The sequence below is a fragment of the Podarcis raffonei genome, chromosome 9, assembly GCF_027172205.1.
Source record: "Podarcis raffonei isolate rPodRaf1 chromosome 9, rPodRaf1.pri, whole genome shotgun sequence".
Lineage (NCBI taxonomy): Eukaryota > Metazoa > Chordata > Lepidosauria > Squamata > Lacertidae > Podarcis > Podarcis raffonei.
The window spans coordinates 5860069-6002573 of record NC_070610.1 but is presented as its reverse complement, the minus strand read 5'-3'; the positions used below and the strand labels follow the sequence as shown (position 1 = coordinate 6002573).

The following is a 142505-nucleotide window of genomic DNA, read 5'->3' as shown; positions in this document are numbered from 1 at the left end:
CTTTTATGTGGCTACAGTGCAGCCTACCAAGGGCCAAAGAGAAGGGCTGCATCTGTTGCTCTGGCCATGTGCACCATTTGCATCCCAAAAGGTTGCCAGTGAGGGAATGTGGTCCTTGGGCAGGGAAGAACTGAACTGAAATCAGGGAGGCATGTTTTATGGGACCTGACCTCACAGCACCCCGTCCTATGATGACATAGTGACTTCACAGGGGCAAACATGAGCCCTATGGACCCAAGACAGCGGTTCTCAACCTGTGGGTCCCCAGATATCGTTGGACTACAACTCATAGCTGTCAACGTTTCCCTTTTTTAAAGGGAAATTCCCTTATTCTGAATAGGATTCCTCGCAAGAAAAGGGAAAAGTTGACAGCTATGCTATAACTCCCATCATCCCTGAGCTCTGGCCTTGCTAGCTAGGGGTGATGGGAGTTGTAGTTCAACAACATCTGGGGACCCACAGGTTGAGAAAGGCTGACCCAAGAGGTTCTAGACATTAAGGACAGTGGTGGTGCTGGATGCGCACCCAAGTCAATGCACAGGTCCTGTGCGCTGCTGAGCCTGCCATTTCACGTGCTGGAGAGACTCATTCTAAGCTGCTGATAACAGATTGTTGGACAATGGTGCTTTTCTAGTGTCTCCCAAGCCAAAAGAACAAAGGCTGCCTTGGTATGCAACCAAAGAACATACGGGAACTGCAGACAGCAGATGGAGAAGAGCCTTCACAGTCTGCAGTGCGCTTTCTTCTTGGGCACCAGTCAAGAATAGTGGAGTTTGAAGAGTGTCCTTATTCTGATTTGTGGAAAGCTTGAAGGGATGGCACATAACACGGGCAGTGGCAGTTTGACAGCACTGAAGACACAAAGCTGTCCTGTGCTCAGCTCAGGCCATTGGCCCACCCAGCCCACAGCCGTCTACACCAGGGATGTGGAACCTGTGGCCCTCCAGAAGTTGCTGACCTCCAATTCTCATCAGCCCCAGCCAGCATGACCAGTGGCTAGGGCAGATGGAGCTGTAGCCCAGCAACACCTGGAGGGCCAAAGCTTCCCCTTACCTGGTCTACACCAACTGGCAGCACCTTGTCAGGGTCCAAGGCAGAAGACTTTCCAACCATCTGGCACCATTTAACATTTGGGGCTGGGAACTGAGCCAGAGGCCTCCCACATGCATAGCATGAGTTAGAGAAATCACGGAGCTATGGCTCCTCCAGATAAAAGTCCCATTGGCCCTATGGAAGGAGTGGGGGGCCTGGAGCCCTCCAGATGTTGTGGGCCTACACCTCCCATCAACCTTGGCTGGTTGGGGACATTGGGGCCACAGGTTCCCCTTCCCTGTTCTAAGAGGAAGGGTCATAGGTCAGTGGGGAAACTCATGCTTTGCCTGCAGAAGTTCTCCAGGGAGGGCTGGGAAGACTCCAGTCTGTAAACCTAGAGAGCCACCAGCAATCAGGGTGCACTGTCCTGAGCTAAATGGGCCAGTGGTCTGACTTGGTATAAGGAAGCTGCCTCTGCTTTGCCAGTGGTGGAGCATGCTCTCCCTTATGGAATGTTCAGGTTCAGGTTCAGGTTCAGGTCCAGGCCTCTCCAGTCATGAAAGCAGAAAGCAGGGTTAGGAAGGAGCTTTCTGTGCCAGAGACCCTGGAGAGCTGCAGTGTGTCTTCCTTTAGAGTAAATATGCACTTGATCCAGGCTAATAGGACCAGTTTTGACTGAGACAAGGTGTGTCTTTGTGAGAAAGTGTTTGTACAACAGATCACAGTGCGTACCAGGCACAGGGAAGTTCTGGTCCACAGGCCAAAAAGGGCCTGAGGGGCCTCCTGGTCTGCCTCTGCCATTCTCCCCAGGCCACCTCCCTTCATTGGACCCATTAGTATATCCAAAGAACTCCTAATGATGCCAGGCATTTTTCCTGTGGTTCTTGTAGCACAAGCAGTTCTGGCAGCAGCAGCAGCAGCCTGGGACCTTTGACAACAACCTGAACTTCCTGTGCAGTTTCAGAAGTTTGGCAGCCCTCATCAGTCCCGAGGAGCTTCCAGGAGTGCTCTTGTAAGTGCTGGAGCCACTTTTCTCTTGACGTGGTCAAGGAACAATCTGGCAGGTGAAGCACCCAGCACCATCCACAGCAACAGGTCTGCTAGTCACATTTCAAGGCTGGTGCGTCATTGTGTGTGTTTGTTTTTCATGAATCAGTTGGTAGATGAAGTGGTTGCATCTGTCTAGGCTTGTAAGAGAACAAAACAGCACAAGTGCAGCATAAATGGAGAACCTCAGGCTCGGGGGGGGGCAAATGTAGCTTTGAGGTCTCTCTGTCTGGCCCTTGGGACCCTTCCAAGGCCACACAACTCACTGGCTGGGCTGCGTCCCTGCCTTTTTGCCAAGCCTACATATGTCCTTGAACACTGACCGTGCCTCTTCCTTGTCTGGATGAAGGATTGAGAGGGGGCACAGCTTGCTCTCAAAGGTAAAGGGACCCCTGACCATTAAGTCCAGTCGTGACCGACTCTGGGGTTGCGGCGCTCATCTCGCTCTATGGGCCGAGGGAACCGGCGTTTGTCTGCAGACAACTTCCGGGTCATGTGGCCAGCATGACTAAGCCACTTCTGGCGAACCAGAGCAGCGCACGGAGATGCCATTTACCTTCCCGCCGGAGCGGTACCTATTTATCTACTTGCACTTTGATGTGCTTTCGAACTGCTAGGTTGGCAGGAGCTGGGACCGAGCAACGGGAGCTCACCCCGTCACAGGGATTCGAACCGCCGACCTTTTGATCAGCAAGTCCTAGGCTCTGTGGTTTAAGCCACAGCGCCACCCGCATCCCTTACAGCTTGTTCTACAAAGGTAAAATTCACATTCCTGGCCCACCCACTTTTGCCTCTGGCCCCACCCACCACCGGCATGTGGCCTGCAGACAGTTGCTCAGAAGGGAAGGCAGCCTTTGAGCGGTAAATGGCTCCCCACTCCTGGCATGCAGAATTGGGGAGCCATAGCAGGCCATCCAATCTTTTGCGTACAAAACGGCAAGACAAAGAAATGCATAGAGAACTCTTGTCATTTATTCCACCAGTTTTCAACAGTACCATGGGAAGAGGGTGTCACGGCAGGTAGAGGCTCATACAGGAGCACTGCATGGTCACGGCACAACATACAGACTGACTGCCACATTCATGACACGGAGGTGAATGTCCCCCTTCTCCTCTTGTTAGAAGCAAGGACGGTGAGAGGTCCCACGACAACGTAGCACTACACAAGGAGTTGGAACAAGTCACACTCACAGGGCAGCCATTTCCTTCAGTGGATTGAGCACCAACCAGTTTAGCTTCCATCCTTGTCACACTGTACGGCCCGGGCAAAGAACTGGGCTACACTGGGGCCTCAGTTTTCCCCACCTGTAAAATGGGGGCACAACTCTGCTTTCCTTTGTAAAGCATCTGTGGTGCCATTAAGTGCAAAGTATTGTCATTGTCTGATCCGTATTGCTATGGTTTCGTGTCGGAGGAAGGGGTGGGAAGGAGAGTCTACACCTCCATGCCTTGTCCCCGGAAGACACAAAGGAAGCAAGGGCGTCATTTTGATTGGTGACAAGCTCTGTTCCTCGAAGCCGAAAGGAACGGAAACGTCCACCTGCAGCCAAGCCCTTTCTTCACATCTCCTTCATTTGAACTTGAGCGAAGGCCAAAAAATGGTTCTTCTACGTAAGGTAGAGGGTTTTGTGGGGGCAGTTTGCCCACATTCAGGCCCGTAGTCCTGAAACGGCAAATGGCTCTCTTCCTGCTCTGCTGAAAGGGCTTGAGTCAGCCCTGGGGAAAGATGGGGGGGGGGAGGAGAGAGAGGCAGCACTTGGGCATCACCCTGCTGTGGGGGGAGGAGGATGAGGGGAGTCTTGTTCTAGAACCTGAGACTTCCAGACACACCTCACATTCACTTATGGGGCGGAAAGGACTGAGACATCTTTCACAGGGAAGAGACGGTGGTTTAGAAAAAGGGTATCCAGCCCACACACACCTGGGTGGGGAAGACAAACTTGACAGGAGCCTGCTGGATAATTTTAATAAACCACCCGCACCCTTGCGCTCCCCTTTTGTGCCCACAGCCCACCCCACAATGGGACACACTTTACAACTTGGGGAGGGGAGGGGTTTATTCTGCTGATGAGCAACAGCTGGGTCACATGACGGCACACTTCTCGGCGGACTGCTTGAGGTCGTCCAGCGTGGCCTGGGCCTTGTCCTTCAGGGAATCCAGGTCCAGGTTCTGGATGCTGGTCAGCTGTCCGATAACAGAGTCCTTTTCCTCCTCCTCTTCGTTGTCCTGCTCAATCATCTTGGCCAGCTCTTTGGGGAGCTCCACGTCACCCCCGACCACCTGGATCTGGTTGTCATCTGTTTCATTCTAAAGGGGGTGGTGGTGATTAGAGAAGAGAGGGAGAGATTAGGCTCAGGGGTCATAATAGTCCATCATGGTCTAGGGCCCTGAGCCCAGCCACACCGGAGGTCCAATGCAATGGCCACTCAATGCCAAGTTGCTGAGGGAAATAGCAACTGCGTTTTCTGTTGCTATGGTGACAGTGGGACGAAACTGCAAAGCCAGCAGCAGGTAGCAATGGGGGCGTGAACGTATCTCCTGGCTCACCTCCACACAGGAAGACATGGGAAAGGCAGGACAAGAAGGTGAGTACTGCCAGGTTTGCTGGCAGGTATTTAAAGCCCAGCAAGCCTTGGTGCCCTCAAGAGGTTGAAGCACAGAGGGTGGGAAGGAAGAACAGGGTAGATTGACCCCATTCTCCCTGGGGGTTGGGGAAGCAACTGCTGCGTCCTGGAGCTGGCGGCCATGACAGGTGGCCTCAAGAGTGGGAAGATCTGAATGATGCTGGAGTTGGAGAAAATATGTTTCCATTCAGTCCTGTTTTAATCTCTCATGCCTGACTGACTCCATCAGAACATAAATGGATGTGATGATCACACTCTGGAAGTTAAGAGCATGAAAACGGGCTTTGATGAAGTGGAACAAGACGCTGATGTGTTGGAGGAGCCTGGGACAGATTGAAGTAGAGTGGCATTGGGCAATTGTGTTGGATGATTTATGGTTAGTGGTGGGAATCAGCCATGGACCAAAACATAGAAGGGAGGCAGTGTGTGTGTGTGTGTGTGTGTGTGTGTGTGAGAGAGAGAGAGAGAGAGAGAGAGAGAGAGAGAGAGAGAGGGAGGAATGGCTGGCTGGTTGGTTGAACAGATGCCAGTGTGTTTTGTGGCTAGGTTGGAGTTAGATCAGTGAAACTCAAGTTCAATTCCCACTCAGCTAGGAAGATGGCCTTGGGCCAATCACCATCTCTTGTTCTAGCCAACCACATAAGGCTGTTGTGGTGATGAAATGGAGAGGGGAGAAGATCTGTGCATGGAGGAGAGTTGGGATAAAAAAATGTAACAAATAAATTCTCAACCACAAACTCATTGGGAAAACCAGAATCATTTGGTGTCCTCTCATCTGTAAAAAGAAAGAGAGAATTATAATGACAGTCAAGAGCATTTTGATATTGATATATAAGTTATTGAACAGTATGCTAGATTACTTCATTGGAGACCATATGGGTAACACAGAGAGTAATGACGATAACTTAGAAAACTTAGCAATAGCACTTAAAAAGAAATATGCAATTCTCAATTTTTGTGCAACCAATATCACTATGCTGTAAAGCAAATATTGTATTTTTCGCCCTATAGGAAGCACTTTTTCCCCTCCAAAATTGAAGGGGAAATCTGTGTGCATCCTATGGGGTGAATACAGGCTTCAGGAAGCTATCAGCAAGCCTGGGGAGTCCGCCGGAACTCCCACAGGGCTCCCTAGGCTGCGGATAGCAGCCTGCTGCCCAGAGCGTGGGGCGCACTGAAGCCGCGGCTGGGGGGGGATAATTTTTTTTTCTTTATTCCCCCCCAAAAAAAACCTAGGTGCGTCCTATGGGCCGGTGTGTCCTATAGGGTGAAAAATACGGTAATTACTTTTTAAAAGCTAAAATTTCAGTGAACAACCAAACAGTTCTCTCTAGCTTTAACATTCACTCCTTCAGCATTTGCCATGTGCCTGAAGACCAGAATGCTCTCATTCTGCTCTGCCTCTCATATCACTGGTTGCTTGAGATGTCAGTGCAGCAAACCAGAATGATTTGGTGCGCTAGAAGTGGCCCTTTTCTTTGAAGGATCATCTTGACAAACAATTATGACATGCAAAACCAGAGCAAAATGAACATGAAGGATGCAGGTTTTGGACAGATGGGGACGTCATGTGCTAGTGGGGAGGGAGGACCCAAAATTCAGTGGTATAAGAGGGACATCGTGTTAAAATAAGATGCCTTTATTGTCGAGATCTTTGCGTAGCTTGAATGGGATGGCCCTGGACCACGACCACCTGAGAGCATCAGAGTTATCTTTGCCCGTCTTTCACTGCCTGAAAGAGCAAAGATAACCAGGCGGCTAGAGGCTGGTAAGAGACCCGTGAAAAAGATAACCAGGTGAACAACACCTAGGCAGCCCATGACCATGTGAGACTTTTTCAGAGTGCTGGAGATGAGCATGCTCTAACCCTCTTGATAGAGTTCCGCTTTTGTCTGGTGTTTAGAAAAACAAGAATATTAGATTACAATCTCAACACTAGAGCAGCTCTTGTAACATTTATGGAAAGATTCCAGAATGAATATTTCCATGCTTTACTACAAAATCTGTATTATTATTATTATTATTATTATTATCTTTAAATATTTTTTTCAGCTCTCTTTCTATTCTAAAGTTGCTCAAGTATTTGAAAATACACAACCATGCAAAACACACACACACACACAGAGGCCCCAAATGAACTTGTAGCATTAAGCCTGATGGAAGCTAACTGGACTAAACCAGCTTAAACCGAAATGATCAGCTGTCTAGGCATTTTTACAAGCAAGACCTCTAGAATTGGGATGATGTCATTCCTGGGTGTAAAGATCTGGAATTGAGCAGATCTGAGTCTGGAGAACACCTGGGTGGTCTACTCCTACCTAGGCCTCCACGATGGTAGATTGGCAGAATATATGCACATAGGTCATATGTATCACCACACTATTAGATTTCTAACACTCCGAAGATCAGAAATAAGTATAAAAAATAAGAAGAAACATATATCTCATTAAAACTATGAAGAAATGTTTTATAAAAAATGCAATTTAAATATAATAATAATGGAGCCTTCCAATATTCTCTGTCTGGCTCTGGAGATTTCCCTACCCCCTCCCCGACCAAACCCCCCCTCTCAGATGGAAGACTCAAGATTTACCCACTCTGGAAGAATGGCAAATGAAGTTGATTGACTTTATGGGATTGGCAGAAATGACTGGCAGAATCCGTGACCAGGGAGAAGAGTCGGCAGAAGAAGAATGGAAGAAATTCAAGGATTATCTACAAAAATATTGTAATATTAATGAATGTTGAATGATGCAGGATTGAAATTAATTGGTTTCTAGCTGTAATGGTAATAAGATTATGAAAAAATGGTCCCTTTTTTCTTGGTAAATAATCAAGAGCTTAAGATATAATAATATAAGAGGATGGTTAGGAAATAAGGGGTTTAATTGTAATGTTGGGAGATAAGGATTTGCTGGATAAACAATTCGAACTGGAATACAAGAAGGGGAGGTATGAGGAGGTCAGTGAAAGATGTTATTCAAAAATAAGTTTTGAACGTTATGTGTTTTTTTTATTATTTTTAATTTTTAATTTTTTTCCTTTTTATTGTTTGTAAAAAATGGAAAATGCTAATAAAATATCTTATAAAAAAAAACAAACCCCCCTCTCAGCAACTCTCTGTACTGGCTCTGCTTTGCACCCTCCTTCATTGCTGTATTTCCTAACTGGAATGTGTCTTTGAACTCTGATGATGCCTTTGATTCCCTGGACGAGTACATGAAGGACCCATGTGTACAGGGCTGTGCGAGTGTGTGCAGAAACTAATACAGTGGCAAAATTCACATTCATTGTTCCACCTACTTTTTCCTCTGGCCCCACCCACCACTGGAATGTGGCCCCCAGAAGATTGCCCAGAAAGGGATGCGGCCCTCGGGCCGAACAAAGCCCTCCACCCCCGTCCTGGCCTTAGGGCACAATCCAACAGGTGTTTATCATGACAAAGTCCCACTGAAGGCAATGGGATGGAATTCAGTTGTACGTATTTTAAGTCCCGCTGATTTCAATAGAACGTAACTGTTACAAAATTTTGTCGGATTAACCTGATTATGTCTGGTCTTACAGCCAACTAAGCCAGTAAACCAGCTGTTTCGATGGCAGGTAATGATGCATTTAAAGTCCAGCGTCACTGAGCTATTTCATGGCACAGAAATGAAAGTGTACAAATGGCGAGGAATTGAACACCTTTTTTATATATATAAAAAAGGTGTTTTATCCATAAGAATATCTTATTATGTACTACAACAGTCTGCAGTCTGAACTTCCTATAATTATGATTATCATTTATATTACATGTATTACATTTCTATCTTGGCACACTTCTGCCAGGGAACTCAAGACCTGGAATGCCCAAGAGGCCTCCCGTCCGGACGCTGACCAGATCCAGTCCAGCTTAGATTTAACAAGTTTGTTGTATCAGGTACCTTTAGACCATGCCCAAATCATTCCCAGATTCCCAACACCTTCTTGCTCAACACATAGCTTCTGGAGAAGTCTAAATGAGTTTATACACCTCTACATCCCCAAATCAGCTTCAGGCCACCTCAAATCCTATTTAAGTTTATTTCCATGCTCAGCCAAGTGCTTAAAGCCCTAAATGACCCAGGCTGCCTCCTTCTCAACAGACTTTCTTGAGTGTCAAGACTGGCAGAGGTGGCCTTCTTGGTAATTCCACTGCCCTCAGAAGGTCACTGCCTGGGACAGGTGTGTTTTCAGGATCTATCCTATTCCTGTGACTGTAATTTGTTTTTAATTCTGAATTTTAAATTGCAACAACAACAACAACAACAACAACAACAACAACAGTTTATTACTTATGCCCCACCCATCTGGCCGGGCCTCCTCAGCCACTCTGAGCGGCTTCCAACAGGATATTAAAAACACAATAAAAGATCAAACATTAAAAACTTCCCTAAACAGGGCTGCCTTCAGATGTCTTCTAAAAATCAGATAGTTGTTGTTAAGGAAATAGACATCTGGTGGCAGGGTGTTCCACAGAGTGGGCACCACCACCGAAAAGGCCCTCTGCCTGGTTCCCTGTAACCTTACTTCTCACAGTGAGGGTACTGCCAGAAGGCCCTCGGAGCTGGACCTCAGTGTTCAGGCTGAACAATGTGGGTGGAGACACACCTTCAGGTCTACTGGGCCAAGGCTGTAACCCACCCTGGGACCAGAAGGGCTGCTACTACTCTGAAGTGTCAGTCCAGAGAAGTTTTATCTGAAATGCATTGCACAGGAAATAAGCTTTGGGCTGGAGACAAAGGTATGGAAGGTTTGCCTTAGTCATGCTCATTCATTTCAATAGTTCTACTCTGTGTAAAACTTAGTTGACTATCACCCACAATTTGGAGTAGCCCAGACCTTGACCCTAGATCCAGAGATGTGTCAACTTCCGTTTCATATTCAGACAGCTCATGTAGTTCTGTGCCAAAGAAGAAACATAGGACAGCTGCCCTTAAACCAGGCCAGATGACTTGCCCACCTTACCTAGATCCATCTATTCTGACTGGCAGCAGTTCTAAAAAGTCTTAGGCTTAGAAGGGCCTTTCCCATCACTTGGACCTTGATCTTTTTAATGGAAGATGTCAGGGATGGAACCTGGACTCACCTGCTGATCTACTCTGTGTCCTCAACAAGGAACTGCTGACTGGTTCCAGCCTCATTTTGGAGTGAACTTAAAAAGAGGGCCACGTTCTCCCATTAGCCATTTCCAAGCGCAGGATGTCTCTGGCATTTTATCAGCACCAGCCACTCTGTGTATGGTGGCTCGTGACTCGTAAGGTCCACATATTGTCTTCCACCCTTCTCTTCAGTCCTAATGCTCTGTCTCCATCAACAGTAGGGGCGGGGAAGAGCTGTGGTTCTCCAGATGTTGTTGGACTGTCCTGGATAGTAGAGCCAATGGTCATTGATAATGGGAGCTGTAGCAACATCTGGAGAGCCACAACTTCCCCACCCCTGCCCTACAGGAAAGAACAAAGAAGCTGTGACCCTCAAGATATTGCTGGGCTCCAGTCCCCATCACCCTTGCCCATTGGTCAAGAAGGCTGGAAGTTGAAGTATCAGCACCATCCGAGCGGTCATGTTTTCCCCACCCTGCCATCAAAGGTTCTGGTTATTTCTTCCTCCACTTCCTCTGGTATCTGGCTGTTGCTCAACCCTAATACAACCAGCAATATCCCTGTGGAAATCTGCCCAGGTTCCCTTCGTCCTCCTCCTGCAGCAAAGGCCTGATGGCTTACCTTGGGAAGTCTGTATTTATCCCGAAAATGGGTCCGCAGGGTGGCTCGTTCTGCTTTGCGCTGTGCAAACTGGGCATCCCGCTCCATTCTGCAAACAACATTGGGAGAAGATGTTGTCGATTAGCTGCAATGTGTGTGCCCCACTTGGCATGGCGAGCAAATGTCTTGGTCACTAGGGCAGAGGAAGCCTGAGAAGTTTCCCAATACAGGCCATTAATCTCTGCTCCAAACCTCAGCATTCCACACAGCTGATATGATGCTAGTCAGAGTGCATCCACAAGATCACACTCTGTTTAATCTTGCCTAATTAACTTGGAATAATTGCCAGTGCCCTTTCTCCACTCATACTCAGTAATGCTGCAGATAACATGCACATCAGAGAGAAAGAGAGAGAGAGAATTATTATTTTTTATACAGCCTTGCATGTAAAACAACTCATTCTATTATTTTACTGTATGTATTATAATCATAGAATCATAGAATCATAGAGTTGGAAGAGACCACAAGGGCCATCGAGTCCAACCCCCTGCCAAGCAGGAAACACCATCAGAGCACTCCTGACATATGGTTGTCAAGCCTCTGCTTAAAGACCTCCAAAGAAGGAGACTCCACCACACTCCTTGGCAGCAAATTCCACTGTCGAACAGCTCTTAATGTCAGGAAGTTCTTCCTAATGCTTAGGTGGAATCTTCTTTCTTGTAGTTTGGATCCATTGCTCCGTGTCCGCTTCTCTGGAGCAGCAGAAAACAACCTTTCTCCCTCCTCTATGTGACATCCTTTTATGTATTTGAACATGGCTATCATATAACCCCTTAACCTCCTCTTCTCCAGGCTAAACATGCCCAGTTCCCTTAGCCGTTCCTCATAAGGCATCCCCAACAGAAAGGGCTCAGTGGGCAGGATTGGGCCAGGTGGACCAAGGGTCTAATTCAGTGTAAAACTTCTTTTAATGTTCCTGTGTAAGTCGTAGTTGTTAAGCGCCATCCACACAACACTGAATCTCAGCCTCAACATTATACAATCCAGAACACTGACCACCACAGGGCTTTACACTTACAATGGCTAATGCACACTGGGATGCCCATACTGGGACATACTGGAGGTGTGGAGAGAAAAATCCCTATTTTTATCGTTTTTTCAAAAACCACGATGGAGAATAACAAACTATGTGGTATGGAATTAATTCAAGTTGGAAGTAATTAATATTAATAAATCCTGGGATATGGTCTCAGGATGCTCATTTAACCAAATGACTGGAGTGTACCCCAGGTATTCCCATTCCCGAATGAATCAAAGCCAGCCCATAATATCTAAGAACATAAGAGCCCTGAGGCTGGATAAGACCAAATGCCCATGATGTCCAGAATTCTGCTTCCACAGTGGCCAACCAGATGCCTATGGGAAGCCCACAAGCAAGACATTGGCACAAATAATATGGCCATAATGACTTATAGCCATAAACAGCCATTTACCTTCTCCTTATCTCCCTTCTAAGACCACAGTAACATGGACAGGAGGGTTGTCTAGTTGGATAAGGATGGAGAAGCTTAACATTGGCCACAAGTAGACTCTTGTTTGTTAACTTCTAAGGCAGGCTTCTCCATTTGGCCAGTGAGGCCATTTCCATCAACCATGCCCACCTACCCTACACCTGATGTCGTATATGATGGCAGGTGTGGGGCAGATGAGGGTGGGGCCTGGACAAAAGCCCCTTGTGCACCCTTCCTGAGTGCCTGACAACTAGCTGGTGCCCAGGTGTGCAAAGGTGTCTTGCAGGTCACAGCAGCACAGTTCTCAGGAGAGTTTTACTTCCACTAAAATCAATGGGACAACTGAATACATTTCCTCTCTCCAGGTGCTTTGGCTAAGTTCATTTGCAGCTCTGGAAATAGCTAGTACTTCTGGCTGATTTTGGTACAGCTTCTGGGAGTCAGTGGAGACAGTATTGGTCTTTATGATGGGGAGATCAAATGATAGTGAGCAAAACAGAAGCTGACTGTTATATTGGGCTGGGGAACTTGCGGCACCCCAGATGTTGCCTGGTTATCATTTTTATCATCCCCAAACCATGGTCCATACTGTCTGGGGTTGATGGGAGCAACATCTGGTGGGCCACAGGTTCTAAGCCTTAAGTTAAATGGACTATGTGAACAAAGCATGGAGGAAAAGAAGAATTATTATTGCTCTTTTTGACACCTCATTTGTTCCTCAGCTAAAAACGACCATTTCCAACCAGTTTCATCATTTTTGTGATTGTGAGCTCACTTTGCATATTAGTAGGGTTTAAATATATATATATTTCTATGGAAAGATTATGATCAGAATTGAATATATCCAATGTCTTTCAACAACCAGATCTCTGAGCCAGCCCAGCCAATTAAAAAAACAAACTAGGAATTTGCTCATGAATGACTTTTCTAACTTTTTATGGTTTTATGTTTTAATCATTGTAAACTTCTCTGGTATATATTTTTATGATACAGTTGTATGCAATTTTAAAAAATAAGTAAATAAAACAATTCAAGAGTAACTTTCCTGGATCACTAATGACATAATGGTTCTATCAATGTGCCCCTAATATGCCTTGCAGTGGTAGGTCTTCAGTATGATTTAGGTGTTTTATGCAAATCCAGGAGTAGATCTAAGTTCCCCAGAAGACCTGTGCTTGACAGTTCAGTGGGGCTTCCACCCAGACAAGTGTGTGTAGGACTGCCACCTGAGTGATGGTGCTGATGTGATCTGTTCTCCAGAAAATAAATTTCAGCATAGAATGTTTCTTTTTCTTTTCTTTTCTTAAAAAGTAGGCGACTTTGTCCTCTTTGCAAAGAGGATTGTAGTGATGTAGACAAGGGCACAGCAGGGTAATTAATGGTTTCAGTTTTTGTTTTGCTCTGGCAAGTGAATGAGGTGATACTGAGGCTTTCAAATTTGTTTGTGGCAGATTAGCAAGGCAGAAGGAAGAGAATGAAGAAAGTAATTGAGGAGTCTGGATACTTCTTTCCTTTTCCTCCATGGCGTTCCTACTAGACACACACAATTTAAATGGCAAGACTTCTTTGCAAGATTTCTTTTCATTTATAATTAAATGCTAAAGGTTATGTTTGAACTGGTTGGAAATATTTTGTTAAAGCTCATTGTGTTTACCAGTCGAATTTATCCTGTGACTGCTGGCAGACTATAACAAACTGGGTATAGTGCTATTTATGCACCGCTGCTCTTTGGGAGGTGTAAGGACATATGTGCATATATGAATCAATACAGCTGCCTGTGCGTTCGTAAAAAAAATCCTCAGGGGTGGAGTGACTACAGGGGCTGCCACAATCAGTTCTTGCACTTCAGAATTTTCTGGAATGCCACTTGATGCATTAAATGGACAGCAGGGAAAACTGCTCAGCACAAGGCTTGGTAGCAAACTGCGGGTGGGAGAGACAGGTGAAACACAGTGAAATTATGCATGCAAACTACTACAGGAAGCAAACGGTTGCTGCGGGAGCAAAACGGCATTTAAAAATTGTGTGTGTAAATGCAGCCTTAGATACTTCCCCCCTTTTTAAAATCAGAAATGGTGAATAATCTAAACTCCAACTTCCGGGGGTGGGGGGAGGCAGGGAGCTATAGTGAGATGTAGTTTTTCCTGAGAAAACAATCCCATCTCTTGAAGGCAAAAGCGGATTAAAAGATTAGGGGTTCATTAAAATGCATTACTAACATTCCCCGCCTTCCACAACAAATGTAAAGTCCTGGGTTCACTTCCTCTTTCCCTTCACCACTTATTTGGGAGGAACTAAGGCCGAGGATCTCTTTAACCCAGTTTGGGCTTAAATGGAAAGATCAGCTTCCACAGGGCGCCTTCTGTAGCCCAGATTCATATGTCGACATCTAAAAAGGGGAGGATTTGGGTCTGAACTTTGCATAAAAACTGCTTAGAGCAAGGGATTTATTTTTGCACAGACACTGCTTAGCGCTATTTTTAATTTATTTTTAAAATTGCCCTATTTTTATTGTAGGCGTGTGCTTTTTAACATCCTGCTAGAATCAATCCAGTGGAGCCAGCATGAGGTTTTCAAATGTCCTCTCTTTTGTATACCGCTGTTTGATGCTCAAGGTACAATCCCTGGGCAACAGTACAAAAGCAGTTTCTTGGGAAATAAATTTTACTGTGTGTGTAGTATTGGATGTTCATGGAGGGATCTTTATCATCTCTCTGTGTGAACTTGCATGCCCTTCCTATATTCCCTTTAGCCTATTTCTCTCCTTCCTTAAAGATATAAACTGGTGCGGTCAGTGAATAAGCTTAGACTTAGACCCACACTTGAATTGTTCTTCAGATGCTGATTCACCGAACTTGCTCACAGCAGCCCAGACGTCTCCTGATTCTGAGATCCTGATTCTAGACCTGGGAATAATAGTCATTTACCTCAACAGGGTTGGTGGTGGGATGAGTCTGAGATGAGGCAAAGTTCAGAATCCCCTTCATCTCAGACTTGCTTGCCTTGAGTCTTCTGGCCAGGCTCTACATTGAAATGCATAATATGTCGTGAGCTGCAATCAAATCACTCACATTTCCCTGGTCTGATCTTGATTTTGCTCAGGAATTTCCTTAAAGGGGGTTATCAAGCAATTTCTTTCTCCCTCTCCTCTCCGGCTAATCTACCATGCAAACTAAGACCATAAAAGACACATACGGCTATGGTTTCTAAAAGTTACATACAGAAAGAGTCATGTGATATTCTCCAAAGGGATAGCCATGGCTCTCATGAACTGGGCTCTTCTCCATGAATGCTTGTGCCAAGGCTCTTGGTTGCAGTATAACTGGACAGACACAAAAAGGAGCCCTTCATCACCCAATACTTACTTTTCTTCCACTAGCTGCTTCTGGTACTCTTCGTATTCTTCCTTCGTCATCCCCTGGGCTTCAGCTGGGGATTTCTCCCCTTCTCCTTTCTCTTCTCCTCCCAGTCCGCCGGTGAGGTTCTTCAGTTGCCCACCAACCATGGACTTCACCATGAAAGCCATGACTAGCTGTGTTGAGGAGGGGAGGAAGTTGCTGGAGGAAGAGTTAGGATCAAGGCAAGAAAAAAAATGGGGACTTGAGCTTGGCCGGCTTGTCAAAGCCCAGCGACCAGGTTTGATCTAAATCAGCATCGTCTCCTGTTGGGGATCCCGTTGCTCATTGGGAGATCTGGTTCTGCTGCAGAAGGAATGGTCCGGGATTCCGCTGGGCTTCAGCACCGGCGGGAGGCGGACAGTTCCTAAAGCTCCCAGCAGTGCCGAATGAATCCGCTCCCTTCCTTCGGACCACCGCGCGGCTTTGCGTTCAGCACCACGGAGCGCGGACAGCGACTGCTGCTTCGGAGCGTCTGCGCGCGTCTGTGGCTGACGGAGCCGGCCGCGAGGAGCGGGCGCCCCCTTGCGGTGGGCAGTAGCTCACTTTCCAGGGACCCTCACGCTCATCTGACCTGGCCTCCGACGGTGTGGCAGTTTGGCTCTGCTCGCCCACTCCGCCCCCCCGCTCACGCTCCAGCACCGCCTTCTTTGCCTTCGTAAAAAAAGATTAAAGCTGTTGACGGGTGTGACGAACCTCGCGCATCTTCCAGAGTGGGTAGCTCTGTGTTAGTCTGTTGCAAGAAAACCACAAAGTATCTCGTGGCAAAGACAGGTTTGTTGTGGAAGGAACTCTTGCACGGAGTAGAACCCGCTTCCTTAGTTGCAAGAAGGGTTTATGCTCAGTTGATAGATAAGCTACACAGAGAGAAAGTGATGAGCTTAAAGGGGCAAATGGGAAAGAGGGGAACCAAAGGCAAGAGGTCACCTGCGACAAACCTGTAGTGTAGCTTAAAGGTAAAGGTAAAGGGACTCCTGACCATTTGGTCCAGTCGCAGACGACTCTGGGGTTGCGGCACTCATCTCGCTTTACTGGCCGAGGGAGCCGGCGTACAGCTTCTGGGTCATGTGGCCAGCATGACTAAGCCGCTTCTGGCGAACCAGAGCAGCGCACGGAAATGCCATTTACCTTCCCGCCGGAGCAGTACCTATTTATCTAATTGCGCTTTGATGTGCTTTCGAACTGCTAGGTTGGCAGGAACTGGGACCGAGCAATGGGAGCTCATTCGAACCGCCGACCTTCTGATCAGCAAGTCCTAGGCTCAATGGTTTAACCCACAGCGCCACACGCATCCCTGTAGTAAACCTGTAGTGTAGCTTAAATGCATGCAAAAGAAGCACAGAGTGTGTGTGCAGGTGTGTATGTAATACTAACATGCATTTAAGCTGTACATAGAAGTGTCATAAGCTGTACATATTGTGAGATACCTCAGTTTCCCAGCAGTGAGAGACTCCGGGGGCTTCAAGTGCTTTGTTTCCTTGGAATGAAGGTCAGTAGAGACTGTGGGGTCTTTAGAATACAGTGGTACCTCAGGTTAAGTACTTAATTCGTTCTGAAGGTCCGTTCTGTTAAGTTGTGGGTGAACATATTAGACGACACAGCGATTCTTCAAACAGCTCTTGTTTATTCACAGGCCAGAACAGAACTGAACTGAAGGGTTCAGTCAGCCTGCTTATATAGAGCTCCAGTACAACGTAACTGTAACAACTTTCTGTAACTATCCAATCACTGAACGTCACTTTTGACCCCTTATTTGCATATGTGGACCTGAGTGAAAACTATCTACAGTATCCCCCTGCTGGCCCAGGGCGAGAACTTCAGTACATAACACGTTCTTAACCTGAAACTGTTCTTAACCTGAGGTACCACTTTAGCTAATGGGGCCTCCCGCTGCTGCTGCGCTGCCACCGCGTGATTTCTGTTCTCATCCTGAAGCAAAGTTCTTAACCCGAGGTAACCTGAAGCGTATGTAACCTGAGGTACCACTGTATATGGATACACATGTACACACAGAGGGAGCAGCGGCTTAAGGTGCTCACAGTGTTAACACCCCGACACAGTTTACTTCCCCATTCTGTTTTGGGGGGTGGGGTGGCAAGCACAGAGCAATCAATGTTTCTCTCCCTCCAGCACTGAGCTTCCAGCTCACTCTTCACTCAACTCAGCCCATTGTTCTTCTACCTACCAGGTGAGAGGGGTGGGCACACCACTTTTTTCCTTTGGCAACCTCTTTGGACTTCTATATCACAGTACTTAAGTAGCCAGCAAATAGTCATTCCATTAACAAATGAACTGGATCAGGCATGCCCAAAGTCCGTTTCAGGGGCCTAATCCAGCCCACCGGTCGGTTTAATCCAGCCCCTGTGGCAGTTTATTTCCTGGGGTAAAATCCTAAGCAACTTCAACCCTAAAAAAAGCTCAACAACTACTTTGGTCGGCCCTTTGGTTGGCCCTCACAGCTCTTCACTTCATCAAATCTGGCCCTCTTTGGAAAAAGTTTGGACACCACTGTCCTAGTTCCTATAGCTGCACTTTTGGAAAGTGCAGAAGGTGTCATCCAGACTGATCCCTCCGCACATAAACTCATAACACTATTGCAGTGGTTTTCAACCAGTGTGCCATGGCACCCTGGGGTGCCTTGAATGGTGGTCAGGGGTACCGCAGGCCTCTGTCCCTCCTTCCCTCCTTCCTCAGATGCCATCTTGTGTCTGTGCCTCTCAAAGGCTTGTGCGTCTGTTTGTTGCAGCAGCCCTGGCTACAAGCTCCCTGGGCGAATGGTGCCTCTGGGGCTGGCCAGGGGGTGCTGGGTGCCAGGGGCTGAGGAAGCAAGTGGGTGTGGGAGCCCAGGCAGCTAGTTCGCCAGTTGGGGGTGGATAGACAACTGGGAGGCCAGGCAGGTAAGTGCCAAAGCTACGGGGGGCAGGGCTAGCTTGCTTTTTTGCCCTGGATGAAGCCTCCAGAGGCGTGCCATTGAGGCTTCCAGCCCGTGTGTGTGTGCGCGCGCGCCCACTCGCATGCACGCGCAAATGCATGTGGGTGGGTGTGCCAAACTGGGTCTTGGACTCAAGTGAAATAAAGCCTAGTTTTGCCCTGGGGGGGGGGAGGTACATCTCACAAGGAATGGCCAGGGGCCTAACCCCACTCCCAGCACCACCTTTCTGCCTAATGGTAGGTCTGGTTTTGCTTTTGAACCTGCCAGGTGATGGTGTTCCACATGCAGGATGTCATCACCGAATAAAGGTGGCGCACCCAGAGAAGATCAGTGTGCCCTCAGTTCTGCTGCTGGGATCACAACGAAGATCTCTTTGGCACCTTGAAATAACTATAGCTCAGTGGGAAAGCATTACCAGCGGTTCTCAACCTGTGGGTCCCCAGATGTTGTTGGACTACAACTCCCATCATCCCTGAGCTCTGGCCTTGCTAGCTAGGGATGCTGGGAGTTGTAGTCCAACAACATCTGGGGACCCACAGGTTGAGAACCGCTGCTAGCCTCTCAAGTTCCATTTCTGACATCTCCAGGTGGAACTGGGAAAGCATCTGAAACTCTGGAGAGCTGCTGCCAGTTAGAGCAGGCTATGCTAAACTAGATGGGCCTACACCCTGACCTGGTATAAGGCAGCTGCCCCTCATGTCACAGAACTGAAAGGAGGCTCACAGCCAGAGATGATAGATAGATATAGATAGATAGATAGATAGATAGATAGATAGATAGATAGATGATAGATAGATAGATAGATAGATAGATAGATAGATAGATAGATGATAGATAGATGATAGATGATAGATGATAGATGATAGATAGATAGATAGATAGATAGATAGATAGATAGAGATGATAGATAGATAGATAGATAGATAGATAGATGATAGATAGATGATAGATAGATGATGATGATAGATAGATAGATAGATAGATGATAGATAGATGATAGATAGATATAGATAGATACCTCTGGATACGAACAGGATCCGTTCCAGAGCCCTGTTGGCATCCAGAAGCAAACGTAACTAGTGACAGCTTGTCTGCGCACGCGCACGCCGCTTTTCGCCACTTCTGCGTATGCGCGTGATGTCATTTTGAGCGTCTGCACATGCGCAAGCGACGAAACCTGGAAGTAACACACTCCATTACTTCCAGGTTGCCGCGGAGCGCAACTCGAACATGCTCAACCCAAAGCGCATTCAACCCGAGGTATGACCATAGATAGATATCCTGCTTTTCCACCATGTTTGGGTCCCAAGCATGGTTTCCAGCAATGGAAATCAAATGCAATTGATACTGGAAGCAGCCTATTTGGGATCTTGGCAGTTGATGACATCATCAAGGGTCCCAGCTCTCAACTCCATGAAGGAGGGGGACAAAGGGAGCCACATAAGGATTCACAGGGGGTGGGTGGGCGCTGCTGAAAGGATGTCCACTGACAGAAGCAACCCACCCACTTATTTGCAAAAGAGTTCCTTCTGACCCTGGAGAGTTGGTGACATCATCCAGAGCAGAGCTGTGCTTTTGCTGTTTTATTTATAGATGTTGTTATTATTTGCAAAAGCCATGTAACACTTAAAAAATATTTCTATATCTCCAGCACCACCAGGATGCTTCCTGTCACTGGCTGGGATGCTGCTGCCTGGGCAAGCAAGGCGTCCTCTTCACTTGTTCTGAGGCCTCCACCAGGAACCTTGCTCAAAGCGAGAGGGAGATGGAGGCCTTGAAAATCCCATATGATGGGCACAAGCTCAGCGGAGGACAGCCTTGGCTCTCTCCTTCTATTTTCATCTGTGGATAGAAGCTGAAACCTGGGGGGGGGGGGGTAGGACGCCTAGCAGAACTCCAGACTACCCTTTGAAAACTAGATTCGTCTCAAGGAGACAGGCTGATCTTCTCCCCCGCACCCCCTTCCAACGGAGGCAGGGCAGCCTTCAGATTGAATCAGGGCTCCTTAGGAGAATGCGCTCTCTCCGATGAGACTTGCGCCGTTAAGTCACACAGAAGGCAGCAGAGCAGTTCAGTTGCCTCCAACAAGAGCCAAGAGCAGGCATATGGGCATGTGGGAGAGAGGTGTCCCACCCAAGTTCAACTGGGATCTGCAGTGGTGTTTTTTGAGGGGCAGAGAGAAATGCAAAAAGGAAGGAGCCAGGGCCCCTCTAAAGGGCAGGGGTGGGTCGCTCAGTACATTTTTGTAACACATGCATTTCACGCACAGTTATTTGTAAATTCATTCTGTGCTGTTTCCACATTAACAGGTGATTTCTCTCTAAAAACAGCAACAAAATCTCTGTACAAAAACTAAATTTAAATATATACCGGTATTTGTGTTTTTAAATCCCTGCTTAAATCCATTCTTTAATACATATTGTTTCAAAAACAAAACCACATTGAAATGTGCATTTTATCCCCATGCATGCATTTCCAAAATAATGTTATCCTAAACCAGGCACTTTAAAAAAATAAATGTTGGTACATTTCTTGAGCCAAGAACTGTATTGCAAAAATTGGAAAGCTGCAAAATTCCAGTCTGTGCATTACTTCAGGAAGAAACATTTATTCCATATTTATTTCCTATATTTTTTATCCTGCTTTTCAGAGTTATTGTCTTCCCAAGACAAGGCTAGGGAGATCTGGATTCAAGTCTCACCTGTGCCAAGGACTCACTTGGCAGCTCCCCATTTGCAGGGACCTAACTTGCATGACTGTTGAAAAGACGAACGCAGTATTATAATTTTCAGAGCAATTATTGCAGATTACAAGCTGGCATGTCAATGGAAAATGGTAATAGCAAAATGCAGCACTTTCCAGATGGCAGCAGCGTCCTTGGAGTTCACTCTCTCTTCCCGTTGCGTGATTTAGGTAGCAGCAGTGAAGAGGAATCCATTTATATCTGCTTTGATTTTTCAAGATTACAATGCACTGTGTCTGAGGATTAAAATGTCCAAAGAAATGTAAATCTGCAGAGCTAAGGCAGAATACCTTGGGGGGGGGAGAGAGAGAGAGAGAGAGAGAGAGAGAGAGAGAGAGTGTGCACCAAACTAGGGTCGTCTACACCTGTAGAACTGCCATAGGCAAAATGTCATTGACCTCCCTTTTCTTTCTTTGCTTGAGCAACAGTCTGGCATATGATGGTCGTTCCTTCACAAGGGTTCAGTTAAAAGCAGAACGTGCCACTTCTAACAAGCCCTGGTCATTATTTTCTACAACAAAAAAGACTTGCAATTTAAGCTTTGCAAATTCCATTGGGCTCAACATAATGCTATGCTCTTCTCATTTTTCCTAAACAGGCACTCTGCCACTGAGCTACACCCTTACCCTGATTTGAGTCTTACAAACACCCCCCTGGAATTCACAGTTTGGGTGATGGTGCAGTTTAGAACATTTCCAAATAAAAAAATTGCTCTCCTAGCCATTCATTCCCTTGCTTCTCCTGCCTTCCTCCCTTGTTTCGGTCATTCTTTGCCCACCCTCGGCTCTGTTCTGCTGCTGCTCTCTCACCTGCCCTGTTCAACTGTTGGCAAAAACTGTATGCTCCTTGGGGCAAGGTCTTGTATTTGGGGCTTATGGAAAGGGAAGCATCATGTGTATTGATGGTGCTGCATTAAACAAGAACAGCAGCAACAAAGTCTTTCTTTTCTTAATGTCCTGAAACATCTCCAGAACCAGAAAAATGAAGCATTTGTATGTTTCTAACCCACCTGCTTCTTTAGTCCCTGCAAAATGCACAAAATGAATATTCTCTACTTTTTTGACAGGCTACCTATTAACATAATTCCCATTTCTTTCCTTTCAGGTTAGGGCCCTGAGCTTAAGCATGACTCACGCTTGCTCAAGAATATGTCATGGATGGAGAACAGCTTAGTTCCCCAGCACAAGGGGGTTGGGTGGGGATGAACGCAAGTGCCTCTACCTTAAGCTTACTTAGAGTCGAAAGGGATATGGAAAGAGAATTTTGACAGTGCAGATGTGTGGATGTTGTAAAAGGTACAATTACAAAATGAAGAGGAAGCCTTGAGTGTTGACATGAACTGAAGTCAACTTGTTGCCTGAGCTTTATTGAATGTTTGCTAAAATGAGAAAAGTCTGAAAGCTCTGCAGATTGATGCCTGCGTGGTTCTGGTTGTGCTTTGTTTGTTACCAAAAGGAACAGTTGCTGCCCTTTGTGACCAGACTGTGGTCTTCAGTGCCAAGAAGGTGAATTGCAGGCAACTGGAGTCAAGAGGCAGTGTGGCATAGTGACTAGCGAGTGCTGTGCTTGAGGTGGCTGAGACCAGCTCCAGGGTTCAAATCCCCAGGAAACCATGAAACTCCCTGGAGAGGGTTTGGATGAGTTGCTGTTTCTCAACCTAGGCTACCTCACGAGTTGCTGTGATGCTAAAATGGATCCATCTCTGAGCTTCTTGGGAGAGGCCTGAGATGCAGCAGGCAAAAGTGAGTTCAGTGCTGCTTGTTTAGGTTTTGATAGGTGCCTCTCTTCCAAGCGAGACCATGGCCACATTGCCCTGCCTTGAACTCCAGGGAATTTAAAGGCAGGGAGCAGACTTCAACTTTGTGAATAGAATAGAATAGAATAGAATAGAATAGAATAGAATAGAATAGAATAGAATAGAACAGAGAATTTATTATTTATACCCTGCCCATCTGGCTGGGTTTCCCCAGCCACTCTGGGCGGCTTCCAACAAAGTATTAAAATACAATAACCTATTAAACATTAAAAGCTTCCCTAAACAGGGCTGCCTTCAGATGTCTTCTAAAAGTTTGGTAGTTGTTCTTCTCTTTGACATCTGGCGGGAGGGCGTTCCACAGGGTGGACGCCACTACCGAGAAGGCCCTCTGCCTGGTTCCCTGTAACCTCACTTCTCGCAATGAGGGAACCTCCAGAAGGCCCTCGGTGCTGGACCTCAGTGTCCAGGCAGAACGATGGGGGTGGAGACGCTGCTTCAGGTTTACTGGACCGAGGCCATTTAGGGCTTTAAAGGTCAGCACCAACACTTTGAATTATGCTCGGAAACAGGAGAGCCACTGTGTGCCAGTAGGTGCCTTCTCTGCAATTTACTGAGCATTGCAGTTAATGCTGTCCCTGACTTCCAAAGGGTCCTGTCTCCCACCCTTCATGTGCCAGGCCTTGGCCCCCCTGAACACTGAGCCTCAGGGGCTCCTTTGTCGTGCACTGGGCAGGCTGTCAAAGGGAGGAGCGGAAAAACCCTCCAAGCAGGCAGGCATGAAATCACAAAATGGCCCCATGTCACCCAGCCTTGGGAATATGCATGCGCTGCCGAGCGCTCATGGAGGGGAGGGGAGCGCATGCACCCAGAATGACACAAACATGCATGGACAGACACATACTGTGGCAGAGCCAGCCATGTAAACAGGCACATGGGGGTGACATGTGCTGCCGAGATGCCCTGTGGCTGGGAGTGAACCCTGAGTATGAACATGCGCACTAATATATATATATATCTCTACGTGCGCACACACACACTCCCAGGGCTTCCCCCGAAGGGGACATCTCCATCCATGTGTAGTTTTCCTTGAGAAGCAGGGTGGGAGGTCAATGTCAGAGGATGGGGTGCCTTTCTGCACTGCTGTGCCATAAGCACACGGCAAGGAAGCACTGGGGAATGTTGCAGGAAACGGCAGCCGTGCGTTTGCCCTGGGAGGGCTCCCCGGCTGGGCCCCCGGGGATGCAGCAGACGCTTCCCCACTCTTGCACTAACTGGCCCTAATTAGGAACTGCAAATAATTAGGCAGCCAGATGGCAAAGGGAAGCCAAGTGAAATTGACAAACACCGTCCAGTCATCCCCTCTTCCTTGCTTCTAACTAGAGCAAGCCTCTCCAGACAGCGATGAGGCAGTTGTGTCCGGATCCAGCTTCCTCTCAGCTTTGCAAACGGAAGGGGAAAGTATCCCTTTCCAAAACAGAGAGGGTGTGTTGCTCCACACAAGAATTGGCTTCACCAGACACCCATCCACCCACACTCCCCAGCATTCGCCCCTATCCTGCTGCTCATATATCCTAGTGGGTGACATTGTTCCTGGGAAGAGGCAAAATCAACCTGGCTCTTTCTGCATTTAATGCAGCACGGAATCATAGAATTCTAGTTGGAATGGGCCCTGAGAGACTTGAAAGACCTACATTGGCTCCCAGTACATTTCTGAGCACAATTCAAAGTGTTGGTGCTGACCTTTAAAGCCCTATAGGGCCTCTGTCCTGTATACCTGAAGGAGCGTCTCCACCCCCATCGTCTAGCCCGGAAACTGAGGTCCAGTGCCAAGGTCCTTCTGGCGGTTCCCTCACTGCAAGAAATGAGGTTATAGGGAACCAGGCAGAGGGCCTTCTCAATAGTGGCACCCACCCTGTGGAACATCCTCCCGCCAGATGTCAAAGAGAAGAACAACTACCAAACTTTTAGAAGACATCTGAAGGCAGCCCTGTTTAGGGAAGCTTTTAATGTTTGATGCATTACTGTATTTTAATATTTTGTTGAAAGCTGCCCAGAGTGGCTGGGGAAGCCCAGCCAGATGGGCGATGTATAAATTATTATTATTATCATCATCATCATCTAGTCCAAGCAGGATTCTCAACTAAAGAATCCCTGACAGATGGCCATCCAACCTCCGCTTAAAAACCTCCAGAGAAGGGGAGTCCACCACCTTCCAAGGAGTTAATTCCAGTGTCCATCAGCTCTTGCCACCAGAAAATTATTCCTGCTCTTGAGTCGGAATCTCCTTTCTTGTCATTTGAATCCATCGGTCCTACACTATGGAGCAACAAAACACAAGCTTGCTCCATCTTCTTCTGACAGCCCTTGAAGCTGGCTCTCCCCTCTCCTCTCAGCCTCCTCTTTTTCAGGCTAAACATACCCAACTCCCTCAACCCTTCCACCTTCGACTTGGTCTCCAGACCCTTGATCTTCTCGGTTGCCCTGCTCTACCCACATTCCAGTTTATCAATATCCTTCTGGATTGTGAAGCAGTGCACTGGATGTGGGAAATCCAGGTTCAAACTCCTGTCAAGATGGAGTTTGTGACACTCAATTGGGCGTGAGAAGTCACAAATGTGTTTTAAAAACCTAAAAATATTTTTGTAGATCGCGTTGAGGTTGTTGTTTTTTTTTACAATCAAGCCGTGTATAAATTTTATGAAATAAATAAAATAAAAATAAATGAAACCTTGAGCAAAATATAGACCTTTTGTGACCTTTAGATCATGAACCAATCCATGGTATTTTAATCATTTCTGCACCTCTATTTCTGTACTTTTCCTGCAAGTGAAACAAGGACATGTGAGAGCCAAACTGTCTTTAATTCTCACAATATTTTAACACCTTGGCACCAAGCCCTCTTCTGTTGCATGAACAAAACTTGCAAACTTGAGGACTATTAAGACTACAAAAGTGGTATAACTGCAAGCAAAACAGGCATCCGCTAAAACACCTGCGGATTTCATCTGAAATATGGGATGTTGGTTGTATATTGTAATAATTGTATATTGTGTATTGTAATAATGCAGGGGGTGCAGGTGGTGCTGTGGTCTAAACCACTGAGCCTCTTGGGCTTGCCAATCGGAAGGTTGATGGTTCGAATCCCCACAACGGAGTGAGCTCCCATTGAGTCTCAGCTCCTGCCAACCTAGCAGTTCGGAAGCACACCAGTGCAAGTAGATAAATAGGTACCACTGCGGTGTGAAGGTAAACGGCATTTCTGTGTGCTCTGGTTTCTGTCACGGTGTCCCATTGCGCCAGAAGCGGTTTGGTCCTGCTGGCCACATGACCCAGAAAGCTGTCTGAGGACAAACGCCAGCTCCCTCCCTGAAAGTGAGATGAGTGCCACAACCCCATAGTTGCCTTTGACTGGACTTAACTGCCCAGGTGTCCCTTACCTTTGCCTTTTACCTGTAATAATGGCAGGGCCAACAGAATTAGCCCAAACTTGAATTTGCTGATGGGTTTTCCATGGAAACCTCCTGCTTGGAGAGTAGCAAATGAACCCCAAACTGAAATTCCTCCTGCTCTAGACCTAAGTTCTGGCACCTCTCACTCCTGACACTGAAGTTTGGCCATGGGAGTTGGCAGAGAGCCACTATGGTGTAGTAATTAGAACATCGAACAAAGACTAAGGGGACCCAGATTCAAATCCCTACACAGCTAGGAAGTCACTGAGTGACCTCAAGCCAGTCACCACGGCCACATCCTGCACTCAAAGCCCATTTATGGACAGAAGATCTTGCTTCTCCAGCAAAAACCAAGCATGTCTCTCACTCTCTGGCTTCTGCCTGCTTTTAGCCCCTGTTCTCTCACACAACCACTCTGGCTATTGTCTTTCTAACTGCTAGCCAGGTGAGGGAGGGGGCACACCCCTTTGCCCTTTCTTATACTAGTGAGCCAAACTTAGGGGCCATTATGGCCCTTGCCTGGCGGATTCAACAGTTGGATCCTCCATTAGATTTTAATCCTTCCTAGAGCCAGGAGTTGCTGGGATGTGGGTGGCGCTGTGGGTTAAACCACTCTGCTGCTTGGGCTTGCCGATCGAAAGGTCGCGGTTTGAATCCCCGTGACAGGGTGAGCTCACCTTGTTCAGTCCCAGCTCCTGCCCACCTAGCAGTTTGAAAGCATGTCAAAGTGCAAGTAGATAAATAGGTACCGCTCCGGCAGGAGGGTAAACGGTGTTTCCATGCACTGCTCTGGTTTGCCAGAAGTGGCTTAGTCATGCTGGCCACATGACCCGGAAGCTGTACGCCGGCTCCCTCAGCCAATAAAGCGAGATGAGCGCCGCAACCCCCAGAGTCGTTCGCGACTGGACTTGTCAGGGGTCCCTTTACCTTTACAGCCAGGAGTTAAAAGGGACTCGGGCATTACACAGCCTAACTCCTCTTACCTCCAAACTCATGACTTTACTCTTAGTTACAGTTGTATAAGTGGACTAAGGATTTGTACCAAAGTAATTGTTACCCAACATGATAACACTATTCCGCCCCCACTCCCCGATTTTGGTTTGCAAAGGGATGGGGCTGGAGCAGGGAGTTCCTCCTGTTTTATCAGCTTCCTAAACCTAGTTGAGAACTGTAACAGCATCTTCACAGACCATTTTCAATTCGTGAACTGAAAAATCATTATCCAAACACAGGAAATAAGAATATCCTGGTTGAGGAGCAGGGTGGAACAGGTCATGTGTTTCAAACATTTTGAATTGAGAGGGATGAAGAGCTTGATAAATAGATAGGGCAATAGCTTAAATTTTCCTATACTTAACAATGATGTTGCACCGAGGTGTTGGGAATGAGAAGGCAAGCTAGAGATTACAGAGCTGCGACGAACAGGCATGGAATAATGAAGGGGCATGGAGGGAGAAGCTGGAAGCTAAAAATATAACCCAATTTTAGCCAGGGCAGATTTGGAAGGGGGCACATGGATTTCTCAGATGGGGATATGAAAGCTGGCAACAGGGACGGCTGCCCTCTACAGTCTCCATCCCCAAGATGTAGCAATTTCAGGGCTGCATTTGCAGGCTGAGTTTCGTGAGGAAGGTAAAAGGCCTGCTTGTTTTTTTGTGACGATTTGGTTTATTTATAAGTAATACAGGTGGAACAGGTGCTACGGGGGTGCAGAAGCAAGCAAACAGGCAGCATTCGTGCCAAGGAAGCATCATTGCTCTTCTCTCAAAAACTTCTGCTGTTTTCTGTGGCGTCTGCAGCCTTGCTGCATGTTGAGCTACATTGGTAGTTTGCTGGCGAATGCAGCAAGGTTGCAGGATATGGATGGGTGTTTGGGAGGGTAGCTTTTCACCCCAAGAGAGCGGTTCAGGCTATAGAGGGCTATTAAAGTTAGGGATGGTCAAATCTGTCCCTTTTGGTTTCTCTCAGTATTTAATTTTTCTAGCCTTAAGTTCTATTTTCCATATGCCCACATCAGTTTGTGTTTTTTGTTAAAGTCCTCGTGAAAATTCATTAGCATTTTTCATCCCATATACACATTTTTGTTCGAATTTTTCCCCAATAGGCACATTTTTGCAAAGCAATTCCTGCTAATATAATGCATTTTTGCATGTTGTTTTCACTAATATATGGACACTTTGCCCTAGTACTGTACAGTTCATGCATTTTCTACACATTACTTGGCCAGAGGATTGCATTGCAAAATTTGGACAAGTGCAAAGTTTGAAGGATGGGTGTGTTTCAGTTCAGGTCCTTTTTCAGAAAGTGTGAATTAGGCAGATTCTCCATACTCCTTGAAATGCAACCTGAATCCTTATGTACTTCCATTTAAATTAGAACCACAGTTTCTAAATTTGCATCTACTGTATGCATAAAAAACAGTGCATGCAAATGCTTTGTGAATCTGCAATCTCTTCTGCCCTCTTAGTTGGGAGATGAGTGTTACCCATGCTACTGGTACACCAACTGACTGAAGGAGGTCTGCTCTTGCCTCAGTTTTCTCTGCACTGGTCACACGCTGGATAGGCTACTATAATGTGGTTTACACAGGGCTGCCTCAGAAGCTTTGGCTGGTCCACTGCCCAGGGACTGTTAGGAGGCAGGCTGCTTCACACCAGTTTCACTGGTCACCGGTGGCTTCCCAAGCCCAAACAACAGTCTGGGACCACCTTCAACCTGCCTGCACTTGCAGCCCTGCAGTGGAGGCCCTTCTCACATGGCTGCTCTGACAGCAGCTAGGCTGGTGAGGGCAAGCAAGAGGGCTTTGGTGCAGTCGCCCCGTGGCTGTGGGATGCATGAACATCAGGCAGGCTCTGTCACTCCAGCCGCTTGGGAGCGCATCAGCGACCAGGAGTCAGTTTCCTCTTCAGGCGATGGAGCCAAGGACAAGAAATCCTAGAGCACTCTCTTGTTTTCAGTCGATTTTCCTTGTGCTTAACCACAGTGCCAATAATTTCTCACTGCTATCCTGTATTTTGGGTGTGGGGTGTAGATGTTTGTTATTGTTATGAGTTGGGGAGAGAAAGAGAGTGTGATGTTTGACTTCTGTTTGAATCCAAGGCTGAGACTATGGGGGAAGTGAGGCCCTCTTGGGGTGTTAATGCCATGAACCCCTCCCTCTAGACTCAGGTTGTATATATGTGTAAATAAACCATATATCCTAAAGACACCACAGTCTCTGCTGTGCCTCAATTCCAAAGGAAACCCAAACCCTGGAGAAATGTCCCTAGACTCTCACACCACGCACGAGACTGAGGCAGCATGCAACATTGTATTACCATTACTGGCTTTTATTAATGGATTTATGCTGTTGGTTGTATTGTCTTTCAGTTTGGAAGCCACTTCGGAAGGACTTCCTTTTTGAAGGACTAAATCTTTGAATGGTGCAGTTGCGACCCTGACCCGCTCCGCAATGCAAACGTGCTGCTGGTCCTGGGGGGGCAGCACAGCATGTCCTGTTTCACCCCTTGAGGCCAGACAGGAAGTACCACCCCTCCCACCCTGGCACCTGAACTGCTCTCATGCCACCCACCTCTGCCAGCACCACCTCTGTGCCGCCTCTGCCACCAGCAAAGAAACAGCTCTGGTACCAGCACTGACTGCCAGCGGGATTATGTGAGGTTTCACTGAATGCTCTGTGAGATCTCATAAGATTTCAGCAAGATCTCAAAATATCTTGCTGGAAATCGGTGCAGAGGTTGCAGAGCAGGTGGGGCACCCGTGGGGTGCTGCCTTGGCAGCTTCCACGGCCTGAGACAGCTGTTTCACACTGCCTCATCCTAGCCAGACTGGCCACTTGTCTGCTATCAATCTGTATGCTGCGTTCCAGCACCCTGGCAGCCTCGCTTTGGATCAATTGTACTTTCCAAACTGTACAATTGGGCATCTCCACCCAAGTTCATTGCTATGATCTCACCGTGCTGGTCTCTGATCTGCCATTTGGGCTAACAAGGAGCAGCAGAGAAACATCTGCAGTTCTTGGACGGCTTGTTCAGGTGATGGACCTGACGCTCAGTTCACCGCACTCTGCTCTGGGGGGAAACCCTGAGAAATGTGACCTGAGAGACAGGAGGAGAAAAGAAAGGTTAGCCAAACAGTGAAAGGTTGCTACGGCATGTTTTTCTGCATTAGACTCACTTCTGACCTTGGCTTTGGCTTCAGCAGACCCAGAGGCAAGAGGTCAGAGGAACATCTGAGGTGCCGCATGCTATGATCTCATGGAACGCTTTGAGCCATCTTTGCGCTGTTGGATCCAACAAGTCTGATGCGGGTGGGGGAGAAGACAGAGGAAGGAAATGCACCCCAAACTTCCTTCTGCTGCCTCCCCAGCTGGGTTTATTACCAGGGGACACTCTTCTCAGCCCCCTGCACCCCCCCCAAACAGCTGGTCCCCTTGAGAATCTCTGCACCCTCTTCCAGTTCTGCAGTGCAGCCGACAGCTTAATATACTCACCCCATCACCTTTCAAAAAAAACCCTGAATGTGGTTTTTTGGGGTGACTTTAGGCAAATCACTCTTTCAGCCTTAGTTCCCTGGTCTGAGAAATGGGAATATTACTGTTGTTGTTGTTGTTATTGCTGCTGCTGCTGCTGCTGCTGTTGTTATTATTATTATTTCTTATATGAGAGTGTTCATTGGGAACTACATCAGGCAATGCTCAAAAGAGCACCCAGGCCCCAACGTGGCAGCCTCTGCTTGCCCCCACCAGCACTGCATGTGGGCCATGGTGCTTGGAAAAGGCAGGGTGGGCAGATGCCAGGACCCCATCACCCTGGCAGGGCCCATGTTGATGGGTCATTTGAATCCACTGCCTGCCCCCTGCCCCCATGCTGGCCTGGTACTCTGAGCTGTGCTAAGTGGGGCTATCTCACAGGGACCCTGACCCTGACCTACCACCACCCCAGGGCATTGCAGGGCAACTGAAGGGGGGCGGGGGGGCTTGCCTGGTGTTGCTTGTGAGTTCTGCCCCCATAGCTAAGCAAGACTTCCGGGGCCCACAAAGCCCACTGGGGAACACTTTGGCCACTGGCCAGACCCTCTAAGTGTCCTTAAATTCCAGGGACAGGCCCATACACAGAAGCCATCCCGGTTTCAGATTTGATCCCAGAATGTCCCACTTTTCCTTAGGACGTCCCTATTTTCAGCAGAGAAATATTGGAGGGTATGGTAGGTTGTCCCTGTTTTTGACAGATAAATGTTGGAGGGTAAGGAGTTATTTGATCCCTGAGTATAGGGAAGTTTTTTTTTTAATGTTTAATGGTTTATTAGGTTTTTATATATGTTGGAAGCTACAGAAAGCTCCCTGGGTGATCTTGGGCCACGTGCCATTCTTCTCAAGTGAACACACCTCACAAGGTTGTCTTGAGGGTGAAATGGGGAGGAGGAGCTCTATGGAAGAAAGGTTGGCTATAAATGTAATGAGTAAATAAGAAGTCCTGCTAGTCTACCTCCCTTGGGATATATTTGTCCCTGAGCAGGTTGAACTAAGCCTTGTGCTAGTTTGCCTGCCTTCTCCATGGGAGACCACTGATCATCACTTGAGCAGCAGTGAGGTCACCTGGCCAACTGGAGCACCCTGGGAATGGCCTGATCAGGGAGGAGAAACAATTGTGTCTGATTTAGTGACTGATGACAATAGCTGCTGAAGATTCCTGCAGGCGCTGTGAGCAGTGATTGTGGAGCCCACCCAGGGACTGCGGCTGCCGCAAGACGTTGCCATCCTCCGTGGTTGACATAGAATTAAAAACAAAGATGGAAGAGCAGGAATAGCTGGCCTTTCTGGAAAGAAGCTCAGTAGCTACCTGGCTAAAGTGTCCTTTCTCAGTGTTCCCAAACAAGCACCTGCAAACGGCCACCCAGACTGCCAGGCCCATTGGGCAGCCCCCTCTGGCAATGCCACCAGCAAGGTCCCTCTGCTTCCCATGGGCTCTGAGGGGGCTGGCATTGGGGGAAAAGCTCTTTCAGGTCCAAGCCATTGCGGACTCTCTATGATAGCTGTAACACCTTGAATGGGGACCAGTAGTTCCCTGGCAGCTCATGCAGTGCTTTCAAGACAGGTGACACATAGGTGAACTCAGGGAAACTCATAGCAGCCTAGAGCTAGAAGGAACCATGGAGGATCTACAGCACAGGATGAATCCACAGCAGATCTAAGAAAGATGTATCAAGCGTTTGATGATATGGTCCAAGACCTATTGAGGCCCCTGCATGCCTTCATTTCTGTGTTGCTCTGCTTGCAAATGCATGCAAGTCTAGAAACTCACTGCTTCACAGGCCTAGGATCTTCCTGAGGGTTTCTTGCACCTGAATCCAGGGGGACACATCACACTGGATGGAGATGGAAGGCGCAGCAGTTCGAAGGCCCGTGATCCAAGGCTGCATTGGCAAGTTGACCACCTGTTGTTGCTCATCATGATCTACCATGTAGCTTCATTTCCAGTCGGTGCAAGTTTTTTTATCCACCTGAAATCCTGTAACTTCTTACACTGCAAATGTTCTGGGGGTTTTATTTTTCACCCCACTTTTGTTGCACGGATTTGCCCCTTCAGATGACGCTGAGGCAACAAGTGGAATGTGATGTGTGGACAGTCCGCCAGTGGCGCTTTCTTATTGTGCCAACATTGCAGGATGCACCCATTTTGGTCCCCGCATTGTTCTGGAAAATGAAAACCAAGTTTGCTTTAGGATGCAAACTGAATCAAGATTCCTCCCTCATCCTTCATTCCAACCTCCATGTGTGAATCTACCCACTTGGGCAGCTGACGTGACTATAAATCCCCTTGGCCTTGTTTTCTTCCTCACTTAACTACGATAAGTGAGATGATCAGGATGGAGCAAGACAGGTGCAAAAAATAATTTGAAGGAGAGAGAGAGGCAGCAGGTGAGATGTAGAGAAAGGGGGTGGGGTGAGGGAGAGAGAGGGGGGGCTTGTTTTTACCTCAAAAGGGCAAAGCAGCCATTGCATATTCTGTATCTTAAAACATTTCAAGCTTCGCTCATGTGGCTTTGACTGTAAATTATTTTAATCTTCATAATCCTCAAAAGGAAAGCTGCTTATGTGCCTGTGGCTGTTGGAGCAAAGAATATGGGGGGGGATGAGGAGGGGCCTTGTGGCAGGCGCAGGAGGCAGGAGGCGCCACGAGGCCTAAGGAGGCCAGCAGAACAAAAGGGGGACAGGCACTGGGGAGGAATGGGTTAAGGAGCCCTGCCCTCCCACCAACCCTCTGGGCTTTTCCAAATGAGAAAATAGGAAGCTACCCTGCACTGTCAAAGCATTGGTCCACCCAGCTCATTATTGTCTGCAAGGACTGACAGTGGCTCTTCAGGGTTTGGGTCAGAGAGGTCTATCCCTGCCCCACCTGGAGATGCCATTGGGGACTGAACTTAGGGCCTTCTGCATGCAAGACACGTGACCTGCGCTGTGTGTGTGTGTAGAATGTCACATCACTAAGCATCTAAACACATCAGGGATGGGGAACCTTGTTGCCCCTCCACAATGCTGTTGGACTACAACTCCCATCAGCCCCCAGGCACCATGGCTAATGGTCAGGCATGCTGGGAGTTATAGTTCCACAGCAACTGGAAGGCCATAGGTTCCCCATAGCCAGAAGACCATTTGAGCTTCCTGTGAGCCTGCCATATGAGTCTACCGAGTTTAGTGTGCAATTTACCCCCATGGTGGCCAGCCAGGTACCTCTGTGAAGCCCACAAGTTGGGCATGAAGGCTACAGCCACCCTCCTGCTGCTCTTCCACAGAAACTGGCATTCATTGGCATACTGGATCCCATACTGGAAAATGCATGTTGCCATTGGTTCTCTGTCTGCAAGCACAAGGGCACTTTTGCTGGTGGGCAGGTGCACTTCAATATTCTGAAAGCGAGAAATCCAGCACAGCAGCTGTGCCAGGGGGAACATGTTGCACACAGTCTATTGTCCAACAAAGTTACCAGCAACCTGCTTGTCCATTCTCTTACACGACAACATCCCACCTGCCCGTCACCCAGGATCCGAGGCTGAGTTTCAACATCACAGTATACATCCAGTAAAACCATTAGAAATAGTTTGTTTTTTTAAAAGTAAGGTGCCAAAGGGGACGGGGGTGGTGCTGTGGGTTAAACCACAGGAGCTAGGACTTGCCGATCAGGTCGGCGGTTCGAATCCCTGCGACGGGGTGAGCTCCCGTTGCTCGGTCCCTGCTCCTGCCAACCTAGCAGTTCGAAAGCACGTCAAAGCGCAAGTAGATAAATAGGTACCGCTCCGGCGGGAAGGTAAATGGCATTTCCGTGCGCTGCTCTGGTTCGCCAGAAGCGGCTTAGTCATGCTGGCCACATGACCCAGAAGCTGTACGCCAGCTCCCTCGGCCGATAAAGCGAGATGAGCGCCGCATCCCCAGAGTCGTCCGCAACTGGACCTAATGGCCAGGGGTACCTTTACCTTTACCTTTAATGTGCCAAAGACTGCTCAAACCAAAACCAGGTGTGTCCCCAAAACAGTGGCATAGAGTGAAGGGTGGGGCCAGGGGGGTTGTAGCCCCGGATGCATAATCGGGGGACGGACGGACGCAAACCAGGTGTGCCCCTTGCAGAGATCTCCTTCATGCCCTGCCTGGCTCCGGCAGCGAAGGCTGGGTGAGTGAAGGGTGAAGAACATCCTTCGCACTCTGACTCTACCTGGCAAATAGTGCAACTCCCCTGCCCACAAAACAAAACACACTTAATTGTCAAAGACCAGGATAAAGAGAGGCATCTTCAGCAGCATATGGTGAAAACTGTACAGCAAATATGCTAGATGCACCTCTGGGAGGGGGTATCCACAATTCAAGGGAGACGCCAGAGAATGTCCCCTCCTGGACTGCCAGCCCTCCAAACGTCTGAGGGTGGTAGGACCACCCAGGGCCCTCACCTGTCAATCTTAACGCCCAAGGTTTCCGTAGTGTAGTGGTTATCATGTTCACCTGACAATCTTAATGCCCAAGATGGTCTGTAGGGAAGAAAGTGGAGTTGCAGATGCTTGGGACTGGAGCCAGTTGGCGCTCTAGCCGCCTCCAATTTAGCCCATGAACAAATTGCCAACCAGTCTGGGACTAACTCTCATGTGTTTACCTGGAATAACCCTCCTGCGTCCAATGGGCTCACCTCTGGGAGAGTGTGCATCGAGTTTCCAGCCGAAGAGAGCAACCCTTTACACGTCTGCTCATAAAGAGGTCCCCCTGGTTCATTGGGGCTAGCCGCCCCCTTTACAGCACAGCCACTGATGTTTACAGTTCTCCTCTAGAAGGATGCACACACAAACAGATTTAAACTTAAATGTGCTAAAATGCCCTGAAAGCTTCCCATCTGTACCCCCTGAATGCATGAGTTGTGTACAACAACGCCCGCCCGCCTAATCTGCCTCTTCTCTGACAGCTCAGATCCTGAAGCCATTGGCAAAGTAGGAAATGCAAAACCAAAGAGCTTTAGGTCATTGGATATTTGTTTAACACTGAATAATTCTTTCTGGTGGAAAGAGAACTATTTTAAACCTCTCCTTGCATGTGAGAGACGCTTCCTTGCAGACCTGGATTAGAGCCCTGTTGTGGGGGGAATCGCAGGCTAAGTCAGAAGGGCACCAGACGCTTCATCCCAGGGTTATGGGTTCAAGCGAAATATTCCTTCATTGCAGGACATTGGACCAGAAGATTCTGGGGGACCCTTTGAGCTCTATGATTCTATGAAATAAATGCCTCTGTCCCCCTCTCCTGTTTGCCATTTCGTATTTCTGCCTGTGCTCCTGCAAGTGCACCTTAAAGCGAGGACTTCGTGGAATAAAGTCACACCTGCTCCCCTCTTTAGCCCTACCTCTACTTCTGGTCCCACCAGAGTAGCGGAGTTTCTCTGCAGGCACATTCTGCAACATGCCACTGGTGTTAACAGGAGTGCAGTGCAGTTATACTGTGCCGTCCACACAGCATCCTGCTTTATTTGTTGTTCTGTGCTGCTTCCCCAGTATTACCATAGGATTGCCCCCTGGAGGCACATTCTTGCTCTATAAAGGTAAAAGGTAAAGGGACCCCTGACCATTAGGTCCAGTCGCGGACGACTCTGGGATTGCGGCACTCATCTCGCTTTACTGGCTGAGGGAGCCGGCGTACAGCTTCCGGGTCATGTGGCCAGCATGACTAAGCCGCTTCTGGCGAACCAGGGCAGCACATGGAAATGCCATTTACCTTCCCACCAGAGTGGTACCTATTTATCTACTTGCACTTTGACGTGCTTTCGAACTGCTAGGTTGGCAGGAGTAGGGACTGAGCAACGGGAGCTCACCCTGTTGCAGGGATTCGAACCGCCAATCTTTTGATCAGCAAGTCCTAGGCCCTGTGGTTTAACCCACAGCGCCACCCGCGTCCCTTTTCTTGCACTATAGCACATCACAAACTACCATGTGCATGTTAGTTTGCCCCAGACTATCAATATTTATAAACATTACTTGGCTGGAGAATTGCATTGCAAAATCTGGAGATGTGTTAACTTGGAAGGATGGCTGTTTGGGTTTCTGTGTTGCTTCAGATAAGGCAAATCAGGTAGACTTACCTATAAATGCAGTGTGACTGGGATCCCTCCCCCTCCCCCACAGCACAAGAGGGAACCTGGACGAGAGAGAATGCCAGCCAGCCGTGCAGCTGATTCTGTTGGTGATTTCCTCTGCATGAGACGGAGCTCCTTTTCAGCCAGTCAAGGGACTGTGCAGCCAGTTTATTGAGTAGCACTTGCACGATCACAAATACCCTCAGTCTATGAAAGCTATTCTGGGAACTAGGAACATGTTACGCCATTGATTTTCCTGCCAGGGGACTGGAAGCAACACATTTTCCACAGAAGGATAGTCCCAGGAGGCCCCACTGCCTTTTTGAGCCTCGCTTGGGAGAGTTCTAGGGCGCCACAATAGTCTGTTGCTACAAAACCAGGAAGGGAAAAAGGGGGGAAAGAAAGAAAGAAAATAAAAAAGTCATTTTATGGCACCTTCAGGACTAGCGACTCTAACGTAGAAGTCATGGAGCAGAACCCTGGGCCGGCAGGAGCCACACACAGGACGGGAGCAAAGAAACTGTCTTAAGAGGAGAGCAGCCCACTGGGTCTGCCTTAGCTCAGCACAGCTTGCTCTCCGGTGCCTCAGAAAGTCGGCTGTCGCCTCACTGCCACCTGATCCTTCTTAACCAAAGCAGGCAGGGACTGAATCTGGGATCAGACACTTTGGAGAAGGTCCACAGTTCAGTGCCAAATGTTGCAAAGGAAGCTTCCCGTCACCTGGTGAGGCCAAGGAGCCAAGTAGCTCAGCATCACCTGCCGTCTCGTGGTGTGCAGGCTTCCAGGCCAAAGCCCCATATGGAGATGCTGAGGACTGGACTAGGGACCTTTTGTGTGCAGGATGAGCACTCTACTGGTGAGTTTGGTCTCTCCCCCAACACCCGCCAGATACAGAAAATATTAACAGCTGGGACAGGAAGGAAGGAAGGAAGGAAGGAAGGAAGGAAGGAAGGAAGGAAGGAAGGAAGGAAGGAAGGAAGGAAGGAAGGAAGATGTTGGTCCTAAAAGGGGGAGACACACCAAAATCCACAAATAGGCAATAAAGGCATTAGGAGCAACCGCAGTACTGAAAGGGGGAGTGCAAGCTTTTGAGCTCCAGAACTCACCTGAAATTTTACACCAAGTGCAAGGTGTGAGGAGGTAAATAAATTATATCTTGGCTGGATCCTGTAGCCCCAAGGTCTGCATTTAGACTCAGCCTAAAGACGGCATCAGCAGGTTCCCCTAGAAGGATGAAGCAACCGTTGATCCCTGTTGCTGAAAACACAAAGCCTGGTGGTTACACAAAGTGCACACGAGACCTTATTAGAGCTTGTTCACAATTGGTCCTAATGAACATGTGGAAGGGAAAAAACAACAACAAATTGCGTCCACTTCTGCACACACGTTAAAGTCCATGAGCCTTTTGACCCTGCGCCCTTTGACACTTGAATGTGTGTCTTCAGGACCTGCCCTATTTCCTGATGTCAACTGATTTTAATACTGAGTTTCAATTTCTTGTAAGCCACCCTAGGGCCTGCTGGTGAAGGGCGAGTAATAATGAGCTTTGCATCAAAATGCCCCAGGCACAAACTGGCGCCACTCTTCATTGCATTTTTTCTCTGCGTATTTGTATACACCCAGAGAGACACACATCTTGTAACTGAGAACGACACTTCCTGCATCGGAGGACTTGTGACTCTCTTATACCGCTCTCATAACTTAATATGCAAAGTGGCTTCCAGTTGGGGAAAACTGGCTAGTATAAACAATGAAAGCCAACAAAACAGGGTACACTAGCAACATGAGGTGGGCTACGCTAGGAAAGCTGTTTCTACAATAGATGAAATAATATTCAGGGTGCTTCAAGATCAGGGGTCCCCAAACTAAGGCCTGCAGGCTGGATAAGGCCCGAGAGACTCGTTTATCTGGCCCGCGGTGACCCCTGCTGCTGCCACCCACTCTTACCGGCGCTGCGCTGTGCCCACTTCCGGGTCGGAAATAGCTTGTGCACATGCATGTTATTTCCAGTGCACATCCTGGTCGGAGGCGGCCCGTACACATGCGCACAAGCTATTTCCGGTGCTCCTCTGACCTCAAAGTGCGCCAGAAATAGCATGTGCGCACACGTATGGGCGCAGGCTCCCCCACCCTCTGGCCCGCTGCACGATCAGCGCCGGAGACACCGGCCCGAGGTGCAGTAAGTTTGCTGACCCCTGTTCCAGACGATGTAGTACCTCCCTCTTTTTTACCTAAGCCCAGAGCGGGAACCGGAGAGCTGGTGGCCAGATGTGGCCCCCAGTCCTCTCTATCTGGCCCTCAAAACTCTCCCTGAGACACCCTCCCCCCACCCAGCGCTGATCCACCCCCTCAAGTGTTTTTGCCTGGCTGGAAAGGGTCTTTGCACTCCAGTAATTGCCAGGATCGGGGAGGGGCACCGAGGGTTGTGTGTGTGTGTGTGTGTGTGTGTGTGTGTGTGTAGTTAAACTAGCCTATTATACAAAATAGGGACGCAGGTGGCGCTGTGGGTTAAATCACAGAGCCTAGGACTTGCTGATCAGAAGGTTGGTGGTTCGAATCCCCGCAACGGGGTGAGCTCCCATTGCTCAGTCCCTGCTCCTGCCAACCTAGCAGTTCGAAAGCACATCAAAGTGCATGTAGATAAATAGGTACCACTCCGGCGGGAAGGTAAATGGCGTTTCCATGCGCTGCTCTGGTTCGCCAAAAGCGGCTTAGTCATGCTGGCCACATGACCTGGAAGCTGTACGCCAGCTCCCTCGGCCAATAAAGTGAGATGAGCGCCACAACCCCAGAGTCGGCCACGACTGGACCTAATGGTCAGGGGTCCCTTTACCTTTACTATACAAAGTTAATTTTTACATTTGTTGCTCTCCCCACTTTTGCCTCCAGCCACTCCCCCCCCATGGCATGAGATCACCAGAAGGCTGCCCAATAGGGAATGTGAACCTTAACACTCTATTGACCTGTAAGAGAAAAATAAAACAAAAGATTCTCATTTGGGCCACACCTTTACTAGGCCAACCAAAAGGCTGCACAATGGTGTTGAAGTTTTTAGGTTCTACAGAGCTCTTCAGCAGGTTAGGTAGGAGAGGAAGAGGGTGGAGGGAACACATTGCTCTTCGATGTGGATTTTGGATTTTTTTTGTGGGCAAACATGGCTACCTTTGCTTCTCAGGCAAAGGAAGAAAACCTTTGGTCAGAGGGCCATCTAGTGGCGAAAGATTGCAGACAGCTATGTGGGTCCATTAGAAAAAGGGACCATGAAAACAGTCGAAAAATGCACAAAAGCACATTTCCTGATAAATATTTCATTTTCCTTGTATATTGTTGAGGAATTTCACTCTTTTCCTGAAGAACATTCAGCAAAATTGGTCCTCCCGCCAGTCTTTTCCTTTGTTCCATCATCCACCTACAGATGTGAACAAAAGTGTTTTGTTTAACATTAAGTGAGCTGAAATTTCTCAGATTTTTCTAAGAAATGTTTGAGAACACTCTTTTCCCTCTCCCCATCCAAACAACTGAAGGAAAGTACATGCTGTGGCATTGCATTATTTTCAGTAAATGAACCAAAGCGAAAATTAAAATTTAATTCGGATTCTTGTTATTTCTAGACGAAGCTGTGTAGTGATGGACGCATTTTGGGATCAGGTGAAATGATTTGGGGAGCAGAACATTATAACATTGTCTCCAAGAAGGAAAGTTGAAATGGTGTTGGATTGAAATTGAGTGGTTTCTAGCTGTAATTATATAAAGGAATATAGATGGGGGAAAAAGGGTTTGGAAAATAAGGTGATATTATAAGCTGTAATGCTTTAAGTGAAGGATTTGCTGAACAAATAACTTTAAATGGAATACAAGAAGGGGAGGTATGAGGAGGTCTGAGAAATTTGTTATTGAAAAGTGTTTTATGAACTATATGTTTTTTTTAAAAAAACTTTTTTGTTTGCTCTTTTTTGTTTGTTTAAAAAATTGGAAAATTTAATAAATATCTTTTTTTTAAAAAAAAAACATTGTATCCAAGGATGTAGCACAGGTTGTTTGCAAGAGTAAGTGGCCTGATTCAGAAGCATAAGGCTATCAAAAGTATCTAGTGGGCCACTCCATCCAAATGCTTGTTGACGCTCTCAAAGAACTCTGAAAGCAGGACATATCCTTGCAGAAGCCATGCTGGTTCCTCTCCAGCAATGCTTGTTCTTCTCTCTGCTTGGCAATTCTATCTTTAATCATGCTTTCCAGAAGTTTTCCCTGAGGAGACTTCAGCTAATTAGCCAGTAACTTCCTAGATTCCCTGGATCCCCATTTCAAAAACAGTGTTGCATTGGCCATGTTCCCATCTTCAGGTATGGTGAGCGATCTTAGGGACTAGCTACCTAATTCTGTTCAAAGGCCAGCAATTTCACAGCAGGCCTCTCGGCTGGGTGCCTCCGGACAAGAGCACTGGAGTAGAGGTGTAAAAGATGCATTGCCCTGGTGCACTCACAGTTTTTCTCTTGCCCACCACGTGCTTCCAGGTGCTGCCTCCACACATGGAACCTGAGAAATTTGACAATGCAAACATCCATAGCCCCCAAAGCTGCAGTTATTATGGGAGGGAGCCTGAAGCAGGAGACAACAGAGGCTTTTTTTGCCAAGATCTATCAACTCACCGTTCACTCACCATTTCAGATTTCAGCCCATTAGTTGGATTATAATCACACATCCATACAAAGTTTTCTCGGCTGACCAACCACATTAAAAATTCCCTGATGATTGAAAATGTACCCGCAATTAATCAGGCATTAAAAAAAAAATTCCAATATAAGCACAAATATAAATCTATAACTATATTAAGTACATTGCAGTCAATCACATGCTGAACATGAGCCAGCAGCATGATGCAGCTGTAGGAATGCCAGCTTGACCCCGCGACGGTGGGAGCCCGAGGCTGTGGCTGCCGTGCACTGTGCATGGCCCTGGCACTGAAATTTGTGGGTTCCCGGTTCCTTCATGGGGAATTTTGTGTGGGTGCTCAGGCACCCAGGGAGTCGGCACCTATGTGCAGCTGGGTGAAGTTGTGGTGTTGCATTACTGATTGCGGGCAGAGCCACAAACAAGAGTGGGTGGCGTTTGTAGTGCTATATAGTCCCTCCCCCCGTGCCACCCCATTCTCTGTCCCCCCCCCTCTCATGAGGTTCACAGGCTCCTCAACGCAGGCTGACCATTTGGAGCAGAAGTCTCCAATCTTTCAAGGCTCAGGACTCACTTTTAACCTGCAAATGCATGTGGGAACCCGTTTCTTAATTCTTTCGCCCTACATTCCATGTTGGTGGTGCCTTGGAGGACCCACTCGGTGGTCAGTGTGGTGTAGTGGTTAAGAGCGGTAGTCTCGTAATCTGGGGAACCGGGTTCGCGTCCCCGCTCCTCCACATGCAGCTGATGGGTGACCTTGGGCCAGTCACACTTCTCTGAAGTCTCTCAGCCCCACTCACCTCACAGAGTGTTTGTTGTGGGGGAGGAAGGGAAAGGAGAATGTTAGCCACTTTGAGACTCCTTAAAGGGAGTGAAAGGCGGCATATCAAATCCAAACTCTTCTTCTTCTTCTTCTTCTTGACCTACCAGTCAAAGTCCAGTGGATGTGGAGCCCTGACATTTCTAACCAGGCAGCCCAGCCTCCTCCTCAAAACCACCCCCTGGCGCTTACAGACGCAGGGAAAAGAGGACAACCAAGGCAGGAGCTCATACGTGTTCATATGGAATGATCTTTATTACAGTTTAATCTCACAGTTGGCAGCAGTATATGAGCATAAAGCACTAGACAGGACTGGAAAAAGGCCTCTGGAGACAGCATGCAAACACTGTTTTTAAGCAAAGAAAACCCAAAAAACCCAACAGCCGTCCTTGGTGGCTTTGCGGTTTTAAACTTGCCCTGCCTTCATTTTGTTGGGGGTGGGGGGTGAGTTTGCTAAATTTCAGAGCGTGTTCTGTTTTCTTTTCTTCTTTTTTTTTAAACCTTTTTTTATTATTACTTTAAAAAATAAGATTTGCAACTTTAGTAAAACCCAGCAAAACGGCTGATTTCCGGTGCAGTTTGAAATAACATTAAAAGGAACAAAAAATAAAAATAAAAACGGAACAAAAATCTTTTCTTTTTTAATAAAAAAAGGTGTGTTGTGGGCAGCGGGGGTGGGGTAAAAGATACTGGATTGGTAATTTGGGTATTTCCAGCAGTCACAGAAATACTGGGAGGGGAAGGGAAATCCCTCTGTCTCCCACACCTCATGGGATCTCCCTCCCTCCTCCCCCCCCATCTTCCCATTGTTTTGGTGCTATGTGAACGTCTTACATCTCCCCATTTAATGGGAGGCATGGAGGTCTGGTTCTGCGGAGAAAGTCAAAGGGGGAAGGAAGGAGGCGCGGCGGGGGGCGGGGAGAGGCGCTTCTGTGAGGAGGGGGTCAAATGGGGTGGGGGAAGTGTGGGGTACATGCTACAAACCAACAGTCAGGGTCTCTCCCTGCTATAAGAGAACCGGGATTCCTACAGGACCAGAAGATTTTGGGGTCTCCCATATTTTCTCTTTCCCTCGTGCGTCTACTGGTGACCCCACTGAAAAAGATATGGGGGAGCCTTTTCCACGGAGGAGGAGGAGGGAGGAGGAGGAGCCGGACCCCCACCCCCCCACCAGCTGGGGCACGGGGGTGGGGGGTAAATATGCACACAGTCCAATATGTTTCTCTAAATACAGTCCCTTGAGTGGAGGAATTCTGCATTCCTGGAGGGGTGGAGAAGAACCGCTCCCTCAGCCCCCTCGCCCGTTATCCCCAACCCCCAGACGCATGGGCGTGGGAGGCGGGTCACAGGAAGTGGTGGAAGAAGAGGCGTGTCCAAGGGAAACCCCACCCTCCCGCCCACCTCACAGGTAAAGCTCGCTGGCTTTGATATGCTCTAGCTGTTCCCGTAGTTGGTGGAAGGCGGGCCGGTGTGCGGGGTCCAAGGTCCAGCACTTCTTCATCACCTCGTAGACGATCTGAGGGCAGCCGTCGGGGGACTCCATTTTGTACCCCTTCTCCACGCGAGGGACTACATCCTTCAGAGGCTGCAAGGGGTGGGAGGAGAGGGAAACAAGATGAATTTGAGCTCTTAATGCAGAACATGCATTATATGACCTAATAAGCATTACTAAGATCTGATGGGATGAGGCTCATGACTGAAATATAGAAATTGAGGGGTATAACCTATTCAAAAGGAATAGATCAAACTGGAAGGAAGGAGTAGCAGCATTATAAAGGATGTGTACACTTGTGAAGAAATCCATGACCTGGAGTATGGAAAGCAGATTAAGAGTATATGGGTTAAAACAGGGGTCCCCAAACTAAGGCCCACGGGCTAGATAAGGCCCGAGGGACTCGTTTATCCGGCCTGCGGCACCACCCACTGCTACCACCCACTCTTACCGGAGCTGCGCGGCTGCCCACTTCTGGGTCAGAGAAGCACCGGAAATAGCTTGTGCACATGCGCAAGCATTATTTCCGGTGCACATCCGGGTCGGAGGAGGCCCGTGCACATGCCGTTTCCGGTGCTCCTCCGACCCAGAAGTGCGCCGGAAATAGCATGTGCACAAGCGTATGGGCACGTGCTCCCCCGCCCTCCGGCCTGCCGCGTGATCGGCACTGGAGACACCAGCCTGAGGTAAGTTTGTTGACCCCTGGGTTACAAAAATAGGAGAGAAAGACAACAGTGACCTTACTGTGGGGGTCTGCTATAGATCACCAAGCCTGACTTGGATGGTGCCTTCCTACAGCAGATTACCAAACATTCAGAAATATAGTAATCATAGCAGACTTCGACTATCCTGATATCCGTCAGAACTCAAACTCTGCCAAGAATATAAAGGTAAAGGTAAAGGTACCCCTGCCCGTACGGGCCAGTCTTGACAGACTCTGGGGTTGTGCGCCCATCTCACTCTATAGGCCGGGAGCCAGCGCTGTCCGCAGACACTTCCGGGTCACGTGGCCAGCGTGACAAAGCTGCATCTGGCGAGCCAGCGCAGCACACGGAAACGCCGTTTACCTTCCCGCCAGTAAGCGGTCCCTATTTATCTACTTGCACCTGGGGGTGCTTTCGAACTGCTAGGTTGGCAGGCGCTGGGACCGAGCAATGGGAGCGCACCCCGCCACGGGGATTCGAACCGCCGACCTTTCAATCGGCAAGCCCTAGGCGCTGAGGCTTTTACCCACAGCGCCACCCGCGTCCCACAGCGCCACCCGCGCTGAATATAAGGTCCAACAAATCCCTCCATTGTCTCGCTTACAATTTCATTTCCCAGAAGGTAGAGGAAGCAACAAGGGGGCCATCTACCTTGGACCTCGTCCTCACCATCAGTGAGGAACTGATTGACGAAGTCTAAGTACTTGGAACCCTGGGAGGAAGTGACCGTACCCCTCTTGGGTTTGATGATACAGAGGCAGGGAAATCTGGGCGTAGTCAGACATGCACTCTGGATTTTAAGGCCAATTTCAAAAAGCTTAAGAAACTGCCGGGTGAGATCTCATGGTCAGAAATACCCAAAGAGAAGGGAGTCCAAGATGGGTGGGAGTTTCTTAAAGGTGAACTATTTAAGACACAAAAGCCGAGAATTCCAACAAGAAAGAAAAGTGGGGGACATGTAAAGGAACCACTGCGGTTGCATAAGGAGCTTTCAGAGGAGCTGAGATGTAAGAAGGCAGCGGTGTTGTGTGAGCAAATGCTCAGATGTGCCTGAGGGATGCATGGGCATTGTGGACCCGGCAGGTGAGCTGGAGGGGTGTGTGCACATAGGCCGCAAAGGGTGAAGGAGTCCCAAAACAGCTGGAGGGCCAAGTTTGGCCATCACTGCCCTAAGGCAACTCAACTGCTATGAGAAGAGAAGGCAGAGCAAAAATGCAGTTGCTGCAAGAGTTGGCTGCAAAAAAAGGAGGAGAGGGACAGGATCCCTGTCGAAACATCAAAAGCCGCCCAAGCTGAGCTTCCGTCACTTACAATTCTCGGATAAGGCACTCGCCCAAAGGAGTAGATTTCCCAGAGAAGGATCCCAAAGCTCCAGACGTCGGACTTGGTGGAAAATTTCTGCTAAGAGAAAGGAAGTCCATCGTTGAGGGAAATGGTTCCTGGGGTGGCGAGATACTCCCCAAGCCTGGAGATCATCACACAGCCTCTCGCCACAGCGGCGGATTTGGGCTCTCAAATTTCAGCAGCAGAACCGTCTGCCTCTTGTGCTCTGCTGTACAGCACTGTTTGGGTGCCCCCCATAGCACAGCAGCCAGCGCAACCGAACCAGCCATGCCGTGTCCTAAAACCACCTCTGCTCAACACCCTCTTTTTAGGGAACTGGGTTTTAGCCTTTTCCCAAAGCCACCAAATGCCCCCCAAACTACACCCAGCCTCCTCTGCAAAACATGAACTATCGTAGCTCATGACTGATCAAGTCCATTTTGCAAATCAAGCTCATGCTGGCCAGCAGGGGGTGGGGGCTGGTAAGGGGCGCCCCCCCCTCAAGAGTCAGTCCCGAGAGCGGAAGAGAGGGGGCAGGAGGGCCCCGCTTGCCCCCCAGGCTGAGGTTCCTCACGCTGGACAGACGGTCATCCGTGTCTGTGATGGCTCAGGCCCCCCCCCAAGGTCACCCCCGTGTTGTGCCGAACCTTTTCTCTAAGTGCTTCCGGCGCCGTCCATTTCACTGGCAGCTTGCCCGTGTCCTGGGTTGACGAGGCTTCTTTCGTCAGCCCGAAGTCACTGACTTTGGCAATGTTGTCTTCCGAGACCAGGACGTTCCGCGCTGCCAAGTCCCGATGGACGAAGTTGTTTGCCTCCAGGTACGCCATGGCTTCACAGACGTCTCTGTGTGGGGAGAACAGGCAGGCAAGACTCAGGAAAAGGAGCTGATGCCAGCGCAGAGCTGTCTCCCTGCACAAGCCTCTTGGCAGACAAGACATGCGAATGAGGCTCTGCTCTGAATTGCAACTTGCAGCACAGGTTGGATTGCAAAGCAGGGCCTGTTTCTGTGGTGGCCCCCAGGATTTGGAATGCCCTGACCACATTCTCTTTCTTTGTATGTAGGACCAAAATACCCTTTACCTGGTTCTGCTGCTGTTGTATTCTGTACTGATTATTTGTGTTAATTAGTGCTTGCATCTGTTAAACCGTTGCATAATCCTATTTATTTTATTTTTTACATGAAAAGTAGTGTGGGCATTTTAAGACTGAATGATTGAAACGTTATCATTACAGGCCGTAGTTTTGACACTGTGATGAAAGGCCCATCAATCACCTGACATTCAAATCCTTCCCAGCATCTCCTTATCCATTTTCCTCTGTTTTAAGCTCCCGTGAACACATGCTATCACCCCCAAGAAGATTCTCCTGTGCTTCTAGATGCGTCCTCCAAATGATTAGCTGGGAAGATAGAAAGCTGCCTTATACCAAAACAACAACAGTTGTTTATTTCTAACAACAACAGTTATAAGGTTGAAGCGACCTCAGCGTCAGAGTATCTGATGAAGTGTGTCCAGTGGTACCTTGGGTTACAAACGCTTCAGGTTACAGACTCCGCTAACCCAGAAATAGTACCTCGGGTTAAGAACTTTACCTCAGGATGAGAACAGAAATCGTGCTCTGGCGGCGCAGCGGCAGCAGGAGGCCCCATTAGCTAAAGTGGTGCTTCAGGTTAAGAACAGTTTCAGGTTAAGAACAGACCTCCGGAACAAATTAAGTACTTAACCCGAGGTACCACACAATAAAGCTCATACCTTGAAAGCTTATATTTAGTTGATCTTTAAGGTGCCACTGGAATTATTAAAAAAGATTTTTTCATCTTGTTATTTATTATACCAAAACAGTCAATTACTTCATCTAGGTTAGTTCTGTCTACACTGATTGGCAGCAGTTCTGCAGAGTTCCAGGCAGGAGTGTCTCCCAGCTGCCATTGGGACTGAACCTGGGAGATCTCTGCATGGAATACATATGGCTCTTCCCTGTAATTTTAAAACCAGAGTGTCTGGCACTGTATAATGCTGTGGGCAATTGATTAAAATGCATGGATTTAAGCCTCAACAGGTATTAAGGTGGGCCACAGAATGCAGTAAGAGAATGCGGAGCTGCAAAAAAGGCAAAACATTATCTGAAAAGTAAACTAACAATTTTTTATCGCTGGCCAGATGCCAAAAATGTACAACAGGGATGAGGAACAACCAGCCCACAAGCTCAAACTGGCCTGGCCAGGGTTCTTATTTGGCTGGCAAGGCTGTTTCCCCCAAACCATGCTCACATCTGACGTTGCACGTGGTGCCCAAGAAGCACTCAGCTGTTAGGTGCTTAGGGAAGTGCTGCGCAAGGGGCATTGGTGGGTGGACATGTCAACCCACCTGCCAACCATGTGATGTTATGAGGGCTCCATGTGACTGACAGGCGGGCTGTCCCACCCACCCATCAAAGTTGTCCCATTGGGGTGGGTTTAGGTAATGACCCAGCTGCCAAGGTCACAGAACAGTTTTCTTGAGGGTGTGGTTGAACATGCCTCCTCCAGCTGAGTTTTAAGGGGGGTCTCATTCCAAAATCATGCATGTCCATGCGAAGACGAGAACGCTGACACATGGTTTTATGCGCTGCCAATCTGCCCTCTGTGCAGACATTTACATAATCAATCCGCCGCCAACATCTCATCCTGAATGTGACTTTTCTCCTTGCGGATCAAGACAAACTGATGACTGAAAAGACAGCAACAGTTCTAACTGCCAATAAAATAAAATGGATGACCTACAGCGATCGTCTCTTGATTTTTAAACTGTGTGGCTTTACATTTAGCTTTTGGCAATTTTATCTGCTTAGTGATGTTTGCATGTGTTTGTACTTGGCACCCAAATTGCAATGGTTGGTGGCTGTTGCAAACATCTCTCTGTCTCTATTGATCCATCTGTCTACACACAAACAAGTTCTGATTGCTGTTTTGTGCAGGCACAGATCCTGCCAGTTGGGTGTGTGGCCTTGTCTCGCTCGCGCCATACTTACAAGGAGAACTTCAGCAGACATTCTCCCCCTAGCACAGACCTCCCTCGGGAGCGAAGGTAATCGACTAAACTTCCCTGCAGACAAAGAGAAGTGGGAAGAGAAGGGTTAATGTCACAAACAGTGTCGGGGGGGGGGGGTCAAGTATGGAGTGCAACTCTCAGCCCATTACAAGTCTAATCAGGGGAGTTTTTTTCCAGCTAAGCAGAGGCGTGCAAGGCACATTCTAACCTCACCAGCCAGCTCTCTCTCACTCTCTCTCTCTCTCCTTAGTCACCAAGGCCTCTTTTGTTACACAAATTTTAAGGCGCATACATAGGAGACGCCCCCCAAAAAACCCCAATCCTTCACCCTTCAAAATTAGGAAATATTCCCTGAAAAAAGACACTTTATCTGAGTACACAGAACCTTCCCAAAAGCATCTTGGCCTTCTTAATAGCCCCAGATATTTTCTTTGCAGAAGAAGGAAGCATCTTGGGAAGCCCTTCCCAAAAGTTCTTTTCACTTGCAAATCCTTTCCAATTCTGTAAACAGATAAACCTCTTGGAATGAATGGGCTACCCCTCTGCAAAACTGTTATGGAAAAGTATCTGTTACAAAGATCATCTTCTGAGTATGAATGGGGTCGGCCTTACATTTCAAAAGAATGGCCCAGACTGACAAACACAATCAGGTATATTGACAGACAGGAAACAAGCCACATTCTCAACTTTCTGTTGCAGACAGCCTCTTTCTGTGACCTGGTATGATACTTTTGGGTGGTCTTTGGCTAAGGAGTTGGGCAATCTCTAAAGCCTTTAAAAGTTGTTACACACTTGGTATTATAGACAAGGATATTAATAGGCAAGATGTTAAATCGTTTTTATATGCAACAACTGCAGCAAGAGTATTGACAGCCCAGAAATGGAGACAAGAAGAAATTCCGATGAAAGGAGAATGGCAGGCAAAATTAATGGACTATGCAGAATTAGACAAAATGACAGGAGGGACTCGAAACCTGTGGGACCAGAGATTTACAGAAGATTGGAAGAAATATATGAACTATTTGAAGAGCAACTGTAATCAACAAATTACGCTAGTAGGACTACAAGAAGTTTTGTAAGGGGAAACGTATGAAGCATTGCAAATTAGAGAAAGAATAGAGATATTAGTTATGAATTAAATGTGGAAGTTAGAATTGTATATTTAGTGAATAGATTGGAAAATTTTCAGATGTGATTGATGGAAGTAAAAAAAAAAGGGTAATAGATATTGTCAGGGAACTGCCATCGGAGCCAGAGGCGGAGGCAAGGCTCCCAAGCGATGCTGGAGAGGGGCCCAGCAGGAGGAGAGGCAGCCCATCTGCTGGGGAAGGAAATCAGCGTAACACCAGGGGTGAAGGGGGGCAGATGGGGGAATCGGCGAAGGGGCTCCAGGACTCCTCGCCGGAGACCAGCGGGGAGAGCACGGGTCCTCCGCTGCCCACACCCACCCTGCGCAGAAGACTTCCGCGCAGGGAGAGTAGGCGGAGACTTGGCGTCAAAGAACTTCTATGCTGGAAGAAGTTCAAGAAACGCCCACTGACGGATTCTGCCAGCGACTGAACAGCCATGAAGTGAAGGGCTGTCCAGACAGAAAGGGTTCAACCAGGTAACCTAGCCAGGAGTGGCGGCAACTTACGCACGAGCAACCCCTATAACCATTACAGATATGAAAGTATGTTTAATTACTGTTGAAAATGATATGTTGAAAAACTAATAAAAAATTATTTAAAAAAATAAAAATTCAGTTCACCATGTTTTTATACAGCAGTCGTGCCCCCCCCCCCCTTTGATCAGGCCACGGCCTGGCCGTGGGTCCTGCCCAGCTGCTGAAAACTGCCTGGTAGGGTGGCTCAGCCTTTTGAGCACCCCTGGCCAGGAGCACCAGGAAGCCCCCAGGGCGGCACCAGCCCCTTACCTTTGCCATGTACTCTGTGACGAGGTAGAGGCCGCCCTTCTCCTCCACAATCACCCCCAGCATCTGAACCAGGTTGCTGTGCCGGAGCTGCCTGCAATGAGATTGGCCAGGGAGGGAGGGAAGAGAAGGTGTCATCCACAAGGCACTGGCTGGTATCAGAGGCAGCGCAGTGTAGTTGTATGAGTGTCAGTCTAGGAGCCCTTCAGACCAGGGTTCAAATCCCCACCCCGCTCAGCCACGAAGCTTACTGGGTGGCCAAGGCCCAGTCACCACCGTTTGAGGAACGCTCTCCCCAGGGAGGTTTGGCTGCCACCTCTATCACACACCTTAAGGCGCCCGGTGAAAATGTTCCTCTTCAACCAGGCCTTTGGCCGGTTGTTATTCTAACAGCCTTTTAAATGTGTTTGTGGGAGGGGGTTTATTATTTCGTTTTGTTCTATTTATTTTGTGCTTTTATCCTGTATTTTTGTCTTGTGAAACGCCCTGAGATCCTCATATGAAGTGCGACATATAAATTTAATAACTAAATAAATGACTGGTGACACAGCAGGGACACTGCTGACATCCAAGGGCCCAAGGGAGGCTGTGCCCCCCCCCCCCGCCGCCTTTGCGGATCCTGCTCCCAAGTGTTGGGGGGCCTTGGATACCCCAGGGAGCCCTCCCTACACTCATCTCTCAGAAGATGAGAAACTTGTCAGGAAGGACAAGTTTCTGAGCACAATTCAAAGTGTTGGTGTTGACCCTTAAAGCCCTAAACGGCCTCGGTGCAGTAGACCTGAAGGAGCGTCTCCTCCCCCATCGTTCTACCCGGACACTGAGGTCCAGCGCCAAGGGCCTTCTGGCGGTTCCCTCACTGCGAGAAGCCAAGTTACAGGGAACCAGGCAGAGGGCCTTCTAGTTGGTGGCACCCGCCCTGTGGAACGCCCTCCCACCAGATGTCAAAGAGAAGAACAACCACCAGACTTTTAGAAGACATCTGAAGACAGCCCTGTTTAGGGAAGCTTTTAATGTTTAGTAGTTACAGATAGGTAGCAGTGTTGGTCTATGTCGCTTTTTCCTGTAAGACCTATTGCAGTCGTTAAGAGTCGTCAACAGGCTCATCACAGCTATCTGCCAATCACCCATTCCCACCACCCTTCTGAGTAATACCCCTCCCCACCTTCTCACTATATAGAAGGATCTGGCAACTTCTGTTTCAGTGTATCTGAAGAAGTGTGCATGCACACGAAAGCTCATACCAAGAACTAACTTAGTTGGTCTTTAAGGTGCTACTGGAAGGAAAAAATGTTTCCCCAGCCAGATGGGAGGGGTATAAATAATAATAATAATATTATTCCCCAGCCATTATTATTATTATTATTATTATTATTATTATTATTATTATTCTGCCCTAGACCAGAGTTGGACCCCTGGTCCAGCGAGCTCCAAGCAAGGCCTGGTAGCTATTCCTCTGGGGCTTCAGGTGCACATCTTTTCCATCTCCACTTGGAGATACCATCGTGGACTGAACCTGGGATCTTCAGGGTCTAAGCCATGCAGAAGTCAGACTGGAGCCCTGGAGCCCAATCCTTCATGGCGCCCAGCACCCTTCTCCCAACTCTTAAGCAACCCGGGTGCTTACTCTGGGAGAAATCCCATGCGGACCTACTGACGGGCTCTTGCCTCCATCCTCAGTGCTATCAATCCCACTTCCTTGGGCAAACCTCTGTGTCAAGCTGGAGCCCTGCAGATGTTGTTGGACTTCAATTTCCGTTCATAGAATCCTGGAAACGCAGAGCTGGAAGGGACCCCAAGGGTCATCCAGCCCAACCCCAGGAATCAGAGCTAGAGAATCCTTGACAGATGGCCAGCCAAGCTCTGCTTAAACTCAGCCAGCATGACCAATGGCCAGGGGAGATAGTTGTTCCCAGCACCATGCCAGCCTCTCTTGGACGTTTCTGTCCTTCACCTGATGATTCGGCCCTGCCTGTTTTTTAAAGAGACAGACAGAGACAGGGAAAGGCTGGACCAGAGGCAAAGGCACCCTCATCTCTGAAGCCAGCTGCCTCAAGGGAGAGAGACAGTGTGGTGCAGTGGTTGGAGAGACCCTGCTCAGCCACCAAGCTCCCTGGGCGACTTTGGGGCCAGTACTCTTGCCTGTCCCCCCGGCCTACCTCACAGGTTTGTTGTGAAGATAAAATGTGGAGGAGTAGAACTATGTGCTACCATCCCAATCTCCTTGGAGGAAAGAAGGTAGGGTGTAAATGTGATATATAAATAAACAGATCATCCCCCGACGTCTCAGGCTCACTTGGGCAAGGCTACACCAGGAGGATAGTCTGTGACGGTGGCCCTCAAAGGACTCCCTGCAGCCCCCCCCAGTGCCTACGCTTCTTTCGGGAGGCCTCTAACCCCACCAAAAGTTACATATTTTTCAGGACCCACCCTATGTTAGGGTGTGAAACCTAAGACGCTGGCAAGTTAGCAATGTCATGTGACTTTAAGTAGTCAAGCTTGTTAAGTTGTTAAGTTGCTCAGTATATAAAGAGTGTTTGTTTTCTCTGCCTGTGGGGCGTGAAGCAAAAATGTCTGAAAGCTCCGGAGGTGTTTCTGTTATCTTTCTGCAATAAACCTGTCTTTGGAAAGACAGGATTCCCTGTGTCGTTATTTCTTTGCTGCTGAGACTTTGAAGCTTGTACTGCAACAAGAATCTCTGCACTGGACTTAATTAAAGCTCTGCAAAGAGAACTGTTGCTGGTGGCGCAGCGGAAGCGTTTACTGGACCAGTACACAGACTCTCTTACCCTATTCCTCATGAGTGCAATTTGTTTTTAACGCTGGGTTTTTAAAATAGTAACACCCTAGAGGTCCCAGGCCCTAAGGAAGTTAGATTAGCCTCATCCAGAGCCAGGGCCTTCTCAACACTGGCTCCGGCCTGATGGAACGCTCTGCCTCATGAGACCAGGGCCCTGCAGGATCTGATTTCTTTCCACAGGGCTGTAAGACAGAGTTGTTCCGCCTGGCCTTTGGCTTGGAATCAAATTGATCCCCTCCCCCTCTTCCTTTCTCCTTCTGTGATGGAACTCCTCTTTGGGGACTTCCCTGGCTTTTTTCTGGCCCACGTAGGACCAGTCTGGATAGCTGGCCTTGGTGAAGACTTGACGTTTTCATCCCCAAAAAAGGTTTTTGATTTGAGTTCCTACTGAAATGAGGCTGCATTTTAATGTTGTGTTTTAATCTTGTTTTTAAGTTGTATTTCAATCAATTATTTTTATACTGGTGTTAGCCGCCCTGAGCCCAGTCTTGGCTGGGGAGGGCGGGGTATAAATAAAATTTAATAATAATAATAATAATAAAATAATAATAATAATAATAATAATAATAATAAAGGGCTGCCACCAGCCCTGGGACCTTAAGGCGAAATAAAACAAATCAATAAAAATGATCCCTTAAGCTTCTGCCATCATCAACGTGCCTTTGCTCTCATGCTGGGCTCCCCCCGCCCCCCCCCCCCCGTACTCACGTCATCACCGAGGCCTCGGCCAGGAAGGCCTGAGCAGTGGCGTCGTGCTTGATGCACTTCACGGCCACCTTGTTCCCATGGTAGTCGCCCAGCATCACATCTGGAAAGGAGAAGAGCAATCTGAAGGGGGGTGCAGGGCTGGGAGACGCGAGTGCAGGTCAAGGGTCCCTTGAACCCTGCTTCCAGGGAACAGCAGCCAGGTGCCCCCGGGGAGGCTCACAGCTCAGGCCATTAAGCCGCCCTCTGAAGCTGAGGTTTGGGCAGATAAAAGGGCTTCTTCGCGCAGAACGGAGTTAAACAGTGGAACTCGCTCCCACATGAGTCCCACTAGATGACTTTAAAAGGGACTTTAAAACAAATTCGTGGTGGAGGAGAAGGCTGTCAATGGCTCCTGGCCAGGATGGCTATGCTGTGCCCTCCACACTCAGAAGTACTAAATGCTTCTGAATAGCAGTTGCTGGAAGCCACAGGAGGGGGGGGGGCATTGGCTTATGTCTAGGGAGAGAACATAGCTTATGTCTAGGGAGAGAACACCAGTCCACAGCCCTTTCCCTTTCCCTTAAGGGAGGAACATAGGAAGGGTGCCTTACACGGAGTGAAATCACCTTGGCTCAAGGTGGTTTTACCCTAACTAGATAGATAGATAATTTATTACGGTCAAAGACCAGCTCACGTAACATAACACAATAAATACAGCGTTCATAAAGATAAAATATACAATCGGAGCAGAATGCAGCAATAGCTCATGGGTTAAAACTGAGATATATACATACAGTGGTACCTCGGGTTAAGTACTTAATTCGTTCTGGAGGTCTGCTCTTAACCTGAAACTGTTCTTAACCTGAAGCACCACTTTAGCTAGTGGGGCCTCCCGCTGCTGCCGCGCCGCTGGAACACGATTTCTGTTCTCATCCTGAAGCAAAGTTCTTAACCCGAGGTAATATTTCTGGGTTAGCGGAGTCTGTAACCTGAAGCGTATGTAACCCGAGGTACTACTGTACACCTGTACAACTGAGATTTGGGCTACCGTAAAAAAAAAATTGACCCTGAGGTGCCCCAAAGGGCAACTTCAGCATTTCCCTAGTGAGGTATTTTATTCTATAGGATGATCTGTGCCTAGAAATCTGGGTGCAGAATCTGGCTACCAGCCAAGTCGTCTTGTGATCTTTGCCTAAGAGGAGAGAATTAAGTTTGTCTGAAAGTTCGACGAGCCTCTTCAGCAAAGGATCAATGATGGCTCTACGGATCTCAACATAAAAAGGACATCTATATAATATATGTTTGGGGCTTCTTATTTCCCCTAATGGGCAAGCGCAAAGTCTCTGTGCGTACAGGACTCTTCTACAGGAGCCTTCCAGAACCGGTGAGGGTCAGGCCAAGCTTCTAGAAAGAGTATTTACCCTGACTAGAAGCAAGGGGACATGCCCACCTGGAGATGCTAGTGTGGACTGAACAGGGACTTTTTGCATCTGAAGTGGGCCCTCATGAGCTTCTGAGGTTCTTAGCTGAGCCTGGCTCAGGAGAACTTTAAAAACCCAACAGCCGGCTGGATCAGACCCATGGCCCATCTAGTCCAGCATCATCTGCTCACAGCGGCCAACCAGATGCCTGCGGGAGACCAACAAGCGGGATTCGAACACAAGCCCTCTTCTTTCCCGTGGCTTCCAGCAACTGGTACCCAGGAGCATTGCTGCCTCTGGCCGTAGAGGCAGAGCACAGCCATCATGGCTAGCAGCCATCAATAGCCCTCTCCCCATGAAATCTGCCTAATCTTTTAAAGCCACCTGTAGGTTGTTGGCCATCACTGCCTCCTGCAGAAGGGAGTTTGGTAGTTTAACTATGTGCTGCATAAAGAAGTCCTTTATTTTATCTGTCCCAAATCCTTGAGCATTCAGCTTCATGGGATATCCTTAAACTTTGACCATGACCCTTAACAGAGCCGTGGGGGGTGGGTGGCCTGACTTCCCCAGCTGCCAGGAGAAGAAAGATCTCCCTGCGCCATCACTTGCCATCACTGCCCGACTCACCTCCAAATTCCCCTTTCCCGATGATCTGCAGCAGTTTCAAGTCCTTCATGTTGAGGGACCACCCGCCTGGAAGAGGGCAGAGATACAGAAAGGGAGACGAAGTCTAATAATAATAATAATAATAATAATAATAATAATAATAATAATAGTATTTATACCCCGCCCTCCCCAGCCAAGACCAGGCTCAGGGCGGCTAACAACCAATAATAAAAACAAATTAGCCGTGTGCCAACTCCCACGGGAGCCCAGCCCAACCAAAGGGTCTGCCCAGTCCTGGCGCCATGCTCACCGCGTGAGAACTCGTCCTGAGCAGCCACTGTGCCCTCCATGACCTTTGGCTTGATGAGGCGAGTGCAGAGCCCGTCAGGATCCGAGGTGTAGTGCTGCCAAGTGGAGGGGGGGACAGGGGGAAGAGAACGTCAGATCAAACCAGAGTCCAGCACCCGGATGCCGCTTCTCCACCCAGAGGAGCAGGCTGGCTTGGGTGCTGCTTCTCAAAGACCCTGAACGCCTTCTCATGGGGCATCCACCAGGCCCTTACTGAGCACCAGCCCTGAGCACCTCTGCAAAGGAGGACTGGACCCCTTGACATGCTCACTAGGACTCGCCGCGGCGAATGGAACTGCTGAAACCCAGGAAAGTGCCGCTCTGACTCTCTGAAAAGCACATGCTCCAAAATAAGACTAAGAGCACATATTGGTATAGGAATGTATTAATATGTAAAGAAATATACAGGGATGCAGGTGGCGCTGTGGGTTAAACCACAGAGCCTAGGACTTGCCGATCAGAAGGTTGGCGGGTCGAATCCCTGCGACGGGGTGAGCGCCCGTTGTTCAGTCCCTGCTCCTGCCAACCTAGCAGTTCGAAAGCACGTCAAAAAGTGCAAGTAGATAATAGGTACCGCTCCGGCGGGAAGGTAAACGACATTTCTGTGTGCTGCTCTGGTTCACCAGAAGCGGCTTAGTCATGCTGGCCACATGACCCGGAAGCTGTACGCCAGCTCCCTCGGCCAATAAAGCGAGATGAGCGCCGCAACCCCAGAGTGGGTCACAACCAGACCTAATGGTCAGGGGTCCCTTTATCTTTACCCTTACCTAAAGAAATAAACAATAATACGAGTACATTCATTTGTAAAAAAGGAATATACAACAGGAAAGACAGGAAGTCTCGTGTTTTGATATGTATATGATTTGTGGGGGGAATTGTTTTTGTTTTTTCTCTTTGATCTTTCTTTTTTATTTCATTTTCTTTCTAGGTATATAAAATTTGTACATAATTTATGTATACATGTTGGAAATTACATTATAGTAAGTCCTGTAATGTAATATGACAACGCTTACCGATGTAATATAAGAATGTTAACAAATAAATAAAATGCAAATTCAAAAAAGGAAAAAGAAAAGCACATGTTCCACCACCCGGCCGCAGCCCCTTCGTGCAACCTCCTCTCACAACTGCAGAGCTGCCACATCGGAGTCGAGTGGCTCCTGGCCCAGAAAATGACTGCCGGAGCAGCGGAAGGTGGCCCTTGAGGGCAAGTGGGCAGCAGCAGCACCAACCTGAAGGAGCGTCTCCACCCCCATCGTTCTGCCCGGACACTGAGGTCCAGCTCCGAGGGCCTTCTGGCGGTTCCCTCATTGCGAGAAGCAAAGCTACAGGGAACCAGGCAGAGGGCCTTCTCGGTAGTGGTGCCCGCCCTGTGGAACGCCCTCCCACCAGATGTCAAAGAGAAAAATAACTACCAAACTTTTAGAAGACCTCTGAAGGCAGCCCTGTTTAGGGAAGCTTTTAATGTTTAATAGGTTATCGTATTTTAGTGTTCTGTTGGAAGCCGCCCAGAGTGGCTGGGGAAACCCAGCCAGATGGGCGGGGTACAAATAATAAATTATTATTATTATTATTATTATTATTATTATTATTATTATTATTACTACTACTACTACTACTACTACTACTACTACTTCTGCTGCCCCCACTTGCCTTCTCACCTGCAGTCAGTGGTCCCTGCCTGTTGGCTGCCTGTTGGCGGAGGAGGGTGGCAAAACTAGAACGGGCAGCATGCCATTGTCCGCCCACCCCGCTGCTTTCCAGCAGCCACCACAGTCCCAAAGGGACAGTTCTGCAAGCTGCATGCAAGAAAATCAGCAAGCAATCTTGTGGCCAGATTTCTTGCGCTGGAAGTCTCTGAAGCAAATGCGGCCCTGGACAGGTCAGTCTTCCAGAGGGGCGTCACAAGGTTTTTTGGGATAGGAAAAGGGAGGGGGGAGAGATAAGAGAGAGGAGAAGCCCAAAGGGAAAAACATGGAAGCTGGGCAAAGGTGGGAAGGAGTTTGGGGTAGAATCTCTCTCTTTGGAACTCCCTACTAGAGAAGCCAAACTGGCTCCCTGCTTGCTGCGCTTCTGAAAGCAGCTGAAGGATCCCTTGTTCCGACAGGCTTTTGGGAACTGACTGTTTTTCTGGAAAAGGCTGGTGCGGTGATGTTTTTATTATAGTTATCGGAATGTTTTAATACATCATATGATAGAGTGTTTTAATTCTATTGTTTTTTTAATGATTGATGCCCCTGTTTTTAGCTGATTCTATTTTATCTGTAAACTGCCTTGAGTACATGTCTGGGGAAACAGTGGGATAATAATAATAATAATAATAATAATAATAATAATAATAATGAAAAGATGTAGGCGCTGGCTCTTCTCCAGGTCCTGGAGGAGCATTGCTTTGTGTGCAGAAAGAGACAGGAGCTACTCTCCTCCAGGATTTCCATGGAGAAAGACGCCTTCTTGGTCTTTTTATTTATTAACATTTATACACCACTTGATTGTAAAACAAAACAAAACTCTCAAAGAGTTTTGCAAAAAGATTAAGAAAAGAAAATCAAGGGGGGGGAATTAAATATACAAAAGGTTAAAATACGAAAACAGATTAAAATTCACACCAGCATTTCTAAGCATCTGGGTGGGCTCATCTAAACAAGAATGTTTTCAGCAGGAGCCGAAAAAGAGTCCAGGGAAGGCGCCTGCTTGATCTCAAGAGGCAGGGAGTTCCAGAGTCTGGGTCCTGCCACACAAAACAACTGACTTCGTGCAAAGGCAGAGCAGGCATCACACGGCCTTGAACATCCTTTGTGCTGATTCTACTGATATTCTGCTTTATTACAACTTACAGTACTGCAGTTTTATTATTGAAAGTTGATGTTACTCGTTACTCGTTACAGTTACCCTAACTATGGGCCCTGATAATAAAAATAATTAAGTCTATTCTATTTGAGAGAGGCTGAATGGAACACACACACACACACACACACACACACACACACAGTGGTACCTTGGTTTACGAACTTAATCTGTTCCGGGAGTCCGTTCTTAAACCAAAACTGTTCTTAAACCGAGGTGCGCTTTCCCTAATGTGGCCTCCCGCCGCCCTTCCACCGTTCGGATTCCATTCTCAGACCGAGGTAAAGTTCTCAAACCAAGACACTATTTCCGGTTTTGCAGAGTTTGTAAACCAAATCATTCTTAAACCAGACTGTTCTTAAACCAAGGTACCACTGTATATCTCAGCCAGATGGGTGGGGTAATAATAATAATAATAATAATAATAATAATAATAATAATAATAATAATATTCTTCAAAGGTCTGTTGCACATCTAGCCTGGTTGCAGTGGCGGCATCCCCCCACAAGGGGGCAGCAGGAGGTCGACAGTGGCCCACCGCCCTACATTCTGTGGGTTCTGCAGTATTCTTACCCCAGGAGAGCAGCTTGTGCGGGTGTCCTCCTCTGTTGTGTGAGAGGGGGAAGAGGCGTTTCACATGGGCTCACCTATTTGTGTTTTTTTTTATAAGATTTTTATTAAGATTTTTACATTACAAAAAATAAAAACAAACAGAAAAAGAAAAAATACAGAATAAAAATTGTTAAAAACAATCAATCTTTCCATCACATTATTTTTCATTTACTAGTTTCTTGGACCTCCTCATACCTCTCTTTTTTGTATTCCAATTCAGTTTATTAGCTCAGCAATTTGTTTCCCTCTTTATTCTACCCAAATCTTTATTCTTAAATTGTTGTGATCTTGAAGTTTTACTTTTATAAACCCATTTTTTCATATTCTTTTAACCCATTACAGCTAGAAACCTCTTAATTTTAATCCAACATTATTCTAAAGTTCATTAATTTTACAATGTCTCTGTAAATGATCTTTAAATTTCTTCCAATCTTCTTCCACTGACTCTTCCCCCTGATCTCGGATCCTGCCGGTCATTTCCGCCAATTCCATAGGGTCCATCACCTTCATCTGCCATTCTTCCAACACATGGGCTCACCTACTGTATTTTTTGCTCTATAAGACTCGCTTTTTCCCTCCTAAAAAGTAAGGGGAAATGTGTGTGCGTCTTATGGAGCGATTGCAGGCTGCGCAGCTATCCCAGAAGCCAGAACAGCAAGAGGGATCGCTGCTTTCACTGCGCAGAGATCCCTCTTGCTGTTCTGGCTTCTGAGATTCAGAATAATTTTTTTCATGTTTTCCTCCTCCAAAAACTAGGTGCATCTTGTGGTCTGGTGCGTCTTATAGAGCGAAAAATACGGTATTTGGAAGGAGGGCCCCTGACTCCTCTGCTTCTTCCCCCCATCCCAGAAAGCACATGGTCCTCTCCACACACCCACACCCTGGCTGGGCCCCACACCTGCTCTGCAAGTAGGGCACTTTCGGAATTGCTCAGAGCATCTTCCTGCCTCTGCAAGAAACAGGAAGCCCTCCACAAGTCTGAGCTTTGCAGGCTGTGACCGCTGAGCAACCCTAGGTGGAAGGGCGGCCCCCCTTGCTGATCTGGCAACGCATCTAGCAACAGCCCAGCTCCCTCGTGCTGGCACAAAGGGTGGCAGCTCAGGGCACAGCACTCCTGGTTTTATTATTATTATTATTATTATTATTATTTAGATTTTATTGATACCACTCACATTAACACACCATACGGAAAAAGAAAATAAAAATTCCATCGCCGCCAAGGCAAAGAGAATTAATACATCAACTAATAACCTTCAAAAGATAAAACAAAAGAGGTCTTTTTCAATTGACCAGACTTTCCGTCTATTCCTTATGACAGATTCTGTATTATTTGTACTACGTTAGTAAAGGTAAAGGGATCCCTGAGCGTTAGGTCCAGTTGTGACCGACTCTGGGGTTGCGGTGCTCATCTCGCTTTATTGGCCGAGGGAGCCGGCGTACAGCTTCCGGGTCATGTGGCCAGCATGGCTATGCCGCTTCTGGCGAACCAGAGCAGTGCACGGAAACACCATTTACCTTCCCACCATAGTGCAGTTTGACGTCCTTGCATAATGGCTGAATAAATGATCATGATCGCAGCAACCCCCTCTGGCCCACAGGCCAGACTCGGCCCACCTTTGGACCACGAGGCAGGGCTGGAGCACACAGGTGGCAGGGCAGAACTGGCTCCACCGGTGCGTTTGCTGCCTGAACCTCGCTGTTGCCCCGTCCCAATGAGACGCCGGCACCGGGAAAGTGATTCTGCAGTTCTGCCCGACTTGGCCCTGCTCCTGCTGCCCTCACCTCCACCAGCTGCATGAGGTTCTCAAAGTAGACTTCCTCGTCGATGCTGAGCTTGCTGGAGGAGTAGATGATCCGGTAGTGCTCCACCTTCCCCTCGCAGCTGACGCAGAGCGTGTAGTCCCCGGGGTAGTTGGTGCTCTCGCGCACCAGGAAGAGGCCCGTCTCTGGAGGGTAGAGGAGCCTCTCTGCCTGCTCCCGTGTGATCTTCCCATGGAACCAGCTGGGGGTGGGAAAGGAGGAGGGAAAGAGAGATGGAGAGAGAGGGAAGGAAGAAAGAGTGACCACGGCACTCTCCACGAAGCCCATGTAGTAGTAGTAATAATAATTTATTATTTGTACCCCGCCCATCTGGCTGGGTTTCTCCTGCCACTCTGGGCGGCATCCAACAAATATTAAAAATACATTAAAATGTCACACATTAAAAACTTCCCTAAAGAGGGCTGCCTTCAGATGTCTTCTAAATGTCAGGCAGTTGTTTATCTCTTTGACATCTGATGGGAGGACGTTCCACAAGGCGGGTGCCACTACCGAGAAGGCCCTCTGCCTGGTTCCCTGCAGCTTTGCTTCTCGCAATGAGGGAACCGCCAGAAGGCCCTCAGAGCTGGACCTCGTAACCACAGGACCATAGCACTGTAGGTCTGGAAGGGACCCAAAGAGCCACTCAGTCTAACCCCCCCCCCCCCGCCCGACAACAGAGGAATCATGGCTAGCCATTTTTCTAACACTTCCATGGGACAGCCTAGAGATTTAAAGCCGGTTGATTTACCTGTACACCCAGGCCAGGTTTATTTGTTTGTTTATATTTACTATTTCTTTATTGCGTTTATATCCCTGCTTCTCCAAGGAGCTCAAGTGGTGCACATGGCTCTTCTCCTGCTCCTTGTGGAATCCCCAGAACAACCCTGTGAGGTAGGTTAGGCTGAGAGGCAGCGACTGGCCCAAGCTTGCCCAGGTGAGCTTCATGGCTGGGGGCGGGATTCGAACCCTGGTCTCTCCCACGTCCTAGTGCTACACTCTAACCACTGGCTCTCAGGGCTCAAAGTTCCCACCACTGTGCTAACACCATTAGGAAGATGCAATGCCTTCTGGTCTGTAATGCCCACACTGAAGGAAGGAAGGTTGCATCAGACAGCCTCCAACAACTAGGAATTGATCCCCAAGCTAATACATTGTCATATCTGTAACTACATCTGTATCTGTATGGTTCTATTTATTGGCCTGTTGATTCTGCACATGCGCAGAGAGCCTTCACAGAGAAAAAAGCAGGTCTGTTGTGTGCCAGCACCCCTGGGAGTCTTCCTGTCGTTTGTCACGAATCAGGTCTTGCGTGTCGTAAGAACATGCAGAGCACCTGCTGGATCAGGCCATTAGCTCACCTAGCCCTGCACCCTGTTCTCACAGAAGCCACCCAGAAGCAGGACCCGAGTGCGAAAGCATTCTCCAAATGTTGTTCCCCATTATCTGGTGTTCAGGGATAGACTGTCCCTGGACATGGAGGCTCTGATATCACAACAGGCCTCCACAAGAAGAGCCCTACTGGATCAGGCCAAAGGCCCACCTAGTCCAGCATCTTGTTCTCACATTGGCCACACAGGGGGCACACACAGCGGCACACACAAGGGGAAGCAGGATCCGGTCTCAGGCCTCTCTGAAGAATACGCTGTTCTGCTAATCAAAATCCTGGAAAGCCTTTCCCTTACTGCGGAATATACTGCTCTGTGGACGACCTCAAGGGTGTCCATGGCCTGCAGAACTCAACCCTAAGGGCTGCACCCCCCACGCCATGGCACTTCTCCTGCAAGCACAGACCACTAGTCCATGTAGCGCAGGATCTCCTGCACTGGCTGGCAGCGACTCTGCAGAGTTTCAGGCAGGATTCTCCTCCAGCCCCACCTAGAAAGGTAGCTGAGGACTGAACCTGAGCTATGGGGAGCATGGGCGAAAGAGGCAGGAAGTGTGGGGGTGCTTACTGAGGGGAGCCAAGGGCCGGCGCAGCGTCACAGACTGAGACAGAGAACTATACTAGTAAATCTGCATTGAGGTGCCCACTCAAGTCATGCTGCCCTCTGGGTGGGCTTTTCTCAGCACAGCCTAACTTGCAAAGCAGCTGTGAGGATAATAGGGAGGGGGGAGGCATCTGCACGCACTGAATGGGTGCTGGCTGGCACACCTTTCCCCAAAGGCCCTTGTGTTCATCCAGGCCAGGCCTCTCCAACCGGGTGCCTCCAGCTCCCGTGATGCCTGTCTACTGGCCACACTGGCTGGAGCTGGTGGGAATTGGAGTCCCAATTGAGGTCAGATGCCCCAATCTAGAACACCCCCCCCCAAAATAGCCTGGTGCTTTCAAGATGTTGCTAGATTACAACTCCCATGACGCTGATGGGACTGTCGGGAGCTGGGAGACCACAACACCTTGAGGGCACCGAGTTGGGAATGGCTGACCCAGCCGCCCGCCCACGCCCTCCTCCCAGAGCTGTGCGCAAAGCTCGGCTCAGCAGGCGTCTCCCGTCTGCCCGGACTCACGGCATCAGGCTGAGCTTAGTTCCGGCTTTCACCCCTTCCCGCTTCTGCACGTAGTTGGCCGGGATGATCCCCTCGCGGCCCACTTTGTTCTTCGCTTTGTACCAGTTGGGATCCTGGCAAGGGAAAGCAATTGTGAGTGTAGAATCGTGGAGTTGGAAGGGATCCCCCAAAGGTCATCTAGACCAACCCCCGAAAAGCAGCAATCACAGCAATCCTAGCGACCTTCCAACACCCCCAAAGAAGAAGAAGAAGAGTTTGGATTTGATATCCCGCTTTATCACTACCCGAAGGAGTCTCCAAGCGGCTAACATTCTCCTATCCCTTCCTCCCCCACAACAAACACTCTGTGAGGTGAGTGGGGCTGAGAGACTTCAGAGAAGCGTGACTGGCCCAAGGTCACCCAGCAGCTGCATGTGGAGGAGCGGAGACGCGAACCCGGTTCACCAGATTACGAGTTCACTGCTCTTAACCACTACACCACACTGGACTCCTCCATTGTCTCCTCAGACTGTTGCACACAGTGAATACATCCAGCGCTTTTCTTCTAGGAAAAAAAGGTGCTGGTATTGTGTATCCTTGGGCACCCCCAGAAAAAAGCACTGAATATATCTATATGCTGTTGTTTGTTTTAAAAAAAGAAGACGGCTTATACATAATACAATTAAAACCATATAAAAATCTAAGACCAGAAATCAGTGCTGTTTTTGTGGAACCCCCTTTCGTGCTGCACTTGTGGAAAATGCACAGTATATAAACATACAGAATCTCTTCCCTCCATCATGGGCTATATAACAGATGATTTACAGTCTCGGCTTCTGCCCCTGATGGGCTTCATGTCCTGCTCTCTGTCCTCTCAAAATTCACAGCCACCTGGTAGCTCGACACTCTGCCAATGTTTAGCCTCTTCTCACAAATACAGTGGCTGAGTCTGCAAATCCTCTCCCTGGGACTTGACCAAGTGGCTTACTCTTGAAGAACTTTAAATAACGCTCACATCAATTAAAACATATTGCTTTCCCTGTCCCTTTTCAGGTCGCTAGGGAGGGAAGGAGGATCACAGCCGCAGAAGGAAATGCCTGGATCTTGCGGATAGTAGCACATTAGCATCATGTGAAGAGCTCTCTTGGAGCCAAACAAATACCTGCATCTCGTCCAGGATCTGGTTGTGACAGGGTCCAACCAGACACACATGAGAAGCCCACAAGCAAGATATGAGGGCAGCAATGCTCTCCACCTGTGATTCCCCGGCCACTGGCACTCAGAGACATATTGCCTCCGACACTGGAAGCAATTTCTAGTGCCCATGAGTAGGGAGGGGCGATATCAGTTTTTCAACAACGTGATGTATCACCAGCCAAACACCGTGATATAGCGATACATTGCAAGGTTGAAAGGCGAAGGGAGGAACAAGCTATATTGGCCATGGCGCCTTATGGCTTGTTCCTCCCTCAGAGCACAGTGAGACAGGAGCAGCAGGCAGTTTCACCTGTGATAAACTGCCAGGTAAAGACTCCATTGTGCTCTGGCCCTCAAACCAGTCCTGGGTGGATGTCTTGATGCATCGCCCAAGCCTAAGTTTTATTGCTAGTGGGTAGCCAAATGCTGCATTCGGTCAAAGACTCCATTTGGGCTCTCCTCTGCCCCATCCTTAGAAGGGGCCCATCCAGCCCAGAATTCTGTTGCCACGGTGCCCAAGCCCCAAGCGGGAGCCCACAAGCAGGACCCGAGAGTAGGGGTAGGCAACTTCAGGCCCATGGGCCACAAGCGGCCCACAGGTGTTGTTTACCGGCCCCTGAGCCACCCCCGAATCGAGCGGCCTGCTCAGCGAGTCCCCGCGCGCTGTGCTAAACTGGCACGGCGCAGTGCAGCGCAGGGACTCAATTCCGCAGCGTTGAAAATCGCGCCTGTGCATGCGCAGACGCCAGAAATCGCATCTGCGCAGACGCTGATGCCGGAAATCGCAGGCGTGGGCGCTCATGCGCGAGCGCAATCCAGCCCCCAGAGGGGTCTCTGCTGGAGTGAACTGGCCCAGGCAAGGTAAACATTGCCGACTCCCCCAGAGCAACAGCCAACTCTCCCCACTTGTGATTCCCAGAAACCCATTTTCAGAGGTCTACTGCCTCCAGTAAAGGAACTAGCCAGCTTTGCTGGTGGGCAAGAAAAATGAGCCCCCCCCCCACTCCTGATTTCTCCCTGGTACCCGAGACGGGTGGGTTACCTTGGTGACAGAGATAATGGTGAGGACATCCCCTTTGCTGAACGGGAGGTCCTGATCCGCCGTGCCATGGAAGTTGTACTTAGCAATACATTCCGTACCAGATGGCCAGACGGCCTGTGGGAGAGAAGAGGGACACGGCTGACTCAACAGGGTCTTGGCACTTCACAGAACCACAGAATTATAGAGCTGGAAGGAGGGACCCCAAAGGCCATCTAGTCCAACCCCCTACAATGCAGGAATATCAACTAAAGCATCCCAGAGAAGTCTAACCATCGATCCATCTTCACAGGGATTTCTGGGAATTGTAGCTCTGAGAAAGGGAAGAGGGGTCTTGGCACCCCGGCCAAACTACAGGTCCCATAATTCTTTGAATGCTTTTGACTGCTTAAAGTGCTATCATGGTGGTTTAAATGCATGGTGCGAATTTGGCCTTTGTGATTATGTACAATTGTTTCCGAGAAACAAATCTGATTGACAGACAGACACTGGTCATCCAATTCTCTTTTGGAGGACTTCAGAGCACAGCTATCGCCTGGTAAAAGAAATCCGAGTCTATTAAAATCAAATGAGTTTTGATTGTCTTTTTTCTGAAACAAAAGGATTGAAAGGATACTTTTGAATGAAAAACATGCTTGCTTTTTTTTTTAAGGGAAAAAAATACCAGGGTGGAGATCCAGGGGCCCCCTAGATACTACAACTCCTTGCGCCTCCGACTGCTGGGCTTTGGACCAACTGAAATGTGTCCTTGAACTTTGGCAACGACCCCACCTCATCCACCCAAAGCAGCACCATACCAGCCTCTGGAAGGCACCCCTTCCCACCTACCCAGCTAATTAAATGTTGCAGCCCAGATTCACGTTAGGGATGGCAGAGAGGGCAGGGTAGTTACACCTTTGGGCTCTTGCACACGCCACGTTCAAGAAGCCACACGCCCTGCTCTCAAAAACGATGCATCTGCAAAATCTGAAGACTTCTGTAGATTCAGGATGTTGTGCAAAATTCAGAACCTCTCAACCAGAGAAGGGGGTGGGGAGGAAGAGCGCAAGTGCTCCCAATTTTGCACAGCACTGAAACGCAAGAGGTGCGCACACCCCGCCCCGGTTCTCTAGCAGAGCAGACCAGCATCTGGGTGCTTCCCAAAATTGTGCTTATTACAAATGCACCCAAAGGTTTGATTCCTTATTAGGGGGGTGCTAGCAAATCTCCAGCATTTGTTCTGCTGAGCGCCTGGGAAGCTCAACTAAGAAATTGTTATTTGAGATCAAGGAAACCACAAAGATCCACAGGGCTTGAAAACTTTTTAAAAACATGAGCTTTCTGGGTGGGAAGGGGAGAACGCTCGCTGGTGTATTGTGACACCCCAGTAATTATTCCTGGAATGGATTACAAGCCCACCCACTTTTGTACTTTGAAATCTTGCCCCGGTCCCCCACTGTTCACTTGTCCCAATACAGTTCCCATGTAAAAGATGTGGGGGTCTCTTAAGCACCGGGAAGCTGCCTTGTTTCGTCAGAGCACTGGTGCAACTGGTCCAGTGCTGCTTTGACCGGCAGCAGCTGCCCAGAGTCTCAAGCAGAGAACATCTCCCCATCCCTTGTGACCTGACCCCTTAACCAGAGATGCTGCTTTGGGTGGGGCCCCAGACCTCGTGCGCCCATCTCCTCCTCAGTGTCATTTTTAAACACACAGCCAAAGCTACTGCTACTCAGAGCAGACTCATTGAAATTAATGAATGTGGCTACCTCCAGTTCATTCATGTCAATGGGCCTGCTCTGAGTAGGACCAGCATTCGCTACAACTCATTGTAACTTGTTCTGGGAGACTTCTAACAACAATATTTGTAATAGCAGGACAACTTCTCCTAAAATCGACGATTCTATATGGAGAGCCTTTTCCCGCCTTACCTGCATTCCTGACATTTTCTCGGGGGGTTCTGGGGACTGGATCTCACAAGAAGGACACGTCACTTGGTACCATGAGACCTGGGCAAGAAAGAAGAAACCTGAAGTCACGCTCCACTTCCTGTGAGCAGAGAGCATTCATGCGCACAGACATGCACCACCACCTTCTCTCACAAAGGAGAATGAGAGGAGAGAGATCCATGGAAGCTGGGAAACCAGGACAGCTCTTTCCCCCTACAGCATCATTCTCTCATTCATATCGTCTTTGTCTCTCCACATAATACTAAAAACATTGTGACATCAAAACAGCAGTGGTTTGAAACAATGCAGAACATCACACATAAAAAAGCAGCGCTCAACACAAAACAAGTTTTCAGGGTTCATTTTAAAGCCAGTAAAGTAAAATTCCTTTTACTTTAGGAAAGCAAATTCCACAGGTATGGAGCCACCATCAAAAAGACCCTGTCTCCTGTGCCTGCCAGTGTGATGGATGTCAACAGCCATTCTTAAAGCCCAGGGCAGGTTCAGGAGGGTTTAAAATCCTTCAAATAACCTGGTTCCAAAAAGTCTAGGGCTTTAAAAAGATATTACCAGCACTTGAAATTGGGTATGGCATCTTATCATTTGTGGTTGTGATATAGAAGTCTCCTGACAGTCTGCGTGTGTGTCAGACATCCGGACTTTAAATCCCTCCTCAAGCAAAATCAAGCCACACCCCTCACAAGAACTAAGAAGAGCCGCCTGGATCCGGCCAGGTGCCCCAAAGGGAAGAAGTCTGGATCCAAGCACAAGAGCAACTCTCCCATCTTGTGCTCTCCAGCAACTGGAATTCAGGAGCATTGCAGTGGAGGTACCGCGTCGCCATCGTGGCAAGGAGTCACAGACCTCATTCTCCCCTTGAATGTTTATCAATCACTGAAAACAATTGATGCTACACAAGCAAGGAAGCTCTGTAGCATTGAAACTAGCAATATCACATCACATCATATAATTTATTGCCTGTGCTTTACCCAGGGCAGGTTACACCATTAAAAACAATTAAAAGCAACTTTAAATAGCTCTTGCTGCTACAGAACACATATAAATATAACGCTCTTTTCCCAGCTGAATAGCCAGCCTTGCACCCAAGTAAGATGAAGCTACAGGCTCTCTGCAGTGGGAAAGGTTTTACCTGCCCCTTGAACCCCAGGAGAGGCTCATGGGGACAGATCAGTGCAAACAGCTGCCCCATTTTGACTCTTTCCTTCAGCCATTCCTCACACCCCACAGAGCAGACATCCACAGGGTAGACCCAAGACCTGCCACTTACTTAAGAGAGAAAGAAAAAACTCCAAATCTTTCATGGCGTCTCCCTCCCTGTCTCTGTGACTGGTGTCCCTTGACATACGGTTAGTTCTACAGCGCCCAGAGAGGTTTGGCAGGTGACCATCTTCAGAAAATGCCGAGGATCCATTAGAACACCACTGATTGTGAGGGGAAAGCTTGTCAAGAATAGTGAGCGAGGGGAGAGCACTGTTGGGGAGGCATCTCTAAGGAGGTGCGAATTATCAGTCTGCAAAAAGGGGCGAGGACCCGCAAACCCGTCTTTTGCTCCAAAAGCAAGGGAGGCAATAAGCTCTGGACCTTCAAAGGTGCCTGAGCTCCAACTCCTCTCAACCTCAGCCAGCACAGCCAGTGGCCAGGGAGGACGGGAATTGAATTCACCTGCCCCTGGAGGGCTACAGGGTGCCCACCTATGCTTTGAAGTGCAAGGCTGGGTTTGCACAAACGGTCCACATACCTTGAGAGCCCCCTTTCCTTTTCTTCTTGCCAAAGAACCTTCAGAAATGTCCCTGAACTTGAAATCCAGCCTACGATGCATTCAAGTCAAAGTGCAGAAAAACCACAAGTGCCCAGCACAGTCTTCTAGGAGAAATGTCACCTAGAAGTGTGAAATAAATTGAATCGCTCTCCCATTCTGTATCCTAACCCAAAGTCACAGAATCCCTAAATATTCTGGAAGCTGCAGCTGCCCAGCTTTATGTAATTTCGTTATCCAAGTTGCTCACAGCACTTGAAATGATACAAGCTGATGGGCTTTTAAAAAATTTATGCATTGCTCCATCATCACTTTTGCTCTCTGAGCATTTGCCCCTTTCAGTTGTCTAAAGCGGGGGGGGGGGGGGGCTGAAACCCCAGCAGAGTTGCTGCAGAAGAGCACTAGCCCCATCCACTAGCCTTGCTGGCTGGGGCTGGCAGGAGCTGGAGTCAGCCACATTTGGGTTAAAAAAAACAACGAAAACATAAACCCTTTACTCAACAGCCTTCCTTTCTTCGAAGTTTTAATTTTTTTGCCTCCCACACAAAATTGAAGTAATTTCCACCTTCCAGCTGAAATCAGCAAAAGAGTTTCAAGTGAAAGCTTTGGAATAGCTCTATTCTTTTCTAAAAGGTGTGTCGTCCTCTTTCCTTCGAGAGGATGTACTCCATGCTTGTAAAGCACCACGACCACAGCATGCTATTAAAAACACAGGAAAACATACCCTGTCTGACGGCAAAAAAGGGCTGTTTATGCCCCAGTCACTCTTAGCTGGTTCCAACATAGTATAAAAGCACAACTGTACATCAAGCATTGAAAACTTCCCGATACCTTGAAGGAGACAGCTCAAATATGAAGTCCATAACATTTGTCAAAATAAAAATGTGCTCGTCATATTTATTAGTAAAATTCAGAGCCTGGTGGGCTCCCATTGCAAAGTATTTCCCCAGTTGCTGAGCACCCTTACTGTGCGCCTGCGGCAGGAGCTCCTACAAGTCGTTCGCACATTCCTCGCAGGTGAGCATTTTCAGGGGCAAACCCTTTGCTTTAAGATGCAATTGCAAATAATGATTGCCACCTCCCTCAGCTCTGACCAGGGGCCATGCTGGCTGCACTGATGGGACCTGGAATCCAAAACAGTCCGAATAAGATGCTCAAGATGCTCACAAGCACTTTCTTGTTTTCCTCTGAGCCCTGTATCTTTCCTGCACTGCATTTTGCCTAAGCCTGAGGTGCTTACTCAGTTAGATTTTTAATCAACTAAAACGGTAGCCCCTTTCATTTGCCACCCCCCAAAAGGTGACAAGTCGCCGAATCACAGAACTGTAGAGTTGGAAGGGACTGCAAGAGTCATCTCATCTTGGCTGTGAATCCTGGAAAACCTGCTCCCTGCCTTGCAGGCCCTTGGTGGTTTGATAAAGTTATGGTGCTCAACCCTGGCCACCCCCTCTCTTGCCCCGCCAAATCTAGAAGTCAGCTTGTCTTTCCTCTCCTGCTCTACAGCTGCATGTGAGAAATCTCTCCCCCCTCCCTGGGCCACACACCTGTTTGTTGCAGCGCCTGCTATATTTAGGATCGCGCCGTTCCACTCTCCAAGGGAAGCCCCCCTCAAGACCAGCAGCTGTTATTCATAGCAGCCAGTGCTCCAATGCATCTGCTTTGACAGCTGTGTGGCGGCACACTTGCCCAAGGGCTGAAGACGGTGCCCAGAGGCAAACATGCCTGCAAGGAAGGAGCCGCAGCCCTCGGTAGGACAAGGCAGACCGCAAGACGTCCAGAGAGAGCTTCTCAGCAGCTGAACTACATCAGCAGCTAGGACTCCGGGGCAACCACTGTGTGGACCAGGATGCCTTTCTGTTTGCCACCTGCCAGACTGGGCTTCACAAGTATGCACCAATGCAGGCTGGCAGAGGATTAAGAGGGACCTCATGGACCATCAAGTCACACCGCCTGCCAGCAGGAAGAAGCCTAAACTGCTATTAACCTTATTTTTATGCTGGTTTCTAAAGACCTGGCCAGTGGCATGCTAATGTAAAGCAACTGCTGGATCCGGCCAGTGGCCCATCCAGTCCAGTATAGCATCCTGTTCTCACAGTGGCCAACCAGAAGCATCTATTGGGAGGCCGCATGCAGGGCCTGAGAGCAACAGCACTCTGTCCCTTTGTGATACCCAGCAGCTCGTATTCAGAAGCATTTACAGTGGTACCTCGGGTTATAGACACTTCAGGTTACATACACTTCAGGTTACAGACTCCGCTAACCCAGAAATAGTACCTCGGGTTAAGAACTTTGCTTCAGGATGAGAACAGAAATTGCACAGCGGCAGCGCGGCGGCAACAGAAGGCCCCATTAGCTAAAGTGGTGCTTCAGGTTAAGAACAGTTTCAGGTTAAGAACGGACCTCCGAAACGAATTAAGTTCTTAACCCGAGGTACCACTGTACTGCCTCTGACAGTGTAGGTGGAACATAACCATCACAGTTACCAGTTACCAAAAGCCACAAACTCCACTCAATCGTTCCATCTATTGCTGATGTCCAGGTTGCATTTGCTCAGCTGGAAATCCTCACTTAAGATCTATACATACAACAAGTGGTACCCGCAAGAAAATGTTGTTGTGTGGGGTGCTCCTGTTTGGGATGCAAGCAGACCATGCCCCTTCCCTGAATATCCCCCCTCCCCTACTCTTTCCTGCCCTTCACTACCCCAAAAAAATCTGGCACCATTCCATGCTAACTGAGAAAACTCACTGGGCTGCTTTATCTTTTTTGGGGGGGGGGGATATTCCCTCTTAAATATTCTTCTTTATTTCTGCAAAAAAACCCAAACCTGCTAATTTCCCCCACGCACACACTTTGCACGCAATGCGAGGACCTAGGCTTGGAGACTGAACATGCTAATAGTACTAGGAGTCGGTCCACAAAGGTAACAAACAGACATGATTAACTGGGAGGCCCTTAAAATTAAGCCTTTGCAAGGGAGAGTGAGCAGCAGAGGCAGGCCAGCCGGGCTTGACAGACCCACCAGCTGGGTTACAGACTCCTCCGAACAAACCCCACTTTGTCTGAACCGCCTTGAGCCATGTGGAAAGATGAGATCACTGGCAAGAGGCATCCATCAGACAAGGGACCTTCTCACTCCCCTCCATCTCCTTCTGAGATGGAGAAAGGCGTAGGTAGGTGATGAGGGAAGAAGATGGGCTGAGCGCTGGCCGGTGCCCAGGATTTGTGCAGGAGAGAAGCACTTGCTCCAGGGGGCAGTCACAGAATCATAGAGTTGGAAGGGATCCCAAGGGTTGCAGGAATCTTAACTGAAGCATCCATGACAGAGGGCCATCCAACCTCTGCTTAAAAACCTCCAAGGAAGGAGAGTCCACAACCTCAGCTGTTCCGCTGCCAATCAGCTCTTACTATCAGAAAGTTCTTCCTGATGTTTAGTCAGCAGCAGCAGAAAATAAACTTGCTCCATCTTCCATGGGATAGTCCTTGAGACATCTGAAGATAGCTATTGTTATCTACTCTCAGCCTCCTCTTCTCCAGGCTAAACATACTCAGCTCCCTCAACCGTTCCTCATAATCCTTGGTTTCCACTCCCCTGATCATCTTGGTCGCCCTCGTCTGCACACGTTCCAGCTTGTCAACATCCTCCTTAAATTGTGGCACCCAGAAGTGGACACAGTGTTCCAGGTGTGGTCTGACCAAGGCGGAATAGAGTGGTACTATTACTGGCCAAGAAAAAAACCTGTTTGATGGATCTCTTCATTCTGAGGCCTCATCCACACTTTCGGTGGGATTCAGCTAGGCTGCTGCATGCGTGGAATGAGGTCTGTTCACACAAGGGCATGTGCCCACTCTCTCCTCCCTTCCACAGCCCCTAAACTTGCTCCAAAGGGGTGGGGGAACCTATGGAAAAGGATAAGATGCAAAGCATAAGGAGGGGAGGGGGGAGCCCTACTATGCAAAGGCCTCATTTTTGCCCCCATCCCTACTTAGTGGAGCGTTGAACTCCACCCTGCCCATTTAGAACCACTTTGGCTTCCGCCAAAGAGTTGTTAGGAGACCTCTGCTCACAAAGAAACTTCTCATAGAATCATAGAGTTGGAAGAGACCACAAGGGCCATCGAGTCCAACCCCCTGCCAAGCAGGAAACACCATCAGAGCACTCCTGACATATGGTTGTCAAGCCTCTGCTTAAAGACCTCCAAAGAAGGAGACTCCACCACACTCCTTGGCAGCAAATCCCACTGTCGAACAGCTCTTACTGTCAGGAAGTTCTTCCTAATGTTTAGGTGGAATCTTCTTTCCTGCAGTTTGGATCCATTGCTCCGTGTCCGCTTCTCTGGAGCTGCAGAAAACAACCTTTCTCCCTCCTCTATGTGACATCCTTTTATATATTTGAACATGGCTATCATATCACCCCTTAACCTCCTCTTCTCCAGGCTAAACATGCCCAGCTCCCTTAGCCGTTCCTCATAAGGCATTGTTTCCAGGCCTTTGACCATTTTGGTTGCCCTCCTCTGGACACGTTCCAGTTTGTCAGTGTCCTTCTTGAACTGTGGTGCCCAGAACTGGACACAGTACTCCAGGTGAGGTCTGACCAGAGCAGAATACAGTGGCACTATTACTTCCCTTGATCTAGATGCTATACTCCTATTGATGCAGCCCAGAATTGCATTGGCTTTTTTAGCTGCCGCGTCACACTGTTGGCTCATGTCTAGTTTGTGGTCAACCAAGACTCCTAGATCCTTTTCACATGTACTGCTCTCAAGCCAGGTGTCACCCATCTTGTATTTGTGCCTCTCATTTTTTTTGCCCATGTGCAATACTTTACATTTCTCCCGGTTAAAATTCATCTTGTTTGTTTTGGCCCAGTTCTCTAATCTGTCAAGGTCGTTTTGAAGTGTGATCCTGTCCTCTGGGGTGTTAGCCACCCCTCCCAGTTTGGTGTCATCTGCAAATTTGATCAGGATGCCCTTGAGTCCATCATCCAAGTCCTTGATAAAGAGGGGTTCAACCTCCAATCCCTCTCCCTAGAGAACCCTGGGAATTGTAGCTCTGGGTGAGACAGAGGGGTCTGCTAGTAACTCTCAGCACCCTTTTCAGACTACTGTTTCCAGGATTCCCTGGGTGAAGAAGCCACGACTGTTCAAAGGGGTATGATGCAGATTGAACTGTAGGGTGAACACAGAGCCCAGATCCGCTCTGCGCTTTGGAAAAGGGGTGCTTCGTCAAAAGCAACAGTTTTAACTTTCCATTCTCCCTCAAAAAAACCCCCATCTATCTGAACAACGCCTCTGGAATGAGGAGGCAGGAGGATGTCTGTGTTGCTGGCTCTCTTTGTCTTGTGCCATGACAACAGGCTTGGGGAACCTCAGGCCCAAGGGCAGAATACAGCTCTCCGAGAGTCTCTGCACAGCACTTGGGGTTCTTCCCAGTTCACCCCCCTCAGTCTCCAGGCCACACACCCCAACAGCCATGTTCTGTGCCCTCTTTAGAAGGTCCTTGATAATGCCTCTTGCTTGCCCAGATGGAGGGCAGAGAGACAAATGCAGGTGCATGTAGAAACCCCTTGACTTTTACTGCAGAATCATAGCATCAGAGCTGGAAGCAGTGCTTGAAACTCCGCAGGCGTTTTGCCAGGCACTGGTCCAGTTGCAACCACATAGAGATCTCTGGATGCCAGGATGGCAACCGTGCAGCGCTGCAACAAATGCTGCACATCTTGTGCTTCTGTGCTGTTGCACGAGTCAGCTGGCTCACATGGCAGCAATCCTAGGCGCAAGTTTTATCTCATGCCCCTTTGGGACATTTCCCCTTGCCCCACGTGGGATGCTTTTTAGGAATAAGGGGAGGGTGCCCTCTGCCCTCCTCCAAATGGCCGCTTCACCTTCCGCCCACCATGTAAGCCCCAAAACTGTCTGTGTCTTCTGGGGACTCAAGGAAAGAAGATGAGAGAGTTGCCCAGGTAGAAATGAGAAGTGTTTATTCACTTACAGCAGCACAGAGCAAACAGCTCCTGTTGGCTTCTTTTTGGTTCAAGAAGCTAAAAATAGCAGGGAAAGAGGAACAGAGATAAGGTAGAATCACGGGGCCAGCAGAACAAAAAGCAAGAGAGAAACCATATATTTAAAGTGGTATGACACCAAACAGGCATGGCTTCGCCCTCCCAAAGAATCCTGGCTCTGGTTTGTTAAGGGTTCTGAGTGCTGCTGGGAGACCCCCTTCTTCCCCTGCGCAGAACTACAATTCCCAGAGGGGTTAAACCATAAATCCCTCTTCACCATTTGTTAACCATACCTGTTTAAATTGTGCATGCTTTTGCACCACAAATATAAAAGCATGCACAATTTAATACAAGCATAGGCTTTTTAAACAGGTACGGTTAATAAATTATTATTATTACTATTTACTAAATTTGTATACTGCCCTATACCTCAGGGCGGTTCACAAAATAAACTCACAATATAAAAACACAGAATACACAATCAAAATAAAAACAAGAACAACTCAATAACTCACCCCAACACAATTTAAAAGGGCATTGAATGTCAGTCAACCTGGTTAAAGAGGAACTTTTTTGCCTGGCACCCAAAGGTATATAATGAAGGTGCCAGTGACTGGCCCAAGGTCACCCAGCTTCGTGGCTGAGAAGGGATTTGAACTCTGGTCTCTCTCAGGTCCTAATCAGACCCTCTAACAACTACACCACCTGAGAGAGTCTGCTTGTTGCTGCTAAAAAACATAATAACACTCAATAGGTTTTTAAAAGGGAGCTGGGCAAATGCATGGCAGGCAGGTCTATCAACAACACAGCTAAATGAAACCTCCATGTTCAGAGGCAGTTTACCTCCGAACAGCAACTGCCAAGCAGTGAGGGAGGAATGCCACCTTCATGGCCTGTTCCTCATAGGCATCTCATTGGCTCCTCTGAGAAAGAGAAAGTGGAAGATTGGTGGCCTGACCCAGCCAGGCTTCCTTTTACATTCTCTCTCTTTTTTTAAAAAAATGTTTTGCATTCATTTTACATTCTCATGAATATTCACATTAGTAAGTCACCTGGTTCTGCACTCTGCGGTGAACAGCAGGTGAGCTGGGCACGAAAAAAGATTGGGGGGGGCAGCAGAGCTCAGACCCCCCAAGAATCAGTGTTTTGATTTTAAAAATTAAAAACAAGAGTGAAGTTGTCAGTGGCCTTTGGCAACACGATCGCAGCCAAGCAGGTTCCTCGACTAGGTGTCCACGTCAACAGCCAAAGTCCTTTGGCTCTGGGGAAAGAGATGGATTCATACTGGAGCAGAAGACATAGAGAAAGCTCTTACTGCAGGATTTCATTAAAGTTAAAGGTAAAGGTACCCCTGACTGTTAGGTCCAGTTGCGGACGACTCTGGGGTTGCACGCTCATCTCGCTTTACTGGCCAAGGGAGCCGGCATTTGTCTGCAGACAGCTTCCGGGTCATGTGGCCAGCATGACTAAGCTGCTTCGGGCAAACCAGAGAAAGCGCACAGAAATGCAATTTACCTTCCCGCCGGAGCGGTACCTATTTATCTACTTGCGCTTTGACGTGCTTTCAAACTGCTAGGTTAGCAGGAGAAGGGACTGAACAACAGGAGCTCAACCCATCGTGGGGATTCGAACCGCCAACCTTCTGATCGGCAAGCCCTAGGCTCTATGGTTTAGACCACAGTGCCACCCGCGTTTCATCACCCGGATTTCATTACAAGCCCCCAAAGGCTTGCTGGCAACCAAGGGAGAGGCTTGAAGGCTTGCACACCCCATTCATTCAAAGCACATCCACACTCATCCAAAAATATTGCTGGGAACTACAATACCCAGCACCCTCAACTGTACATATAAGGCACAGAGCACCCAGCTTCTCCCAGAGAATTCTGAGAGCTACAGTTTGCTAAGGGTGCTGGGAAACAAGCCCTCCCCGGATCCTGTGTGTTTTCAGTGTGCTTTAAACACAAGGTGCAGCTGTGACCCCAGCAAGAGGGAAGAGCATGCTTTCACAACACAATTTTTGAATGTGGTTGCCAGCCTGAACTCCTATACCAGGAAATGCAAAAACGTCCCCATGGTAGCCGCCCGGGAGTGACGGCAGCTCAGAAAGCACCGTTTGTTCGGAATTAATCCCGGGCTTGTCAGGCTTGTCTTCTTCTTCTTTGTCCAGTGGTTGATTTGTTTAAGAAATGCAGCTCAGTTTCACAAATTCAACACCACCTTAATAATATATATATATATATATATATATATATATATATATATATATATATATATGTTTACCCTCACCCCACTCGCCCTCTGGAAGCCCAGGTTCCCTGTCCGTTGCACAATGTGGCCCCAAGGCTGTGGGACTAAAACTGGTTTCCGAACCCAGGTTTAAGGACACTCTTAACCAGCCAGTGCTACATGGGCCAAACCAGGGTTAAAGGGGAATGGGAGACAGGTTGCAACCAGTGTTTGAAATTAGCCAGGCACCAAGCGCATTTTGCACCTGGTTTTCAATCATTTGCGACCAGCTTAAGATGCCTGGACGCCAGGCTGGAGCCTGACATCTTCATCATCTGGGGATCATAGTATCTGGACTGTTTTCACACACTAATTGCCCATATTGTAGAATTCTATCAGTTATATTTTATCTGCACAATCGGAATGAATTTCTGGAACCAAATTGCTTTCCCTGTGCAGCCTGAGCAGGAGCAGTCACCCTTAAGAAAGAGTTCAGAATAGCCCAATATAGATGTGGTCTGTCCTTGGATCAAGCGACTTTTCTTTAAGTTCTCAAACCTAACTCAAGATTGTCATCTGAACTGGCCAGATGTTTAACTGAGAATCAATCACAGTCAGTCCACCATTTGAAAAATAAGACTTTAGAGCAGTCTTACCCAAAACTGGCAACTAGACATTCCGTCTTGGCGACTGCAATCTTGATTTAGAGCCATTTGACGCCTAGCTTAAATACCTGAGTTTTGAACACTGGCTGCATCATGGCTGCAGACCTGAAAGCATCGCTTCTTTGCTGGCCCACAGAGAAGGCATTCCTTATTCGGAAGGACAGTGGTTAGAACACATGTTTGGTATGTAGAAGGTCCCAGGTTTGATCCCCAGCAACTCTAGATAGGGCACTTTAAGCAATCCTGGCTTCCCCCCAAAGAATTCTGGGAGCTGTAGTTCATTATGGCCCCTATTACCCACAAATAGCTACAATTCCCAGAGTGGTTTAACAATCAGTTCCTCCTCCCAGGGAATTCTGGGAATTGCAGCTCTGGGAGGTGAATAGGAGCCTCTTAACAAACTCTCAGTGCCAATAACAAACTACAGCTCCCAGAATTCTTTGGGGGAAAGTGGTACTGTTTAGAGTGGTATCCTAGCACTTTGAATGCATGGTGCTGATGAGGCCAGTATTTAAAATGCTGGGAAACTACAGCCAGTTGATATAGAGAAGACAACACTGAATGAGGTGGAACAATGGCCTGACTCTGAAGTGGGCAGCTGCTTCATGGTTCTGCTGGGTCTCTCAGCGGCTTTTGATACCATCAACCATGGTATCTTTCTGGGCCCCTAGGAGAGCTGGGAGTTGGGGACACTGTTATGCAGTGGTTCCACTCCTTTTTTCTGGGTCAAGTCCAGAAAGTAGTGTGGGGTGTTTGGACCCCTGGGCGCTGACTTGTGGGGTGCCTCTCCCCCATGCTTTTCAACATCCATATGAAGCCACTGGGAGAGATCATCAGGGGGTTTGGGCTGGGTGTTCATCAATATGCAGTTCCACCTCTCATTTAAATCGGAACCAGTGAAGGCAGTGATGGTCCTGTGTGGGTGTCTAGAGGCTGTTGGGGGGTGGATGGCAGTCAACAGATTGAAGTTGAATCCTGACAAGACAAAAGTACTATTTGGGCAGGCAGGGTGCGGGGACTCTCTACATCTGAATGGGGTAACTGTGCCCTTGAAGGACCAGGTGCGCAGCCTGGGAGTCATGTTGGACTCACAGTTGTCCATGGAGGCGCAGGTTAATTCTCTGTCCAGGGCAACTGTCTACCATCTCCATCTGGTACGCAGGCTGAGACCCTACCTGCCCGCGGACTGTCTCACCAGAGTGGGACATGCTCTGATTCTCCTGCTTGGAATACTACAACGCACTCTATGTGGAGCTACCTTTGAAGGTGACCTGGAAACTACAACTAATCTAGGATGCGGCAGCTAGACTGGTAACCGAGAACAGCCACCAGGACGATATAATACCGGTGATAAAGGATCTACATTGGCTCCCAGTATGTTTCCTAGCACAATTCAAAGTGTTGGTGCTGACCTTTAAAGTCCTAAAAGGCCTCGGCCCAGTATAGTGGTACCTCTACTTACAGATGCGATCCATTCTGGGGTGCTGTTCGCATTCCGAAAAGTCCATAAGTAGAGAGCCGCTTCTACGCATGTGCGTGACGCAATAGAGCGCTCCTGCACATGTGCGAAGCAGCAAAACCGGAAGTAAACACCTCCGGGTTTGCCGCATTCGCAACCAGAAAAAAATGCAATGTGAACCTAACACAACTAGAGGTATGACTGTACACCTGAAGGAGCATCTCCACCCCCATTGTTCAGCCTGGACACTGAGGTCCAGCTCCGAGGGCCTTCTGGCGGTTCCCTCACTGCGAGAAGCAAAGCTACAGGGAACCAGGCAGAGGGCCTTCTCGGTGGTGGTGCCCGTCCTGTGGAACGCCCTCCCTTCACATGTCAAGGAGATAAATAACTATACAACTTTTAGAAGACATCTGAAGGCAGCCCTGTTTGGGGACGCTTATAATGCATGATGTTCTGGTGTGCTATTGTTGTATTTTTGTATACCCTGTAGACAGATTGGCACAAATAATAATAATAATAATTCCAAGAATTCTTGGCAGGAGGCCACCTGACCTCTGCTTAGAAACCTCCAGGGAAGGAGAGTCCACCACCACCTGCTATTTCAAGCAGAGGTCAATACCCCAGTAGAGATGAGGTTAACACCGGGCATAGCTAGATCCTGCAGTCCAGGCCTGAGGGCCCCACCCTTGACAGCTGCTCTCAAAAATAGAGAACCAGGCAGACTCATGAAATTGTTGGGAGTTTGGTTCACCCCCCCCAAAAGTGCACTGCAAGTTTGGGGGCAGCGCAGAGAGGGGGGTGAGAATAATCCTCCTGCCTTAGCGAACGAAAACTCTCCGTCTGCTGGGGATTAGGATAAACTCTTCCAAGCAAATGTGATTATTTCACATCTGGCTCCTAGGGAAGCCTTACGTTTTCTGCCTGGGCATCTGGCAGAGCCTGGAGAGGGAGGCTGAGAGGATGGGGGCTGTGCAAGGGGGGGCACCTGACCAGCGGTGCTGGGAAGAGCCCGGGAATGAAGGCAGGAGAATGATAACACGCTGGACCAATGGGCCATCCATGCCAGTGTTGTCTACACTGACTGGCAGCAGCTCTCCGTGGTTTCGGGCAGGAATCTTTCCCAGCACTGCCAAAATATGCCGCCAGGGATCAAACCTGGGACTTTCTGCATGTAGAGCAGATGTTCTGCCACCGAGCTGCAGCCATTCCCCTAAAATTAAGTTTCTAGTCCTTATGGTTCAAAAAGAGAGAGAGATGGATTAAACAGTAAGCTGCCTTATATTGAACAGACCACCAGGTCAATCAAGCTCAATACTGCCTACACTGACTGGCAACAGCTCTCCAGATTTCAGATGAGGGTCTCACTCAACCCTTCCAGGAGGAGCCAGGAACTGAACCTGGGACCTTCTGGATGCAAAGCAGATGCTCCACTGCTAAGCTATGGCCTTTTCCTCATGGAGGTGGCCTGGCCCTTAAAGAAAAAAAAATCTAGGCCACAGAGTGCTTGTTTATAAATTTATATTCCATTCTTCCTCCCAGGGAGCCCAGCGCAGCAAACACAAATGTGACAAAACAATGCAATTAAAAATAAAAATAAAAGATTTTAAAACAATTTTTAACATCTAAAAAACATGTAAAACAGTAGCAAGTCATTTAAAGACATGTAGGTCAACAGTCTTTTAAAAATATATAAAGATACATAAAGGATAAATACAACTAAAGGTGTTAATCAGGAATCTAGTGTGGTGCTTTAAAAAGCCCCCTATTATAGCCTACTGTAGAAAAGTGAGGGGGGGGGATTCTTATTATGCTACTTTTATTACAGTGGTACCTCGGGTTACATACGCTTCAGGTTACATACGCTTCAGGTTACAGACTCCGCTAACCCAGAAATAGTACCTCAGGTTAAGAACTTTGCTTCAGGATGAGAACAGAAATCGTGCTCCAGCCGCGCGGTGGCAGTGGGAGGCCCCGATAGCTAAAGTGGTGCTTCAGATTAAGAACGGTTTCAGGTTAAGAACAGACCTCCAGAACGAATTAAGTTCTTAACCCGAGGTACCACCGTATTTACAGCCCTGGCCCTAAGGTCCAGGAAGAAGTTACACAAATTTAAAATGCAACATGAAAAACTGTTTTTAAAAAAACCCTTACAATCACAAGAAACGCAATAATAGGAAACAGGGGGGCTCCAATTTACCTCCTTTGTTCTGTTCACTTTTGCCCTGCCCTCCCCTTTGACCCGCGTCCCACTGGCCCCCCTCCAACCAGGAAGGGGTTAGGGCCCTTGTGGTGGAAAAGGCCCCCCAACCCTGCCCTAGCCTCTAGGAGTTCGCTTTTTTAAAATTTTCTCTTCCACTTTTCATAACTGCTCTTCCTTCCTTTGCCAGATCTATTTTTAGGCCCTGCAAGACAGTCAAAGATTCTCTGAGCAGCGAGGGCAGCAGATGGAGCCCCAAAGCCCAGGATCAGCATAGCAGAGGGTGGCAGGAATGAGGGACATGTCTGAACTGCGCCACCCCGGACCAGGGAACCTCCCTTACATCCCAGTAGAGCATTCTTGTTCCGGAACTCAGCCTCCCTCCCTCCCGACAGGACAAAAACCAGGCCCTGTAGCCACAAAATGAACACAGTTTCCTCCCTCCCTCCAAGTACTCTAACTCTGGACCATCTCATGAAGTTGGGAGACTCAGGACAGAGAAGACCTGCAGCTGGTGAAAGAGGATTTCAACCCGGGGTCCCAATACACCACTCCAGCCTTTGCAATCCTGCTATCCTCCAGCTGCTCCAAGCGGCGACAACTCTCAGCTACAGCCCCAAACGGCCAGGCTGACGGGGGCGGATGGGAGTTGCAGTCCCAGGCGCCCAGCGGGCACCAGACTGGTGGCCCAGAAAAGTAGTCTTCTTGCCAGTCAAACTGCTGGCCCACATCACGCCATAGTTCTCCCCATTGACCGGCTGCAATGGCCCTCCAGGATTTCAGGCAAGGGGCTCCCCCTGGAGTTGCCACTGGGGATCGGGCCTGGGGCCTTCTGCATGCCACGCAGCTGTTCCACCACTGAGCCATAGCCCAACAGAGCATCTTATCGAAACAGGAGCAGGACTTGTGCGACTCAGGGAGGCCAGCCAGCTTTTGAAAGCATCTTAAATCAGGGGTAGGCAACCTGAGGCCCAGGGGCCGGATGCGACCCAATCACCGTCTAAATCCAGCACATGGACAGTCCAAGAGTCAGCGTGTTTTTACATGAGTAGAATGTGCCCTTTCATTTAAAATGCATCTCTGGGTTATTTGTGGGGCCTGCCTGGTGTTTTTACATGAGTAAAATGTGTGCTTTTATTTAAAATAAATCTCTGGGTTATTTGTGGGGCATAGAAATTCGTTCATATTTTTTTTTTCAAAATATAGTCCGGCCCCCACAAGGTCTGAGGGACAGTGGACCGGCCCATGGCTGAAAAAGCTTGCTGACCCCTGAGCAAGACTGACACTCCACCCCATGTTGCTGCAAAAGCAGACTGTGGGAGTGCGCTCTGGCTGGAAATCTTAGGAGCCAAATTTTGAAAGTCCTGGGTTGTACAGGTATAAATAAAAGGAAATTTATCTAACACATATAGTACAAAGATTCACAAAGCTAAAGGCAAAGGGAGAGAGAAATGGGTATAATTTGTGCTGGCAAACTCTCTCTGCCTTTGAGGAAGGGCATCTGGTTCAGACTTGATCCTTCAACTCCTTTCTGATTCTCCCCTGCCATGCCAGGTAGCCTAACATGACAGGGAGAAATCCTGATACGAGAGAGAGAGAGGGGTGCCTGGATTGCGGGGAGGTAAATGCAAGAATGACTCATGGTCTTAGGAGCGAGGATGGAAGAGTCACTATTGGGGAGAGGGATTTCATCCTATGCTGGCACAAGAAGTTGTGCAGTTCAACTTGGTGCTGAGGCCCTTGTGCAACAAACATGCTTCCCCTTCCCTGTCAGACTTTCTGCAATAAAGGAAATTTACAGGGAGACGCACTGGAAAGTGTGGGATAACCCTTGTTTTGATGTAATGGAATCTAACTTCCCAGCAAACAATTTGGAAAGAATGTGTAGTAATGTGGCCAGAATCTTCCTAACAACGCAATCACTCACGCATTGCACCCTCTTCACTTTAAGGAGCAAATCTGGGCACATTGTTTTGGAAGGAGCACCTGGAGAGCTTCTTTCCATGTGGCACAGCAGATAGTGCCTGGAGACCTTGGCCCAAATCCCCACTCGGCCACAAAGCTCATTGGGCAACCTTGCGACAGTACTAACCCTCAAGCCTACCTTACAGGGTTGCTGAGAGGAGGGGAAACGGGTGCAATTGGGCTCCCTGGAGGAAGGGTTAAAAGGGGAAAATAATAAATGCTGCCTGTGAAATACAGTGCTTAAGAGCAGACTCTGCTCCTGGAACAGCAAGAAGCAACTGAGATGAGAGCATGTGCAGAGTGTTCATCCCTGAACAACAGCTCGCTCCCTAATACTGGAGATTAGAATACCTTCCAGGAAAATAAGGGCTGCTCCCACAAGCACCTCTTACATACAAATGTACAAATAATGAAGCGTATCCAGCTGGATTAGAAGCTGGCACACAGCCAAGTTCCTTATTCGAATTCAGGCTGTTTGGTCCACCTAGCCCAGTACAGTCTGCTCCAAATGGCAGCAGCTCTCCAGGGTTTCATGCACAGACCTTTCTGATCACCTGCTACCAAAGCATTTTAAGTCAGAGGTTGGGAGTCACCGGCCTGTGTGTGGCCCTTTGGGCCTCTTCACTTGGCCCTCAGGACTCTTCCTAAGCCTTACCAGCCCTCCTTCACAATCTCTGCAAGTGCTGTTGCCCAGCAGGAATTTGCCCCCGAACTCTGAGAATGCCTAGGACTTGCCTGGAGGGAGGAGCACGTGTGTGCAGATGTCAAGGCAATAGACAACTATTTTACTTTTTAAAGACAACTGAAGGCGGCCCTGTTTAGGGAAGTTTTTAATGTCTGACGCTGTATCGTTTTTAATATTCGGTTGGAAGCCGCTCAAGAGTGGCTGGGGAAACCCAGCCAGATGGGCGGGGTTGAAATAATACTGTCATACCTCGGGTTGAATATGCTTCAGGATGAGCGCTTCGGATTACGCTCCGTGGCAACCCGGAAGTAACGGAGCGCATTACTTTTGGGTTTCGCTCAAAATTACGTCACACGCATGTGCAGAAATGGAGAATCACGACCCGCACACGCGCAGTCGCGGGATGCGTTCGCTTCAGGATGCGAAACAGGCTCCGGAACAGATCCCGTTCGCATCTTGAGGTACTACTGTAATAAATCATTATTATTGTTGTTGTTGTTATTATTTGCAAAGCAAGCCTATTGTCGAAAAAGGTTAAGGTTACATAGAATTGTAAAGTTGGAAGGGACTCCAGAGAGCCATCTAGTCCAACCCCCTGAAATGCAGGAATCACAACTAAAACATCCGAACTCTGACATCCAACCAATGTCTGTCACGACACTCACCTCTGCCCCTGGTTGTGCCCACCGCTAGCAGAATGTGGGTAGCTGCCCATCAATGAATGTGGGGAGGAGGTACCCCACCCCTATCTGAATGGGAGATGCCAGCAGGGATCAAAGTGGGCACTCTTTGCATGCCAAGGTGCTCTCTACCCACTACCATCCCTCCAACACAGCCCTGGCCCTGCCCAACCCCACTCCCTCCCTCCCTCCAGTGCTGCTGCTCTCTTCCAATTACCTGTCAAGGCGGACATGACCAGCTGGAGGACCAGCTGGGAAGGAAAAGTCTCACCTGCCACCACTCCCCATCGCCCTCCAGGCTGCGCCTGCCCTTCTGCACAAGCCTCGAAGCCCCATGCAGCCGGCCAGCGGGCCTCCTCTCCCACTTTCTGCCGATTCAGAGCCTGCAACCATCAAGGCAAAGAGCAACAGCGGCCCCGCCAGATCGCTCCCCGTTTGGTAGCGCCCGGGATTCACTGGGTCCATGTGGCAATGGAGGAGGAGCGCTGCATCGTCGTGGGGCCCAGCCAGCAGCTTCTTGGCCAACTTGAATTACAGATGAATTTTTAAAGGAAGAAAGAGGGAAAGGAGGTGGGCTGGGAAGAGGAGCAGCAGCAGCAGCAGCAGCAGGGATGGATCTTGCAAAAGAGGGGAGAAAAAGGAAGATGCACTTACAAGACCAGAACAGAAGCTGAGAAGCATCTTGTGTTATATAACAAGTGGAGCAGGGAACCAAGGATACATGACAACTGTCGGGGGGCACTTGGAAGACGTCTCCGCTTCAGACACACACACACACACACACACACACACACACACACACACTCACATCCTCTCCTCTCTTGCGGCTCTGGGGAGGAGGGAAGGTGGGGGAAGGGAGAGCAGGCGGGAAGCAGCAGAGAGCCTGCCTGCCTGCAGCAGCCGCGGCAGAAAAGCTGAAACTGCGGTAACCCAGGATTCTCACGCCGCCCGCCAGTTCTCCGGAAACGCCACAGGGACCAGCTCCACGGCAACTGCCCACGTCCGCCAGGGGTGGTTTCAAAGAGCCATTCGCCGCCACCACAAGCATGCACACACCAGGATGGTAGAGTTGGAAGGGACCTCCAAAGGCCATCCAGTCCAACCCCCTGCAATGCAGGAAACAAGAGCGAAAGAATCCCTGGCAGAGGACTGCTGAAAAGCTCTCAAAGGAAGGTTCCTCCCCTCCGGAGCAGCAGAATACAAGCCGGCTCAACCTTCAGCCCTACAGACATTGGAAGGTGGTTCCCATATCTCTCTCTCACACACACACATTCTTCCATGCTGCAAGAGGCCCGCTCACTCAGGCTGGGCTCCCACCCCCAGGCCCAGTCCAAAGAGAGGCTCTTCCTCAATATGGTGGGGAGGGGAGACTAGAATAAGGGCAATTTCACCTGCAAGCCTTTGGTTCTTTTTTTCCAAAGCTGCAGCAGGATCCAACATCCGTTGGAACTTGCCAAGTTGCAAAGGATTAAGAGTGAATCAAATCTGCAATTTTATTTTATTTTTAGTGGTGGTCGGGCAGCCAGGATAGGGGAGATGGCAATGGAAGGGAAAATAGAGAGCAATAAAAGGGAAGAGAAACGGCGGCTTTTGCATAAAAAACAACAACAACAGCCTAGTGTGCTTTCCTTGATTCCAAAGAAAAAAATATATGCATGGCTTGGCAGGAATTATTGTTCTTATTGTATTTCCTCAGTGCCGCGGCAAAAGGGGTCCATGCGATAAGCTAAAAGGAGGGATTTTATTGTCCTGGAGGAGTGACTGAAGACCCCAAGCAGGCAGAGGTTTGGAAAATGAACTCTGGCCGTGATAATAAAGGTAAAGGTACCCCTGCCTGTACGGGCCAGTCGTGTCCGACTCTAGGGTTGTGCGCCCATCTCACTTAAGAGGCCGGGGGCCAGCGCTGTCCGAAGACACTTCCGGGTCACGTGGCCAGCATGACGAAGCTGCTCTGGCGAGCCAGCACCAGCGCAGCACACGGAAACGCCGTTTACCTTCCCGCTAGAAAGCGGTACCTATTTATCTACTTGCACTTAAGAGTGCTTTTGAACTGCTAGGTGGGCAGGAGCTGGGACCGAAAGACGGGAGCTCACCCCGCCGCGGGGATTCGAACCACCGACCATACGATCAGCAAGTCCTAGGCGCTGAGGTTTTACCCACAGCGCCACCCGCGTCCCTTTGGCCGTGATAATAAAGGTGCATAAACTCCTTGGGAGGGTCAAGTGGGGAGAACTGTTAGCCCAGAGGCAGAGTCGCTGCTTGGCATGCAGAAGAACCCGGGTTCAATCCATGGCTGCATGTCCAGGTGGGGCTGGAAGACACCCTGTCAGAAACACTGAGCCCCAGAAGAACTCCTGCCAGGCCAGTGGTCTGACTCCAGGTCAGGCACCTTCCTGGGTTGGTGAAGGCTGGCCTTGGCCAAAGTCAGCTGAGCAATGACTTGAACCCAGCTCTCCCTGACCCTGGCTGCCCACTAAGGAAGAGGCTTTTGCCACTGGGGACTGCTACTGCCCCCATCCTGACATTTAGTTTTCATTTAGTCAGTGTGGTGTAGTGGTTAAGAGTGGTAGTCTCGTAATCTGGGGAACCGGGTTCGCGTCTCCGCTCCTCCACCTGCAGCTGCTTGGTGACCTTGGGCCAGTCACACTTCTCTGAAGTCTCTCAGCCCCACTCACCTCACAGAGTGTTTGTTGTGGGGGAGGAAGGGAAAGGAGATTGTTAGCCGCTTTGAGACTCCTTAGGGTAGTGATAAAGTGGGATATCAAATCCAAACTCTTCTTCTTCTTCTTCTTCTTCTTCTTCATTTTTATTGATGGCATTTATTGCACAGTTTAACCAGGTCTTTGGCTGATAAACATCCTAACGCCTTTTAAATGTGCTTGTGGGGGGGTGGTTCCCGCCTTTCTGATTTGGTTTTATATTCGTTTTATTATGTATTTTGTGTTTTTTATATTGTATTTTTACCTTGTGAACCACCTTGTGATCAACGGATGAAGGGTGGTATATAAATATAATAAATAAATAAAATACAAATTTATATCCCACCTTCCCTACAAGGAGCTCAAATAAAATGCAGCGAACGTGGGACTGCTAGGGGAATCCAGGAGAGTGGGGTGTGGTGGAAGGGTTCAATCCTTCCCACCCCCAAACATACTTTTCATGTGCTAAATTGCCGTGCACCCTGTGAGCTCTGTTTCAGAAACTGCAGGCACAGATCAGGACTTTTGGGATATTTTGTTCCAAATTTCCTGTTGTCAGTAGCAAGCTTTAAGTCATTTGCTTGCTTTAGTAAGAAAATATCCATGTTTGGATGTGTGGCATTCACACAGAGATCTGCGTGTGGTTCTGTTTAGAGCAAGGGTAGGCAAACTAAGGCCAGTGGGCCAGTTCAGGCCCAACTGCCTTCTGGATCCGACCTGTGGACGGTCCAGGAATCGCCGGACCATTCCTTCCCTCTCCCTCCCTCGGCAGCGGCGCCTCCTCCTCCCTCCCTCCTCCTGGTTTCTCCCCGCCCTGCTTAGAGGAGGAAGAGGGTTGGGTTTTGTTGGTGCCAGCAGCAGCAGCGCTCCAGCGGCTGCCATTTTAAGCAGCCCCTCTCCAGAGCCCTTTCGCACACCGCTCATCATCCCCCGGCCGTCGCCAGCTCCTGCTGCTCACATGAAACAGGTGAGCAGTCACCGGGGCTCGTGGTGCTCTTGCATCATCCCTTCCCCCCAAATATAGTCCGGCCCCCCACAAGGTCTGAGGGACAGTAGACCAGACCTTGTGGGGGACCGGACTATATTTGGGGGGAAGGGATGATGGACAGTAGACCAACTTCCGGTCGGCGCCAGCATTTAATGGCGGTCTCCTGCTGAGCTCTGCTCAGGGGAGACTACTCCACGAGTTCGGGTCCGACCGCTACGGCGAAGCGGGGACCCCTAAAATCACAGGCGCGGAAGCTTTTAATGTGTACATTTGGCATGTGCTCCTCACAGAGATGAACCGGGTGCCCACTCAGGTGTCTTCCCCGATGCCAAGAAGAGGGCCTTTCCTTCCCATTTCCCCAGGTTTCCTCTCTTTTTAAATGTCAACTCTTGCTTTGTTCTGTCTTGTGTATTTAATGCTACTTTCACGGATTTGCTATTTTAAGCTTATTTTCACATATTACTTTCATCTGCTTTCTAATGGACGGTTTGCCAACATGGGGGTGACGTTCATGTCTTTCCCCTGGTGCCCACAGAGTCTCTGAACCTTCTCTTTTTCACTGCCCCCCTCGGTATGGGTGGTTACCCTTTCTTCCTTTGAGAAAAACCATGGAACTGAGGGAGGAAGTTGGAGCGGTGACCCTCTCCTCTCCCACTTCCCTCTTCCAGCTCTATGCACTTTCCAAGGCTTCAGTTAACTCTACTCCAGCACCCAGAAAGAATGGCACCCACTCAAAAATCCAAATGGGCCTGAAAAGGTAGACAATTCCCGCTTATCATAAACTACTGAGATAAATTCACTGAAGGGCAAAGTCTCAGTAAATATAATTTGATGGAAGGGCAAAGTTTTTTGTAATGTATTTTTCTTAAAGATTTTCTTGGTTTACAAAAGTATGTGCAATGTCTCTCTCTCTTTTTCCCCCCAAGTAACATTTTCTACAGATCAGTTTCATTTGTTGAGACATTAGGAAGAAAAGGGGGAAAGAGGTGGAAGGGCAAAGTTAAAGTCTGAATAATAAATAACATTTATTTAATAAAATTATTTAACAGATATTTATCGTGTCTTTCTTCCTCAGTATGAGTCACTCAAGGTTTCTTGCAACAAAATCCAATGCTTTTTTTTTTTTAAACAGAAGCACTTGTCAACATTCTGGGTGTCATTGATCCCATGCTCTGGAACACTATTCCAGCAGAGATTCGGCAGACATCCTTGCTTTTGGCTGGGAACTGACAAGCCTTTGCAGCTGTTTATGCTTTTAGTTTTGATTAGGCAGTCATCTTAATGATAATCTGCATTTTATTTTTTAAATGGTGTTTCACATTTTAAATTTGCACACTGCCCTTATATTTTATGGTATGGCACAACAGAAATATTTATAAACTCTCTCTCTCTCTCTCTCAAACCCCACAGGTAATACCAATCAAAATAACAAACAGGGAACAAGAAAATGTCAGGAAAAATATAATAAACTGGAGCTTTTGTTTTATTTTAATTTAGCAATGCCCTTGTTTTTAAGTAAACAATTTAAGACTGTAAAAAAGAGCATGAGAATCAACATTCCTTATGGCACAACTAGATTAATATTTTGTTTTTCAAAAAAGATGGCGCCTGCAACAGAATGTTGCAGTGTGGAGTGTTCCCATTCAGGGCCAACCATGCCCCTTACCAAGGAACTCCATTCCATCCTCCCATCCAAGTTTCCTGTTGTGGTTTTCCCTCTCCTAACCAACAATCAGTATTCCAAGCATGCGCAGTTCTAATGGGGGGGAGGGGCTTCACCTCCTCAAGGGTTTTCCCTAAATATTTTGCATTTCTGTAAACCTTGGGGTTCCCCTCACCAAAGTCTGTTGACACCTCCCTTCTTGAGCATGGATGGCCATAAGCACTTGTATGGGTGAGGTAAAGGTAAAGGGACCCCTGACCATTAGGTCCAGTCGTGGCCGACTCTGGGGTTGTGGCGCTCATCTCGCTTTATTGGCCGTGGGAGCTGGCGTACAGCTTCCGGGTCATTGGCCCAGCATGACTAAGCTGCTTCTGGCGAACCAGAGCAGCGCACGGAAATGCTGTTTACCTTCCCGCCAGAGCAGTACTTATTTATCTACTTGCACTTTTGTGCTTTCGAACTGCTAGGTTGGCAGGAGCAGGGACCGAGCAACGGGAGCTCACCCCGTCACGGGGATTCGAACCGCTGACCTTCTGATCAGCAAGCCCTAGGCTCTGTGGTTTAGACCACAGCACCACCCGCGTCCCCTATTTAAAGGGTGAGTTCACTATTAAATAAGCTAACAGGATGTTGTTTTTCTCAAGGGCAGATTTGCCAGTCCAGAAAACCTACAATGCCGGCTCTGCGCACCTGGTAGCCCCCAGCCAACAAGAAGGTTGATGCTTTTGTTTCTGTTGCTGCTTTTATGCAGCCCAGCAACTTGCAAAGGGAGCAGAGTGCATTTGGTCCTCGTATCTCTGAGCCATTTCAAAATTAAATTTTGATTCAGTCTAATTGGCAAGTAATTTAATTGCCTATAAACAAAAATACAGAAAACTCACCCTCTAGTCAAGGAATAGAGTGCTCTGACGCTGGGTAGGAGACAGCGTACTCTTTCACATAAAATTAGTGCTTGGATGCTTATCTCACATGCAGTAAAGGGCCCAGGTTTTACTACACCACAAGTGTCTAGACAGTAATCTAAAAATCTGCCAACTCTCAATCTCATGGCGCTGCAGGCTTCCTAGCACTGGCAGGACTCAAACGAGCATTAATCTTGTTCTGTCCTCCCCACTACTTAGTCAAATGTTCCAAGAGAACATAGAATTTTAGAGTTTGAAGGGACTCCATCTAGTCCAATCCCCTCAATGCAGAAATCACAACTAAAAAATCCCTGACAGATGGCCATCTAACCTCCATTGTTGAATGGTTCTTACCCTCAGAATGCTCTTCCTAGAGTTGAGTCAGAAGAACTTCCTTTCTTGGAATGTGAACCCTCCGGGAGCAGGAGAAAGCAAGCTGGCTCCCTCTTCCATGTGACAGCCCTTAAGATACTTAAAGATGGCTATCTTATCTCCTCTCAGTCTCCTCTTCTCCAGGCTAAACATACCCAACTCTTTCCACTGTTCCTCATCAGGCTTGGTTTCCAGACCCTTGATCACCCAGCTTGTCAATATCCTCTGTAAATTGTGGTGCCCAGAACTGGACACAGGACTCCAAGAGGGGTATGAACAAGGCAGAATAGGGTGGTACTGTGGTTTCTCTTAATCTGGACACTATACTTTTATTGATGCAGCTTAGAATTGCATTAGCTTTTTTTTTTCCTGATGCATCACACTGCTGACTCATGTGCTAAGCTTGTGGTCACCTAAGACCCCAAGATCCTTCCTAAACATCAGTGAAAGTTTGACATGCTCGCCCTTAAAAGCAGGAATTGCCTCATTTTGCATTTCCTCAATGCCTTTCGGTTGTCTTGACTTCATGCTTCAACTTTGCCCGTAGGAGAGGGGGAAGTTATCACTGGATACAAGTGCAGAAAACAAAAAATAAGGAAACAGGTAAAGACCAGTATTTTCACAGAAAGTTTTGCAACTATCCCAAGAAGCCAACAAGAATTTCTGCATTCTGTTTGCATGGATCACGGCATAAGAATTTAGGCTGCAACTTGTTTTGTTTTGTTTAAAAAAGCAGCCGACATCACAACCTGTCCGAGCATTCTTCAATAAACTGGAGCATGTATCATCATTTGGTGCTGGAAATGACCATTTGACCTTCTGCAAGAACAGCCTCAGCTGTCCTGTTCTGTGCCTCCTTCATACCCATTGGCTGTAATTTCTCCCTATTTTGCTCTTAACCTGTGAAAAAGAGACCTCGGACCCCACCCATGCTAAGGTTGGGCTGCATTACCCCAATATGCTCTATGTGGAGCTTCTGCAGTGAGTGCAGAATGCTGCAGCACGATTGCTGACAGGAGTGAGGCCTTGTCAGCATATAACACCTGTGCTCAGAGATCTCCACTGGTTACTGATTTGCTCCTGGGGCAGGTTCAAAGTGCTACTAAAAGCCCTTAGCAGCTTGGGACCAGTGTACCAACAAGATCACCTAACCCCATATGTGCCCACATATAATACCTGTTCCATATTTGTAAGAACTCGATATTCTAGTGCGGCAGCACCGACTCCAGGAAGCTACTTTCTCTGTACTCCTTTCGGCGCCTGCTAGAAACATTCCTGTTTAGAGAAGACTCCCCAGATGTTTAGAAAACTGATATGACTTCTAATTTGTTTTTAATCTATTGTTACTTTAACTTTTTGAAAGGTGTAAAACATTCTTGGAGGTCGTTTGACCAGCCCACTAGCCGCTCCCAAACTGAGCTGCCCGCTTGCGTGCTGTGCTAAACCAGCGCAGCACAATGTGGGGACTCACTTCTGCAGCACCGAAAATCGCATCTATGCATGCGTAGACGCTGAAAATCGTGGGGGGGCACACGATCCGGCCCACAGAGAGATCTCTGCGGGACTAATCTGGCCCAGGCAAGATAAACCTTGCTGACCCCTGCTCTAGGGTTACAGGCAAGCAGTGACAGGGTCAGATCCTGTCCGCTGAATCATGTGGAACCTACTGTGTGAACCACACTGCAATTTACATCCCAAGGCACCTTCACACACACAATGCAGCAGTTATGCTTGATGCACTTTGATACGTCAGGTATTAGAGGCACCTGCACTACCTTTGGCTCCCTGGACCTTGCCCATGAGATACCCCAAAGTGCTTAGAAACTCAGATCTCTCCATTTTTCAATTTACAGATTTAACCACAGCAGGTCCCAGGGGAAACATGGTACAACATAACCAGCAAATTAAAGTGCAAAAAGGCTCTTGTTGCTGGCTTATTTAGAAGCTTCAGAAATTAACCATTGTCCAATGAATATTCAACAAGACAGGCAGGGTTTTTTTTGGGTTTTTTATGCCTGGTTGCAAGCAATTAAAAGCGTCACTGCTGGGAGATTCTCTGAATGGCTGGCCTAAAAAAATGTTTCCATTTTTAGCACCTACGACTTCCTTCCTTCACGGAGGCAGACTTGAGGGCTGAATGAGTCCGCCTGCAAGAGCCGCTGGGTCACAGCACCCTAGAGCTGTGAGCCAAGAGGAGAGCTGCATGCCTATCAGCTGGCTTGCCCTTCCCTGCCTGCTGAGAGGGCTGCTTCCCCTTTTCAGCTATTTTAGATACTTCCCCCTTTAAAGAGCTGGGCTGGACTTCTGACTGCCATGTGGAGGTTTTTTTTTGCTGCTGACAAAATACTGCGAAAGAGAGGCGGTAGGAGGGACAAAGCCTATCTTGAAATGCAGCTTCCCTCTTGGGTCGCAGTCACACTGGGTGTTTAAATTTACCCTTATTCCACTTCAAGAACCATGGAGAATCCTGGGAACTGTAGTCTGTGAAGGGCGCTGGCCTCGCACAACTACAAAGCCCAGCACCTTCCACAAACTAGTTCTCAGGATTCTCCTTGGCAAGTGCTTTCCACGAAGAAGGCCTGAGACTCCGTCCCCACTCTCTGCAGGAAGCAGTGGGGATTTCCCTGCCTGAATGCCTGGGCAGTAGCTGCCAGTCAGTGTAGTAGACAATACTGAGCTAGATGAACCAGTAGCCTGAGTCAAAATAAGGCAGCTTCCTGATTAACTCAGCTCTCTTGTGCCAGCAGGCCCATAAATTTGCAGAATTTGAAAGGACCCGAAGAGTTTGAAGATTAATTTGCACACTACAAATATAACCGACAGCTGTGTTTGTGTTTATAGACGATCCCTCCAAGCAATGCATCAGGGACCAAGCGTAAAATCAATCTTTTAAGCCGCCTTGTGATGGCCTAACACACTCTACTGCCCCAGCAAAAAATAACGTCACAAGTGACAGCACAAGGTGTGGTGATCTGAAGGGATGGAACCACAACTTCAGGCAGCAAGCAGCTCTAATTGTCTTCAGTAGCCGAGCTTAAATAGATGAAGGAACTCCACATGCTAAGGCAATACTCACGATGGCAAACATGGAAATCAGTGGCAAATTAAGTAACTCCACCTTCTCACTCTTTCCACTACACTAACCTTCGAAATGCAGGTCTGGTGGATCATCTCTTGCCTTTAACACACCTGCCAACACAATTTCTTTCTCTTCTGGCATTAAGGCAGGGGCTGGGGGAATGACAGCACCCCTAACTGCTGGGAAAACGCATCAGCCCTATAGCCATGATCAATCTTTGCTCCCTCTCACTGGGTGTTAATGCCAGCAGAATAATCTCTTTCTCTCCCAGTATTAAACCTGAGAGGAGAGGGAAGAGGACCAAGCACACCACTTTCAGCACCTCGAAGGAAAGGTGGGATATAAATGCCATAAACTAAAAATAACAGCACATACAACCGATGGGAAAAGGCAGCAGTGCTATGGCTACTACCAATCTCCATTCTTTATGTTAATGTGAGCTGGGGGAAGCAAGACAAAGCAATCGCAGATGCCTGCAAAACTGTGTGCTGCCTTCCCATCTGGCAAACCACAGTGCGGCTGCTAGGGCTGGATGATAACCGGTTTTCAATATCGCGTTAAAGATTGCGATATATCGATATATCACAATATCTGAAATAAGGAAGGAACTACGCAGAGGCGAACGGGACAATGTCCTGGCAACTGCTACCTAAGGGTCTAAAACTGATAAATGATGATATTATCAATCACCTCATGGTCACTTTCAGCAGCAGGCAAGCCAAGATGAATCCAAATGAGACTTTTGGTTTGGGCTTGGCTACCAAATGGTGGTATTCAGGACAACCCAAAGTACGGTGTTGAGTCATAGTGAATACAAATAATCTGAGACTGCCAGACTGCCAGCAAGCCTGCTAGGTGGCAGAAGTGGCAGCAGCCTGCAAGGCCTTGTCGTGGTGGCAGCAGGAGATGGTGGCAGAAGCAGAGGTGGCCTGCAAGGCCTCAGTGAGGCAGGCTGCCCCAGCTTCTGCCACCATCTCCCACTACCACCAGGAGGACTTGCAGGCTGCCACACCTCTTCCCACTATGGTGAGGCCTTGCAAGTCCCACTGCTTGTGTCAACACGAGGCCTCGCAGCCTGCCACCGCTATTGCCACCATCTCCCGTCACCCCATAAGGCCTCACAGGATGCTGCTACTGCAGTCACCTCCTGTCACTGCTGCGAGTCCCCACAGGCCTCTGCTGTGAGGACTTGCAGGCCACTGCCGCTTCTGCTTCCAAATCCTGTCGCCACTGCAAGGCCTCGCAGTCCACTGCCACCTCTCCCTGTCACAGCTATGAGGCCTCAAAGGCCGCAGCCGCTACTGCTGCCACCTCCTGTCACTGCTGTGAGTCCTTGCAGGCTGCCATTGCTGCTGCTGCTGCCTCCCATCGCTGTCATGAGGCCTCGCAGGCCGCTGCTGCCACCTCCCGTCACCTCAGATAAAATAGCCATGATCAAAATGATCATTCTCCCAAAATTAACCTACTTATTCCAAACCGTTCCAAAATGGATTCCGTCAATCCAATTCTGTAAATGGCAGGAAAAAAATGCAGTCATTCATTTTCCCAAACAAAAAGTCAAGAATAAGCCCCAAGGGGGTTGGGGAATTCCCAAAATTACATCGCTAATCAAGTGTGTCACAAAATCCAATGTATTTTGGAAGAAGAGACCAAACAATGGGTACCCTTGGAGATGCACACATTGGAAAACACTCCCACTACTGCATTCCCATTTCTCCAACACGAGCTGAGAAAACTCCCCTCAACACTGAATAGATTCACACTACCCATGCTTAAGACCTGGAAACATAAAGAAGGGACCTTGTCACTATCCCCACTAATCCCCGTGGCTCATCACCCGATATTCAGTCATGCAGCTCAAACCTTTCACATAGAAACATGGCAAACCAGAGGCCTGTACCATTTAGCAGACTTCTACATAAACAATAAACCCATATCAACACAGGAAATACAGGATAAATTAGGAGACATTCAAGTACCCGGATTAACACACCATCAACTACATGCTTTCCTAAATATCCCAACAGTAAAAGCAGCGGCCACTAGGCTCTTGACCACCTTTGAAAGGCTTCTTTTGTTAGCAGATGGACATGGTAGGGGGATAGTATCTGCAATATACACAATACTGCTTTACAACCCTGCAATCTTATGCGACACAATTAAAAAACAATGGGAACATGACATAGGTTACAAAATAAATTCTACCTAATGGACTACAATGTGGTCCAAACCTCCCTTTAAATCCATCTCAGTCAAAAGAAGGAATCTCACTTTGAAACTTATCTATTGATTGCATCTGACATTGAGGAAATTGGCATTAATACATCCATGAACCTTACCAAAATGCTACAAAGGCTGTACTTCTACAGACACATACCTCCACATGTGGTGGAAATGTCCCCAAATCCAACCCTTTCAGAAAGCAGTCCTACAAAAAATATACAACGTATATAAACAGATATTGGAACCCACCGCAGAATTGGCCCTATTAAATATTTTCCAAGACAATAACACTCACTTGCACCACAAAGAGCTTATGACTCACCTACTCTCAGAGGCCATAAATGTAATAGTTAGACACTGGAGAAACTTGTCCAGAGGAAGTACAGACCATTGGTACCAAATTGTATGGGAAATCTCACTGCGGTTCATCAAAGGCAATTAAAGGCAAATAAACATGCCCTGCCTCCCTAATCTTCTCTCATCGCCAATACTGTATAAACCAACAAATATACAGAAAGAAAACCTACTCAATCGACACTGACATGAAATATCAAGTTGACAAAACAACAAGATAGTGTGTAAGTTCACCACCCACCCTCTGCCCTCTTCCCCTACCTTTGAAATCATTGTTTTACATTTTGCATTGAACGTAACCGAAAGACTTTATACTGTACAGTGGTACCTCTGGGTGCGATTCGCCGCTTCTGCGCATGCACGTGACATTCTGACCGTCTGCACATGCATGAGCGGCGAAACCCAGAAGTAATGCATTCCGTTACTTCCGGGTCGCCACAGAGCGCAACCCAAAAACGCTCAACCTGAAGCAACTTTAACCCAAGGTATGACTGTAATCTGACTGAAAGAAAGAGAGACGTTGCACGTTCTTTGTAGATCATGAAAATCTCTAATAAAAATTATTTATGGCCTCGGTCCAGTATACCTGAAGGAGCGTCTCCACCTCCATTGTTCTGCCCGGACACTGAGGTCCAGTGCTGAGGGCCTTCTGGCGGTTCCCTCACTGCGAGAATCCAAGTTACAGGGAACCAGGCAGGGGGCCTTCTCGGTAGTGGCGCCCTCCCTGTGGAACGCCCTCCCACCAGATGTCAAAGGGAAAAATAACTACCAAACTTTTAGAAGACATCTGAACGCAGCCCTGTTTAGGGAAGCTTTTAATGTTTAATAGGTTATTGTATTTTAGTGTTTTGTTGGAAGCCATCCAGAGTGGCTGGGGAAACCCAGCCAGATGGGCAGGGTATAAATAATAAATTATTATTATTATTTCAAAAAAGAAAGAAAGAAAGAAGGCAAAGAAAGAAGGCAGGGAACAGACACCAGCACAGCAGCTCTTTCCTGTGCTTTCACAAGATCCTGAAGGTGAAGCTACCTTCCAAGTCGGTAAGGTAAAGGTAAAGGGACCCCTGACCATTAAGTCCAGTCGCGGGCGACTCTGGGGCTGTGGCGCTCATCTTGCTTTACTGGCCAAGGGAGCCGGCGTACCACTTCTGGCAAACCAGAGCAGCACACAGAAACGCCATTTACCTTCCTGCCAGAGGAGTACCTATTTATCTACTTGCACTTTGACATGCTTTCAAACTGCTAGGTTGGCAGGAGTCCAAGTCGGTGGCTCATGCCCGAGAGGAACTTTCCAGTAACTGCACTCAGGCTCTCAAGGGACCAAGGCTGAGTATCCGAGCCTGCATTTCCACACAGGGGGACCTAGCTTCAATTCCCAGCGCCTCCAGAGGGGCACTGTAGAACAGCACAGGTCAAGCTGGGAGGGGTAAGGCCCAGGCTCAGTGGCAGCGCCTGCTCTGCATGCCCAAGGTCGCAGGTTCAATCCCCAATGGCACCGCCAGGAAGAGGCAGAGAGGACTCTTGTTTGCCTGGTAGTAGAGGCATCCCAGGAGCCAAACGTCTGGCAGTGGACAAGGCAGCTCTTGGTGGAACTATCCTCCCCAGGACCTGCAGCTGCCCTCATTTCTCTTCTGCCCTCCAGCAGATGGATGGCAAAGATCCTTCAACTTCAAGAAGACTTTGCGGGGGGGGGGCAGACGTCAAACGTCTGCTGATCAGGATATTTATTATGTGCTTGCTGCTATTGATCGATTGCTCCCACATCACCATGTTGCTGCTTTTAACACTGTTTTGAGGCTATACTGTGATGATTTAAAACAATTAACTGACTGGGTGATCCTCGAGTGTTCCAATTAGGTGAGGCAACAATTTGGATATTTTATATAAAAAGGTGGGATAAAATCCTTTTAATAAATCAAACTATTAAAATTAAATGAATCGCTCAGCAGGATTTTTATGTTCGCCCTGTTCTCGCAGCTAGGCAATTGCAAAAGTGTGCACTTCTTCTAGCAAGAGACCGCGTGTCACATACCCTTGAAATGTTGGTTCCCAAGAGTGTTTATCAGAGTCAGTTCCAGGAATCACAGGAAGATGGAGTTTTATCCCAGCAAGTTTTACCCAGAGTAGACACATACAAATTAATGGACCTGGGTTGGTCTGGGTTGAACCTGAGACCTTCAGCATCCAAAGCAGCCGCTCTGCCATTGAGCTACAGCCCTTTCTTCTCAGAAAAATTACTTCCAGTCTAGAAAGCAGACTAAGAACTTTGATATAGTCTCCCAGGACTTAACCACATGATCCTCCTCCTGCAGAGTGGGAGAGGGAGGAGAGGGGAGGTACTTATGGACACAGCAAACTTTCTTCCTAGACGGCTGTATCCCATGTTCTATGTTCATGGGTGCAAGCTGCAATTCTGACCTGCTGAAAATTGCCAAGGGAATTAATTTGATCAGCACTGGTCATCTGTTCTGTTTTTTCGGATTTTATAATTTAATTATTGTACTATATACCTTGCCGACAAAGGTCCATATAGTTAAAGCTATGGTTTTCCCAGTAGTGATGTATGGAGGTGAGAGCTGGACCATAAAGAAGGCTGATCACCGAAGAATTGATGCTTTTGAATTATGGTGCTGGAGGAGACTCTTGAGAGTCCCATGGACTGCGAGAAGATCAAACCTATCTATTCTGAAGGAAATCAGCCCTGAGTGCTCACTGGAAGGACAGATCGTGAAGCTGAGGCTCCAATACTTTGGCCACCTCATGAGAAGAGAAGACTCCCTGGAAAAGACCCTGATGTTGGGAAAGATGGAGGGCACAAGGAGAAGGGGACGACAGAGAACGAGATGGTTAGACAGTGTTCTCAAAGCTACAAACATGAGTTTGACCAAACTGCGAGAGGCAGTGGAAGACAGGAGTGCCTGGCGTGCTCTGGTCCATGGGGTCACGAAGAGTCGGACACGACTAAACAGCAACAACATACACCACCATGAGACTTTTTCTTAATGAGCTGGTGGTTTAGAAATACTCTCATAAATAAACCAACAGAACACACACACAGGAAGGAGCAATGTTTTCCCTATCACAGCACATCCTGGTAACTGGAACAGCCATGCAAGGAGCCCCCATCTTCTGAGGCCAGGGCCTTTAACTGTCCTCCAGAAGACTCTCCTTGTTCCCAAGTGGTTGTCTTTCTGATGCCAGGCAAAGAGCTGCTCATTCACCCAGGCTTTTCCATACCCTTTAGGCCAGGCTTCCACAGCCAAGGGCCCTTCAAATGTTGGACCTCCATAATGAAATAAAAAAAAAGCTTAGAGTACCCTTTGTTAAAAAAAACCCAGAAGCCTTTTTATTAGGTATTGTAGGAGCAGAGATTCCAAAAGACCAGAAAAAATTGTTTATGTATGCTATGACGGCCACCCAGATACTGTTAGCCCAAAGGTGGAAAAAGGAAGCAGTCTTGACCAAAGAAGACTAGCAAACCAAGTTAATGGACTATACTGAAATGGTGAAACTAACTGGAAAGCTCGGAAATCAAGATCATAAGAAATTTTTTAAAGAATGGGAAATATTTATTATGTATTTGCAAAAGTATTGTAAACAGGTTAATACAATGGCAGGATTTTAAGAACACTTGTAATTTTAGAATTAATATAGGAAATTTGAGGTAGAAAAAATAATTTGGAATAGAAATGACATGCAGTTGAAAAGGGAATTTAAAGAACGGGGGGAGGAAGTCATGGGATTCAGAGAATCCCATTTTATGGTTTTGATATCGTCGTTGTGTATAATTTTCTATGTTTGTTGGGTTTTTTTATTTTTTGTTGAAAATTTAGTAAAAATATTATAAAACAAAAACAAATGTTGGACCCCCAGCTCCCATTAGCTCCAGACAGCATGACCAATGGCCAAGCATGATGGAAGCTGGGAGTCCAAAGGAAGTTGCTTTAGGTCACGCTGAAAGTGCATTTATGCTCCCTTTTTGTTTTGTTTTTAACTTTATTGGCCATGCATTTTCGGCTGTTTATCTTGTTAGGAACACAGAATCATAGAATTGTACAGCTGGGAGGAACTGAAAGGGTCATAGTTCAACGCTTGCAATGCGGGAATCATAGTTAAATGAAGCAACTTGCCTGCCCAGCCCAGTTTGGCCATTTCCAAGTGGCAAAAACTCTCCCGCGTCTCAGACAGGACTCTGTCTCTCATCGACTCTTCCTTTTAAAACCTGGAAGCACTTGTGGAGGCTTGCAGGATAGATATTTAACAGGCAAATCCAGGCGTGAACAGAATGCTCCTGAACAGATTCTGCAGAACCACCCTGCGTGCCTTCGCACTCTTTCCAATAGATGAAGCATTCGATGCCCAAATCTGTGAAGGTGCTACAATGCCACCACTTTACTAAACAGTTTACTTTTGGGTACACCCTTGTTAAATGCCCCCTGCTGCTGCTGCTGTAAATTCTCCGACTCCCTGCTGCTTTTCTCTCAGTGATAAACCCAGCTTCATTTAGGGCTGCAATGATTCATTGGCTAATCAGCAACACCAATCAGCTAAAAGGATGCAAACAACTTTTAAAAAGTGTCCTGATTAAACTGCAGATTTTAAAAAATATTGCATGAATTTACAGTAACTGTGGGTGATGGTCACCATACCATAATATTCTCTCTCTCTCTCTCTCTCTCTCTCTCTCTCACACACACACACACACACACACACACTAATGCATGGAAATGCTCTTTCTTTCTTTCTTTCTTTCTTTTTCTTTCTTTCTCCTTCCTTCTTTGAAATAATTGTTATTGGTTTGGCAATGCCTCTTTCAAGATGGTGTCCCACCGCAGCATATGTCTGCATCATCTAAAAACTAATAAAGCACAAGCTGAAACGGCAACACAATATTGCAGCATGGAGTTCTCTAGTTCAGAAGTCCAGCCAGCCATGCTGTCTTTCAGAATGCTCCATTTCATTCTGTTCCTCCCCAGTTTTCTGTTATTTCTCCCATCACCAGTTGGTCAGTATTCTGCAGCTGCTGAGCATGCTCAAGTCTCATTGGGCCGTTTTACCCCCAACCTTAGGAGTCTCTCTCTTTCTCTCTCACTGGTACTTTTGCAAACCCTGAAGTTCCCCCAGGCCTGGAGCTAACTTCTCCGAATTGGTGCCAATTGGGCCACATAAGGACCCATGCTTAGAGAAGAGTTTGCTATTCATATACAGCAGGGATGGGGAACCTGCGATCCTCCAAGTGTTGTGGGACTACAACTTACATCAGTCCCAGCCAGTGAAACCGTCAGGGATGATGGGAACTGTAGCCCAACAACATCTAGATGGCCCCATGTCCCTGGTATATGGGGTGCTTTCACTTTTCAGTAGTGTTGTTTTCATCTTATGTACATTTATGAATCTTTTAACTGATCAATTGCCTAAGGTTTATTTGACCATGTGACTGCCCTGATTTAAAGTACCTTCAAAAAGTGGTCCTATTGTTTTTATATGCAACAACAGCAGCAAGAGTATTGTTGGCTCAGAAATGGAACAAGAAGAAATACCAACGAAAGAAGAATGGCAGACAAAAATAGTGGACTACACAGAATTGGATAAAAGGACAGGCAGGATTCAAAACCTGCGGGACCAGAGATTTACAGAAGATTGGAAGAAATACACAAATTATTTGAAGAGCAACTGTAATCAACAAATTACGCTAGTAGGACTACAAGAAGTTTTGTAAGGAGAAATATATGAAATATTGCAAAGATGAGAAAGATATTAGGTATGAGACGTGCCCTAGGATTAAGGCTTTCTGGGAAATGATATATAATGAGTTGAAAAAGGTATATAAATATACCTTCTTAAAGAAACCAGAGGCCTTTCTCCTGGGCATGGTCGGCCAATTGGTGCCAAAGAAGGATAGAACTTTCTTTATGTATGCTACAACAGCAGCAAGAATACTCATCGCAAAATACTGGAAGACACAGGATCTACCCACTCTGGAAGAATGGCAGATGAAACTGATTGACTGTATGGGATTGGCAGAAATGACTGGCAGAATCCGTGACCAGGGAGAAGAGTCGGCAGAAGAAGATTGGAAAAAATTTAAGGACTACTTACAGAAATATTGTAAAATTAAGGAATGTTGAATGATGCTGGATTGAAATTGAGTGGTTTCTGGCTGTAATGGTATAAAGGAACACGAAAAAATGGTTGGATAGAAAATAAGGTGTTTTTATAAGCTGTAATGCTTTGAGTTAAGGATTTGCTGAACAAATAATTTGAAATGGAATACAAGAAGGGGAGGTATGAGGAGGTCAGAGAAATATGTTATTGAAAACTAAGTATTATGAACTATATGTCTTTCTAATTTTTTTTTGTTTGCATAAAAAATTGAAAATTTTAATAAATATCTTTTTTTTAAAAAAAGAGATTTAAATGTAAAAGTGAAAATAAGAAATGTAAATAAAGTACATAGATTGGAAAATTTTCAGATGTGATTGATGGAAGTCAAAAATTGTGTAAGATGTAAAAGTATGTTTAATTATTGTTGGAAATGATATGTTGAAAAACTAATATTTTTTTTATAAAAAACAAAAACAAACAGTAGTCCTGAGCATCACAGTGAAGCAGGGAAATTACAGCTCTCTGGCCACTTTTGGCCCACGGGATCTTTTCATTCATTCATTCAGCCCTTGAGAAGCTCAAAAACCCTCCTTCTGGCTCCCCCTGGCCCTCTTCTTAGCAGGCAAGTGAGTCCATCTGCCTCCTCCACAGCCTCCCTTTCTCCCTGTAAGGCAAGCCTTACAATCTTCACAGGCATGGTGTGGGCACCAGAAGTCTCCTGAGAGATTTGCAGGGGCTGGGGAGAAATCATAGAATCTTAAAGAGTTGTGGAGTTGAAAGGAACTCAGGGGTCCTAGCCCAACCCCCTGCAATGTAGGGATCATAGCACCCCTGACAGATGGTCACCTGACCCCTGCTTAGAAACCTCCAACAAAGGCGAGTCCATCACCCTCCAAGGAAGTTCATTCCAGTGTTAAACAGCTCTTACCCTCAGAAAGTTCTTCCCAAGGTTGAGTCAGAATCTCCTTCCCTGTAATTTGAATCCATTAATTCCCCCTAGAGCAGCAGAAAACAAGTTTGCTCCCTCTTCCATGTGACAGCCCTTCAGATATTTGAAAATGGCTAACAGATCTCCTCTCAGTCTTCTTTTCTCTAGGCTAAACATCCCCATCTTACCATCATCACAACTCCATCATCTTGACAAGGGAGGCATGAGCAGTAGAGATCATGGAGAACACCACTACTGCAGACTCAACCAGTTATGGATAGGCCATTGGTCCACCTAGCTCAGTCTTGTCTACACAGACTGCCAGTTGCTCCTCAGGAACTCAGAGCAGGTTCTCTCCTAGTCCTACTTGGAGATACTACTGGGGATTGAATATGGGACCCTCTGCATGCCGCTGTCAAAATGAGATGGAAGAAGTAATAAAATGGGAAATAATTGCCATGGAAATTATGGTCGTTGGCGCATTTAAGCCTTGTCACATAGGCTTCTAAGCCAGGATTCGGCCACCCCCGCCAGCCAGAACAATTAGCCTGCTCCCAGTAGAGAACAGGGTGCAATGGCCTCTATTAATTTGGCGGCTAGCAATCCAAACAGAAGAACAAAGCCCGTCTCTTCCACTAACTCAGCAGGGCACAAACAAAAAGGCTTCCCACCAACAGCACAAAACAAACACCACAAGTGTGAAGCACCAAAGTGCTGTTTTAACAGAAATTGCTCTGTGGTTGCTTAGTTGCAGACAGCCTGGCTTGCATTTGCCTACTAGCAACGTGCTTTATGGAGCCTTGATTACATGGAGAGTAATTGCAGCACTCACTCACAGCACCAGGAAATCATATGGACACTGGCTTCGTCTCAGGAATAGCATGGGGGCAGCTATCCCTAAGGGGAGGTGGGCAAGCACCAATGAACTCTTAGCTATGCAAGGGCCACAAAACAGTCACATGAACATCGTTTAAGGAGCACTACCAGGCCTCAGCTTCCATCAGGAATGGGGAACCTCCAGATGTTGCTGGACTACAACTCCCATCATCCTTGATGGTTGTGCACACAAGCAGGAGCTGATGGGATTCAGGAATCCAGCAGCACCTGGAGGGTTGCAGGTTCCCCTGGTTTCCAGAGAGAAAGAACATCTCAGGCCACAGCAAAGTGCCCTATGATCTCATTGCTGGACAAGGAAGTACTGCACACAATCGAAGTAAAGATGGCTAATTGAGGAAATAGACTGCGCACAACCTGATTCAGTTGGGGTGTGCAATGCAAGGATTGATACAGGCCAGTGATAGATAGATGATAGACAGATAGACAGACAGACAGATAGATAATCCCTATCCTCATTCAAGTTTAACATCTTAACAGACAGCGCATATACTACAGTACAGACTCAACAGAACACCTCTAAGCAGCTTGACAATCTAAAATGTCAATTAAATAAACCAAGATGAACAAGCATTTTTTAAAAAAAGTTGATGCAAAAATATTAGCCAAAATAAAAATAAAACCAGGAATTTTAATAAACTTACGCACAATATAACTACATGGTAATTTCATGGATATGCATGCTGGCAGTGGTGGAGGGTAGAGGCACCCAAAATAATGCGACGCCACCTGGCAGAACAAACCTAACAAATTTCCTCACACTATCAGAACAGCAACCCATCTGGACCAGCACTCTGCCTTCAACAGTGGACAGATGTCTAGCTGTTTGCCATAATACTGAAAGAATTGTTTTAGGATAATTTGGTTGATTGAGCATTCATATTTTTCTTTAGATATTTTAGGATTTTGTTGTTTAGTTGTTTATTTTTATGCATATATTTACTTTACTATATTTCAAACTATTTAATTTTTGTATATTAAGAGCTGCTAACACAGCTAACACAACTAAATATATATTAAGAGCTGTTAACACAGCTAACACAACTAAATGCAAACTGTTTAAAATTATGAAAATAGTCTTCATATTAGACCACATGAGAAACAGGAAGCAGGGTTTTTTTACCAAAAAAAGAGAGAACACACCAGCAGATCAACAATCTATAGATCAATAGAAAGATATGGAAAGGAATGAGGCTCAGTGGTGCATCTGCTTTGAATGCCAAAGATCTGAGTTCAACCCTCTGATTCTCCAGTGGGGCCAGGAGAGACCCCTGTATCAAACACTGGACAGCCGCTGCTAGTCAGTGTAAGACAGTACTGAGCTAGATGGCATGACTTGGCATACGATATATGATCTTATAGAGATGTCAACCAGAACTCAAATGCCTGCTAAAATGAGTGCAAGGTGCAAGCAACAACTGAGCCAGCCAGTTCTTTTTTTATATATATAAATATTTATTGAAATTTTCAAAAAATAAAGAAAAAACAAAAAAAAACAATTAAAAACACATAAAATTTACATTTCTTACTATCAATAACCAATTTCCTTGACTTCCCCGCACCTCCCCTTCTTGTATTCCAGTTCCAATTTTTAGCTCAGCAAGTTCTGGTCCCCAAACTTTACCTTATTTTCTTTAATTCATTTTAGTTAACCAATTTTAACTTATAAACCTCAATCTTTATACATCAGTACTTATTCTTAAAAATCTTTTTCTAAGGTCGACCCCAATTCCCTTCCACGAATTCCCCATTTTTATGTTAGTGGCAAAACAAAATTAAATGAAACAGAATATAATTGTACACCCTTTGGATTCCCAAAGCCCCACCCCCCCCTTTCCCGGTTTCGAACCCCAACAAAAGTCCATCAGTCCATCTGCTGTCAGCCTGGCGACCTCACGTCCGAGTGAGCCAGCCAGTTCTTCTCCTAAGAGGGGACTGTCAAATCTAGGTGGGATGAAATGCCACGTTGTGCTGTTCTCAAATACTGTTTATTGCATTCAAAGTTGGGCACAAACTGCACAATGAACCTCATTTCTTTGAAATCAGAGTCAGGGAATCTGTCTCCAACTCCCATCAGTCCCAGCCAGCCTGGTCAATGATCAGGGATGATGGCAGCTGGAGTCCAATAATGTCTGGAGGGCCACATTCCCCCCCCCCCCATTTTAATTACAAGGGGCAGCATCCAACAAACATCTCCTCAGAGCAAGGATTCCCAGTGCTTGCTGCTGCCGTTATTGGGAGCCGCTTTATGTATTTTTAATGAATGGCACGTGTTTTGCAGATATGCATTATAATATAAAATATCTTACATATCATATAAAATATTTTAAAAGGTTCCAAATTCTTTTGAGGTGTTTTGTGTAACAAGCGACTAACAAATTCAATAAATTAACAATTTGTTCCTTGTAACTAAAAACTTTAAAAGTTACAAACCAAAAAATACTAGATCACTCAACTTGTTTTTCCCCTGAATAATTTTCAAGCGACTTCCTCTTAATCTGTTGAGCATCACATTTTTATTCAGATTCAGGGACCTGCAAAAGAAGGCTCCTCAAACACCGTGTGGTGACTAACGTCTTGCAAAATGTCAAAACGATAATGCCTACATAATTTTGTGGCCACGATCCTGCCACTGAAATGTACAGCTAGTACTTCCATAAGCCAGAAGTGCACACAGGTGTCTTGAAAAACACTCCTGATCATATGTGGCTTTGTGTGAATCCACATTGGATTATGGTTACAGGTGCAGGTGGTTCCAGCCCAGAAGCTATTAAGAACGTAAGAAGAGTCTGCAGGATGAGGCCAAGGGCCCATCTAGTCCAGCATCCTCTTCTCACAGGGGCCAACCAGATGCCCTAATGAGAAACTCAAAAGCAGGATTCAACCACAAGAGCAAACCTTTCTCCTCCTTGGCTTCCAGCAACTGTTATTCGAAAGTATTGCTGCCTCTTGACCATGGAGGCAGAAAATAAGCCATGGAGGCTAGAAGCCATTGATAGCCTTCTCCTTCTCCATGAATTTATTTCCCTTTTAAAGCCATTTACGGTAGGTTGGTAGCTATCACTGCCTCCTGCAGGAGTGAGTTCCACAGTTTAATTATGCATAATAATAATAATAATAATAATAATAATAATAATAATAAAATTTTATTTATATCCCGCCCTCCCCTGGCTCAGGGCAGCTAACACCAATAAAATCACAGTAAAAACGTAACAGGGGAAAAGAGGGGGGGGGACCAATTTAAAATACAGGTTAAAATGCAATTTAAAATGCAGCCTCATTTTAAAGTAGCTGATAAATCAAGACCATAAGGGGAGGGAAACATAAGGGTCAGACCGAGTCCAAACCAAAGGCCAGGCGGAACATCTCTGTCTTGCAAGCCCTGCAGAAAGATGTCAAGTCCTGCAGGGCCCTGGTCTCTTGTGACAGAGCGTTCCACCACGTTGGGGCCAGTGCTGAAAAGGCCCTGCCCCTAGTTGAAACCAATCTAACCTCCTTGTGACCTGGGACCTCCAAAGTGTTGTTATTTGTGGACCTTAAGGTCCTCCACGGGGCATACCAGGAGGGGCGGTCCCGTAGGTACGTGGTACCGTAGGTAATGCATGAAAAAGTACTTTCTTCTCTCTGTCCTTAATCTTTCAACATTCAACTTCACAGGACGTTCGAGAGTTCTAGTGTTGGGAGGGATGGAGAAACTTTTCTCTTTAAATTACTTAATCCAGCCTTTGCCAACCTGGTGCCCTCCAGATGGTTGTGGGCTACAATTCCCACCAGCCAGCACAGCCATGGAGGGCACCAGCTTGGCACAGACTGGATTAATCTGAAACAGATATCCAATATCTCAGTCACTCCCTCTCTAATCTATCTCCATTTGAATGAGGCAAGACAAGCCTTTGGCAAACAGGCTTGAAAACGAAAATACGGTACACAGCAGAGACTTGCAAGGCAAAACCCAACAGATCTGAGCCACGGAGTGTTCTTGACTTTGCTCTCTCAAAAGTTAGCTGCCTTCTGCCGCAGCCTAAGAGCTATGAGGCCACATGCAGCGCAAATCAGCTGCACTTTCACTTTTCTTGTCTTTATGCATTCACCCCCCAAGAGCCCCATAATTCTTCCTTCTCACATACACACTCCCAACAACCCTGTAAGGTAGGCTAGGCTGAGAAAATGTAATTGGCCCACAATTATTCCAGGAGCTTCCCAAGCGCACGGTTATTTCAACCAGTAAGGGCTAATGGTTAGAGCACTGAGCTGTGATTTGGGAGGTCCAGGTTCAACTCCCAACTCAGCCATAAACCTGAGTATGGATGACCCTGCGTCAATCATGCCCAACCAACCTCACAGGGGAGCGCCAGGCTAAACTGAGAGGGTGAGAGAACAACGCAGGGTTTGTTAGAGGAATTAAGTAAAAATAAAAACCTAACAGTAGGATTCAACTTTGTGCAAGAAAACCTTTGTTCCTGCACTGCAGGGGGTTGGACTCTGTTCTCCTTGAGGTCCCTCCCTACTCTACACTTCTATGATTATTCTGGAAACAAAACACACACATGGATCTCCCCATGCAGGTATTTAAAGGGCTGACTAAGGGCTGACTTTGGATTTTAATCCACTGCTGTATTGTTTAATGGTTGAATTGTTTTGAGCCCCACTTGATTATATATGTGTGTTACAGTTTCTTGGACACTGCCCTGAGATCCTGTAGGAGGAAGGGCAATATAGAAAAATAGCAAAGAAACAAACTTTTCAGCCCCCAATCCGACATGCATTTACCTGGAAGAAAGTGCCACTGAACAGAATGAGCATTCTTTCTGAGTAAACTTACTTTTGTGCTCTGAAAATGTCATACACACACCACAGAGTACACTTTCATAAACTAAAACCACAAATGATGAATTGTATGTAGTTAAACAGGTAAAATAAGCTAAGGCTTGATTGGGAAAGTCTTACACATATTTCAATTCTTCCTAAAATCTCTCTTGCTCCCTTCCCCCTCCAGGGTAGCAAGAAACGGGCTTTTCCCAGGGGGGGCATCAGGATTTATGGAAATTCTACACCCCCATTTTGAACAGGAATAGCAGAGAACAACTTGCAGGCGATAGTCATAAAGGGCTGCGCATTATTTAAAGTGCAATGGAGTAAGTAAGTCGTACTTCCTGATGCTCAGGGCATCTGAAAAACAGGAAGAATCTAACCTGGCCTCCTACATCCAGCAATGCAGAGCTAGTGGGGACCAGATCTTTGCCCTTCCTTTAATTTCTATGCACCTTTCTCAATCTCCAGAAAAAAACAACTCCTGCCTGGAAAACATGTATGTATGCAAACATGCATGAAGAAGCCGCTCTCTGCCCTCAGCAGCACGCCACTAATCCTGAGCGCCCAGCACCACAGGGGCAGCTTTAATCAGCTGTTGCCAGACCTTTAAATTAGCTGCGGTAACAATAAGCTCCCACCCACCTGTCCCTGAGCCTTTTAAACCCCTTATCCCATCAAATGTCTATTGGCAAAGGGGGAGGGGGTGAACTCTGCCGCATTGTGCCCCCGCCTGCCCCCAGGCCTGCTGGTGTGACAATGGCTGTTGTGAGGGCGGCAGCACAGATCCCTCCCCGCTGGCCGGACAAGCCACTCCACACACAATATGACTCACTGATGGTGACAATGTGCGTCTGCAAAGGCCCAGCTGGGGAGGACTGTAGCACCACTGTCCGTGGGGATGGACAGCAGCCATACAAAGGCAACGTGGATCTCCAAGCCGCCAGCCATTCTTCACACCCGTGCAGGCACCAAAAGAACCCCACAAGCGGCATTTCTGCTGCCACACACACCTCAGAAGAAAACTTCATTGAGAACCCCAGGGAAGTTAAGAGGGAGCTCTGCACAAGCAACACTGTGGGGCATGGAGGGAAGGGTCTGCCAGATGTGGGCAGAAAAGGGAGGGGTAACCAAGGGGTCAGAACTCTATTATAAGCGACAGGGAAGAAATGGGTGATCAGCACTCCAGGAAGCATCTACAGTATTTGTTTCATTATGTTTTGCTGCTGCTGCTGTGGCTTATGGGCCCCCATTGTTTCTGTGTATCGTCTTGGGCTCCAGGAAATGTTCAGTTACCAAGAACCACTGAAGGGAAATTTCGTTTATTCTAGGAAAGAGGGGAGGGCGAAACCATCCAAAAGACGGCCTTTCCCCATGGCACTGATTCTCGCCTTCTACACCGCTGAGGTCCCTCCAGGAAGACCAGGCCACTTTCTAAGGTGTGATCTGAAAATATCCCTCCGCCGCTGGTCCTGCATCAGGTCATCACGAAGCCGGACATCAACATTCAAGGCACACACAGAGAGGATGCAGATCCAAAGACACCTCTGGACCCCGACGGATCTCGCCCACCCGCGAGACCCCGACGGGTCTTGCACCCAGAGAAAGGGAAGCAGCAACGGGGCCGGAGGGAAGTGCCAGGCCTCGTCCAAGTCGAAGGGAGAGCGACTCTCCCCGAGGCAGCGACGCGAGACAGGAGCACGCCCCGCCGCCGCCGCCGCCTCGCAGCCTGGGGCGGCTGGGGGAGGCTGATCGGACGGACGGCCTGCCAGCCACTTCCCCTCGGCTTCTTTTCGGAAGCCTTACGTGGGAAAGAGCGCTTTGGTGGGTGTGATGCGCTCCCCCCCCCCCGCCACGGCTCTTCCCCAGGGACTAGTCACTTGAGTGGAATATCCCCCCGAGTTCCCACCCGCCTACAAAGCGCCAGAAAAAAAAGGCGTGAGGAAGGATGGGCAAGTCGCCCCTCTCCAGGCGGCCTGCGAGGAAGCGGGGGCACGAACCTTTAGATCCCCACAAGGCACCGTGGGGCGGCAAGGAATCCGCGCTGCTCACCTCTCTCCAGGCTCCGTGTTGCCTCGGCGGCCCGGCTGGTCCCGGCGAGCCGCTGTGGGGTTAGTCCATGCGGCGGGAGAGCCCCCGGGGACTCGGGGCCACAGGGCCGGCGGAGAAGGCAGCTCCGAGGGCCGGAGGGGTGCCAGCAGCGGGGGCGGAGATCCAGAGATGCAGCAGGAGGAAGGCGGAGGGCGGGAGGGGCGCTCGGGCAGCAGCGGCGGGACCCGGGGCGGGGGCGGGGAAACAATGTAGCGCCGCCGCCGCCGCGAACGTTCCGATTTCGAACGCCGCCGGCTCCCTTTGGAACGTTGGCGCCGCCGGAGTTCCAGGCGCGTCGCTGCAGCCTCGGAAGCGGCGCGGCGGCTGCGAGGGAAGGAGCGGCGCCCGAGGCCCCCGGCGAGGAAGGCGCTCGTCCTTCGCGTCCCAGCACCGCTTGCTCTCGTTCCGCGCCCGCGCCCCAGCTCCGCCGCCGCCGCCGCCGCCGCCGGGAGCCTCGCAGGGCCTGGCTGCACAGAGAGAGAGAGGGAGGAAGCCCCGAGCGGTCCTACGGCGCCTGCGCCGCCCCAGCTCCTTCCTTCCCACCATCGCCCGCCCAGCCCTCTCGGCAGCAGGTCCCTCCCAGCCGGCGGCGGAGGGAGCGCGTCACCTGCCGGCCGATAGGAGAAGCGGAGCTGCCGGGCCGGCGCGCTCGGGCTCTCTCCCATTGAGCCGCTACGGTGGTGTAGCCAGGCTCGGGGAACAAGCTTTGCGGCGGGCTGTGCCAAAGTGCGGGGTTGCTACTGGGAATAGAATATTCTGTGTTGCATCCGACTCCGTTGCGCTCAGAGTAGACCCGCTGAAATGAGTGGACATGCATTGTTCAGGACCATTCATTTCATTGGGTGCGCTCTGAGTGTGGCTGACTCACCAGACACCTCTTTGTAAGTGCCTTGGAAGAAATGGGTGATCAACAAGCCAAGGAGCTTCTATTTATTTCATTAGGTTTTGCTTATTATTTTTATTTATTTCATAAAATTTATACAGTGCTTGATTGTAAAAAAACAAAAACAAAACTCAAAACAGTTTACAAAGACAAAACAATAAAATTATCAGTGAAAAAACCTGTTTAAAACATTCAAAAGATAAAATCGGCAATAAAGTAAACACACACATACATATACACACATTCGATGTTTCTTGTCTAAACAAACATGTTCTTATATCCCATCTTTCCTCCTAGGAGCGCTCCCATTTTACCCTCCCAGCCACTATGCAAAGTAGGTTAGGCTGAGAGAAGCGACTGAGCCAGCGAGTATCCTGGCTGAGTGGAGATTGGAACCCTGGTCTCTCCCAGGTCCTAGTCCAACATCCTGGCTCTCAGTTGGTGGTACATGGATGGGGAACCTTTGGCCCTTCAGGTGTTGCTGGATGAGCTCCCCTGACCCCTGACCATTGGTTATGCTGGCTGGGGCTGATGAGAGTTACAGTCCCACCTGGTTACAGATAGGTAGCCGTGTTGGTCTGTCAGTCAAAACAAAACAAAAAATTTCTTCCAGTAGAACCTTAAAGACCACCTAAGTGAGTTCTTGGTATGCGCTTTCGTGTGCATGCACACTTCTTCAGATACACTGAAACAGAAGTTGCCAGATCCTTCTATATAGTGAGAAGGTGGGGAGGGGTATTACTCAGAAGGGTGGTGGGAATGGGTGATTGGCAGATAGCTGTGATGAGCCTGTTGACGACTCTTAACGACTGCAATAGGTCTTACAGGAAAAAGCAAGGGGTGAGAAGGTGAAAAATGGCTTTGTCATGTATAATGAGATAAGAACCCAATGTCTTTGTTCAGACCAGGTCTCTCCATGGTTTTAAGTTTGGTAATGAGTTGCAATTCAGCAGCTTCTCTTTCCAGTCTATTTCAGTCCCACCTGGGTTAGAGTCCTTTTGATGATATGTGCAGCGCACAACCTTGTTATTACCAACATGTGCGGCTTTCTCCAGATTGAAGTGCAGAGTGTTTGAGAACCGGGACATTCGCAGGGAAACCAAAATGCTTGTTTACAAAGCTATTGTACTACCAACCTTACTATATGCTTGTGAAACATGGACCACTTATAAACACCATCTCCAACTCCTCAAAAGATTCCATCAACGGTGTCTCTGAATATTTTTACACATCACTTGGGAAGACAGGCAAACTAATATCAGTGTTCAGTGGTACCTCGGGTTACAGACACTTCAGGTTACAGATGCTTCAGGTTACAGACTCTGCTAACCTATAAATAGTACCTCGGGTTAAGAACTTTGCTTCAGGATAAGAACAGAAATCGCACGGCGGCGGCATGGCAGCAGTGGGAGGCCCCATTAACTAAAGTAGTACCTCAGTTTAAGAACAGTTTCAGGTTAAGAACGGACCTCCGGAACGAATTAAGTTCTTAACCTGAGGTACCACTGTACTGGAAGAAGCAAAGATCACCAGTGTTGAAGCAATGATTCTTCAACATCAACTTTGTTGGACTGGTCATGTTGTGCGGATGCCTGTTGATCATCTTCCAAAGCAACTACTCTATTCCGAACTTGAAAATGGAAAGCGTAATGCTGGTGGTCAACAAAAGAGGTTTAAAGACTGTCTCAAGGCAAATCTTTAAAAAATGTAGTATAAACACTGACAACTGGTAAACACTGGCCTGCAAGCGCTCCAGTTGGAGAACAGCCTTTACCAAAGGTGTCAAGGGCTTTGAAGACACTCGAACTCAGGACGCAAGGGAGAAATGTGCTAAGAGGAAGGCACGCTTGGCAAATCCACATCGGGATCAACTCCTGCCCGGAAACCAATGTCCCCACTGTGGAAGGACGTGTGGCTCCAGAATTGGCCTCCACAGTCACTTATGGACTTTGTTAAAACCGTGTTTATGGAAGACAATCTTACTCGGCTACAAGTGATTGCCAAAGAAGAAGAAGAGTCCATCCCATCTCTGATTTACCATTGAAGGTTTTACCATTGCCATCACTCAGGTATAATACAGAGATGCAGAGCAGAACTCAAGCTGCAACATTAGATCAATGAATCAGTTAAAATTCATTGCTATAAAAAAACAGAAGCAATGAACTTTCAATTGACTAAAATAGTGTGCCCTGATTAATCAATCCAGTGACACTATCTATCTAATCTACATACATACAACAAGAGAGTCATGTGGCACGTTAAAGCCTAACATTTATTATGGCATAAGCTTTCATGGACCACACATGAGCAGTGACATTCCACCATGCCATCTACTGCTGTGTCCTGATAGGTAAGCTCCTTTAAGTGACTTGGGTAAGTGTTATATAGGATTGCAGCCTTGGATATATTTAATTTGGTGTCAGGCCTAAGTATATGTCAAGGCGAGTGCTGTGATTCCTGCATTGCAGGACTGGACTGGACTGGGTTGCATTTTGGGTCCTGTGTAGCTCTACAACTCTACTATTCTAAGCCAGTTAATGTAATGAACTATCTGCAGATGGTGAACATACCTCCAACCCAATTGAATAGAGACCCTATGGCCCTGCCAGAGACTGTTGTACTCCAACTCCCGTCACCCCCCAGCTAGCATAGCCCACTAGTCAGGGATGATGGGAGCTGTAGTTCAGCATCGTGAGGGCCATGTGCTCTTACGCAGTTTAGGAATAGGATATATGATCTGCCTGCTTGCCTGGTTTTGCAGGGAAATTTGGCTAAGCAGGTAAGTATGGATTGCCTGATGGATGAATGCCTTTTCTTTCTGTAGGTTGATTATAGTGCATAAGCCAACATGCAAAACAGGATCTTGAAACAGCAGCAGCTCTGTCGGCACTAAGCGCCACTGAGGATCCATAGAGAAATAAACGTTAAAATGTAGATGGGGTTAGGATTTGTATGAGTTTCTCTAAACTTTTTGCAAAAGTAGGTGGTTTCAGAGCTGAATGCTGCTGAGCAGGGCCACATGTTCACCCTTCCTGGGACAGTGAGAGGAGCCCCCAAATGGATCTTTTAAATTTTGTACCATCTGTACCACCCTAAATTCAGTGCTGCAGTTGCTGCTGAACTACAACTCCCAACAGTCGGTGTGACATGCCCTGGCCTGCATGCAGGGTGACAGGGTCCAATATCATGTGGCAAGTGACATCTGCAGATTTTCAGTGTACTCTGCCCTGCATGCCAGATGACGGCGTTGTTCAACACAGAGAAGGCCATGTTGAGCAGGAATGGTGCACCCCGCCCTCTGTTGCTCAGAGACGGGTCCAATATTGCGCTGCAGGCTGTGTTTGCCGTTTGCTGTGCGTAGCTCACCATGCCCTGCATGCTGGGTGACAGTGTGCACCGCCCTGCGAACTAGGCAATGGGGTCCCTTGCTTCATGGCAGGCCGCATCTGATGGCTGTGACATGCAAGCTAGGTGACAAGGTCCAATATTGCTCAGCAGGCCGCATTTGATGGTGGAATATGGTTAGAAAAGCCCAAAATGCCACAAAAGGTAAAGAATGGTCAGATAAACCAAAAAGGTGCCAGGGGGGCGGGCACATCTTCAGAAACAAGCACAATTTAATCAGTACTGAAGAATGCTCAGAAAATGTATAAGGTACAAGGAAAAGCAGAACACACTGAGAAACATGCTGAATCCCACAAAAATCAAGAAAGCTTGGGAAAACCATAAAGTCCTAGAAAAGGTGGAAATGGTCTGGAAAAACCCAAATGCCAGAAAAAGCAAGGATAGTCAGAAATTATTTTACCGTTGCTGTATTATTTTACTGTTGTTAGCTGCTCTGAGCCCGGCTTTGGCTGGGGAGGGCGGGATATAAATAAATTTTTATTATTTTATTATTATTAAAAACCCAAAAGTCCCTGATAAGAGAAACACACTTAGAAATAGGGAAAATCCCACCAGTACTGATGAGTGTTCAGAAGAATTGGGTGCATGAAAAATAATAGCACTCTGAGAACGGAAAACCACAAAAATTGGTTTATTTCACCATTTTTCAGGAACGGTGGTGAAGGGCATTTTGAGCCTTTCTGATCACCTTCATTTCTTCTAAGACTCTTCCTTATTGGTGGGATTCTGTTTGTTTCTGAATGTGTTCCCCCTTTCTTTGGGGTTTTGGTCCATCAGACCATTCTCCACTTTTCCTGGCATGTTCGGTCTTTCAGCCCATCTTTCAGCCTTTCTGAGAATCTATTGTGATGATTATTTTTACAAGTTGTTGCCATTTTACTTGTTTCTCTATGCTTTTGACCATTCTGCACTTTTTCTGGTATTTTGCATATTTAACTTTTTATGGGTTTCTGTGGTTATTTTGACCATTCTTCAATATATGTCGGATTTTGCACATTTCTGTGGGTGTTTGGTCATTCGTCACTTCTTCTGGCTATTTGCGTTTTTCAGACCACCTTTTATATTTTCTGTGACTTAGTGGTTGTTCTGAGCATTCCTCACCATTTGTGGGATTTGGCTTGTTTCTCATTCTGTTCTGCTTTCTTGGACATTTTGCTTCTTGGCATTCTGCACTGGTCAGAATCTGGGGGTTTCTGAGGGGGTTTCCCTTTTATGTTGTTTTTGTCATTTCAGGCTTTTCTGACCCATCTTTCACCTTTTTTAGGACCTTAGGCTCCATCTGAGCACTGATGGGATTTTGCTTCTGAGTGGTTTCTGAGTGGTTCTCCCCCTTTTAGGGTGAATTGCCAGAGAACAGCATTTGGTGTACAAAGCGCTCACACCCCATTCTCACTTTCCTGTGTGCAGCTTGAGGTGGTAGACAATTCTCTCTACGTACCTGGTTCCCAGCATAACCAGCAATCTCTCCACCATCACTTAGCTGGACAAGCATATTGGTAAGGCAGCTTTGGCAACTGCCTCTCCAAAAGGGTAAGGGAAAATGTGATGCCAACAGCCAATACCAAGATGAAGGTCTACTAGGCTTATGCGTTGAACATGCTGCTTTATGGGAGTGAGTCGTGGGCAACTTACAACCGTCATGAGTGATGCCTCAGCGCCTTCCACATGCACTGTGTCAGGAGGATTCTGGGTATCACATAGCAGGACAGAAGTCAAAACAAAGATATGCTCTTCTAAACCCACATTCCTAGAATGTTTGTGTAGAATAGTGGGTAGACATGGCAGACGACACAGCGATTTCTCCAAAGCAGCTCTTTATTTTGTAAGCTGGAACAGAAAACTGAACAGCAAACAGCTCAGCCAGCCTGCTTTTATAGGCAGCCAGCTATCAACATTGTAGCAACAACAACCCAGGGTTTCCCGCCTAAAATAACTGACGTGGACCTGAGTGAAAACTATCTACAGTATCCCCCTGCTGGCCCAGGGTGAGAACTTCAGTACATAACAGTTTGCACTCCTGTCTCAACAACTTCTACGCTGGTTTGGTCACGTCCACAGAATGGTAGATGGCAGGATTCCCAAGAAAGTTCTCCACTACAGGCACAAGGCAAATTGGCAGGCCAACTCTGTGCTACAAAGATGTCTGCAACCACGACATGAAGGCTGGCAACATCAACCCTGCAATGTGGGAATCCCTTGCAGATGACAACAGTGTCTAGAGATAGGCAGTCATGTATCCCTAGCAGTGACCAGAGGAGAAATGACCACTGGAGGGAGTAGAGAGACAAAACACCATGGTGTATCTGCAGCAACAGAACTGGGCACTTTCAATTGCCTCATCTGCAACAAAACATGTCTCTCCCAAATTGGTCTCTACAACCTCAGCAGGTACTGCAAACTTCCAACAGCCTGATCTCACCCGCAAAGGCACACTCTTCCACTGTGTCCCGAGGCAGATGAATGCCAATAATGCCATATAAATAGATAAACTTCTTACATGAATATGTAAGGTCTGGGACAATGGATTCAAAAGCTGAAGTATTTTACCATTTCATAAGATGGCTGTCTGTCCAGAATAAGGCAATCAGCAAGCTATCAGGTCACTTGACAGACACCACACAAGCCACACTCTCAAATTTATGTTGTAGATTGCCTCTTTCTGTGACCTGGTTGTGATGTTTATAGGTGGTCTTTGGGTTAGCGGTTGGGCAATTTCTAAAGTCTTAAAACAGAGCTTTCCAAATTGTGTGTTGTGAAATGTTAGTGTGCCAGCTGCAGGGTGTGTGTCATGCAAACACTGAGTAAAACTGAATTACACACACATACATAGTTTTATTGTGGTCCACGGACCTAAAATACACAGTACAGTACAGTACAGTACAGTAACGGTATATGCATATAAAGTTATTATTGAGGTATAAAAGCTGCCTTGCTAGCCAAACAGAGGGGCTTTACCCCGAACATACTGTACTGATTTCTGATTTTTGCTGCCTCCCAGAATTCCTGTGTCGCGAAATGGTGCATGACTCAAAAGTGTGTCACCGACAGGGAAAGTTTGGAAAGTTCTGCTTTTAAAGTTCTCACACACCTTTGTTGTGAGTCGGGGGGGGGGGGTGGGGGTCCTCTGTTAAACAAAAGATCTACTCCATCTCCTGCGACCCATCATGGACTTGGGGTCCTAAGGTAAAGGTAAAGGTACCCCTGCCCGTACAGGCCAGTCTTGACAGACTCTGGGGTTGTGCGCTCATCTCGCTTAAGAGGCCAGGGGCCAGCGCTGTCCGGAGACACTTCCGGGTCACGTGGCCAGCGTGACAAAGCTGCATCTGGCGAGCCAGCGCAGCGCACGAAACGCCGTTTACCTTCCTGCTAGAAAGCGGTCCCTATCTATCTACTTGCACCCGAAGGTGCTTTTGAACTGCTAGGTTGGCAGGAGCTGGGACCGAGCAGCGGGAGCGCACCCCGCCGCGGGGATTCGAACCGCCGCCCTTTCGATCGGCAAGCCCTAGGCGCTGAGGCTTTTACCCACAGCACCACCCGCGTCCCTTGGGGTCCTAAGAGGCAACGCTAAATGTTTCCGATAGAACACTCAAGCGGCGCATAAATTTCATGAGATAAATAAAGGAGCAGGTTGCGGCGGACCCCTCAGACGCGCCGCGGAGGGGCGCGGACGAGGGCGCGAGGCAGGCAGCCCGTCGCGGGGGCGACGCGGACGCTTCCCCGCCTCCCGCCGCGGCCTGCGCTCCCTCAGGCGCCGCCTCCCTTTCTGGAAACTTCTCCGCCTCCTCCGCTCGGCCCGCCCGTCCGAGGGGGCGCTCGAGAGGTGCGCGCGGGCCCGGCTGCCGAGCGGAGAGGCGAGAGGAAGCAGGCCCAGCGCCTCGACGGAGGAGGAGCCCCGCCGCTGCCGCTGTTGCCGCCAAGCGCCGCCTGGCGAGCCCCGCTGCTGCTCCGGCCGGATCGCCGAGGGAGAGAAGCGGCCCGTGCTTGCCAGCCCGCCGGGGAGGAGCCGCGGAGGCCGCCATGACCGCCGAGGAGGGCAAGGCCGAGGCGATGAGCGCCGCGCCGCCTCAGGAGGGAGAAGCGGCGGCCGTGGACGTCACCCCCGGCCGCGACGGCGGAGTCCTCAAGGTAAGCGCTCCGAGCTCGCGGCCCCGAGGCCTGCGGCGGGGAAAGCCTGACAACAGCCCCGCGGAGTAGGGCAGCCGTGGGGACGCCTCCCGCCGCCCCGCACGTGAGAGCGGGAGAGGCCTTGGAAGCACGCGCGCCGCCCCCGCTCGCCCGGAAGGATCCCGGGAGGCGAGGCCCAGGGAATTCCCGGGAAGGTGCGCCCCGAGTGTAGTAGAAGGTGGTCTGGAAGGTGCCCGAGGCATGCGGAGGAGGGAGACGCTGTTCAGTTTGCTCCCGGGAGGGAAGGGTCAGACTCGGGCTTCAAATCCATTTCAGTGTTTAGGCTCAAGAACTTGCGGAGTAGCAGCAGAGTGCCTCTGAGCATGTGCAGAATGCCTTTCTCGCCCCCGATTTGTATCCCAGCAACTTTTCCTGGTCTGCGCTTTTAACAACATGAGAATGAGGGTACGATGTGCGTCTCCCCCGTCCTACACAGTCACTTCCCTCCCTAAATTTCTGTATTGCCAAGATAGCTGTTCTTACCTGTCACTAAATGGCCACCCTACTAGATACTGTTGATTTTATTCACCCTACATGTATATTCTTCAAGTGATAGATATAGATATAGATAGATAGATAGATAGATAGATAGATAGATATCTAATCAATCACTTGGGGCAGCTTACAACAAATTGAAATCACAGTATTACCCCGAAACAAAAACATTATGCAGTAAAATACAATGCAGGAAAAGGAGGTGTAACGGATAAAAACCAACTCAGTAAGCAGCCTTGGCAAGATAATGCACCTAGGGAGCAGCCTCACAGGTCACAGGAGCTTGGTGTTTATTTTTTCCTGGAATGCCAGGATCACTTCAGACCACTGAGTGTGTATGGATGGATGAGGGGGTAAAGGTAAAGGTACCCCTGCCCGTACGGGTCAGTCTTGCCAGACTCTAGGGTTGTGCGCTCATCTCACTCTATAGGCCGGGAGCCAGCGCTGTCTGGAGACACTTCCAGGTCACGTGGCCAGTGTGACGAAGCTGCATCTGGCGAGCCAGCGCAGCACACGGAACACCGTTTACCTTCCCGCTGGTAAGCGGTCCCTATTTATCTACTTGCACCCGGAGGTGCTTTCGAACTGCTAGGTTGGCAGGCGCTGGGACCGAACGACGGGAGCGCACCCTGCTGCAGGGATTCGAACCGCCGACCATGCGATCGGCAAGTCCTAGGCGCTGAGGTTTTACCCACAGCGCCACCTGCGTCCCTGATGAGGGGGTAGTGACACCTAAATTAAGACATGACTTGCAAAGGAATGAAGTTCATATTGAAGAGGGTTGGTATAATTGCTTCTCTTGGTGGTGCCTTATGTTTCTTTAACATCCACTTAATTGTGTGTTGCACACAGGTAGGCCTTGCCATGACCAACTACAAGTTTCCTACAACACTACTTTCCGGAGGGGTAGGCAGTTACCAGATCACATCATGCAGAAGAGGCTTGATTCTTCTCAGTGGTTACATATCGGCTTCTGTGTTAGAATAAAATAGTGCAGACCACAGAGAAACCTTTTCTTTGCTGTGCAGAATACAGACCCTTGTGAGCAGGCAGGAGAGTTGCATATGCCTCAGGTTGCTGAACCACTCTGGGTGGTAGCAAAGGAATATTGTGTTTTGCTTTAGCTTTTATTTAAACTTATATTTTATAGGTTCCTTAAAATTAGTAGAAATCAAAAAACAAAACGCGGATGGACAATTGATGTATTTCTATTTCCAATTATTGCTTGCAAATTAAACATGCAAAGTATGTTGTAAGCCGCTCTGTGATCTTCAGCAGCAGGGCAGTATAGAAATATCATTATCTTTATTGTAAGAAGCTGTTTATATTACTGTTCTTTAGATAGAAATTGAAGTTGACTCACCCAAAATTTACAGAGGTTGGGATTTGATCTAGTTCAGATCCAAGTCTGATTTCTTCATCAGTGTGCCTATTGTAGTGATATTATGACACCTGACAAGTATGAACCTTTGTGAATCACAATTTGAAAATGAAACTAAAAGTTAACCACTGCAGTCTTTTGTGGAATGACATAAACTAAGACGCACGTGCCTTAAACTGAAATTATATTCCTTAAAACTGCAGACATCAAAATAAACCCAGAGCTTGAAAGGCATCCAACAGTTTCTAGGGAATATGGACTGTGCCTTTTTTATTGCAGTTGTTTTAGATTAGTGTGTTAAAGGGCAGCACCAGACTAGGAGCCAGTGAAGAGTTGCGCAGCCACTTTCTGCACTAGCTGCAGTTTCTGATCTGTCTTCAAGGATAGCTCCATCATACAGTGCATTTCAGTACAGTGGTACCTCGGGTTACAAATACCTCGGGCTACAAACACTTCAGGTTACAGACTCCACTAACCCGGCAGTAGTACCTCGGGTTAAGAACTTTGTCCCAGGATGATTTCAGAAATCACGCGGCAGCGGGAGGCCCCATTAGCTCAAGTGGTACCTCAGGTTAAGAATGGTTTCAGGTTAAGAATGGACCTCTGGAACTAATTAAGTTCGTAACCAGAGGTACCACTGTAGTCTTAACTCAGAAGTTGCCTGAGCGTTGATAACTGTTTGGTCACTCTATCCCTTGATTAAAAGTCACCTTTTTTCTGAAAACCGACCAACTCAAGTCAATTGAGGAGTCACAGAGACATGAACAGGTAAGAAGGGGCAAGAGAGAAGCTACTAATTAAGGAACAATAGCTCTGAAAAGCCTCTAGCACCAGTCTTCATTATGCAGGCTGGTGCCACAATTGTGTTTTAAGACAAAAATTGCCAGAAATGTTTTAAAAAGGATGGAAAAGTAACATGGGAATCACCAGGCTATAACACACTGCTGATGTCATCAGAATTTCCTGTAAAAACATAATGATTAAAGGATGTTATTTCAAATTAAATAGCATGGAAGCAATCTTATTTTGCAAAATTAAATTCTGGATTTCTAAAGATTATACTCCCCAAAAGGGGGTTAGGGAGAAAAAAGTCAAAAAAGGCCTAGGATTTTGTTTTGTGACAACAGAACAGATCAAATGGTAAAGGAATGGGCTGCTATACGGAATCATAGGAGTTGGAAGGGATCCTAAGGGTCATCTAGTCCAGCCCCCTGCCCTGCAATGCAAGAATCTCAACTAAAGCATCCATGACAGCGGGCCATCCAACCCTCTGTTTAAAAACCTCCCAAGGAATAAGAGTTCTACACTTTCCAATACAGTGGTACCTCGGGTTAAGTATTTAATTCGTTCCAGAGGTCCGTTCTTAACCTGAAACTGTTCTTAACCTGAAGCACCACTTTAGCTAATGGGGCCTCCTGGTGCCGCCAGAGCACGATTTCTGTTCTCATCCTGCAGCAAAGTTCTTAACCTGAAGCACTACTTCTGGGTTAGCAGAGTCTGTAACCTGAAGCATATGTAACCTGAAGCGTATGTAACCTGAGGTACCACTGTAGTGTCTGTTCCACTGCCACTGTTGGTTCCACCAATTGCAGCAAACGCCCCTCCGTAGACCCCATAACCATCAAAATGTAGCAGATCCCACTTCTCTGTGTAGCACCATGCTCAAAAACCTCCACGGGTTATCTAAGGTAAAATTTTGAGACTCAGGCAGAAGTTGAACAAATAAGAAATATTTGTTTTACAGAACAAAGTTGGCAGAACAAATGATGTGTCAGGAAATGATTAACTTAATAATTATGCTAAATATCATGGATGCTACAGGGTTCTAAACAAAGTAGTAAATGCACAGCTTTTAAACTTCAGTTGCTTATTTTCAGTTACTACTCTTCAGTTAGGTGTTACAGATTTCTAGACTAGAAAGTAAATGTTCAACTTATTTCTAGTTAGGTTACTTCAATTTCTTAAAACGTAATGGCATAGGTGTTAAATGCATTTGTTCTTAAACAAGGTCAGTTTTTGTCAGTTTCCCAACCTTCTACCAATCACACTCGTGAGGTACTTCTGGCAGTATAACAAACCCAGCGGGTCACCACACCCCCTTAACTTCTCCTTCTAGAATATCTCTCTCCTCCTGACTGAAATGAGACTCCTTATATGGAGGTACAGTGGTACCTTGGTTATCAAACTTAATCCGTTCCAGAAGCCCGTTCCAAAACCAAAGTGTTCCAAAACCAAGGCACACTTTCCCATAGAAAGTAATGCAAAACGGATTAATCTCTTCCAGACTTTTAAAGGCAACCCCTAAAAGAGCAATTTAACATGAATTTTACTATCTAACGAGACCATTGATTCATAAAATGAAAGCAATAAACAATGTACTATAAAATAAATAATGCAGTATTGTAGATGATAAAAATTTAATTTAATTTTTTTTCTTACCTGCACTGATGATAGTCATTGTTTGGATGCGGGGGGGGGGGCTATTATCTATTTCAGCAGTCACACAATCAATCAGTAGCTGAACTGGTTTCCACACGGTCACAAAATCAAATTAACCAAAAAAGCCTCAAAAACAAAAACGCCAAAAAATAAATAAATAGCAAAAACAAAAGCACCAAACTTAATCTGTTCCGGAAGTCCGTTTGACTTCCGAAATGTTCAAAAAACAAGACACAGCTTCTGTTTGGTGCAGGTGCCCAGGAAACAATAGCCAACAGCCGCATTGGACATTTGGCTTCTGAAAAACATTCGAAAACCGGAACACTTCTGGGTTTTCGGTGTTTGGGAACCAAGGTGTTTGAATGCCAAGGCATTTGAGAACCAAGGTCTTTTTTCCACTTTCAGTTTCTCGAGTTGTTTAGTGGCAGGGAACAACAAAAAAAGGATATCAGAATATAGGAATATATTCTGATATATTCCATATATCCCTCCTATATAAGGATATAGGAATTCCTTTCCTACTGTCCATTGTGATCTTTATTGTTTTTTTCCACAACAGACGGTGGTACTCACAGATTTTCAAATTATAGATTTTCCGTAGCAGATGGAGGGGGCTGGTCTCCCATTACAGTTTCCTGTCCCTAACATATTTTGAAGGGTTTTAAAAAGAGAGGGTGCAGTTCTTTTCTTTCTTATAAGGTGATTATGTGGTGTTTGGGCATGAGGGCATTCTCCTCGACTTGACAGCTCATTATAACTTTTATGCAGACTGCGGGGCATAGACAGCAGAAAAATGGCTTTGATCCAAGCGTCTTGAGGTTAACTTCCAGATCAGTCTTATCTCCAGATTGATTTAAGAGCCAGGCTATTTTGCTATTAGCAATCACCACGTGATCATCTTCTGTCAGTTGGAGCTAGCGGAACAATTTCCAAACCCCTATGCCTCTCTCCCAGACACCAGTGTCCCTTTTTGATGGGTGGTTCCCATTTTGGGAGATTGGCAAGTTCTGGATGGGGTTGCACTCCCTCTGAAGGATGCTCCTGGATACATCTTTGTCAACAGAGGCCCAGGTGTCCTCTGGGGCTAGGAAGGCCTTTTACCGGCCTCATCTGGTTTGACAGCTAGTGCCATTCCTGGGCGTGAATAGCCTGGCCATTGTTGTCCATGCTTTGGTTGGCTATAAAAGGTAAAGGGACCCCTGACAGTTAAGTCCAGTCACAAACAACTCTGGGGTTGCAGCGCTCATCTCACTTTACTGGCCGAGGGAGCCGACGTTGGTCCACAGTTTTTCCAGGTCATGTGGCCAGCATGACTAAGCCGCTTCTGGCAAAACCAGAGCAACACACAGAAACACTGTTTTAGCTTCCCGCCTATTTATCTACAGTGGTACCTCGGGTTAAGAATTTAATTCATTCTGGAGGTCCATTCTTAACTTGAAACTGTTCTTAACCTGATGTACCACTCTAGCTAATGGGGCCTCCCGCAGCTGCTGCTGCGCCACCACCGCGTGATTTCTGTTCTTATCCTGAAGCAAAGTTCTTAACCCGAGGTACTATTTCTGGGTTAGCAGAGTCTAACCTGAAGCGTCTGTAACCCGAGGTACCACTGTACTTGCACTTTGACATGCTTTCAAACTGCTAGGTTGGCAGGAGCTGGGACCAAGCAACGGGTGCTCCCCCTTGTCGCGGGGATTCGAACCACCGACCTTCTGATCGGCAAGCCCAAGAGACTCAGTGGTTTGGACCACAGAACCACCTGCATCCCCCTGGCTGGATATAAATGTGCTGTTATGTGGGGCTGCCCTGGAGTCTGGTTTGGAAGCTCCAGCTGGTGCAGAACGTGGTGGTCAGACGGCCGCTGGGAGCTGCTGGTTGGCAACATGTGACACCATTGTTAAAAGAGCTGTCCTGGCTGCCTATCTGCAACTGAGTCAGGTTCAAGGTTCTTGTATTGATTTATAAAGCCCTTTGATTGATATATATGTCAATCATGATACAGTGGCATACAAATATTTTTTAAATAAACAAACAAACCCTTCAAGCAAGCAAGTGCATTCTCTGTGGGTTATTTATTCCTTACTATATTTTCTTCGCCGTGAAACAGATGTTTAAAGAGCAGTTGGTTGAGTGAGTCTGAATACCTTAAAAATTCCCAGAAAGCACTACATTTGTAGATACCAGAGTGAATGGCACCTGCTGTTTCCCAAACTCTTACCTGTGTTAATGAATGTGGGCACAAAAACAGAAGAGGGTAAGAGTTCTGCTTTTATTAACATGGATTGTGGAAACAGAACTTAGTATGCTTGGTATAATTGGAAGACAGGGAATTGGAAGCTCTCCCTATTTCTTTCTTTTCAGACTGTTTTATATCTTTCTTACGGTTCCTTTTTCTTTTTCCTCCTCCTTGTTATACTTATGTTTTTTTCGGTAATTTGAAGTTCCCTTTCTCAGGATGAAGGGCCCTCTGTGAGGGGCAAGGAAAATAGGATCTCCCAGAGTGAGAGGCTGGGGGAATAGGGTGAGGCTCCCAGGTGAGAGCTGGGAGGGCTCACTTTTCTGTGTGTGGAATAAGGGTTAAGACTGAATTTTGATAGAGGACTTTGTAAGTTCATTTTCCTCTTCCTTTGCTCATCTTCCCCCCCATCTTTTTCTTGTTTAAATTACCGTATTTTTGCACCATAACACTCACCTTTTTCCTCCTAGAAAGTAAGGGGAATTGTCTGTGCGTGTTATGGAGGGAATGCCTACAGGTGGTGGGGGGGGCGGATCTGCTGCAGTCGTGAGCAGAGGATCCATGGTTCCCCTTCCTTCCCTCCTCTGTGGCTCGCTTTGAAACAGCAAAGCGGGAGAAGAGCCGCTGAGTGGGGAGGAGAGAGGGACAGATAGCCTGCTTCTTTAAAGGAGCAAAGCGGGAGAGGAGAGGAGCCGCTTACACGAGTGTAAGCAGCTCCTGTCCGGTTGGTTCCTTTAAAGCAAGCAAGCTCTCTGTCCCTCTCTCCTCCCCACTCAGCTCGCTAAATAGCAGCAAAGTTTTTCAGCTCGCTAAGCCAGGGATGAGCGGGGAGGAGGGAGAAAAGCAGAGCCTGCTTGCTTTAAAGGAGCAAAGCGGGAGAGGAGAGGAGCCTTCTCCCCTTATACCCCTCTTCTTCATTATTAGCAGCATCCTTCTCCACCCACCCCACGCGTGCTTCTTCTCCCCTTAAACCCCTCTTCTGCATTATTAGCAGCATCCTTCTCCACCCACCCCACGCATGCTCCTTGTCCCTTGAGTGCTTTTCCTTCCCTCCCCACTTAAAGCATGGTTACGAAGCACGGATCCACATGGATCCTCAGGATTTTTGCATTGGGCTACTCCAAACTCACTGTCAGATCACATGTCTGTGGCCACAGCATGAACCACAAAAATCATACATCCACTGTTTCGTTTAGAATATTTTTTTCTTGTTTTCCTCCTCTAAAAACTACGTGCGTGTTATGGTCGGGTGCGTGCTATAGAGCGAAAAATACGGTAGTGTGATTTTTATTGTATCTTATGTGGAAAACTTTCAATAGAAATTGATTTTTAAAAAAGAACTTAAGTGTGCTCATTCTAATTGATAAATACTAAATTTAAGGAGCACACTGTAAAAATCCAGCAGTTCTGGCTGCTGGCACATCTTTAGTGCTGAAGCTGGTGGTGACAGAGTGCTCCTTTTGTACATGCATTCCTTCTCTATGTACGCACCTGTCAGTCTGGAGATAAGTCAGTGAAGAATAACTTTTTTTTGGAGCTGATGAACCTGTGTAATAGTAATCATTGGTTGCTTAAGTTTGCAAGGGGAGGGGATCAGTTGCTGTACAGTTTGTTTGTGGAAATCTTCAACTCATGTCCCAGAACAGCCATGGCCCCCTACACAGCCATGAAGCTCACTTGTGGTAGTCAATCTTAGTTTAGCCTACTTTGTAGAGTTTTGCGGAAATTAAATTATGATACCACCACCCCTAGAAAAAAATGAAGAAGGCACAAACATTGTACTTTTCTCCCATTTACATGAGATCCAGTTCTTAGTTTGACTACACTGACTCTGTATAAAGCAGTCATAGCTGAAGAGTCATGCTAGAGGGCTCTACTTGGACAGATGTCCATTTAACAGCTGTGCTGTTCCAAAAACATTTGTAATTCCTGAATAGTTCAGAGGTGGACTAAACATCACTATAAAGCTGAGCTGAAGCTCTGACAGTGGAATGATCTAAGTAGAGAAGGGAGCATTGCTACTTTCTTTAATATGGTTTTATGTATTTATCATCACAATTTTCTCATGCAGAAGATCTGATCACAAAATCTCATTTTATAGTGAGGGTTTGTGAACTGAAGCCTAGTAACTTAGAGGTGCCGTTAGCTGCAGTCAAGATGTCTTAAATCTTTAACAGCAGGAAATGGAATTTTGCAGTGTTGATTACATTCAAGAACAGTGAAGTACAACTCTTTAACACTTGTTGAATGAATAAAATGCTGTAAGTGGTAAAACTAGTATCAGATGGCATTGCCACAGCAATCTGTAAAATCTTTCTTAACAAACTTGGTTTACTTCTCAGGGTAGCATGGCTTCTTAGTAGTTCATATAAATATTGTTTTGTTTCCCCCACTACAGATTATCAAGAAAGAAGGGACAGGGACAGAATCACCCATGATTGGTGATAAAGTGACTGTTCACTATAGTGGGTGGCTTCTAGATGGCACAAAGTTTGACTCAAGCAGGGACAGAAAGGACAAGTTCTCGTTTGACTTCGGCAAAGGTAGTGTGTTCTATGCCTTGTACACAATAACATGATCTCTTCAATAGCATTTTTAAAAAATGATGCATTTCATATTCCATATTAAATGATGATCCTCTTCTTAACTTGCAGTGTAATATGTTCGTTGTCCTACACTTTTGTATAGAATTGCCTTCTCATTATGGGAACAGAATTTAATTGTTATGTGGTTTCATAAATACAGTTGAATAGAAGCCACAATAGCATATGCAGGTTCGCTTTCACCATTGTTGTTTGTCGGGAATGCCCCACAGGCTATTTTCACTTGTTGCTCTGTTAAATAGAAATGTATCAAGCTAATGTGATGAGTATAAATTGTTAGGCACAACTACAGTTTGCACAAATATAAGTGTAATGAAGTATAATATGTACAAAAAGCTTCTTTGGCCAGGGACAGTTTTGAGCATAGAACTGATGAGGTTCTTAAGGTGAACCCAATTATTTCCCCTCAGCAGAGTTCCATTTTTTATGTTTAATGCCTCAGATACATGGCTGGATCTTTGCAGAGGTAAAATCAGCTTAAATGGAGGGTGGTTATTTGGAGCAGGAAAAGCAGCTTTCTGGGACAGAGTTACCGCATTTTTCACTCTATAGGACGCACCGGACCACAGGAGGGGGAGAACAGGAAAAAAAATTTCCCCCAGGCTTTCCCCCACCGCCAACCTCAAAGATCCCTGAAGCCTTTGGAGCGCAGCTTTGGGGACAGCCTTTGAAGCCTCCGCAGGGCTTTGCGCAGCCATCCCGAAGCTAGAACAGCTTTGGGCTACAGGCTGCTGTCCGCAGGCTTGCAGAGAGCTGCCTGAAGCCCGGGGTGCGCAGCGCCGCACTCCACGGGCTTCAGGCTGCAATCTCCTGCTGGGCTCCGCAGGCTTGCGGATAGCTGCCGGCAGCCCGAAGCCCGGGGAGCACACCGACCCCTCTCGCTCTCCAGGCTTCAGCGAAAGCCTGCATTCGCTCCATAGGATGCACACACTTTCCCCCTTCATTTTTGGAGGGGAAAAAGTGTCTCCTATAGAGCGAAAAATACGGTAAGTACCTATTCTATCCTGCTGCCATGGGCGAGGTTCCATTGATGGAGAAAGGAGGTAACAGCCATACCTCTAGAGATCTTTGGGAGAAAGTCCTGTTTCCAGAGAGAAGAAGGTTCTGAAGTCCTTATTCTGTTCTAGTCTCCATTACTGTGACAGCAGAACTGAGCTTACAATTTCTGTTGTTTTAAAGTACCTGCCACAATTATTGTTCTCTTAAAGCAGAGTTTCCCAAACTTAGGTCTCCTGCTGTTTTTGGACTACAACTCCCATCATCCCTAGCTAGGAGAAACAATGACCAGGGATCAGCTTTCCAAAAACAGCTGGAGTTCCAAATTTGGGAAACCCTGTTTTAAAGTATTCCGGTACTTTTAGTCATAATCTGTGAACTTCCTTTTCACTTTGTCTTCTTCAACATTCCTAATATGGATAGACAAGTGTCAAAGAGGTGTCCTGATTCTTTAGTTCAGTTGGAGTTGGTGACCTGCTTTGGGGCTTATCCCTGCAATGTCTTTGCGTTTTGCTAGCAGAGAGAATGTGAATAAATGACTACTGATGACAGCAGCTTCTTACAGGTGCTTGCTTTTTAGTAATGTGGCCAAATTCTTCTTTTTAGGTGAAGTCATCAAAGCTTGGGACATCACTGTGGGAACTATGAAACTTGGAGAACTTTGTCAAATAACTTGCAAACCAGAATATGCCTATGGCTCTGCTGGCAGCCCCCCTAAGATACCTCCCAATGCCACACTGATTTTTGAGGTAAGCCAGGGAGGCTATTCTTTCATCTGTAGCAGTAGCAGGACAAAGGCTGTCCCCAGCAGCTGTACATGTTTGCCAAGGCTAAAAGCTGAACAGCTGGTGCCAAAGGCAGCAGAATCAATGAGTCCCTGTAGATATGGGACTTGGTTGGCGAAAACAGAACAATATTTGAAGAGTACAGGCCCAGACCTTTGTTGTAAGAAATGAAATAACAGATTTATTCATTCAAGTTTACTGCTGTAAGTATAAAACCAAATTCAGAAATAAAACAGAAAAGTTGACCAAGTGATAGAGTAAAAGATCTCAATGTAATTAAAACAGAGAAACTTACAGTCTTCAAAATGTCTTTCTAGTAAAAATGGTTTAGTCAGCCATACAAACTGCAAGAGAAGCTGCTGAAAAGAGAGTTCAGTTTGAGGGCTCTGTCTTTTGCCTTCCTGCACCTGCGTGTGAAGCAGAACTGATGGCCTTAGCATGTGGTAATGGAAAGGGACTCAAGTGGGAAGAGGCATTCTCCTAGGTACCAGTGTGGTATAGTGGTTAAGAGCAGTGGACTCGTAATCTGGGGAACCGGGTTCGCGTCTCCGCTCCTCCACATGCAGCTGCTGGGTGACCTTGGGCTAGTCACACTTCTCTGAAGTCTCTCAGCCCCACTCACCTCACAGAGTGTTTGCAGTGGGGAAGGAACAGAAAGGAGATTGTTAGCCGCTTTGAGACTCCTTAGGGTAGTGATAAAGCGGGATATCAAATCCAAACTCTTCCTCTTCTTCTTCTACCCATTCCAATATTGTATTAGCTGAATACTCCTTTCATAGTTCTGGTCAGTGGACTGGCTTTTCAAGAATTCTTTTTTTCCCCCTTGTTCATTTTTATTTTAACTTCATTTCGTATCATACCTGTTCAAATTATCTGTTTCAATTCCCCACCCCCACCCTGGTTTTAAAGGAGGGTTACTTAAATCAATAATAATAATAATAATGCCTCTTCAGATAATGCTACTTTTCCTCCTACTTTTCTGTGATAAAGTCAACCCTTCAGAATTTCACCATGGGCTAAATCTGAATTTGCATTATTTTGTTCATTCCTCTAGATAGAGCTGTTTGAGTTCAAGGGTAAAGACCTCACAGATGATGAAGATGGTGGAATTATCCGAAGAATTCGTAAGAAGGGAGAAGGCTACTCCAAACCCAACGAGGGAGCTATGGTAGAGAGTAAGTAGCAGTAAAAAGATGATGGATGGGGATGTTGAGGCAGGTCCCTTAACAGACACTTTTTATGCATTTGGGAGCGTGAATAAGTTTCTAAGTGCATTAACTCCTTAAACCAGAAGTTTTTTGTTCTGTTATCAAAGAACGTCCTTCAAAAAAAGAAAAGAAAATGGCATTATGTTAAAATTAGTATCTGAAGTCCTGCTCTCCTGGTCTCGGCTAACAAGCGTCAGAGATGAGGCCTTTTCTATGGTGACCCTGCATTGGAAGACTGTTCCCAGGAAAAGACCTTTCTTTGTTGGCTTTGACAGAATGGGGAACATGTGGCCCTCCAAAGGTCCCCCCCCCCAACTACCATCAGTCCCAGCTAGCATAGCTGATGGTTAGGGATTACAGAAATTGTATATGGAGAAATTTTTGTTCCTGTCCGTGTTTGGGTAATTTTATGGGGCTGAGTTTTTATAATTGTTCGGCTTTTACTACTTTTAATGTTCTATTGTTAACTGCTTTAATAATCTGGAATTTTAGTGTGCCGTTACTTTTTGTTGACTGTGTTGCAAGCCATCCTAAAAGGCATGGTTTGGCTGTATTAAGTAACTATACCCCTGTCTCCTCTCATACCATGCTGGATAATCATGCTTAGTATTGATATAGTGCTTTAAACTGCTGAGAGAGGATAATATATATAATCCCAGTAATCCCGTCTAAACATGCCATTTTTTGTATCAGTTGAGGTGGAAGGTCGGCATGGAGACAGACTATTTGACAAACGGGAGCTGCGGTTTGAAGTCGGAGAGGGAGAAAACTATGACCTTCCTCCTGGCGTGGACAAAGCACTTCAGAAAATGGATAAGTTGGAAGAGTCTGTGGTGTATCTCAAGCCCAGGTATATACGCCCTGCTTTGAAGCAATCCTGAAACACCACTTTCTTGGGCGCATGAGGCACACCCTATTGTTGCCCCTGCAAATAGACTCAGCTTTGGGGATTGGGTATATCTGTAGGCAGTCTTATGAGGTCGCTTATTTAGAGGTGGGTGATGTGATGCCTTTCGAAGGAGGAAAAACAAGCAGATCTGGATCTTAGAAGCGTCTCATTTCTTTCACAGCTATGGTTTTGGAAGTGCTGGGAAACCAAAATTTCAGATCCCTCCAGATGCAGAGCTACAGTATGAAATCAAACTTAAAAGTTTTGAAAAGGTAAGCAAAGGAGGTGTTTCTTCTAATGAAAAGGAGATAGAAAAAGGGTTCACATTTATCCATCCATGATAGGATGTGTGTGGCGAAAGAAATAGAAATGTATTACAATAACTTACATAAAATGAATCTACAATATACTTTCCCAACTTTTATAATTTTTATTGATTTAAACTTGTTTGTTCCATGTGAAGTTACTATTGTTTTTTGTTGTAATATATCTGGAGCAGGTTAGAGTGGGGATGGTTTTTAAAATCCGCTGCTACAACCTTTGGAATCCCTGGTGAAGGGTGGGAATGGCCTCATCCTGTTTGGGGGGTGGGTTTTTGATACCGCCAGCTATGCACATCGTTCTACAATGGAAAGCCACAGCACATCAAAAGGCTTCATGGAGAGCAACATTGAAAGGGAAGGCCAGAAGCTCAATAACTGGTGACAGCTTTTCAGCTTTTGTAGTCAGTCAGGAATGTTTCCCTCACTCTCTCCCACAGTGTGAGATTTCAGTTGCAAACTCTGGGACAGGAAATTTCCACTTGGCTGCAAAGGGGGCACTCTTGGGATGCAAAATGCAACTGGCACCCAGTTAGTTTGGAACACTGGTTTGATTTCACCCCCAGAGGCACACTACATTGTCTTTCGAGACAGATGGATGCCAAAAACAATTATACTTAATGAATGTATAAAGTTTTCTTTAAAAAATTAATAAATCAAGGTTGCTCTTAATCCCATCTTCCTTTCTGATTGATACCTGAATGCTCTGGAGGAATTTCCAGCTGATACGGCTGGTTCCATGCCAGTCTTAGTCTCACTGTGGAATGGTGGTGTCATGGCTCAGTGACCAGGATAAACGAATCAGAAGCGTTAGGGTTAATGTCTGAGGAACTGGAGCAGAGGTCTGTTGAACCTAGCAGGCAGGAGGCTGCTGAACCAGTTCCCACACACCAAAGCCAGGACCCTCACAAACCCCTTTCCTTGGTCTTCATAAACCAAGTTTCTCCCACACTTACGTCGCCAGCCCAACAGCACAGGGAATGTACCTTAGTAGGAGGCCAGTGAGTAAAGGAGACGCATAACTTTTCAAGCCAGAGCCATGTCTGCTCTCCCCAGGTCACACCAACATGAACCCTGTTATGCATCCTCTTAACTGCTTTCACCAGGGTGAAGTATGTCATTAAACTGTGATCATGCCTCTTGCATGCCTGCATTGGAGAATGGAAGGGTGTGTTTTGGGGGGGTTGCTATTGTGTGGCTGGAAGGTATTCTGTACAAAAGACAAGAGTCACATTTCAGCATTTGTCTAAAAACTGGAAGAAAGGGAGATTGGTAGATCTCCCTGGGAAAGGAATTCTACAACTGTCTTATCTATCACACATAAAATTAAATTATATGATATAGCAGTTGTCAAATTTAGGCTGCAGTCCTGTAGTTGTATACCTTGGAGCAAGTGCTATTGAACTCAGTAGGACTTCTGAGTAAACATGGATGCAGTTGCACTGTTAAGTAATAAATAATATATCCTTGAAATATTATCACCTCACATTTCAAATCAGTAGTTTCTGATTTGAGCTTTCAATTTCATCTCCATGGATTTCACAGAAAACTGTCTTACATAATTATTAGAAATCATTCGGAGGACATAAAGGGCGGGTAAAACAAAATTTTGAAACCTTGTATTTAGAAACTATTTTACTCAGTATTTTAAAAGAAAATAGTTCATAAAAACCCAATGCCCCCAATTTCTATTTTTTTCCATTGGACATAATTGAGAGAAGACCACTGGAAAGATGCTTTGTTGCACTTTGGCTGCGACAGGGAACCCCGTTGCGGATTGATCTAGAAGCTATAAAAACAGCATAGCACAATCTGATGTTTTGGGATACTGTATAGGGAGAAGACCCAAAAATAAAGGAAGGGACAGCAAGGCGCTAAATGCTAAATTTCTGCTGTGTGCAGCATCGGCATACGAGACGTACAGACATAGCTCAAGAGATGTATTATTCCTCTGACTTACATTTAACCAGCCCTGAATGTGGTGACCAGGTTACCCTCGCTTGCTGCTTCCATTTTCTTGTGCCACATCGTCAGTGTGTGGTTTATGGCCAGCAGTAGAGGCAGTAAACTGACATGTGTATCTGCTTGCCTGGTGTCTCTCCACTTTACGCTTCTATACAGTTACATGCCATTCTTCCACAGATGCCTTGTCTTCAAAAAAGCACCCCGTTGATTGGTTTCTTTTTTGTCTGGACAGGCTAAGGAGTCGTGGGAGATGAACACCAGTGAAAAGCTGGAACAAGGGTCCATTGCAAAGGAAAAGGGCACTCAGTATTTCAAAGTGAGTGTAATAGGGGATTTCAAACACCCCTGGCAGATACTGAAGTAATGTTGAGTGTGCCATATCTTTTGATTTGCATTCCTCTGAAATTGTGGTATGGGTGTATGATTGGAATTTGGATTATTGATGACTAAAAGCACTGTATGTTGGAATGGAAGGAAACTGTTTCCAATGCTGAAACTTGCTTATAGGTACCATAGTCATAAAAGTGAGGCCCATAGTTTCACTAGCTCATTCTAATGCCCCAAAATCTACCTGAGTGTGATGTACAACAAAGTTTTCAAAGCTTCTTAATCTATATTGTACTCTGCCTATGGCCAGGGCCATCTTACCCATAGGTGCTAGGGGTGCCGGGCCCTCAGGGGCGCTAGGCCAAGAGTCCGGGGCCCGAGAGTTGAGTCTGGGGAAGAACTCCCCCATTGGTCAGAGTACTGTGGTGGGCTCTGCTGTTGCAGGTGGCTCTACGCCACGAGTTTGGGGGTGACCGAGCCAGCTCCGCTCTCCTGCGCGCCTGGGGGGCGGGGCGGCGCCAGGCAGATCTTTGCACCCTGGCACCACATATGCTTAAGACAGCCCTGCCTACAGCAGTGAAATTTCTGGCACCTGTTGGATAGGCTGAGATGATAGCATAGAATATAAATACTACAACTTTGAAAGGAATAAAGCTGTCAACATTTGTACTCCATTGAGGGAAGGCAGGTTAACTCCTGTGCCCCTACAGCAGAAGGCAGGGCTTAAAATCTTTAATATTAAGAGACAAGGAATGGTCCTCTCCCACTCAGCTAATGCTTGCCTTCTAGCATCCAAGAGGCTTTTGTGGCCTTATAGGCCATATACTCCCTCCGCTGTCTTTTTTAACTAGAGGCCACTCTAGATAGATACAAGACCCTCATTCAACATGGGTAGCAAGGATTTTCCCATGGTACTAGGAGTGATACAGTTAGTTGTCCTGGGGGGCATCCAGCCAGATGGGATGGCAGCCCAAGTGGCCATCATCTTCATTTTTATAAGGTGGGAGAGGACCAGGATCAGAACAGGGAGCCCCTTTAATGGGCCATGAGCGTTCTGTTTCCTCATGTTCTCTGACCCCATGAAAGCATATTGAATCACCCTAGGTGAATCTAGAGGGTGCTTGTGATCTTATTCAGAGTCAGGCATAAAGGTGGGAGATTCCACAAAGCAGTATGAGAGAGATTCCCTTGAATTCTCTTCTTATAGCCTGTAAATTCCTACTGGCTTCAGCTCAGTCTGAAACAGTGTGGGAATTGGTCTAAGCATTGGCACTCCTGGCAAACTCACAGCTATCCAGCAAGAATGTAAAACATGCATGTACTGTCAGAGGCCATCCTGGTAGGGGAGCCACTACTAAACAATACTATCCCGTCTACACTGTAAATTGGATTAGCGTTAAATGCCACTCTGTCCATTATGCAATGAGAAACTAAGGAGTCAAGGAATATATCATAATTGCCATGAGTGCTAGGGAAGAGGTGGGTGCAACAAGAGATAGATATGCAATATGTTGAGCTGAGCTACTCATAGCAGGGATGGAAAAAATGTGTCCTTCCAAATATTGGATTCCAACCTCTGTCAGCCCAAGTCGGCAGAGCCAGTTGTCAGAGATGATGAGCGTGATAGTCTAGCTTTCCTGAGACACCTGGTTAACACTTCCTTTCCACAATCATAAAAAGGTAAAGGTACCCCTGCCCGTACGGGCCAGTCTTGACAGACTCTAGGGTTGTGCGCCCATCTCACTCAAGAGGCCGGGGGCCAGCGCTGTCCGGAGACACTTCCGGGTCACGTGGCCAGCGTGACATCGCTGCTCTGGCGAGCCAGCGCAGCACACGGAAACACCGTTTACCTTCCCGCTAGTAAGCGGTCCCTATTTATCTACTTGCACCCGGGGGTGCTTTCGAACTGCTAGGTTGGCAGGCGCTGGGACCGAACAACGGGAGCGCACCCCACCGCGGGGATTCGAACCGCCGACCTTTCGATCGGCAAGCCCTAGGCGCTGAGGCTTTTACCCACAGCGCCACCCGCGTCCCATTAGTTGAGGTAGAATTCACGTTCTGCCCAACTAACCATGCACGGCTACCTGCAACTAAAGCTACATTAGAATTTTTGCCCTTTTCTAGCTTCAGCTGAACATAATGGTGACATTATGTCAGCCTGCCTGCTGGGGATCTGCTGGGTAGGGAATATGGCCCCCTAATCCATTTGAGTCTGATGCCATACTGATTGCATTCCAGGAGGGAAAATACAAACGGGCAGCATCACAATACAAGAAGATAGTGTCATGGCTGGAACATGAAACAGGACTCTCAGGTGCAGAGGAAGCAAAGGCCGAGAGCTTGAGACTTGCTGCCCATCTGAACCTGGCCATGTGCCATCTGAAGCTGAAGGAGTATTCCCAGGCCTTGGAGAACTGCAACAAAGTAAGCAGCACTTTAGATATCCAGGAATGCAGGCAGGAGTGTCAGCCAGTAATAACAAGCTTCCCGGGCTGTGCTGTGATTGAAGATATGCAAAGGGTACCCAAATGGTACCCTTTATTGGACTGGTGATATAGTGTGTATGTGGGTTTAAAATAATTAAATCCTTTTATTTGTGAAGCCGTTTTCAGACCAGTTGGTTTTCCAGCTAGCACAGCAGCTGCTGCACTCCTGTGACATGAAAAACCGAGTTGCAAAAGCTGGAAATGGGAATACTATTCCATAAAACTTTTATTAATTGTATATTCATGGCCTGTGCCAAGTAGGGGAACTTGAGAAGAACTCACTAGCTTATCTCCTTTCTCTTCTCTTATTGTATCCCCAGTATGTGCAAATACCTCCCTGCTGATATAGAAGAGGATAAACAAGCTAGTGTCATATGTGAACAGCTTTCCAAAGCTTGATTGAGCCCCTAAAACTGCCCTAACCCCACTAGTTACAGAATGGATGCCCAGGCAGATTGTGTGCTGTCTGACTCAGAACACCCCTTCCCCCAACATATTCCCACTCCCCAACTGCTGTAAAACTAAATGAAGAGGAGGCGGGAAGCTAAGAACAGCCTTTGTAATCTGGGCATTTGTGTGGGGAAATGGCTGAAAGTCGCTCAGTGAATACCTTTCCAACCCGACCTATTTCGAGTGGGAAAGGGTGGTGAGCTGAAAAACAGTCAGAGATGGAAAGTTAAGCAGCCACTTTCTCCCCCAAACTCTTGTTTTGGCCGTTCAATTCTCAACATCCAAAAGCTGCTTTTAAAACTGCTTTTGCTTTAAAATGGTTTGGGAGAAGATGCTTGCAACTGCACCGTACCCAGTTTAGGCCCTTGCCTCCCATTAGCCATGGATAAACCACTTCTCCATGAATTTGACTAATCTTTTTTACCTTGAATCTATCTAAGCTATTGGCCACCGCACCTTGTGAGTGAGTTGTGAATAGCGTAGATGGAGTCAAATAATGAGAAGGCAGATTGACAGAGGAGAGGTCTATCCATCCATACTAACTATAATGGCAGAACCTATACATTGGAAGACCAAGGAGCAAATAGAAGCAGCAGGGGCTCTTCCCCTGATTCATGCTGATCATCTGGCTGGTCACTGCTGAGAACAGAATGCTAAAATAGCCTCATGCAGCAGAGCAGTTCTTTTTCTGTATCAATACTTTTCTTCCCAGTCCCCCAAGCAAGCACATGCTTCCTCTTTTCTCTTTGCTGCTTCTCCCTCCCTCCTTCTTTGGATAAGTGAGGCTGCTGCTGTATCTCATCCCTCCCTCTCTAAGGCTGCTGAGCTGTATCTGTCACACATAAACCTTTAAGACGTTTTAGGCCTCTTACTGGAGGTCTTCACCACATTTTGAGAGCCTACGTTATAACAAGTACATTATACTTCATTTTGTGTTGAAACACAACATTTCCTTTAAGTGCATGCTTCAAAAGCACCAGAGATGTCTAGCTGTATGTTCTCATGATGATGTTTGGATATTTTTCCTAATCTTTTTTCTTTACCTTGTCTCACCTGCCTGCCAGGCTCTGGAGCTAGACAGCAGCAACGAGAAAGGCCTTTTCCGCCGTGGGGAGGCCGAGTTGGCTGTCAATGACTATGAACTAGCCAGAGCAGATTTCCAGAAGGTGCTGCAGCTCTACCCAAGCAACAAAGCAGCCAAAGCGCAGCTAATAATTTGTCAGCAAAAGATCCGTGAGCAGCATGAGAGAGAGAAAAAGATGTATGCCAACATGTTTCAAAGACTTGCAGACAAGGAAGCAAAGGTAAGCAGGAGTGTTCTGCAGAATCACACCTACGTTTTCACCAGTAAACAAAATAGTCTTGTCTTCACCCAAACTTGTATACTATAAGAGGGCAATTTCATTTTTCTCTATGGATTGTCAGTGTTTCAGCAGTTTTCCTAAAATACATTCCTCTTGGAACATATTTAGGAGCTCCCAAGCCATTCCTTACTTTTAAACCCTCTTAAGTCCCCAGCTCCCTGGGCGGTCATGAGATGAGGCTGGTTACTTTTTCCTCTCTTGAAAAAGTACCTTAAGCTACAGGAAGAATTTGGAAGAGGGACACTCTTTCTCATTCCACCCTTCAGCTCTTTGTGCTGAACATCTACTGGATCCAACTTCTATCCAGATCCCTTGAAAGAGTGAAGTGTGTGACCCACTTTCTCCTTTTGGGTGGGGGAGCTGATCCAGGGGAGGGGGGAAGTGATCATAGGAGATGGTACTTGCAGCACTCGCTCAAAAATTAAAATGTGCTCTCAGGCCTCAGGTTGACAGCTCCTGATTTAAGCCCTCTGTTAAATTGTTTCATAACTCTTCAATTTGGATTATATTCCTTTGGTTTAGAAGATTACTGTATCAAAAACTGGGGAACCCCGCTTTAATAACACTCAAGCAACTTAAGAGGTGAGATTCCTTCTTACCGTATTTTCCTCTGCCATATCTCTTCCGTAGGTGGAAGCTGATGCAGTCTGCAGAGAAGAGACAGAAATGAAAGATGACAAACAGAATGGAGTTGAAGAAAAAGCAGATGATGTAGAAGCTTGAAGCTGAAATGCAGTTCTGTTAGTTTTGTAAAACTGAAGAATTTCCAGTGAACTAGACCTTTATTTTTCTATCTGATTGAATAAGAGGCAGGGGCTGGGGCTATGG

The 142505-nt window shown here is 47.4% G+C and overlaps 3 protein-coding genes across 8 annotated transcripts in view; 1 reads left to right on the top strand and 2 right to left on the bottom strand.

The window, feature by feature from the left end:
- Window positions 1–3029: 3029 nt before the first annotated feature.
- Window positions 3030–15934, bottom strand: CPLX3 (complexin 3). Its single transcript, XM_053402917.1, has 3 exons — window positions 15301–15934; window positions 10446–10533; window positions 3030–4387 (listed from the first exon to the last, which is right to left on the bottom strand). Exons 1-3 carry the CDS (start codon window positions 15459–15461, stop codon window positions 4163–4165), a joined length of 474 nt encoding a protein of 157 aa, XP_053258892.1. The 5' UTR covers window positions 15462–15934; the 3' UTR covers window positions 3030–4162.
- Window positions 15935–42526: 26592 nt separating this feature from the next.
- Window positions 42527–113707, bottom strand: CSK (C-terminal Src kinase). 6 transcript variants are annotated; one of them, XM_053402907.1, is made up of 13 exons: window positions 113194–113707; window positions 68505–68582; window positions 66601–66714; window positions 64383–64495; window positions 61860–62079; window positions 56581–56674; window positions 56292–56357; window positions 54265–54364; window positions 50763–50853; window positions 48828–48901; window positions 46466–46661; window positions 45807–45896; window positions 42527–43884 (listed from the first exon to the last, which is right to left on the bottom strand). In XM_053402907.1, exons 2-13 carry the CDS (start codon window positions 68517–68519, stop codon window positions 43702–43704), a joined length of 1356 nt encoding a protein of 451 aa, XP_053258882.1. In that variant the 5' UTR covers window positions 68520–68582; window positions 113194–113707; the 3' UTR covers window positions 42527–43701. The 6 variants fall into 6 exon arrangements, with proteins under 6 accessions (XP_053258882.1, XP_053258884.1, XP_053258881.1 ...); XM_053402909.1 differs by having other exon boundaries at window positions 113215–113707; XM_053402906.1 differs by having other exon boundaries at window positions 113246–113707.
- Window positions 113708–121395: 7688 nt separating this feature from the next.
- Window positions 121396–142505, top strand: part of FKBP4 (FKBP prolyl isomerase 4) — a 21580-nt gene continuing 470 nt past the window's right edge. The window contains exons 1-10 of the mRNA XM_053402601.1: window positions 121396–121697; window positions 130683–130827; window positions 132490–132632; window positions 133723–133843; window positions 134570–134726; window positions 134947–135037; window positions 137283–137366; window positions 139616–139801; window positions 141378–141617; window positions 142308–142505. The exon at window positions 142308–142505 is cut by the window's right edge and continues 470 nt beyond it. Of these exons, the coding sequence (XP_053258576.1) occupies window positions 121590–121697; window positions 130683–130827; window positions 132490–132632; window positions 133723–133843; window positions 134570–134726; window positions 134947–135037; window positions 137283–137366; window positions 139616–139801; window positions 141378–141617; window positions 142308–142400 (1368 nt within the window). The 5' untranslated portion in view covers window positions 121396–121589 and the 3' untranslated portion in view covers window positions 142401–142505. The remainder of the gene's footprint in view (window positions 121698–130682; window positions 130828–132489; window positions 132633–133722; window positions 133844–134569; window positions 134727–134946; window positions 135038–137282; window positions 137367–139615; window positions 139802–141377; window positions 141618–142307) is intronic.

Coding starts and splice junctions, on each gene's coding strand:
- CPLX3 (XM_053402917.1), bottom strand. CDS start 15,461: ATGGCTTTCATGGTGAAGTCCATGGTTGGTGGGCAACTGAAGAACCTC. Junction 10,534..15,300: donor AAGCAGCTAGTGGAAGAAAA/GTAAGTATTGGG, acceptor TGTTGTTTGCAG/AATGGAGCGGGATGCCCAGT. Junction 4,388..10,445: donor ATAAATACAGACTTCCCAAG/GTAAGCCATCAG, acceptor CACCCCCTTTAG/AATGAAACAGATGACAACCA.
- CSK (XM_053402903.1), bottom strand. CDS start 70,362: ATGCATCGTAGGCTGGATTTCAAGTTCAGGGACATTTCTGAAGGTTCT. Junction 68,583..70,281: donor AAGGAAAGGGGGCTCTCAAG/GTATGTGGACCG, acceptor TTTCTTGCCCAG/GTCTCATGGTACCAAGTGAC. Junction 64,496..66,600: donor CCATTATCTCTGTCACCAAG/GTAACCCACCCG, acceptor TTCCCTTGCCAG/GATCCCAACTGGTACAAAGC.